At 38.0% G+C, this 129,309-nt stretch overlaps 8 protein-coding genes, 1 long non-coding RNA gene and 1 other non-coding gene across 24 annotated transcripts; 4 read left to right on the top strand and 6 right to left on the bottom strand.

Moving 5' to 3' along the window:
* Positions 1-30,169: 30,169 nt before the first annotated feature.
* Positions 30,170-31,961, top strand: LOC131322490 (uncharacterized). Its single transcript, XM_058353823.1, has 3 exons — positions 30,170-30,670; positions 31,249-31,527; positions 31,703-31,961. Exons 1-3 carry the CDS (start codon positions 30,308-30,310, stop codon positions 31,775-31,777), a joined length of 717 nt encoding a protein of 238 aa, XP_058209806.1. The 5' UTR covers positions 30,170-30,307; the 3' UTR covers positions 31,778-31,961.
* A 16,013-nt stretch (positions 31,962-47,974) lies between these two features.
* LOC131322735 (probable serine/threonine-protein kinase PBL1) lies at positions 47,975-52,336 on the top strand. 3 transcript variants are annotated; one of them, XM_058354157.1, is made up of 5 exons: positions 47,975-48,226; positions 49,050-49,736; positions 50,406-50,663; positions 50,918-51,037; positions 51,578-52,336. In XM_058354157.1, the coding sequence occupies exons 2-5, from the start codon at positions 49,095-49,097 to the stop codon at positions 52,157-52,159; spliced, it is 1,602 nt and encodes a 533-aa protein (XP_058210140.1). In that variant the 5' UTR covers positions 47,975-48,226; positions 49,050-49,094; the 3' UTR covers positions 52,160-52,336. The 3 variants fall into 3 exon arrangements, with proteins under 3 accessions (XP_058210140.1, XP_058210141.1, XP_058210143.1); XM_058354158.1 differs by having other exon boundaries at positions 47,987-48,226; positions 49,056-49,736; XM_058354160.1 differs by lacking the exon at positions 47,975-48,226 and adding an exon at positions 48,668-48,788.
* Positions 52,337-55,569: 3,233 nt separating this feature from the next.
* LOC131322269 (B3 domain-containing transcription repressor VAL2) lies at positions 55,570-69,943 on the bottom strand. Of its 5 annotated transcripts, none has more exons than XM_058353522.1 (13): positions 69,617-69,943; positions 69,341-69,467; positions 62,640-62,781; positions 62,403-62,504; positions 61,087-61,739; positions 60,400-60,496; positions 60,114-60,288; positions 59,586-59,662; positions 59,017-59,328; positions 58,448-58,497; positions 57,683-57,796; positions 57,530-57,597; positions 55,570-56,604 (listed from the first exon to the last, which is right to left on the bottom strand). In XM_058353522.1, exons 2-13 carry the CDS (start codon positions 69,451-69,453, stop codon positions 55,823-55,825), a joined length of 2,685 nt encoding a protein of 894 aa, XP_058209505.1. In that variant the 5' UTR covers positions 69,454-69,467; positions 69,617-69,943; the 3' UTR covers positions 55,570-55,822. The 5 variants fall into 5 exon arrangements, with proteins under 5 accessions (XP_058209505.1, XP_058209506.1, XP_058209507.1 ...); XM_058353523.1 differs by having other exon boundaries at positions 69,647-69,943; XM_058353524.1 differs by having other exon boundaries at positions 62,640-62,739; positions 69,617-69,942.
* Positions 69,944-73,981: 4,038 nt separating this feature from the next.
* On the top strand, positions 73,982-81,817 carry LOC131322151 (uncharacterized). 2 transcript variants are annotated; one of them, XM_058353358.1, is made up of 7 exons: positions 73,984-74,342; positions 74,449-74,526; positions 77,794-77,900; positions 78,006-78,083; positions 78,668-78,769; positions 81,161-81,242; positions 81,497-81,817. In XM_058353358.1, exons 1-7 carry the CDS (start codon positions 74,171-74,173, stop codon positions 81,613-81,615), a joined length of 738 nt encoding a protein of 245 aa, XP_058209341.1. In that variant the 5' UTR covers positions 73,984-74,170; the 3' UTR covers positions 81,616-81,817. The 2 variants fall into 2 exon arrangements, with proteins under 2 accessions (XP_058209342.1, XP_058209341.1); XM_058353359.1 differs by lacking the exons at positions 81,161-81,242; positions 81,497-81,817 and adding an exon at positions 78,844-79,651 and having other exon boundaries at positions 73,982-74,342.
* On the bottom strand, positions 74,509-77,387 carry LOC131322152 (uncharacterized). The gene is made up of 2 exons (XR_009198715.1): positions 76,876-77,387; positions 74,509-76,587 (listed from the first exon to the last, which is right to left on the bottom strand). It is a non-coding gene; the product is annotated as an uncharacterized LOC131322152 (long non-coding RNA).
* Positions 81,818-82,899: 1,082 nt separating the features above from the next.
* LOC131322150 (pentatricopeptide repeat-containing protein At1g64583, mitochondrial-like) lies at positions 82,900-84,956 on the bottom strand. The gene has a single exon (XM_058353356.1). It carries the CDS (start codon positions 84,850-84,852, stop codon positions 83,254-83,256), a length of 1,599 nt encoding a protein of 532 aa, XP_058209339.1. The 5' UTR covers positions 84,853-84,956; the 3' UTR covers positions 82,900-83,253.
* Positions 84,957-89,901: 4,945 nt separating this feature from the next.
* Positions 89,902-100,545, top strand: LOC131322149 (uncharacterized). 4 transcript variants are annotated; one of them, XR_009198714.1, is made up of 5 exons: positions 90,140-90,633; positions 91,011-91,332; positions 94,643-94,767; positions 96,370-96,934; positions 100,173-100,545. XR_009198714.1 is itself a non-coding variant. In XM_058353355.1 (4 exons), the coding sequence occupies exons 1-4, from the start codon at positions 90,502-90,504 to the stop codon at positions 96,826-96,828; spliced, it is 1,017 nt and encodes a 338-aa protein (XP_058209338.1). In that variant the 5' UTR covers positions 89,902-90,501; the 3' UTR covers positions 96,829-97,064. The 4 variants fall into 4 exon arrangements, 2 of the variants coding, with proteins under 2 accessions (XP_058209338.1, XP_058209337.1); XR_009198713.1 differs by lacking the exon at positions 100,173-100,545 and adding an exon at positions 97,052-97,105; XM_058353355.1 differs by lacking the exon at positions 100,173-100,545 and having other exon boundaries at positions 89,902-90,612; positions 96,370-97,064.
* Positions 97,469-107,966, bottom strand: LOC131322147 (vacuolar-sorting receptor 1-like). Of its 4 annotated transcripts, none has more exons than XM_058353350.1 (12): positions 107,325-107,966; positions 104,692-105,384; positions 104,068-104,156; positions 103,619-103,688; positions 103,450-103,533; positions 102,878-102,954; positions 102,679-102,760; positions 101,544-101,626; positions 101,336-101,402; positions 99,199-99,330; positions 98,638-98,750; positions 97,469-97,897 (listed from the first exon to the last, which is right to left on the bottom strand). In XM_058353350.1, exons 1-12 carry the CDS (start codon positions 107,608-107,610, stop codon positions 97,796-97,798), a joined length of 1,878 nt encoding a protein of 625 aa, XP_058209333.1. In that variant the 5' UTR covers positions 107,611-107,966; the 3' UTR covers positions 97,469-97,795. The 4 variants fall into 4 exon arrangements, with proteins under 4 accessions (XP_058209333.1, XP_058209334.1, XP_058209335.1 ...); XM_058353351.1 differs by having other exon boundaries at positions 98,638-98,744; positions 107,325-107,919; XM_058353352.1 differs by having other exon boundaries at positions 103,456-103,533; positions 107,325-107,917.
* Positions 101,124-101,231, bottom strand: LOC131324906 (small nucleolar RNA snoR100). Its single transcript, XR_009199491.1, has one exon. It is a non-coding gene; the product is annotated as a small nucleolar RNA snoR100 (small nucleolar RNA).
* A 2,587-nt stretch (positions 107,967-110,553) lies between the features above and the next one.
* On the bottom strand, positions 110,554-126,190 carry LOC131322062 (phospholipid-transporting ATPase 1-like). 2 transcript variants are annotated; one of them, XM_058353171.1, is made up of 9 exons: positions 125,707-126,190; positions 122,873-125,063; positions 115,583-115,934; positions 114,694-115,486; positions 114,392-114,515; positions 113,936-114,155; positions 111,789-112,247; positions 111,413-111,696; positions 110,554-111,003 (listed from the first exon to the last, which is right to left on the bottom strand). In XM_058353171.1, the coding sequence occupies exons 2-8, from the start codon at positions 124,617-124,619 to the stop codon at positions 111,495-111,497; spliced, it is 3,897 nt and encodes a 1,298-aa protein (XP_058209154.1). In that variant the 5' UTR covers positions 124,620-125,063; positions 125,707-126,190; the 3' UTR covers positions 110,554-111,003; positions 111,413-111,494. The 2 variants fall into 2 exon arrangements, with proteins under 2 accessions (XP_058209154.1, XP_058209153.1); XM_058353170.1 differs by having other exon boundaries at positions 115,583-115,937; positions 125,707-126,173.
* Between the last annotated feature and the right edge of the window lie 3,119 nt (positions 126,191-129,309).

Raw genomic sequence — 129,309 nt, 5'->3', positions numbered from 1 at the left:
GTTATCACCGGAATTGAAGTCCTATTTGATCCTAGGGGTAATGGACTGTGAATTCGTGGATAGAGAGAGTTTCTTGTACTTGGCATTTCGTTCATGAGATCGTGTGTACATGTATAGAGCTTTCTTTTCGTGTCATTGTGTGCAGAGTCTTTTGCTTTCATTTGCATAACATCCCCCCGCACATATTGAGAGTAATATGCACCTTGTTTCGAGTGATTTCATTTGTTGAGTGCATGACACGGTGAGATTTGAAGTCGAGACTCGGTTTGGAGAGAACTTTTGGTTATTTTTCACTTGTGACTGAAACCCTTATTCACACACGCTGAGTATAAGTGTTGTGACTCATTTTTATGACTTGGTAGTATCTAGAACTGCTTATGTCATTATCTCTTTGCGATGGCTTCATATTCTTTACTTGAGATATCATTAAACTGTCTTACAGGTTTTTGGGTTTTGTGTGAAAAGAATTCACAGTGTTTGTGGGTGTTCATTGCTGTAAACCCTCACAAGACTCCACTCGTCCTCTGGGGATTGCCTAGAGATTTAAAAGGCTTGTTGCACGGACTAAGTGCAATCGTGAGTCCTACGAAAGTGGCGTAGTTTAAATTTATCTTATTTGCTTTCTTTGCTCGGTACTAGCAAAGTGTAAGTTGGGGGGTGTGATAGGCGCGTAAATGTTCGCATACGCGCCCCTTAATTTATCCTTGCTAAGTCTATTTTTATATTATTTCTTGGAGCTTAATGCTTGATTTTTGTGTTGTAGGTATTTTGGAGAATATATTGGAACACATTTCAGGTCATGGCTAGAGGTACAAGAATTGGGCCTTAAAAAAATGTTCCAACTGTGCACGTGATTGTGAAGGGTAGCAGAAGAATAGAAGTCATATACATGTTTTTGGCGGGCCCAAAGGGATAATATTCATTACTTTATATTTTAACTTAGTCATTGACTTGGCAAGAGTACATATGAGGCCTAATGGGCATGGCCCATGGCTCTGACAAAAAGTGGAGGATATGGTTTTATTATAAAGGGGACAGCAGCTTTTGAAAAAAAGAATCCTTCTGACGGACGAAACAAAATAGAAGGACGAACGCATATCACGCGGAATAGGCGGAACGAAGAACGGGGCGACGTTTGGAGTTCCGAAATTACTTTACAGTTTCAGATATAGGTTCATTCATTCACAGTTTTCTTTTCTTTTCAAGTTTTTGATGCTTTGTTCAATTATTTGCATTCCGATAACTAGTTTTAATTTCTGCTCTTAATTAAAGTTGTTCGTTGGTATTTGATTAGTTGATATTTTTCTGTTTATTTTTTATCTCGCGTAATAGAAGCATGTTTCAAGTTAGGATTTCTTTTACTTTATGTGCAATGATTAGTGAGTAGTCGTATAGGTAGGATCGCAAGGTGATTAGCACACCGTGACTAGTCCGAGCACTGCTCTTGTTTTTAAACAATGAAAAAGATAATTTTAGATTGAAAAAATACTTCCCGTAGACGAACCCGGGTATTGTCGGAGCCCATGTGAACGAGGGAATGGGGGTCCAAAACCCATTCTTCGCTGCGCATGGGTAAATGGAAACCATAGGGTCTCGCATCTTACGGGGTATCTTTCTCAATCTAAAGTTGAACGTTTTTAAGAATACCGAATGGAGCAGGTTAATCCAGACTGGTTACGAGTGCTATGAACTCTATGACTATACCTTCCTTTTAATTATCTGAAAAGTTCAATTAATTTGTTAGTTTTTATTAATCCCAACCAAATCGACAAGGGGCCACCTAAGAGCCCGTTAAATTAGAACAACCCGAGTTTTTAGTCAACACACATCACCGTCTTTGTGGATTCGACTCCGGACTTACCGGATATTGTGCTACGTCGGTCTCTACCCTACGCTTGAGGCAACACATTAATTTAGGACGAGAAAATCGTCAAGCAGGATGCTGTAAACTCTCTTGAACTCATCGTAGGTGGCCGGGGTGCCGTTGAAGTATCGATTCCGATAAGGACAAGGCCTTATCGGTCTCCTACATCCCCGGACCTCCTTGGGGGCATTCGCGAATGGTCCCAGTCCTTGGTTTGATGTGTTGGGGGCCTCCATCTCTCGAGGATCAAATGTCGTAACCCCACGAGGAGCTCTAGAGTAGTCCGTTGGCTCGATATGGTCGATGGGGGTTCAGTAGAATGCCCGAATCCGAACCACTTCAAGGATGTCCTCGGGAATCTCAACAGGAGAAGAGGCTGAACTACTGGAACTGTCCGAGGAGAGCTTAATGACCATTCGCCCCTACCTAACAAAGAAGAGAATGTGCAAAACCCTGTTAGCTATATGCCTAGGGGAAGCAAGAGGATCTAATGCTCGAGACAGAATGGTCGTTGCTCCTCGGAGTCTCTAGATCTCGGTCTTTATCAAGAGCACTCCTCCTCGGGAAGAGTCCTTGGGGCCTGTAAACTATTCCTATGGTCTCGAGATGAATATTGGCCTCGGGAAGAACATGAATAGCACCAGTAATCCAACGCCGTCATGAACCAAACGCCGGCGAGCGGTGGATCAGTCGCAATGCGTGCTAAAAACGATGAAAAACTTGAAGAAAACGATCAAAACATAAAGTTTAATGTTTGGAGATCATCATACCTAACTTTGGTGCGAAGATCTGTTGCCAAATCACTTAAAATCTTGGCTGAAGATAAGTTGCAGCGGTGGCAGAGTTTCAACGTTGAAGAAGAGGAAAAAGTGACCGTCGTCTCTTCATCTCTCCATTTTATAGTGGAGCATTCGAAGGGCTGCGCGGGGAACGAAACGTCGTGCACCGAGCCGTTGGATCTCTGACATGTGTCCTCATCGGACGGTTAGCAGCGGAGGTTCTGCACCATGGTCAGAGCGCCAGATTACCAAACCATTGGCATGCTGACGCGTGTCCCCGAAAAACATTTCGTACCAATCAACTGACACGGCACACGCCGAGACAGCTGTCAACTCTTGGCACCTCGGCGACGATCGACACGTGGCTCCAAGAGCTGGGGCTGGTGGTCTGACAATTACCGAAGTCGTTCATTGCCTCGGTAACCTAAGTGTACAAGATTCAAGCATGGTGGTTTGTGAGAAGGGTCAACTCCCTAGAGCCGAGAAGTGATGCTCCAGAAAGTTGATGGGCTATTGTGGTGGCCTTAGTTACCGTCTCGGTAACCTTGCCAAATGGTTTGAACCGATGCCCCTTGAGGGTCTGACCCGTAACTTGGTAAAAGCTAATGGTCCCGACCTACTGTTCGGTTTAGCGCTCGGTGATAAGACCTCTATGCCTACTTTGGTAATTATCAACAGCACGGAGTGTATCTGTTCCGGTGTTCCCAAAGCCGCCTAAGAGAGGTAGTTACGCCAGATGGGGCCCATGAGGATTGTCCGACAAGCGTAATCATTAGGATCAGATCTGGCCATGTGCTCCATAACCGCTTTGCCCCACTCATCACATATGACATCACCCGTGGTGGTTGCCCGAGTGTATCCTCCACGCACTAGCTTAGAGGCCAAGTAAACCTAGGTCTACAAATACAAAGGGATACTCACCTGGAGAGGTATGTCATTCTACCATAATCCTAAACCTACATTCTTCCCCTGAGAACTAACTTGATCGTCGGAGGATCACTGGGCTACTCCAGCCCTAGTGACTTGTTACAGGTCCAGCAGCAGGAGCGCGGAGGAAAGAACCTAACCTGAACCACGGTCAAGGTCCAGTTCAATCCAAACCCTCTTGCGGAGCCGCGGAGGAAGGAACCTAACCTGAACCACGGTCAAGATTCAGTTCAATCCAAACCCCTACAGTTTTCCTTCCATCTACAATGTCAAAACTCTCCTCCTCATACACCGTTAACTTCACGCACACCATTTTTGGTACTCTTCCAAAAAACAAAAAAAAACATCAAAACAAAAGAGCATTTAATTGCTACGAAGCCAAAAGGGCGACAGAAGGATTTTTCTTTTCACATTTCCACTACATGCTACACATGATCAACTGCCGACCAATTCTTGAATTCTACACAAATCTGATGAAGAGAATTCTCTGATAGACAAGAACTTGGAAAAAGGAACATTTACTTTAAGTCAAAGGAAAGTCTACAATACACATCTTTTAAAAGGGTATACCGTATATACCTATTTTATGGTTTATTCATAACATTTTAGCGTGTTTTATAACTTTTGTCCTAAAATTCATAACTTTTCAACAGTACAATTCATAACATTTTCATTATGATTTATAACATTTTGGTATATCTCGTAATCTTTATACGATTCGTAACTTTTTAGCAATACGATTCGTTATATTTTCTCTATAATTCATAACATTTTGAAGGTGTATATGATACACACCCAAATAAATGGTATGTATTATAGTCTTTCCCGTAGTTAAAACATATCGAAATCAACTCACACCCGCGTAAGATATATTTTATATATGTTGGTTCTGTGTAATTCTTTTTCCTCTCTCACTGTTGTGTGTTTGATTTCATCACAGGTGATTCAAGGAAAATGACTAGGGAAAATAATACTAGAATGCATATTATACAAAGTAATGCGAATAATTTTAAAGGTTAAGTGAGTTGAGAAATAAATGTGCATATCATTTTTTCCCTTATAAAAAAACTCCATTCCTATTTGATGAGTACTGCTATGATTTCCTTCTTCGTAAATTAGTCACTTCCATTTCAATGTGATTTAAAACTAGTGTTATGAGCATTTGATGCAGAAAAATGGAAAAAAACATATTGTGGACTCTTTTCTGTTGCCCCTGCATCAAACGGATACAACGCTAGTACATATCTGTGTGCATTGGTAGAGCTACTAAGGGCCCCGGTGGGCTCGCCCCCCACCACCTTTTTTTTTGAAAATAAATTCCTTTTGTGCTTCAAGTGTGTGTGTAAATATTTTTTCAACGTAAAGGCTGTCCGGGCCAACTTAAACGTGCACCTCAATTATTCTCCTCCTTGGTTGGGTCGAGGGCATGCCATCTACACTGGAGCTAGGGGATTCACAAGAAATCCCTATTGCGGCCTGGCCCCAAATTCATATTTGCCTTCATGTATTTATGGACTGACTTTTTATTCACATAAATATTATATTTCATCTATATCAATTAATTATTGAGGAAACTTTGAATAACAACATTTTATTGGACGATTATGTAAAGTTCTGCATACCAATTTTTTACATTTACATAATAAACTTTGGCTAAAATTTAAATTTTAGCCAAAGTTTATTATGTAAATGAGATCGTGCGGTAATGACACTGCATGTTTTCGAATGATATGATACAACATTACTTGAAATTAATTTTTCATTTTATCCAAATCGTTCAATAAAAACTTAGAATGACTGACTGGATTTAGTCTTAAAAAATTTCCCGAACAAAATTCCTTTTATAGTTCGGGCCCCTTTGATCTCATTTCCTGGCTCCGCAAGTGTCTCTTTGTGTGTGTCTTCATCTTAGTCTATCTCTCTCTCTCTCCAAGTTCACGAAACATAACAAATGATCGTTTTTTTTTCCCTCCAAAAACATCACACATGACCAATCGTTAAAAGTTGGAACACCTTGTACCGACCTAGCACAAACATAAGAAATCCCTATTGCGGCCTGGCCCCGTATTCATATTTGCCTTCATGTATTTATGGACTAACTTTTTATTCACATAAATATTATATTTCATCTATATCAATTAATTATTGAGGAAGCTTTGAATAACAACATTTTATTGGTCGATTATTTAAAGTTTTCCATACCAATTTTTTACATTTACATAATAAACTTTGGCTAAAATTTAAATTATAGCCAAAGTTTATTATGTAAATGAGATCGTGCGGTAATGACACTGCATGTTTTTGAATGATATGATAGCAACATTACTTGAAATTAATTTTTCATTTTATCCAAATCGTTCAATAAAATCTTAGAATGACTGACTGGATTTAGTCTTAAAAAATTTCCCGAACAAAATTCCTTTTATAGTTCGGGCCCCTTTGATCTCATTTCCTGGCTCCGCAAGTGTCTCTTTGTGTGTGTCTTCATCTTAGTCTATCTCTCTCTCTCTCTCCAAGTTCACGAAACATAACAAATGATCGTTTTTTTTCCCTCCAAAAACATCACACATGACCAGTCGTTAAAAGCTGGAACACCTTGTACCGACCTAGCACAAACATAAGAAATCCCTATTGCGGCCTGGCCCCAAATTCATATTTGCCTTCATGTATTTATGGACTGACTTTTTATTCACATAAATATTATATTTCATCTATATCAATTAATTATTGAGGAAGCTTTGAACAACAACATTTTATTGGTCGATTATGTAAAGTTCTGCATACCAATTTTTTACATTTACATAATAAACTTTGGCTAAAATTTAAATTATAGCCAAAGTTTATTATGTAAATGAGATCGTGCGGTAATGACACTGCATGTTTTCGAATGATATGATAGCAACATTACTTGAAATTAATTTTTCATTTTATCCAAATCGTTCAATAAAAACTTAGAATGACTGACTGGATTTATTCTTAAAAAATTTCCCGAACAAAATTCCTTTTATAGTTCGGGCCCCTTTGATCTCATTTCCTAGCTCCGCAAGTGTCTCTTTGTGTGTGTCTTCATCTTAGTCTATCTCTCTCTCTCCAAGTTCACGAAACATAACAAATGATCGTTTTTTTTTTCTCTCCAAAAACATCACACATGACCAGTCGTTAAAAGCTGGAACACCTTGTACCGACCTAGCACAAATAGGTTTGTACTAATATTAATAGAGATTAAATTCTTTACACCGCCAGTATAAATATTTGTATCTTTCAAATTAATTATATTGCGCCACGTCGCCATATTTTATTAATTGGGACCACTGTTTTGCAACGTGGCGTAATGTAATTGATTTTGAGGAAACAAATGTTTACACCAGCGGTGTAAAAAATTTATTCTCATATTAATAATGATTAGTGCTATTGGATCCAACAGGTACCATACCGAAAATGGACCGACGGCCACTCCAAGCCAACTCCGGCCACCGGACTGCCAATCCGAGCTGTCCAAAAAAATTTTTAAAAAATGATGAGGCCCACGCGAGAAACGAAAAAATATGGTGTTTGGATCAAATACCTACACACATCTGATGCCATTGATTCTCGCGTGGGCCCCATAGTTTTTTTTTTTTTTTTAGAATTTTTGGATGGCTCGGATCGGCGGTCCGGTAGCCTGAGTTGGCCCGGAGCGGCCGTCGATCCATTTTCGGTATGGTACCCGTCGGTACCAATAGCTTTATTGATTAATAATGGCAGCGGCCAGTGGACACAAGGGTTTTGTTTTTCTTTTTTTTTTTGGTAAAGAGTACTCAGTAAGATGTTTGTGTTGCAAAATGAATGCGAAACTGACTCTTCGAAAGGGTTTGGGCATGTTAGGAGCCGGCTAGGGCTATCAAAGCTAGTTTTCCAAAAATGCTAAAGGAACTTTATTTTCCTCTACAAAATATACAAAGAAAAAAAAAAACCCCTTTAGCAGTTTTAAGACTTGGGAAACTAAAAGCCTAAAGTCCGTAAGTTTGTGGGCTACTAGATTATTCTGGGTAGGAGTCGGAAAGTTCTAAGGGACTCTTCACTCACCACCAGCTGTGAGGTAGTCACTATTGCGGAATAGTCCGTAACCAAAGTCTCATCAAGGTACAAATCAAATAATCGGCGCTCTCCGCACTGCATCTAATTCACTAGGACTTCTATTCCAAAGATGTTCGAACTTTTGCAACCATATTTCACCCCATACCTTCGCCAACGCTACTACCACGTAGGTACGTGGTAATATCACTATATTCATCACTCAAAAAGATTGAGTGAATGCAGTACTCAGATGTGGATCATTGTGCAAGTGAAAAACATGGAGACCTACCCTACCAAAATCTATATTTGAATTATTGAGAAAGCTTTTGGATTGGCTTTACGTTGCAATAGGAAGCGTTGGCTTTCATTTTCAAATTAAGAGACTGACAATGGCTCAGTTCTACTACTACGACCTCGTACGCTTTATATGTGGGCATGGGCCTCCCCTCTCCATCGATCTGTGCATAGGTTAAACGATTAGCATTCACTATCAACTACAACTACGGTTGGCATTTACTCCATTGGCTAATTTTCTTGTTTGTCGGTGGCAGGTGGAGGGTGGCAGGCAAGGGATGCCGACATGCCCAAGGTCAGCTCATAAGTTTTGGAGGCCGGAAGCGAATCTCTTAAATAAGATCTCTATATTTTTTATACAAAAATTGGTCTACAAAGAGTTTCATAAAAAAATCATTATAAAAAATTTACCATTACAAAATATAAGCATACTAGTGCTTGTCCGTGCCTACAACATTTGCTAGCTAGTGACTCAAAACACTAAATCGATCCATTAGTGTGTAGTATGTGAAACATTATATTACCATGTAATCGAGGTTTTATTATGCTTCCAATTTAGGCTTCGCAATTGTTCATGTTTCCTAATTAGTCTTGGTTTCTTTATTATGCATGTTTCCTAGTTGGTTAGGTCTACAACGCTATAGTCAAAAGTAAAAAGTTTTTAAAGTTAATAATACTGGTGCAAAATATGGCTTACAATGCTATAATCAAACTTAATAATCTCCTTAGAAATAATTAAATTTTGGGCTTTAGATAACCAAAACCAACGACATTTTAATAATAACTAAATTTAATAGACCTTACATATTCTCAATCAAATACACCAATCATTATACAAAATGTTCTATCTCGATCTCTTCCCTTTTCCCCTCTCTCTCTCTCTCTCTCTTCGAACAATATTTTTGAAAAAATATATTTTACTAAAAAAAAAATTTTTTTTAGAAAACAGTTTTTTAAAAATAGTGTTTTTCCAAAAAAAAAAATTCAAAAACTATTTTCTATTTCTAGAAAATAGTTTTTATTAGTTTCAAAACTATTTTCTATTGTTCACAATTTTTAATTTTTTGTTGATTGAAAAGATGATGTGATAAATTTCGCTTATCCAATTTTAATTATGTCATTGTAGACATCGACATTGTTAACCTTAGCAATCTCTTAAATGAATAGTCAAAAACTAATGTGGCAATTTTTGGTTATCAATTTTTTATTATAACATTATGGATACCCTTAGTTACAGATTCTTGAAGCATATATAAAGGCATGTTAAGGTTATAATTTATACAATCAATCTATATAATAACCGTGCTCAATTTTTTAATTTTATGTACATTCATAAATCTAATGGTCTACAGTGGTTCCTTGAATCCAACAGTTGATTTATTGGGCTAGTTATTGTTGGAAAGAATACAAATCTCTCTCTCTCTCTTTCTCTCTCTCTCTCTCTCTCTCTCTCTCTCTCTCTCTCTCTCTCTCTCTCTCTCTCTCTCTCTCTCTCTCTCTCTCTCTCTATTTTTGGAAAGAATACAAATCTCTCTCTCTCTCTCTCTCTCTCTCTCTCTCTCTCTCTCTCTCTCTCTCTCTCTCTCTCTCTCTCTCCCCCCCCCCCCCCCCCCCCCCGATTCTCTCTCTCCGATTCTTTAAACAAAGCAATAACAATACAAGAATTCCATAGATACTATAAGGTTCTCATAGAAATCCTTATAAGTGTTGATTGTGAACAAGAGATCGATCATCATCTTAACAAGGTGTAGTTGCGATCATGGTTTCTTTGGTCGGGACAAAATATTAAGAATACTGCAGCCATTAGTATTTTGGTTTGGTTGGCATGTCATAATAGTGAAACTTATTGGGGAAAAAAAGCTTTTGGGATGATTCAAGTTTGTTTGTGAGACTGCTTTAGGTAAGGACAGGTAACATAAAATCCTATGTCTAGACATAGCGTTTAATTGTTGAAAATTGTGTTTACTTTGGACAATTGATTATTAGGATTTACAAATGCCTTATAATTGTTGTGTAATTTGTTTAAACAATTTAATTGTTGCAAACTCATTATCAAGTTTCGCCAGGCCTTGTTATATAGGCAGTTGATCAACAGTTTGCTCAAACTTTACCTAGGACACTCAAAACTATATTGCATACCAAATTCTTCAATCAAGCATGCGCTAGTGATACATTAATGCAAGTAAGGTTCTCGTTAATTTATTTTTCTAATTGATATGGTACCAGAGCTTTTAACAATAAGGGCAAATTACACTAATCTTCCCTAAGATTTTTAACAAATACACTGGCCTCCCATCTGGTTCTATAAATTACTCTCACCTCTATAAATTACTCTCACCTCCCTCTTATTCCGCAAAATAATATGCATCTACCTTCCTTGCCGTTAAATTATGGCTAATGGTGTTAACTTTGATGAGAAAATGACCAAAATACCCTCAATACGTGTAGATTTGAGTGTCTTTCATGCTCTACATTAACACATTATTTTAGTATTAGCATATCACAAATATAAAAAATAATTTTATTTTTTTGAAAGTTATTATATTTAAGAAATAATAATAAATTTTTTGAAAATATTTTTGGATTATTTTAATGTTCGTATCTTTTTATTGTTGGTCATAATATTTAGTTTTTTTTTCAATCTCTCTTTTATACAACTCAAAAAAGTACTCCCACCGTTCCTAAATAAATGTCTGACACGCAAACCTAAGCCTATAAAAACAAGCATTTTTCATTAAAAAGTTCAAATTATTTTTACAACATAAACGAACTCATTGATATCTATTGATTTGTGAAAAAAATTTGATTCTTTTGACGAAAAAATGCATCTTTTCCTAGGACACTCTAAACTATACCACATACCAAATTCTTCAAGCAGGCATAGTGATACATTAATGCAAGTAAGGTTCTCGTTAATTTATTTTTCTAATTGACATGGTACCAGAGCTTTTAACAATAAGGGCAAATTACACTAACCTCCACTGAGATTTCTGACAAATATACTAGCCTCTCATCTGGTTCTAGAAATTACTCTCACCTCCCTTATTTCACAAACTAATACGCATCTACCTCCCTTGCCGTTAAATTATGGTTAACAGTGTTAACTTTGATGAGAAAATGACCAAAATACTCTCAATACATGTAGATATGAGTGTTTTTTATGCTCTATAGGAGTAACACATTATTTTAGTATTGGCATATTATAAATATAAAAAGCAATTTTATTTTTTGAATTTTATTATATTTAAGAAATAATAATAAATTTTTTGAAAATGTTTTTGGATTATTTTAATGTTCGTATCTTTTTATCGTTGGTCATAATATTTAGTTTTTTTTTCAATCTCTCTTTTATACAACCCAAAAAAGTACTCCCACTGTTCCTAAGTAAATGTTTGACACGCAAACCTAAGCCTATAAAAACAAGCATTTTTCACTAAAAAGTTCAAATTATTTTTACAACTTAAACGAACTCCTTGATATCTATTGATTTGTGAAAAAAATTTGATTCTTTTGAAGAAAAAATGCATCTTTTCCTAGGACACTCTAAACTATACTACATAACAAATTCTTCAAGCAAGCATAGTGATACATTAATGCAAGTAAGGTTCTCGTTAATTTATTTTTCTAATTGACATGGTACCAGAGCTTTTAACAATAAGGGTAAATTACACTGACCTCCCCTGAGATTTCTGACAAATATACTGGCCTCCCATTTTGTTTTGGAAATTACTCTCACCTCCCTTATTTCACAAACTAATACGCATCTACCTCCCTTACCGTTAAATTATGGTTAATGGTGTTAACTTTGATGAGAAAATGACCAAAATACCCTCAATACATGTGGATTTGAGTGTTTTTTATGCTCTATAGGAGTAACACATTATTTTAGTATTAGCATATTATAAATATAAAAAACAATTTTATTTTTTTGAATGTTATTATATTTAAGAAATAATAATAAATTTTTTGAAAATGTTTTTGGATTATTTTAATGTTCGTATCTTTTTATCATTTGTCAAAACATTTAGTTTTTTTTTTTCAATCTCTCTTTTATGCAACCCAAAAAAGTACTCCCTCCGTTCCTAAATAAATGTCTAGCACGCAAATTTAGGCCTTTAAAAAGAAGCATTTTTCATTAAAAAGTTCAAATTATTTTTACAACTTAAAAGAACTCATTGATATCTATTGATTTATGAAAAAAAAAATTGATTCTTTTGACGAAAAAATGCATTTTTACCTAGGACACTCAAAAGTATACCACATACCAAATTCTTCAAGCAGGCATGCGCTAGTGACACATTAATGCAAGTAAGGTTCTCGTTAATTTATTTTTCTAATTGACATGGTACCAGAGCTTTTAACAATAATGGCAAATTAATTACATTGACCTCCCCTTAGATTTTTGACAAATATACTGGCCTCCCATCTAGTTCTAGAAATTACTCTCACCTCCCTTATTTCACAAACTAATATGCATCTACCTCCCTTGCCGTTAAATTATGGCTAACAGTGTTAACTTTGATGGGAAAAGGACCAAAATACCCTCAATGCTTGTAGATTTGAGTGTCTTTTTATGCTCTATATTAACACGTTATTTTAGTATTAGCATATTACAAATATAAAAAATGAATTTATTTTTTTGAACTTTATTATATTTAAGAAATAATAATAAATTTTTTGAAAATGTTTTTGGATTATTTTAATGTTCGTATCTTTTTATCGTTGGTCATAATATTTAGTTTTTTTTTTTCAATCTCTCCTTTATACAACCCAAAAAAGTACTCCCTCTATTCCTAAATAAATGTCTGGCACGCAACCTAGTCCTTTAAATTGAATCATTTTTCATTAAAAAATTCAAATTATTTTCACAACTTAAAAGAACTCATTGATATATATTGATTTGTTAAAAAAATTTGATTCTTTTGACGAAATATGCATCTTTTTTAAGGCCTAGGTTTGCGTATAGAACATTTATTTAGAGACAGAGGGGGTATTAAATTTTCTCTAGGATAGAGAAAAAAGATGTACTAACAATTAAAACAATCCAAAAAAAATTCAATATTTAATTTTTTATTTCTTATATTATATTGAGTTTGAAAAATAAAAAAAAAAGTATTATATACTTGTAATATGCTAATAGTAAAACTGTAACGACCCGGATTTTTGACCCATTTTTTTTAATACAAATTTATATTTTTAAATTCCTAATTCAATAATTAATTAGATTGAATAATTAAAATATATTATTATGTGTATAATTGATATTATTTGCATTATTGTATAAGATATGTATTTAAACTTTAGATATACAGGGAATCAGTGATTCATATTCATCTCTTATCTTTTCTATCTAAACCCTAAGTAGAACTCTATTCAAACTAACTCTCCACTTCTCTATCTCTCATCCTATACATAAAAGCGTCCAGATACATTCTCACCATATACATACATGCGTCCACATACATTTGAATTGAAAACCCCCCAAATGTGGCACTTGTCACCCATCTTTTTATCATTATCAGTATCACTCTCCTTCCTCATTCCACCACTTCTACACTTATCATCTCACATTCTCACTACTTTATTCTCTCTCATTATACATACCCACATAATCCGAAAATTGAACACCAGTATATTATTTCACTCCCAATTTTATTGTTGAGTGTAGAATAGAGAGAGAGAGAGAGAGAGAGAGAGAGAGAGAGAGTTGTGGTCGTAGGTGTGTGCACACCGCTGCTGCGGGCCCTGTCGGAGTGCCGCCGAACGCTGCCTCGAGATTTCAAAACCACCATGGCGATCTACGGACACCGCATAACACTTATCCGAACTTAGAATCGCGTTTGAGGTAGTTTTCCGAAAACCTGAAACTTTAATCTGCATTTTAATGGAGTTAAGACTTAGATTTAAAGTTTATTGAAGATGATGACCTGCTATTAAATTGACAATTTATTTTTAGTCCTATTTATATTAAATTCAATCCGGTTGTGCTGGAATGATTAGTGTTATACCTAGTGAAAATTTATGATCGTTCAACAAGTGTTTGATTGTAAAATTATTATTGATGATGCATTGTTGATTTGTATTTGAGTGAACGTTTACGTGTTTAATAGATTATTGAGGTAAATAAATGTTTATGAAATATTAACAAGAATATTTTATTAGTAAAAATTTATTTAGATTGTAAACAAGAAATATTTTAGATTATATATTAGTTAATCTTTAACTTTAATAAATATTAACTAGAATAGCCTCTCATAATTTTGTTGTTATAAAAATCTCATATTAATATTTAATATAGTTAGTAAATACTAAATTTTGCAATAAGTATTTTTTTTCAATAAAAAAAATTAGTTTGTAAAATCTATAAATAGTATGAGAGTTAAAGAAAATGTTTAAATAGTAGAAATGTTTTATAAAATTTCTAAATGAGAGAAATAGACTTAATTTTAAGTGTAGTAATTAATTGTTTGACTGAATATTATTTTGTTACTCGCATGATTAATTCTATGACAGGATTAATTTTATCGCATGGTTATGTGTTGTTAGTACTTTTAGTTGAAATGTTGAACCGTGTGATATTTTGTTGTGGCTGTAGATTGGACAAATAGGTTCCTGGGTGGTTACGAGTAGTGACTCATGTAGACGATGTTAAGTAAATGGAAATTGATAAAGTGTTGGAAGTGTGATTGTGTGGATTGTGATTTGAGCCATGGTGATGGCAAGGGTAACCTATGGGGCCATGTGTTGAAATGGGTTACCTGAGGGGCCCGGTGTTGTGACGCTAACGTATGATACGTCATGGGAAGTTTCTCTTCGAGGAAGAGAATGGGTCCCATGAGACGGTTATAGTTAGTGAGACGTTAATGTATGATACGTCATGGGAAGTTTCTCTTGGAGAAAGAGAATGGGTCCCATGAGACGGTTATAGTTAGCGTGAGGTAGTGGATGTCCGACCCTAATGTACGATACGTCATGGGATGACTCGATCCTCCTGTTATGACCTTAAGTGAGAACATACTCGGTACATAACTTAGATGCGCTTACTTAGGACTCTGGTGCAGGACAAGCAAGAGGAAGGGTGGACCCATGAGACGATTGTAGTTAGTGGATGTGGGAGGAAAGGATCTCGCGGAGAGAATCCTTAGATTACATGTAAGATGATGGATAGTAAAGAAAAAGACGATGTGTTATTATTTTGTACCTTTGGTGTATTATGAATTATTATATTGTTGATTTGCATATTGTGGTATTGGGTTTTAGGATTTCTACTTAGTGAATTATCACTCAGGATACGTTTGTATCCTGGCAAATCGTTTGCTTCGGCGTTCAATTTGCCAGAGTGTGCAGGATTCCACAGTGGAGAAGTTGATACAGGTGGGACTCCTGGAACGAAGTCTGGGCCAACGTTGCTTGGAATTCGTGTCAAAATTAGAGTCGCTCTGGAGTTGCTTTTATTAAGTAAATGTACATAGATTTTTGTATTATTTTGAACTTGTAATTTTTGTATAAGGATAAATAAGGGTCTAATAGTTTGTAAAATTCAGTGTATTTTAGGGTTAATGTTTCCGAAATCCCTTGAGAAATTGAGGCGTTACAAAAACAATATGTGTTAGTACATGGAAGACCAATGCAATTCAATTGACATGTGTTGAGGGTATTTTGGTCTTTTACACATCAAAGTTAACACCGTTAGCCATAATTTTACGGCAAGGGAGGTAGGTGGATATTAGTTTGTAAAGTAAGGGAGGTAACAGTAATTTTTAGAACTTGAGAGAGGTTTGTGTATTTGTTAGAAATCTCAGGGGAGGTCAGTGTAATTTACCATAAGAATAATCGAGGATTCAAGCTTCGTCCACTTCATCGTTATATCCATTGTGATTCTCTCAACGATACGAGAACAACGGCACCTACTGGAACGGAACGGCTATGCCTGGAATCCGGGTTGGGTTATTGAACAGAAATATGTAGATCGATGACCATTCCACGTACGAACAATGAAAATTAATCCGAAGAATAGAATAGAAGTAAAGGATATATATGCCTACCTATTTTTCGTATTTCCGTTAGAAGATACTTAATTATATCGTGGAAATTGGTGGATATCACCGACAACCGGAGGCCATAGCCAACAACTGTCATGCACGTCTCTAGATTTCACTACGTACACAAATTTCACGCAAAAAGGGTTGTCCACATTATTGGTAAACTCTTCCCGAGTCATAAATTATAATTTCGAAATGAAATTCCTAACCTAACGTTGTTTAATTGAGCATTAATTCTGCGACGGTAATGCAAATGTGGCGTGAGTGAGTATGCATGGCATTGCCAATCTACACTTCGCATTTGCATGTATAATTATAATGGCTAGTATTTTGAAATTAGTTTGCCCTAACTCTGAAATTACAACGTAATTGAACTAAGTATTACGGTGTTTGGATATGTTTGGGCCTAGGGTTTGTTTTGGTACTTTATTTTGGGCCAGGCTATGGGCTTTTATGGAGAAAATGATGGTCAATGACGTGTTTTGATAATTAATATCCGCCAATGACATTTTTAGCATTAACAAATATTCTCAGCATGTATGTCTTTTGCAGGTATTAATTATCAAAACACTTCATGTGTCATCATTTTCCCTTTTATTTTTTGGGTCTGGCCCTCCGCGGTGTTGGTGGGCTTTGACCAATCTTTTTTTTTTCCATCCAACTCTCGGTTGGATTCCTCTCTCCTATCCCCCACTTGATGTACCATTTGTCAACTATTCTCAATAAAACTTGTGTTGCCTGTAAAAAAAAAAAAAAAAAAAAAAACTAAGTATTGGTTCGAATTCGATGCTGAAAAATGAGAAATGAGTCGGTTAGGCTATGGCAACATGCATTTCGCATTTTTTTCCGACGTTTAGCGCAAATGACCTCTTGTTTAGCGCAAATTTATTTCTTTGGAAGCCTCGGAGTGATAATATATAGTTTTTAAACTCTGAATGCCGTTGAATTAATTCAGTATAGCAGTGGGGGAAAAAAAATGTCGCATGAGGTAATGAATGACGGTCTAAAATTCATTTGCTTAAAACGTTTTTGGTCTAAGTAAAATCTTATAAAGCTTAAACCAACCAATAACAAAAGGACCAAGTCCAAATACAACTTTTACAAACAAGAAAGCTAAAAGAATCTAAAATCCTATACATCCCCAAAACAACTAGGGGAGAAAAATTTTCCTACTAATTTTCCAACTAGCAGCAATGTCACGGTTCTAGAGAGAAGCTTTGACCCCTCACCAGGAACTGATAGGAGCACGAACATCATCAATTGTAACACCTTGTAAAGAAGAACAATCATGGCTTCGGTTCTGAAAGACTACTATTCCCTCCAAAGCCAATAGATTGTAGTAGCCAAAGACAATTTTAAAATCGTATGCATAGCATTCCCCTTGTGAAATTGCTTAGTCCAGTTCAGCACATTCTGCAACACAAGTGACCCACTAGTGACCCACTAATAATCCCATTACAAAACAAAATAGCAGACCAAACTTGAGTAGAATAAGCACAAGTGAAAAACAGATGGGAGTGGGATTCATCCTCCCTAGAACAAGGGACACAGGTGGGATTCACTTGAATGCCCCAGGAAACCAACCTATCTTTGGTTGCTAAACGCTCCAGAACTGAAAGCCACTGGATGAAAGCCCACCTCAGGGTATGAAATTTAAACCATATGATCATATGCCATGGGAAAAGAGGTTTAGGTGTGCTAAAAGCCTGCCAAGCAGACTTCACAATATAGACCCCACTAGCTGTAAGGTTCCAAACGACAGGATCAGCAGAAGTAAGGTTGGGGATGAATGTCACAGGCGTTGCTCTAGTGATTTCAAGAATTGAGGGATTCCTTTGTCCTGGCCAACACCATCTGTTCATATGAATGATAGAACCAACCTTAACAGTCAAGGACCTCCCCAAGTTATGAACTACCTGCTCACCAAATTTCTTGTAAAGGGGACCTAAAGGATGCCAATTATCGAGCCATAAAAAAGTATTAGCCCCATTCCCAATCTTGTATGTTATCCAAGGCTGCACTTTGTCACGTAACTTCAGCAATTTTCACATAGTCCAAGAAGCATTTGAGGAGATTCTAAGACCCAAATACTCCCATCTTTAGTCACATATGTATGTATCTATTTCACCCAAAGAGTATCACTCTTCATGCATGCTGCCCACAAGTGTCTGACCATTGAGGCCCTATTCCAATCCTTCATAAGCCTAAAGCCAAGACCTCCTCCTTCTTTAGCAACACAAACATCTTGACAAGAGACTTTAGCACCTGTACTTTTCAACTCTGATCCAGACCACAAAAAAGCCCCAAGTAATTGTTCCATCTCCTGAATAATTTTCTAAGGGAGAATAAAAATGGAAGCCCAATAAACATGGATACTGAACGGAATTGATTTAACCAATTGAGCCCTCCCTCCATAAGAAAGAGTTCTATTAGACCAAGACTGAATTCTTAACATAACTTTGTTCTTCAACTGAGCAGTCATAAGCTTTCAGTCTTGTAGATATCAGAGGGACACCAAGATACTTGACTAGAAGAACACCCTCAGGGATAGGAAGGATATAGTGTAAGCTACATTTAGTAGTAGGATCCACATCAGCCAAAAAACCAGAACTCTTGAGCAGATCGATTTGCAACCAAGAAAACAAGTGAAAATCTTTCAAGACCTAAGCAATTATTGTAAAAGAACCCTCCTCAGCACCATACAAAACAAATAAGTCATCTGCAAAAATTAAATGAGTTAATTGCAAAGAATGGCATTTAGGATGATACCAAAAAGCTTGATGTTGCACCTTATACTAGAGAAGTGCTGTGAAAGCCTCCATCACTAGTAAGAAAAGGTAAGGGAATAAGGGGTCTCCTTGCCTAAGACCCCTTTGGCCAGGGAAAAAACCCTCCAGCTTCCCATTGATCATAACAGAGAACATGGGAGTAGTTATGCAATTCTTCACCCATTGAATATACTGACCAGGGAACTGCATGCCTTGAATAATATCAAGAAGAAAAGTCCAGTTCACTGAATCGTACGCCTTCATTAAATCCATCTTAACAGTACACCTAGGAGATCCCCTGGATTTATGATAATTTTTCACTAGTTATTGCATTAGAAGGACATTGTCCATAATACTACGACCCTTAACAAAAGCATATTGATTACAACTAATGATACTTGGAAGAATAGGCTGCAATCTGTTGGCAAGAACCTTAGTAACACACTTATAAACCACATTGCAACATGCAATGGGTCTATAGTCTCTCACAGTTGAAGGGGAAGAAGTCTTAGGCACTAATGTAATAGCAGTTGCATTCCATTGCCTAATATCCCCCTCAAGGAAAAATTGTTGAACAGCTTGAATCACATCCTTCCCAACTAAGTCCTAATTTTCTTGAAAGAAACCCGAATTAAAACCATCCAGACCCGAAGCCTTATCCTTATTGATAGACCACATTAGCCAATTTAACCTCCTCAGCAGTTATGGGTTTAATCAACTCTACCCCCATTGCTCTAGTGACTTTCTGATTCAAATTAAACCATACCCAAAACCTATTTGGCATCTCTTCTCTGACTAAAAGGAGTGCCTAGGAGACCAGTACAGTAGCCCAGAATCTCTTGCTTTACCTCAGTAGGAGTATTAAGTCTGACCCCAGAACTGTCCTGTAAACTGAGAATTTTATTTCTAAGAAAATGAGCTCTCATCTTATGGTGGAAGAACTTAGTGTTCTGATCCCCCAAGGATAACCACAAAACTCTGGACTTCTATTTTTTAAAAGATTCTTCAGCATAACTAAGATCAATAAAAGAAACCAACAATTCCCTTTCTTGATCATGCAATTGCTATTTTTTGGGGGAAGTTGCCAATTGAAGATGCACATTAGCAAGAGCCTGCCTAGCCGTATCCACTCTTGCAGAAAGATGAGAAAAATAGGATGTATTGAAAGAATATAACACAGGCTTAAGCCTCTTTAATTTCTGTAACAAAAAGAATTTAGGGTGACCACTAACAGGCTTGCACCAGGATTTTCCCAATTCCTCCTTAAATTTTGCATGTTTCATCCAAAAGTTAAAAAATTTAAAAGGCCTTTCCTTGTGAGTTTTTGGAAGAACAGTAACAAACATAGGACTATGATTAGAGATACCTGAGGACTAAAAAACGGCCTCAAATTCAGGAAAGCTATCCAACCATCTAGCATTGACCATTACTCTGTCCAGTTTACTTCTGATCTCCCCCAATCCACTCCTTCTATTGGACCAGGTGAACCAATATCCCTTAGAAGGCATATCATCCATCCCAATATGAGCCAAGCAATCATTGAATTCACAAGCAGCAGAGCTATCAAACCCCACCAATCTTTCATCAGATCTCCTTACAACATTGAAATCTCCAAGTTGAATCCAAGGGCCAGCACCAATCCCACCACTAACAAACCTCATATCAATCCAAAGAGACCTGCTACCAACCATGTGATTCTGACCATACACAACTAAAATGTGGAAAGTCATGTGGTCACTAGTTTCCACCCTAGCCAAATTCAATTGATATAAACAAAAGATACCATCCACCTTCAGAGATGAGGATCCCAAGCCATAATGATACGGGCAACACTACCATTCCCAATATTATGAACATGAGACTAGTGAATAGGAAAACAAGCTCTAGCAGTAGCAACCATATACTCCAGTCTAACTTTAGTTTCTACCAATTTCTTAAGGGGATCATTTAAACCCCTTCCATTTCAGGCCCCATTCTAAGGACTTCCACAAAATTTAATGCTTAGGAGGAGGATCCCCACCTGCCTTGTTAGCAGTACCACCACCCTTAGGTCTCCCTCGACTTTTACCCTTTTGCAGAGCAGGTATAGGAGGAGCAACCAGCCCCTCCGAAGAATTAGTCTGAACTGATAGAGCGACCTCCACCACTACCTGTTCACACCATGGACCTCCCCAACATTAAAGGAAAGAACAGAAAAAAGATTAATATGATTCAGAATCTATGGCTGAGCTACCAAAGGCAAAGAAATCCTAGCAAACTTGTGATTTTTCAGCAAAGAGTCACCAACCCCACTGAAATCTTCTACCCCAGAAGAGCTAGGACCAGACTGACCAAAGTTGACCCCATTGTTAGGGTTATCCAGCTTTTCCTTTCCTGGTCTAAAATCACCAATTAGAGTTTGCAGGGCTAACATCTCTATTAGGAATCACCATCTCATCAAACACAAGCCCTTCCCCAGCAATACCTTCCAACACAACAGAAGTATTACCTTTAGCCACTCATTCAGTTCTCTGTGGCTGCGGAGAAGGGGGGCTTCTGCCCATATTGAGGAGTAGCATGACCAAAAGTATGACACTCCATGCACTTAATAGGTTTCCAAGGGTACTTGATACTCACTGTTATAGACTTTCCATTAGCATATTCCACCAGAACTGAAGTTGGAAATGCTGATTCAGCCCCTACCTCAATGCAGATACAAGCATAGGTCAGGCGTGACCCACTCTCGGTCAAACTATCTGCATAAAATGGAACCCCTATAGCACTAGAAATGTAGCTCAGACCCTCAACAGTCCAGAGGAACATTATAAAATTGAGCCCAAACTGGAATAGTGTCAAACTCCTCCTTAACTAACTTCAGCTGAGGAGACCATTGCTTCAATACCATCAGCTTGTCACCAAAGTGCCAAGGACCAGCCTCTATCACCCTCTTATTTGCCCCTTCCTGACTAAATTTGAAAAAGAAGAACCCTCTCTCATTTGACAACACCTGTTGGATCCCAAATTTATTCCAAATCCTCTTAGCTATATTTTCAACAGCCGAGAATGGGAGCTTCTTATCCAAGAAGTAGCCAACCACATTTTCAACCACTTCCTCAGGAGGACACACCACAACCTGAGCATCCTTAATCTGAGGGGGGTAGAACTTCAAACTCATACGTTTCCCTTCTGCATTGTTATTCACCACATCCGACCATTTAGGAGGAATAGGCTTAGCATCTATAAGAAAAACAGAAACGGGAACTTGAGATTTAGCCAACGTCGAGCGAAGACTAAGGATCTCAGCTTGCAAAGATTTAATCTGCCGAACTGTTGGGGTATCCGTATCAGCAAGCAACAAATGGTCATTATTCACAACTATAACCCGTTCCAAGTGATTCAACAAATTACCAGGAGTCAATTGGTTTAAAGGAATAAAATTCGTATGTTCAGAAATCTGATCTAAAACCGAAGCAGAAACACCATCAGAAGTATCCATAGAAACAAATGGAACAAAAGTTTCCCTACACATCGAGATCCCATTCTGAACAAGAGGGCTAGGGTTTAGCAAGCTATTTGCAGAGTTTAAAACCTGAAAATCCATAGACAGATCCATAAGGAAACCCTGATTAACGAGAAAGACGAAGAAACTAACCATAGAAACAGTGCGCAGAGCCAAGAAAGAGATCATGACTGAAGCAATCGAGAAAGAAGAGATCGCCCTCCCCGCCAAATTGCCTCAGAGTTTCTCTCTCTAACCCCTATTTCCGATTTTTTTTTTTTAAACTTAAACCTCCGATGCCATTTAATCAATAAAAAATTAGTCTAGGGTCCACTATAGAGAACTTGTAATCTAGTTAGTCCACTTCTAATGTTTGTAACCCCTCTAGTCCACTAATATAGGTTTAGTAAGGCCTTGAGTCCATTTCTTTTAAAAAAGAAATTAAACTAAGACAAAAATGTCCTCCTATATAAGTTGAAAAACCCTAGACCACAAACAAATCTAGCGTACAGCCTCCTCTCTCTCTCAAACTCATGGCCTCCAAGCTCCGTTCCCTAGTCGCCGACTCCCTCATGCCCATGATCGCCGCTGTCACCGGCCACGCCTCCGCCGCCGGCTGCATCCTCTCCCTCTCCCACGACTATGTCCTGATGCAAAAGGACCCATGTCATATTTGATCAATTCAATGGGTTCCTTGGTCTCCCTATGGAGTTCGAAGTCGAGATTCCTTGTAGAATTCTCGGCCAGTGCCATGTAATTTTGGAATTTCTAGTTTCCTTTTTGCCGCTTGGATTTTCTTGAAATTCAAAATCTTGAACTGGATTTCTCTTTAAACTTCAAGATCTTGATCTGGGTTTCCCTCACAGTTAGACAAGAAATTAATGCTGCACACTTGTAACTTGGATTTCCTTGAGAGAGATTTATTAATTAATCTCCTTCCATTTTTACTAATTATGGTTCAACAAACCTCCGTCGAACTTTTCGTTGTCCTTGACGCCATTTCGTTTCGATTTAACCGATTTAAGTTTTTTTTGTTTTTGGTTGTTTTTACGCAGCCCGATGGGCAAATGCCAAGCGACAAGACGGTGGGCGGCAGCAACGACGCGTTCAACATATTCTTCAGTGGGATTGGCGTCGAGAAGCACGTACCCCGCATCGTCTTCGTCGATCTGGAGCCCACCGTCATCGACGAGGTTAAGACCGGCGCCTACCGCCAACTCATTGGTGTTGTTCTAGTGGTGGTATTTAGCAAGATTCCTTCTCAAAGTCACCAATGAGTCTTCTGCAAATCAATCAAGGTTAATGCAATTTACTGCTTCAACACCAAAGATCTCTTTGATATTTAAGGTTATAGTCTATATCTTGCACTAATCTTGAAAGAATTTGAATTTTCGACTTGTTATGTGTGTGGAATTTGTAGTATCAGTGAATTATATAACGTTATTCCACTTTTTCATAAACGTGCTTTAAAGTTGGTTTGTCTATCGTATTAAAAAGGTTGATCTGGTCTTATATTTGTTTTACTGGAGAGAGATCTGGAGTAGTAAAAATAAAAAATATAATATTATAAGAAGGTTGATCCGGTCTTTTGTTTGTCCCGTGTCCGGTTATCATCAGATTTGGAGGTTTTTGAATACATACATAAGGTTATATGTGTGCTTTTCCTAGGGTTAGAGATCTGAAATTTTTTGAATAAATATATAAGGTTATATTGTGTTTTTCATCAATCACTTATTGATTTGGTCCGCGCAGCGGCCTCTCCGACTGATAACGTTATATGTTATATGTGACAATTTGCACTTGGTACCTAATTTTGTCCTGTAAAACTCCAAAACAAAGGAACTAATAACGTTATATGTTTTTTTATTGAATTGGTCCGCGCAGTGGCCTCTCAAAAACACATATGGATATATCCATATATGATTATATATGGTTATATGAGAATATTTGTGACCATATATACATATATATGGTTATAACGTTATATATATGAGCTTGTATTGAAATAAAAAAAAATTCAATTTGCATAGAGACCATTTAATGTTGTATATGAGATATTGTCCTGTAAAACTAAAAAAAAAAAAGAGGAACTAATAACGTTTTATGTTCTCTTATTGAATAGGTCCGCGTAGCGGCCTCTCAAAAGCACATATGCATATATCCATATATTATCAGAAGCAAGTCGAAGAGGCCGCCGCACGAACCAATTCAATAAGTGATGGACAACAGAGTATATAACGTTATATGTGAACTTTTATATATATATATATATATATATATATATATATATATATATATATATATATATCTAGATATAGAGGTTATGAGAATGTTATTCAGATGCAGAAAATCAAAATTTTGAAGGATCTGATGAAGGTTTTGATGAAGAAACGGTGAAAAAATGAAGCTCGACCCACTGTGGCCTCATCAATATTTAACTTGGGATTCAATGCGCGATTGGAAACAAGGATAATGGTGGCATGATATGTGAACATATAATGTTATTTTTTGAGATATAAAATATTGTTGGAAAGATATGATGTTATTTTGAGAACATATAATTTTATGTTATGTTTTGTGAGACTTAGAGGTACAGAAGCTCAGATATAATGTTATATATTCTATTTTTTTGTGAGATTTAAAACTACAGAAATTCACATATAATGTTATATGTTATGTTCTATTTTTTTGTGAGATTCAGAGCTGCAGAAGCTCAAATATAATTTTATATGTTCTTTTTTTTTTTTTTGCGATATTTGGATATTCAAAAACTCACATATAATGTTATATGTTTTGTATGAACCATCATATAACGTTAAAGACTAAAAACAAGAAAAATCAAAAAGAAATGTTGCATGTTAAAAAAAAATTCTCACTCATATAATGTTGTATGTTAGGAAATTTTTATCACTCATATAACATTAAAAAATCAATACAAGAAAAATAGAGAAAAAAAGGGAGAAATTTGTCACATATATAATGTTAAATGTTAAGTGTAACGGGTTCAATAAAAAAAATAGAGAAAAATGAAAAAATACGTTTTTTATTACACATATAACATTATATGTGGCGTGATGGCAGCGGCGACGGCTTGATTGCAACAAAAACGAAAAAATATGAAAAAAATACTTTTTCGTGTTAGCCAAACAAGGCTCTTATTTCTTAGATGGGGTATTTTTGTCATTAAAACTATTAGTGGACTTAGTGGGTTATAAAATTTAGAAGTGAATTTAGGAGGTTTGGAAAGTGCTATAGAGAACTTATGAAAAATTCTCCCTTTAATCAAGTATTCGGTGATCGATCGGTATTGAAATTATGAATGGCACAAAGATTACGGCGTTGCGCTAACCTTCATTTTTCTATTTCCTTGACAGTTTAATGTAAATAAATATTTCATATAATGGCTTTGTGTATCCATATCGTCGAATCGTCCATTGTAGTAGTTATTTTATTTCCATGGCCAAGGACTATTAATTTGGAAAGAGTTAATATTCCTGAAAATGAGTACCGAAAGAGCGTTAGTTGAGTGTCTACTGGGCTGTTTGATAAAACTGAAAGCTGAAAAATTAAGTACAGGAAACTGAATGCTGAAATTTTTAAGCTGAAAAGCTGTTTGATAAATATATTAAGTACTGAATTAAAAAAATGATGAATTAATTTTGTTCCAATTCTCTCTTAATTTACTAACAATCACAATATACTTCTGGTAATGGTCGAGGAGTGGTGGAGGTGGTTGTGGGAGTGGTGGTGGTGAAGTAGTGGTAGTGGTGGTAGGAGCGGTGGTGGTGGTGTAATGATGGTAGTGGTGGTGGTGGTGGTGGTGGAGGAGTGGTGGTGGTGGAGTGGTATAGGTGGTGGAAGTGGTGGTGAGAGCGGCGGTGGTGGAACTTGTGGTGGTAGTGGAGGAAGTGGTGGTGGTGGTGGTGGTGGTGGAGTGGTGAAGTTGGTGGTGGTGGTGGTGTAGTGATGGTGGTGGTGGTGGTGTTGGTGGAATGGTGGAGCTAGTGGTGGTGGTGGTGGAGTGGTGAAGTTGGTGGTGGTGATGTGGTGCTGGTGGTAGTGGAGGAAGTGGTGATGGTGATGTGGTGGAGGAGTGGTGGTGGAGGTGTTGCTGGGAGTGGTTGTGGCGGTGATATGATGGTTGAATGTAAATACATAAAAATTCAACCAGAATTAAATAGCGCAAAACTACTTAATTTTTTTTAACTTTTTGACCTATATTTTAAATGGTACTTAATTTGTTAAGTAATGTAAAATGTGATTATCAAACCCACTGAATCACTTATTACTTAATTTATTCAATTTTAAGTGCTGAATTTAGATTATATCAAACAAGCCCTACATCTTCCTAACTCATAATATTAAATCCCCGAACCCATCGTTTATTTCCACAGACCAATCCTAAAAGAGCATTTTCAAACAAAATCAACTTGCAAAGCAAACGATATTTTGAAGATATAAACCTCTAAAATTGTCTTCTAGGTGTGACCTGATACACTCAAACTCTATATTAGATGGCAAATCCATTTTTTAGAAAGCGGGGGCTGTTGTGCAGTAAGGTGCACAATAAGTACATCTTAGTCGTTCATCTGTGTTTTGAATGGTCCGAATTTAAATAAAACTTTTCCGGAGAAGAGGAAATTTTTTACTTAAATCTGGACCGTCCAAACCACAAACGAACAGCTAAGATTGCGCATAGCACCTGCTCTGAAAAGTTTTATTTAAATCTAAACCGTACAAAACACAAACGGTTAAGATGGACACAGCTGGCCCCCCTCTTCAGTCTTAATGAAAGTCACAGCTATCCAACTCCTTTCAATTCCATTGCATATAGGCAGGGACGCATACACTATGAGGCACATGGGCACGTGCCCCCACTCAATTTAGTTTTTTTTAAAAGAAAAATCAATCAATAAATGAATTATGAGAGCTTTAGAGTCAAAAATTAATTATGATTCTTTAGAATAAAATGATCAGAAAAATAAGATCTTTGCATCGATTCAAATGGTTTGAAAATTAGAGCACTTAAGTATCTGTTCTTCATTAGGTTCTACTGCAAACTTGTTTAGGGCTCTCATATAAGATCTCTAAGACAAAAATTAGTTATGACCATTTAGAATAATATAATAAAAAAAAGATATTCACATTGGTTCAAATAGATTAAAAATTGGAGCACTTAATTTTTTGGACAATGTTATAAATACACACAATCACATTATAAACAATTCACTAATGAAAAAACATGAGCATTGTTTTTTCAATTTTGTCCCTCGATGGTGGCTCTCATTGGAGAAGTCGCAAAGGGATTATAACCCTTTTTGCATTTATTTTTAGGAGCTTTTTGAAATTATAACCCTTTTTGCATATGATGAAATCTAAATGGTTCTACAAAGAGGGCTCTCCCTTCTCTCTTTAAACCTTTACCGGAGAAATCCTAGCCGCCGTTGTTTGATTGAGGGAGGTGCCGCCTCCTCCCCCGAGTGCCTCTCTCTCTCTCTCTCTCTCTCTCTCTCTCTCTCTCACTTGTCACGCGCTCCTCTCCTCTGTGGGCTGTTGCTCCCCCCTCCCTCTTCCCCTTCCTTCCTCCCTCCTCATTTCCACCCCCACCCCCCTCTAGTAAGATCCCACTGGATATTCTGCTGCGTGTATCCCGTTCCGCTGGCCTTCTGAATCCAATTGTGGACCGCCATTCTACCTTGTTGGAGGTAGCCGGTCTCTTACCTTGCGACGCTTTGGCCGTTTCGGGTGGTGGATGGTGCAATTTTGCTTGGCAGTTGGTGGCGATGCTGTGAGTGGATAAAATGTGTTGGGACTGGGCATGGCAGCAGTAGGGGCTGTCGTGGTTCTTGTGGTTGGTACGGTGGTTGTGGCGGCGGTGCTGCGGTGGCTATTTTGAGTATTTCGGCAGGTTAGGATTTTAGTTTTATATTTCTTTTTTGTTTTGTCCGAACTCTTGTCACGTTTATGTCCGGATGTTGAGGCCAGTTTCTGTTCAGATGTTGGGTCCTGTTTTTGTCCCGGTGGGTCTTCCCGTGGAGTTTTGTTCTGATCTAATTTTCCCAAATTGGGTAACTGATTTCCACAGGTTTAATGTTATCTTTGATTCGGAGCTCCGCCATTCGGAGACGGTGTTGTCTGGATACTCGCTCCACGTTAGCCGGTTATGTTGACGGTATGAAGAAGTGAGCGTTTGGCTCTTGCATATGTCTTTTCATGTATTGTGTCTCTGTTTCTCTGTATTTGGGTAGAAATCTATAGTTGTTGTATATCATGTTTTGTATTTGAAGTTCATCTGTAGATGTCATATGGCTTGATTAATGAATTTGATTCTTCCGTTAAAAAAAAAGTCTAAATTTATATTATTGTGCTTGATTGTAATTTTTTGTTCAAGTGTAGTAAGAGTTGATGTCCTCACTAGAGAGAATTTCTGGATCCATCCCTGCATATAGTCAAGAGCTTTCTCCTATCATTTCCTTTGAGAAAAGAGGCCCGAGAAATTTGGGCGAGACGAAGATAAAGTGGGTATATTTCGGTAAAGTGTTGGATACAAGTTTGAATAATATTTATATATAAATAAATTTGTCTATCCAAAATAGTTTACGACATGGGATCCACACATTATTTGATAACTTCAAACCGACGTGACCATCGTGCACTTGCTAAATTTTCAAGTAACTCCACCCCGAGTCAAACTTATATAGATGAGCAAAGGTCAATCTCCACCTCGAGCTCCAAAAACATGGATTAAAACCCCATCAAAAATTAAATTTACTTTGATTAGAAAAATATGTATAGATTGCCATATCATAGTTTATACAATTACTCGAGAGAAATGATATTGACACTCCAAAAATTGATGCAGGCACTCCAAAATCAGTGTAACTCCAAAGCCAATTTCCTTTATTTTTTGGAGTGCATGTATCAATTTTTGGAATGCCAATATCATTTCTCAATATTACTAACTAAATTTGCCCCAACATCAAGCTTAAGCTTACTGTTAAAAATTACTAAATAAAGCCATGTGTTCACAACCGAAGTCACATACTCCCTCCGTCATCATTTTTTTGTCCCTCATTCTATCACAACCGAAAAAAAAAATTAATTATAACTTTTAATTGGTAATACTATTTATATGCAATATGGATCTTGTTTGATGAATTTCAATAAGTTCTTTTAAACGATGTTTTTAAACTCACCTAGAAAATTATAAATTACAATATATAATCAATTAAAAAGTTGCACAAATTTCCAAAAGAGAATAAAGATTTGGAATGAAATGAGTAATATTTTAATAGGACACTCTGCCTCCGCTCTCAATCTTTATCCTCTCAATTTTCACTCTTGCAAATTTTACAAATAAGATATAAAGAGTTGGGTCCGTTTGTAAAGTAATGCCAACTTGAGATTCTCCGAGACGAAATACTACTACTATTTACCAATTACCAGGCCAACGTGCCTTTGGTCCAACAACATGACGGAGAGGGGCCCAACTCGGCCTAAGTGCTCAGAGGAGAGGTGTCAAGTTCAAGATCTACGTACGGCCTTGCTGTTGTAATCTAACTCAGTGACCCAATAATGGCCGCAAATAATAATAATAAATAAATAAGTACCAGGCCTATCTATTCCTATTTTCGTTTCACTTTACTTTGTCCGGAGATGCTAGAGTATTTCCGGCCTTCACCCATATTTTTTTTTAAATTTGAGTTAAATTTTGGGTAAAAATTTATTTTGGGTAGACACATCTTCAACTATCAAACTCAAATTTTACACATCTTTCTCTTTCTCTCTCTCTAACTAGCCGTTGGAGAAATGGGTCAAGGTAAAAGTTGTCTCAGATTTGGGCAAAAAAATGGGTAAAATCCAAAATAGAGAAAAGTTTGGATCAAAGATTAAAGAGAGATTTTTGTGGTTTTTGTCCCATTTTTAAATTTGAGTATTAAAATAGGTAAAAGGAGATGCTCTTGTGGATCTGGATGGAATCTTGAACGTATTCATGAGAGAGGAAAAAGCACATTAATAGTATAGATTAAGCATTGCCAATTTGCCATTATGCTTTAGGGTTCTGTGTGTTTGGTGCTTTTGGTCTTCTCCTCCTCATAATGGTAATGGAACCAGAGAGGCATCAGACACTGCAGATCAACGTCAATGCCAAGGCCAAAACCTTTCATTTCAAGTTCAAGGCCATCACCATTTTACCCACTACTTCCAAGTCATTTCCATTCCCAATCAAGCTCAATCTAAAGCTCAAGCTCTGCCCTTCTCTGCTCCAATCCAAGAAATCAGAGCCGCATTTTCCCTTTCCCAGGAGAGGAAAATCCTGGAAATCGAAATTCCTTCGGATTCTCGGGAAATTTCGGCCTCGAACCTCCGAGAACAAAGCCACTCCTTCCAATCAAACCTCGAATCTGGGACACCCAGATGCTCATTTTTCATCTATTCAACTGAGACATTTTCCTTATGAGGTACTACTATTTCATGGAAAATTTCTAAAGCACAGTTATGCTTCACTTTTTTTTTTTTTTTAACGTGGGTGCACTTCTAAGCTGTAATCTTCTAGTACTTGAAGGGATCATTTGATTGGACGGATTAGACATGAGAGTGGATAAGAAATTTTGTCAGATAGATCTGAGTACCTGTAACTGTATATTGTGGGGGTTGCACCGTAAACTGGAGCCTCCTTCTACCGTTATTTTGCAAAACTTATACCTGCAAGAGGATGGTCCAAAATTCTTTGCGCTTAGTTGGAGTCGAACTAGAGTCATAGTTGAATTACTATATATTTGTGCTTGTAAAGCACTTGCTTTTGCCTCTTACTTGTCGCTTGAGCAATTTTCGGTTTCTTTGGTTGATTGTAACAATAGGTACAACAATCAGTCCCGTAAAACATTTCGATCCACGGTATTACTAATCCCGTCACTACTATTCATTAAAATTATCCATCATATAAAGTGTATAGATTCCTAGTGTCTATCCGATTGATTAAACACGGTCATTTTTATGCTGTTTTTTAACAGAAAACTTTTACAATTGTGATATGCAGGAACCAATGTGCATCGGTTCAATTGTTATTGGATTCATTGCTCTTCTCTCCCAATCAATTTCTCAGAACAACCAAAAAGGAATTGTTTTATACACTCTTATCATCTTGTTGTACCTTGCTTTAATTTTGAAGAAATATTTTTCAAGGAGAACAAGGAATTTAATGGTTATTGCAATTGTAGCATTGCTGTGTTGTGCAATCTGGGTTTATTTAAGAAACATCCTGAAGACTGATTGTTTTTGGAAATCTTGCATGGAACTATGCTCTTCCCTTGGCCAGGTAAAATTCCACTTATTTTCATCCCTCTTCTTGTAAAAAATTGCATTGATTTAGGTACATCTATTTTCTCTTCTCTTTTCTTTTTGGATAAAAAAGGTACGTGCATCTATTTTTTCGGTGATAAATAGGTTGACCCTGGCCTGATTATGAATTGATTGACTTGATCTTTTTTCAGATAGTCTATTCAAGCTTTTCACAGTATGTTGAGGCAGACAGAGTTGACAATTATCTGAGACACTTGACATTTTAACCCCTTCATTGACGTTTTAGCGGGTAATTGACTTATTAAATTTATTCTCAATACTAGTTTGTCAGAAATTATTGGCATATTTGTTTGGTTTTGAGTTTCAAGAAAAAAAATTAATGTAATGAATAATAATAAATAGAGAGATAAAGAGATAGATAAATAAAAAATTTATTAAGAACTGTACAAAGAATAACAAGTTTTTCTCAAAATTTTATTTTTTTATTTTTTTTAGAACATGAAACAGACTTTAACATATATTGCAATCATGAAAACCAAGTACAAGCATGTCCGTATAGAATGATTATTGGTTCTCCTCTTGCAGTAAGTAGTATTAGACAGTCAAACAAGAATTACTTTATTGCTATTTCTCTCACACGTGTATTTTTTTTATTAAAGTAGCAGTAGTTTACTAATTCAACATGAAAACATCAGTTATATGAGGAACGGCATTACAGAGTCCGAGCCACTTCCACCCATATATGCATACTTAGCTAAGTGGTGAGCTACCCAGTTACCGATTCTACGCACACGACTAAACCCAATCTTCCTAAAACAACTAGATTCTTGCCTAACATCATCTAGAATCACCTCATGTGAAGCCTGAGATCCTGACTGGCAACCGATAGCCTTGATTACTTCAAGTGAATCTCCTTCCAAAACAATGTCAGAATAAAGAAAGCTAAAGTAATAGCAAACAGGACCACCTCCCTAGTTGCCATCGACTCTGCATATAATGCTGCCCCCATTGCTATGATTTTCTTCGACACATGCACCTATGATTAATTTGCCCATGCCATCTCTAATGACCACTCCGCATCCGAAAAATGGCCCCATCAAAATTCACCTACAGAACACCATTGGTTGGAGGTGACCGTTTATTTTGGATTCCTTTCTCACTACTTGCAGATATACACTCTTCGTTGGCCCTCTGAAATGAAGCCGAATTTTCCACTGCACCCCTAACAATTTCCTCTGGATTTTTGCTGCGCTCATCATGCCAAAACTCATTCCGGTTACTCCATAATTTCCAGCAAAACATTAAAGTCTCGGCCAACATAACTAGCCCAAATGTTGAGGAACCACAACTAGCCATAGGCCCCAGCACAATCAAGAACTTCCATAATGCCAAAAGTCTCTTTGGCCGATGTGCAATCGTGAATTACATGGATAACAGATTGGGTTTCAGCTTTTCAAATTTGGCACTTGTAATCATCTCGTATCTTCCTAGCATGAGGATTTACATGGATGACTAGATCCCCCATTACTGGTTGGTGGTTCCTCTTGATCATTGCCACCGGATTGCTCAAGCCATGTTTCATGATCAAATGATAATATGAATCCCCAATGCTTTGTGTGGTGCCAAACGAATGAGTCTTTAGCAACATTATCGAAGGGGATATGAAAATGTTTTCCACATCAACGGGCCAGAAGACATTTTTCACCTCGTGAGTGTTCCATCTTCGTGGGTGTGACAAAAGTAACTCACTAACCCGAGCATCATCAGCTAGTGTATTCCTTAAAGTGATGGGTTTGAAAGTCGACAACGCTGGAATCCACTGCTCTTGCCAAATTCTGGTATTGCAAATAAGCAAATATGCAATACGAGTAGACAGTAAGTCAGTAATTTGTTTCAGAAACTGGAGTCAGGTATGAAGAGTTGATGACTCAACCAACTTTATTGCCAGAAATAATGCGCTTGATTTGATAATGTTCAAATTTTCGCCTAACAAGTTAACAACTTCAACTTAAAGTATTTATTAGGAAAAAAAAAACTTCCTTGGCTTGTTAGAAGACTTCACATGTAATTCTAATCAAAGAATGCAAAGCTCACATGTCTGTCATGTGTTGCACTCTGCACCACACGTTAAGGGAGGGCAACAAGATCGTAGACAAACTTGCAAATTTGGTAGTGGATCAAGAAGAAAAAAAACGGTGTCACGTACCATCCCACTTGATGACATAATCCCCCTTCTAGCGGCAGATATGACAGGAGTAACTTTTGAGATGGTGTAATTTCTTTTGTTTTTCCAATGTACCCAAAAAAAAAAACCTAAAAAACCTTGGGCTTAAAGTTTAAGATCTAAATTCACTAGCTATAAACCAAAAACAAAAATAGTACTCCACCAGTTGATTTCAACAGTTGCACCAAACAAACACATTGATGTAGAAATTTTTCTACGCGCGGGACTAGGAGTGCAAACATGCAACCTCGATCGTCTGGACTATCGGCCCAATTGTATTATATGGTCTAGCGATGAGCCCAACTGGGACATTGGGCCTAAGAGACAAATTGGGACATTGGGCCCAATTGTATTATATGAATTCAACTGTGTTTGGATGAGGTTTTGAGAAATTTTTGAAAAATTTTGTAGGGTTATGAGTAGAGAGATAAATGAGAATAATACTTGAAAGTAAATGTAATGATTGGAGAGAGATAGAGAGAGAATTGAGAATAATGATTGAAAATAGATGTGAGTAATGATTGGAAGTAGAGGTAATGAATATTTTTTAAGTTGAGAAATTTTTTTCAAAACGCAATCGCAGAAATTTTTAATTATCTCATCGAAGTAATTAAACTAGAAGAAATGACAGGATAGTCGAAAAATATGTTATCTCACTTTGTATTTTTTATTTTCTTTACAAATCTTTGATTCGAGCAATGCCTTTAGACTTGCACTCGATCGAGAAAAGCTGTAAAAACTAGTAGTAATTTGAACATTGCGTTAACTCGTTTAGGCGTGGTTAGTAGGATGAAATAATTAAGGGGTACGTAGGTAATTAATATCTAATCTGCAGCTCAACCGCGCGCTCAACGGAACAGCATCGATGCATAGTACACGTGACTATCTATTCGATCTGCGGCTTAACCGACGATGGAGGGGACGTTTAAAAGCAGTAAAGCACATTGTAAATCTTTTCTTACTAGTATATATCATCACCCAAAAGAAAATCCGAAAGGATGCATAGTAATTTTAATGAAGGCGTTAAGTACTTTATATATATATATATATATATATATATATATAGTTGAATAGAGGCTTGTTTGTGATTAGGTTATTAATTCAGAGGTGAGTTCAGATCGATTTTGGCATGCATCTCGATCGAAGTTGTGTCAATGTGTTTTTCTAAAGTTCTTTTTCTATATATAGTCGATCAAAAACTTAAAACTACTTTAAAATTGATTCTGAAAAACTTCAATCTCAATGCTTTCAAATTCATTTTGCAATAGTTTTCTTCACAAATAATCCTTGAATCTAACTTCCAATGGTTTGCAAAAGAAAACTTTTGGATTGGAAAATAGAAAATGAACGGTCTCCATTCCAATTTTGAAGAAAAACTAGACCGGCTCAGTTTCGACTTTTAGGGATTCATCTCGGATCCATCCATCTTAAAAAATAGTCAAGACGAACATGGCTTTTAGGGATTCGTCTTAGATCCATTCATCTTAAAAAATAGTCTAGAGGAATATTTGTGTGTCAAAATCATGTTGATCGATATCTGATTAACGTGTCACCACACTGAATCGAAACACGGCCACTTAAAATAAATAGAATTTAAATAGTCATTGACTATATATTTCCGATCAACTTAATTTTGATATGTTAATTTTTAACAACTCTATAATATGAATGATCTGTGATCATGGAAAATAGTCTAGAATAATCAGAACTAGACTAGTCCAAGTTTTCTTCAAATTGACGAAGATATATATGGTCTCCAATAGTGAAAAAAAGGTTAAATTCCGGGGCCCCTCGTCTATAAATGTTAACCAACTAAAACCCTTAGTTACCTGAGCAATTGTTGTAGGAAAAATATTACTATTTGTTTGGGCATTATTAAGATGAAAATGCCCTTGAACACTACTATATACTGTACGTACTACTAGTGTTCATAACATTTCAACCCTTTCTCTATACAAGAGAGGGAGTGTGTTTGTGTGTGTGTATGAGAGAGAGAGAGAGAGATGGGAGAACGATTAGAGAGATGGAGAGACATTCGGTTTTAGTATTCAGTATAAGTTGAATCAAGATCTTAGTAGGTGTTCGTGATAATTTATTTAGAGGCGATTTAGATTTTGACGTCTCAAAGCTGTGTCAATGTGTATGTCTGATATACGGGTTTTTTTTTCTCTCTAACCCAAACTTTCTCTCTCTAAGGAAAAAACCCTTGCCATTTTCTGTCTTTTTTTATTTTTCCCCACCCTCCCCTTAAGGTTTTCACCACCCTGATGATGCAGCAGCGGGAGGGGAGGGTTTTATCCTTGATGGGCGTTTTCCTTCTCCATAAGTGATGGTCTCTTTTCTCGCTTTCAATAATCCTTCATGTCTAGTGAGAGTATTTTCTCTCTCGATCTCAAATCTGAGAGTTTCTTTGTAATTTTCCTTCTTTTTCATTTCTCTCGACTTATCCTTCATCATCAAGGTGCCGCTTTGGGTTTCAACAACGGTGGTGGTGATGGTGATGGTCCTTTGGTGCGATGGTGGTCCGATGACAAATCAAATCTTATCCTCTTGCTCTTGCTCATGTGGGAAACTTTATTTATTAGTGTCAATGTTCTTTCCGGTGCATTAACCATCTCATGTGCATATAGTTGGAGCAAAGATTTATCTACTGGACTTGTGTAGCTCAATTTATTATCATTTCAAGGTACACCTCAAGGGCATTGATGTGGAGTGTTTGACGTGGCATTGATGTGGAGTGTTTGATGTGCATATGACTTCATCGTTTTGAAAGCTAACATGGAAGAATTATTTTGGCATCTTTGTAAAACTCTTTTCGGAGATGTGATTGTAATTTTGAGCTAATCTTTTGACTTGAAAATCATGTAATCTCTAAACTTGTCGTCTTTTATTTAACTATGTAATTTGGGGACAGTGTGCCATTATTATAAACTTTGGACATGTTTGTACTCTTGGATTGATTATGGAAAAGCTTTTGGGGTATTATGACATATCTTAGCGATGATTTTCCTTTTGAAAAGCTACTATTATTATGTTGAAAGTTGAGAGTGTGATATTTTCAGTTGAAAACCACATCAAACGATGTGGTTCAGTTCCGTTAACCAACTGTTTGAATTTGATCCATATCTGATTAACACAATTAAAAATTGTTTGACACACTAAATCGAAACCGAGTCATTTAAGATAAATAGTTGACTTTTTTCGATCAACTTAATTTTGATATGATTTAGATTTCCAACAATCTACAATATGAACATATGAGCATGAAAAATAAGTCTAGAATAATCAAAACTAGACCAGCTCAATTTCGGCTTTTAGGCATTCATCTCATATTCGTCCATCTTAAAAAAATTGTCAAGAGAAATATTTTGCGCCGTCAAAATCAATTAACAAAATATCTAACACACTAAATAGAAATTGAGTCATCTAAGATAAATAGAATTTAAATACTCGTTGACTATTTTCGATCAACTTAATTTTGATACAATTTTAATTTTTTAACAACATGACCGTGAAAATAAGTATAGAATAATCAAAACTAGACTGTTCCAATTTTGAAAAAGTATTAGACCGGCTCAATTTCGCTTTTTAGGATTTGTCTTGGATCCGCCCATCTTTGAAAAATTATCAAGAGAAATATTTGTGCAGTCAAAATCATGTTGATCGATATCCAATAAACACGATTAAAAACTTATCTGGCACACTAAAAAACAAAATTGAGTCATCTAAGAGCAATAGAATTTAAACACTTATTGACTATTTTCGACCAACTTAATTTTGATATGATTTAAAGGACTGAGGGATCGTGCTGCGCAGCGTACTGTGCGGGGCGAATCGCCGCCGCTCCGGTCTCGGTTTGATGATCGAAAATGTTCACTTCGTAGAGCTCGTCGAGTAGAACAAGTGTACCAAAAATCAGTTCATTCGGATATCATTAAGTGCCTCATGCGAACATTATTATCTTGAAATTATTAAGTGTACCAAAAAACAGTGGATTTTAATCTAGTGTTTCGGATCCATTCATTTCAAGATAATAACGTTCGGATGAGGCACTTAATGATATCCAATCAAGCTGATTTTTGGAACAATTGTTCTACTCGACGAGCTCTAAGAAGTGAAAGTTTCCGATCATCAAACCGAGACCGGAGCGGCGGCGATTTACCCCGCACAGCACGCTGCGTAGCACGGTCCCTCCGTCCATGATTTAAATGTTTAAGAACTCCACAATATGAATGAAATAAGTCTAGAATAACCAAAACTAGACTGATCCAATTTTGAAGAAAAACTAGACCGTCTCAATTTCGGCCTTTAGGAATCCATCTCGGTTTTGTCCTTCTTATGAAATTGTCAAGAGAAATATTTGTGCTGTCAAAATCATGTTGATCAATTCGATTAACATGATTAAAAAATTGTTTGACATGCTAACTCAAAATCAAGTCATCTAAGAGAAATAGAATTTAAATACTCATTGACTATTTTCAATCAACTTAATTTGGGTATGATTTAAATTTTTAACAACTCTACAATATAAACGATCAGACCATGAAAATAAGTCTACCATAATCAGAATTAGACTGATTCAATTTTGAAGAGAAATTAGACCAGCCCAGTTTCAGCTTTTAGGTGCATCTAAGATTCTTCCCTCTTGAAAGATTGTCAAGAGAAATATTTGTTCAGTCAAAATCATGTTGATCGATATATATCTGACTAATAACACAGTAAATCAAAATTGAGTCATCTAAGATAAATTGTATTTCAATACTCATTGACTATCTTCGATCAACTTGATTTTGAAATGATTTAAATTTTTAACAACTCTATGATATGAATGATCTAAGCATGAAAATAGGTCAAGAATAATCAAAATTAGACTGCTCCAATTTTTCTACCACCATAGAAAAAAAAAATCCTTAGTTTTAGCAAAATGGTTAGTAGGGAGTAATTAATTAAATACTTGGGCCCACAGATTCTCTTTTGCTAGGGAGATAGGAAATTCCGTAGGCACGTGAAACCGCTAGGACTCTTAAAGCACAAAAATGGTTAATTTAGGGGGCCCACAGTTTTTTGCTTTAATGGGCCGCAAAGGCAGCCGTCCGATCACTGAAATCTGACGGAACTGATTTCGAGTCAACGAACGGTATCGATTGGGTCTCTTTGACCACACACATAGAGGGAAGCAAGCACGCTGTCTTTTTAAGAAGACTTGAGAAAAAAAAAAACTGTAATTAAAAACGAAACAAAACACAACAACTATTAACAATTTTCCCATTGTTTGACTGGAGGAGCTGGTTGTCGCTTCAATCGAGGTGCTCTTCGTTGAATGTGGTTGTGTTTGGTTGGTAGTTTAGTTTAATTTAATTTTGGTAGTAGGTGGAGAGAGAAATAAGGTAATGATTGGAGATAAGGGTAATGATTTGAGATAGATAGAGAGAGAAATAAAATTAATAATTAGAGATATAAGATAATGATTGGAGAAATATATAAGGTAATGATTGGAAACAAAACTAAATTGGCAACCGAACAAAGTAATTCTCTTCTCGCACCCCCTCGACACACACAAACACACCCCCCCCCCCCCCCCCCCCCCCCCCCCGGCTCCACTCCCCACTCTCCGAAAATACCCCCAGAAATACAACCACCCATTTTCTCATATTTCTCTGTTATTTACTAATACCCCTTTTTTCATTTTTATTTATTTAATATTATTTAAATGTTCCGATTTACAATCCGGTTGAATCGGTGCAAAAATTTTATTTTTTTTTATCATTTTATCTTCAATGGTCATAATAAATTTTTGGCTCTAAAGCCTTTCAACGAGCACCCTAAGGCTCTTTATTTAGTTTCAGGTCTCTCTTAAGGTGCTTAATGAAAGGCCTTAGAGCCAAAAATTCATTACGACCATTTAAGATTAACTGATAAGAAAAACAAGATCTTCGCACCAATTCAAAAGAATTCAAAATTGGAACACTTTTTTTTTTTACATAATTTTTTAATTTAATTTCTTAATCCATTTACGTTATTTAATTAATTATTCATTTATCTATTTATTTAGGTCTTTTATTTATATATTTTACTCTTTATATGTCTTTTAAAAGTAAAACAAAAAAACTAGTAAAAGTAAGAAAAAAAACTAAAACAGTAATTAAAGTTTTTTAAAAGTAAAACAAAAAAAAACTAGTAAAAGTTAAAAAAAAAAAAAACTAAAACAATAATTAAAGTCTTTTAAAAGTAAAACAAAAAAACTAGTAAAAGTAATAAATAAATAAAAGGAACAGTAATTAAAGTCTTTTAAAAGTAAAAAAAACTAGCATTAGTAAAATAAAAAAAAAGACAAAACAATAATTAAAGTCTTTTAAAAGTAAAACAAAAAAAACTAGTAAAAGTAAAAAAAGAAAAAGAAAAGGGAGCAGTAATTAAAGTCTTTTTAAAAGTAAAAAAAAGAAGACAAAACTGGGGGGAAGAGGAGGGGCAAGGGAGGAAAGGTGGTGAGGTACGGAGGGGAGGGGTGTGTCGGGGGGGGGGGGGGTGGGTGCGAAAAGAGACTCTCGAAAATGAACATTGAACACAACTTCCAGGGTCGACTGTGTTCGAAACTGTTCGATACAATTGGAATCATGTGTACCGAACAGTATTGAACGGCTTTAAGGCCTTGGTCTATTATATAAGTTTTTTGGAGGGTTTTTTTTTTTTCAACAAATGTGAAAAATTGTATTTAACTGCGAGGCGAAAGCTTACACAACAGAAAGGAACCCTATGAGCATAAATAGGCGCCCATATAAATAGGGGACGCGGGGGGGCTGCTGTCCCAATTTTGGGGCCCACCCCGGTCTCGCTCCGATGATCTGAATCGTTCACTTTGTAGAGCTCGTCGAGTAGAACAACTATGCAAAAAATCAGCTTAATTGGATATCATTAAATACCTGATCGGAGCCCATATAACTCTCAGTCCATGGGTTACAGTGGATTTGATCCAGTATTTCGGATCCATTCTTTTTAAGATAAAAAGGTTCCGATCAGGTACTTAATGATATCCAATTAAGCTAATTTTTTGCATAGTTGTTCTACTCGACAAGCTCTACAAAGTGAACGATTTAGATCATCGGAGCAAGACCAGGATGGGCCCCAAAATGGGGCGTAGCAGTATGCTGTCCCCCCAAGGGATAGCAGCCCCCCTCCCTCCCATAAATAGGCGCCCACATAGTGGACAAACTATTAGAGAGGGCGATTAAAGCATAATATGTACATCCCTATTTCAAACTCGCTAGCGAGATCAGATTCGCAAAAAATAAAACTAATTTCAAACACATGACCAACAAACCACCAAACATAAATCAGATTAAATTCGGACAGAAACCGAACTAAATCTGAACAAAAAATGAAATAAAACAAAAAAAAAATACACTCCCTCCATTATTGAGCAGTCCTTCTCTTGCCTAGCCCCTACCAATCAAGCTCCCAAGTAGGTGACCTATGAGGCCACTGGTGACTACGCGACTGCAAATCCAGAAGTGGAGCGGCGGAGAACAATAAGCAGTTTTGGTGGAGAAGGGAAAGGGAAACCAGATCTGAAGGCAGAAATTGATCCCTCCCATCGCAACACCCATATTTGGGTATACACCCAAGGGAGAAGGAGGAAAAGGAAGTGTGGCGGCTGTTTTAGGGTTAGAAAGTGGTGCTTCTGTATTTTAGAGAGAGTACCGTAAGTCACTTTTTTTAGGAAGTATGGTGGCTTTTTTATTTGTGTGTGTTAGTTTTACGCCAAACTTTTGTGAATTATTAATTCATTTCGTCAAGATAAATCAAAAAAGTTAAAAATTGTGAATTTATCCAAATATTTGTTGAAATATCCAAGGTGAAGCCTAGCGAGCCAGTTTCGGAAGCTTTTTCTTGGATATTTCAACAAATATTCAAGGTGAAGCCTAGCGAGCCAGTTTCGGAAGCTTTTTCTTGGATATTTCTGAAAATATTTGGGTAAAAGTACAAATTTTAACTTTTCTGATTCCTTTATTTGAAACGAATATCAATAATTCACAAAAATGAGGCACAAAACTAACAAACGCAATTTTTTTAGGAAAAGGACAAAACAAAAAAAATTCAAAAAACTCAGTGGAACAAGACCCAAAAGTAATTGTGTTTGGAGTTATGTTAGTAAATCATTACAAATCTGTCCTACTAGCATTGATTTTTCCATAACTAGTCAATCCATTTATAAATCAAAAAAATATCCATTTTAAATCCCTCATATCCTTAATGGAGTATTAATTATTTGTTTCTTTGAGACAAGTTTTTGGTATATAGTAGTTCTTTTTTTTTCTTTTTTTTTAAAACTTGGAGATCTCGGTTTCAAGTGACTACTAGAGGAGGGGGAGGTTTGTTTAAAAATTTCAACCAGCTTTTTATTCTTCACTTTATTCTTGGAAATTTGTTACGATTTAGTATTTTCAAACAACGTATTTTACTTTCGCTCATGAAAAAAAAGAGTACGTGAACATATGAGAGACGATAGAATTGTTTTGACTTTTGAGAACTATATATACTTTTTAATACACTTGCTTCAAGATTTATGATTATCTCGAATCTATATAAAATCCACCCGTTTAGTCTAGAGACCCGTAAATTTCTTTTAAATTTTAATGTTTTATAAGTGGACAAATATTGGTTTAATGTGGAAATTATAGTTGTGGGTTAATGTGCAAGGTTTGAAAGTCAAGGGTGTTAGTGTAATTTGGTGTGTGTGTGTGTATATGTGTGTGCCTAGGGAATTCATTTCCCATTTTTCCCCTCTCCCGTTCTCTCTCCCTCTCCCAGCTCTCTCTCCATTTCTCTCCCTCCCACTCTAAAATTTCACCTCCAACCTCAAAACTCATGAAGATTGACCTTCATTCTACCCTCCGTACGTGATCTTGAGCTTGTATTCAGTGGGGTTTAGCTCGGAGAGGAGTATTTAGTTGATTTTGAGGTTCCGGAAGCTAGGGCTCGTTCAAATTGCTTGGATTTCACCCTCTGACTTGAGGTAGAGAATTCTATCTCTCTTTATATGCTATTTGAATGTTTCTATACCTTGTTCGAGTTTGTATCGGTTGTATTTGAGATTGGATCGAAACCTAAAATTTTCTGTCGAAGTCGTTTGTAAGTTGCTCTCCCTACCGGTAGGAACTTTTCACCTACCGGTAGGACGATTGAGAAATTCCTTCGTAACCAGCTCAAACGTACCGCAGCAGCTCAAAAACTGCTCAACGTATTCAAGTTCTATCGGTAGGTCTAATGCAAAAATTGTTTCGTTCAACTGTTGGCCTTTTTGTTTCCAATTTCTACCGGTAGGAGGTTTAACCCTGCCGGTAGGTCAAGTTCTACCAGTAGGACTCGTTCAGCTGCTTTCCTACATCTTCCAACTCGCATTTTGAAGCTTCCCATCAACTTTAATGTGGTTGTTTGCACATTCTTTCAAATGTTTTGGAGAGTATTACTCGTTCCTCACTTAGAGTGATATCCAATGGACGTTATTGCACATTGAAATACGAGCAATACACTTGAACATATCTAGGGATCCGATGAGTAGCATCGCAATCCGTTTTCCCTCGACTCGTAGAATTCTTTAGATTCCTTTAGTATATGCTTTACGGACTCCAAGTATAGAAACTAGAAGACCAGGCATCGTAGAGTCTAGTCGTGGGTTGATATGTGGTGTGCTTAAAGGAAAGGGCGTGTATTAGTTAATTAGTCGGAGTCTTGAAATGAAATCAATGTGGTTGATTGGTAGAGTGTTTAGAATACTTGAAGTGAAATCAATGTTGTGAAAGAACTGTTTGAGAAGATATAATAACTTGTGTCCAACCGACTCGTCAAGTCTTTCAATCCTTTTGGCACCCTCCCTATGAGGTTCAAGTATAGAAACTAATGGATAGAGTATTGTAGGATTATATATGTGGGCTTAATACGCTAGGTCTGATGCGAATGGGTAAGCTAATGAAAATACATGAACATGTATATTTAGGAAGTCAGGTAATGGTTAATTGAAGTTTTGTGGTAAGACCGACAGAGTGATGATGAAATTGATTATGAAACGATGACGATTATGAAAAATGTGAACGGTGACCCAAGTGGTCGTTATTGAGGGAAAAGACTCGGGGTGACCCTGCGCTCAAGGGAACTAGACCCGAGGTGACCCAACTGATTACTATTATTACGGGAATAGACTCGGGGTGACCCTACGCTCGAGGGAACTAGACCCGAGGTGACCCTAGTGATTATTGATAGGAAACACTTGATTAAAAGAAAGGAAAAGGTTTTGCAATAAAGGGATTTGATGAAGATAAATGTGGATACGAGAAAGATTGTAGTACCGTACGAAGAATAATAAGATGATTATGAATTGATTATGGACATGTGTGGAATGACATGAGTTTGTTAACGTATTTAGTCAAAGAAGCAAACGGTTAGTGACATTTATGTGAAGTATAGGACCCTTAGACTATAGCTTGCAGCTTGTTGGTAGTCACTCATACTTTGGGCGTATCTGTCAATATTCACTCATTCATGGTGCATGATTCATCAAATTTACATATAGTTTGAGCATAGAATATTCTACTAGGCATATGTTTGCTCAACCTATCATTTCAGGTTCATTGAAGGTCATGGTCATGGAGTGCTTGAAGTGCATGCTGGCAATATCAAGTGAAGCTATTTTTGGAGAGTACTTTATATTTCTTGTAAAACAAACCGCTTGTTATGAAACTCCTATTTTGAAAAGTTGTAATTGTAAGCCAGTTTGTGAATGTTTGGAAATTGCACTGTATTTTGGGATAATGTACGTACGATTGTGAGGACTTTGTATTTCAAATAATATTGTTAATTTATGTTAAAAATCGAGGGCGTGACATTTAGTGTTACTGAATTAGCTATATGTATTACTTTTAGGGAGTTTATAAATGCAACTGCGAATTTAATGCATACGACCCGTTTTTAAGTAAGAAATATTTGGACAAAAATGCCCTCAATGGAATTGACAAAAATGTCCTTAAATCTACTACATATAACCACATCCATACAATCACACCATTACAACACAACCCTCCAATTCCATCCGATCTTCCTCCCTCCCTCCCTCCCTCCCACCATAGTTGAAACTTTGAAAAACCAGGAGCTCCCACCTCGACCTCCCACCATTGACCCAGTCCATCTTCCACCTTCTAAATCTTACCTCCCAACTCTCAATGAAAATCTCAATTTCTTCCTCTCCCTCTATTGCTAGAGAAGAAGTATTTTGACCCAACAAACGAAAGCAATATGCATTTCGAACTTGGCCTTTGGGGATTAGATTCATTTGCAACCAACATGGTGGTTGACAAGGAAAAGGTAGCCACGGATGTTGTAGTTTTGGAGGCAAAACCGCAGCAAAAGACAAACTCTTTCAATTTTTGTTTCTCTCTCCCGACATTATCAGATTCTAAAGCTTGATTATATTTAAAAATTTCAAACTCTAGAATCCAAATTTTTTAGAAAATATCATATTCTAGAATCCAAAATTTATAGTGAATATAAAATTGTAAAATCCGAAAAATATATCATATATCGTACATAAAATCCGAACTAATATATGTCCCAGAGGTTTTAAATGGTTCAGCTATATAAGTACGAAACTAGTAAACAGTTTCAGATTCTAGTAATCGAATGTTGGTCAATGTAGTGTTTGATTTTTTTTGGATATAATACATGGAGAAAATTCATATTGTAATTTTAGAAATTTATGTAATGTTTCGACTTCTATAATCCGAAATTTTTGTAACATTTCAAGTTTTGGAATCCGAAATTTTTGTATCATTTTGAGTTCTTGTGTTCGAAATATTTGTGAAATTTCAGATTCTAGAATTGATGGTGGGTCTACCGTAGTGCTGTTATTCCCGGTTCCTTCCACCTAGTGTTGTTCGGATTATAGAAGTCGAAATATTACATAAATTTCAGGTATTACAATATGAATTTTCTCCATATATTATATCCACAAAAAATCAAACACTACATTGAACAACATTCGATTACAAGAATCTGAAACTATTTGCTAATTTCGTACTTATATATCTAAATCATTTAAAACCTCGGGGAGGTATATTAGTTCGTATTTTTATTTACAACATATGATATATTTTTCAAATTCTACAATTTGATATTCACTATAAATTTCGGATTCTAGAGTTTGAAATTTTTGAATATAATCAAGCTTTAGAATCTGATAATGTCAGGAGAGAGAAACAAAAAATTGGAAGAGTTTTTCGCTTGCTGCAATTTTGGCTCCAAAACTATAACATCCGTGGCTACCTTTTCCTTGTCAACCACCATGTTGGTTGCAAATGAATCTAATCCCAAAGACCAAGTTCGAAATGCATATTGCTTTCATTTGTTGGGTCAAAATACTTCTTCTCTAGCAATGGAGGTGGTGGTCTGCAGTGCAGCGGTGCTGTGGTGTGGTGGTGGTGCTTGGGTTGGAGAGGGGGGAGGGGGTGTTCGAACAACGGGTAGCGAGGGAGGAGAAGGGAAATAGTGGTGGGGTTTTGAGTTTCAAAACTGAGGGGGTCTGAGTAAAGAACGAGAAAAAAGAGAAGGGGAATGGAGGGAGGGTGGGTTGTGGTAGGGGTAGGAAAGGATAATTTTGGAAGATGATGGGTATTTTGAGGTTGTATGTAGTAAATTCTAATAAGATTTGTGGTTTTAGTTAGCGAAAGATTACGTGCAGTAAATTTGCAGTTGCATTTATAAACTCCTTACTTTTATTAAGTTTCTAAGATAAGATAAGAAATACTAAATAAATTGTTTAGGATAGTACGTACGCAAGTACAGTAATATCCTATAGAATTGAATGTTTTGTTTTGATAGTATTTTATTTGACTATTCAACAAGGAGCTGATCGATGCGTTGAAAAACTCGAGAAACATAATATTGTTGCATCTTTGTAGTATTATTATTATTACTCCTATTTCTTGATAATATGGATTATGAATATCAATACCCATTTATATGTCGTACGATTGTCCACTTTTTGAACATTGAAAAAAATTCGGCGCTACTTTAAGATCTAATTCAAAACTTTATATCGTAGGTCGTAAAAATTTTGGTAGAATCAGACCATACCATGTTTTAGACCAACTTTAAGTAATCTACCGCCTAATGGCGAAGCTATGTTGGGGTCTGGGGTGGCCTTGGACCTTCTCCAAACCCTCCAATTTTAAAATTTTTATTTTGTACATGTTTGATTTTGAATATTATTAATAATTTTTCTTGATTTGATAAAAACCCAGTTATTTTACATTCTCATTTCTTTCATAAATACTAGTAAAAAATAATTTGTATATTTTAACTGCATTTAGGCTAGAATGTACAAATGTAATGTATTGAAAAACAAAAACTTCATGAAATAAATAAGTATACATTTCAAAAAAAAAAATATATCTCTATTAATCCGGCCCCCTGTAATCAAAATCCTGACTCTGCCACTATTACAGTTCCATGTTGATCCCCAAGATTAATCAAATCACTCGAAAGTTTTTACTCGAACACTTTGAGTTAAAAAAAAAAACATCTCATTCAATCTTGGTGGTAAAACTTCATCAGCCTTGTAGTGAAATTGCTTTATTCCTACCCCTCCAACAGAAAAAGGCAAAGAAAATTTATACTGAGAAGAATCCTGAGGATAAAAATGTCAAAAGTGGAATGAGAAATCCATTTGTTTTTCTTCCAGGACTTGGTAGGATATATACATGAATAAAGAAACATGAAGGTGTCTAAGAAAGAACATGAAAAATTAGGATTGAATCCAAACCGTTTAATTTGAATTGTTAATTTTTTTTCATGAATATTTTTATGTTTCCGGTGTATGTATCATAGGACTCACTTTGTTTGGTTCTCTCCTAAAAAATAATCTCTTCAAAAATTTTGACTGTTTCGTCATCCGTATTTTTTCGTCTTTAGTGAATTTTGTCAAGTTTTTTACTTTTTAGATGTACATAACGTACATCTATTAAAAAGTAAAAAAAAATTCAAAATATTAAAAAATTTACCAAAGACCAAAAAATATGTAAATTTATAAAAAAAATTATCTTAAAAATAAATTTCAAAATTGCAAACCAATCGCAGTGAATCCTAGTTCCATTAGGTTTTCTCCCAACTTTCTTTACACAGCAACAATAATCAAACCAAACCCCTTTCTTTACTTGAAAACAAAGATGTGGGCCCTGCTTGGTTTTGGTTTGACCAATGCTTCTCTCAGCTCCTTTCCTCCCCAAAATTCATTCATTGCTCCCTAATCTTTTCCTCTCTCTCTCTCTCTCTCTCTCTCTCTCTCATCTTTACCTTCGTTTTCTCTCTCGAAAATCTCTCCTTTCAGATTTGTTTTTGACCTGTTATTGCTCTCATATCAAATCACTGATTTGAATTGCAAAGTTAATTCGATTCTTACAAACTGTAGGAAAGATCTAAAGTAGCTGCAGAGGAAGATTATCAGGTTTAACTTGCCCTCATTTTACTCATCTGTTTTTTTTTTTTTTTTTTTATAAGCCATTTTACTCATCTGTTCATAAGGAAAATCTGAAAATTGGAATTGTACTTAATTTTTGTCACTGGAAATGTAATGCTTTGATATTTGTTTAATCGAGGAAATGTTTTCAAGTGGTCACGGTTGGATAGGTACAGTTTTGTTACGGAATTTTCGTTTATCGTTGTTAATTGTAACGGGGTTTTGGTTCATTTGGTGAAATTTTAAGGCTTTTTTTTTAAATCTTTCGTGGTTTATTGTTCCGAGTGGCTCTAGTGACCAAATATCTGAGCTATTATTATCTAATTTTCTAGTGTAATTCTCTATTTTTTTTATTTTTTATTTTTTATAGATAACTCAGGTATACACGGTTCATGTTACGCTCACCTTAACTAATTTCAGGACAAATTCAACTGTCATAGGGGGCCATTTAAATGCGGAACAAAGCCCTATATGGACTAGCCTCATAAGAATTCTTATAACCTTGTGGTTTCGAACCAGAGATCTAGGAAGGAGCAAACTCTAAGTCCAGGTCCTAACCACCAGGCCAATCCGTTGGGGTTTAACATAGTTTAAGTTAAGGATTGTGGGAAGTTGGGTGTTAGCTATACGTAACTCATATTACCAAATGCATCCATCTAATTGTTAGTTGGTTACTTTACAGCTTGGGAAATTCATTTTGTTGGCTACATGGTCTGTGCATGCAGGCCCTTTGGTTCTTTTGTCCAGCACCATAAGCTTTGTGTCCTCATGTGTGTTGTATGCATGCTTAGTTTGGTGTTTCATTTGGCAGGAACAGATACCAACACCCAGTTAAGTTCAAAATTTGGAACATAAGATGGGCTGTTTCTCAGTTTTCAAGAGTAAGAAGAAAAAATCTGAGCATACTACTTACACGAGACGCATCAACCCGCAGGAACATTCACCCACCACATTGCCTGAACCACTCATCCAAACCCGATCTTTGCAATCTGCACCACCTAGTTTTAGAACCAGAGTGAAACCGGTTCAGCCAATAAACCAAGTAACAGGCAATAGAACTAGGACACTTTCTGCCCCTTCGAGCTTCAGTGCAGCAGAACAAGATGCTCTTTCATCAATGGAATGTGAGGAACATGAACAATCCAAGAGTCAGACTGGATCAATGAAGGAACGTCGGTCTCCTAGTCCACAACCTCTTCCTCTTCCATCACCTCTTCTTCACGTTCACAATGCTTCCGCTCTGAAGAGTATGGGAAGCTTTAAGTCGGCAACTTCTAGTGGCACACTCAATGGTTCTGGGCCACTGCCACTGCCTCCTTCTGGAATTCTACGGAACTTTTCCTACAAAGAACTAGCAGCTGCCTGCCACAATTTCTCTCCAGAACATTGTATGTCAGAAGGACTTTCTTCTGTGATGTATAGAGCTTGCTTTGGGGATGATGCTTCTGGTTCAAAAAAACTTGAAGCAACTGTCAATCGCCTTCACCCATCCACCCAGGTAATACTTGATTTGGTCTTTCAGTGTATTGGCAATTAAGGGTCATCCGTTTGTTACATAGCTAAAAATGAAATTGAGGTCCCTTCTATTTACATTGTGCTCTTATGCGATCTTGGGCGGAACTCAACCTCAAAAGCTTGCTACTGAAATGCGGGAGTGCTCACACTTAAATAGTCCACACCAAGGTTGTCAAATCTCGTGAATAAAAATGGCTTTTCTCTGAATTGTGATTTCAATAGAATTGTGATTTGTAAAAGATTCTGTGATAAACTGAAGATGTATAGTTATGCATATATATTAAAGGGGTATTATAACATTAAAAGCTTACCGTTAATCCAATAGAAGTATGCTCTTAACAATGATTATGTAGCCTAGTGGGTAAGAAACTTGCTTATGGCAACATATGATATGCTTTTGACAATGATTATGTAGCCTAGTAGGTGAGAAACTTGCTTATATGGCAACATATGTGGGTCGGTCGAAAATAAAAGCCACTCTTCGCCGTTTGCGCCATTCGATAATCTTGTATTCAAGCTAATAACAAGAATATTATTGCGATACTGATATATACTTGATGCTGCCGAATTTTATCTTTTTTTGCACTTGATGAGATATTTATAATTTTGTTGTTCTTCGAGAGAGAATCTAACCTTTCCAGTATTCTTTTAGGGTTTGAAGGAATTTGTGAACGAGGTAAACACTCTTGCATCTTTGCAACACCCTAATCTCTGTAAGTTGATTGGTTTTCATGCACGCGATGGATCCGAGCACAAAGTGTTGGTTTATGAGAGGCTTTTTCATGGAAGCCTGGACCAGCTTTTGTATGGGAGATCAGATGGTCCACCTATCAGTTGGAATGTTCGAATGAAAGTTGCTTTATGTGCAGCACAAGGCCTCACTTTCTTACACGAGGAAGGGCCTTTCCAGGTACTTAGACTTCTTATCCGCAGTATTAGGTTTCATGTGACGGAAATGGAATGATCAGTATTCAGTTGCAGTATTAGGTGTTAGGAATTGGGATATGAAATCACGGGGTGTGTACTTTTTTCGGAAGAAAAATAAGTAGGGTGGGAGATTGTTTGAAGATTCTTAATTTTGTGCACCTGCCACCTATTTCCCGGGCAAAGGCTGTGTTGCATTGTAGTTTTCACTTTCATTAAACACTATCCTTGTACTTGCAGGCAATGTTCAATGAGTTTTCAACGGCCAATATACAGATTGATAAAGATTTTAGTGCAAAGCTTACAGGATATGGTTGCATTAACCACGTCCCAGATATTGAAAGCTCCAACAGTTCAGTTGTAAGTGTTTCTTAATTGATTGATTGCATTTTGGTTTTCTAATTTCAATAAAGGGGTGACAATATACTGGAGTGCTACTCCAGTCTCCAATTAATGTAACCTATACAAGTATACTATGGTGATACCTACACAGACATGAAGTCCTTCAACATGAGAGAGAATGAAAGTAATGTTATGCCTTTTAAGTTATTTAATGGGAGCTCTTGCCTTTAAAAGCCCTGGTGTTCATTGGTTGGCCTCTCTCGTGGGTGCATTGTTTTGTATATGCACGCATAAATGAATATTTGCTTGTGCTGACAAGGGCTCATAGTAGTAATCTAACCTACAGAAGTAAGGTGCTAACATTCTATCTCTCAGAAAAAAAAAAGGAGAAGAAGGAGAGAGAAACTAATGGATGATTGTTGCTCAATGCCTAGTAGTGTTATTTTCAACACCATTTGTTGCCTGGTGTCTTTGATTCCATACGGTTCTTAAATTTTTTTTGAAGTTCTTGTTAGATATCTGTGTAGTAACTTCTCTCTTCTTAATTTCTTTATGCAGGCACTGGCAAATCTTTCAGTGGAAACATTGGAGAGGGGGCTTGTCACTCCCAAGAGTAATGTTTGGAGTTTTGGTATTGTGCTTCTTGAATTGCTCACTGGCCGGAAAAATCGTGATAGCCGTCACCCCAAGGAAGAAAGGAACTTAGTTAAGTGGAGCCGGCTTTTCTTGGCCGATGACTGTAGGCTGTCACTTATCATGGACCCACAGCTCAAAGGCCGTTTCCCGGCCAAAGCAGCTCGGACAGTAGCCGATATAGCCCAAAGATGTCTACAGATGGAGCCATCAGAAAGGCCCACCATGAGAACTGTTGTCGAGCATCTGCAGACAATACAGGACATGAAGTATGCATGCCTGTTTCGATTGCAAGAACCTGGAACTGTCTTCGGTAAACATATGTCAAAGTCTCTAAGCCTTAATGGCATCATTACAGCATCTCCACCACACCCACCACCGATGTCTCTCCCACCTCGTACTTGCTCCCCCACTCTATCTTTGGATGTAGTTGATCGTCAGGAAAGCCGGAAATCATCATCATCATCATCATCAATGGTTCGTGGAGCAAGTCTTAAAGGGCGTTGATTGTTAATAGAGGGGTTTTTTTGTTTGCATATAGTACAAGCTAAATATAGAAGATAAAGATGTGGTTCTCTCTTTTTTCCCACCTTCCCATTCATCAGGAAGTTAAATTGGGTATAATTTTGTAGATAAAACCTGTCCATCCTGAGTTCAATTAGTTTAATAATTGTGTTATTGCCCCGCTCTTGTCTCCTTGCTCTCTCGTACGTACCTTATCTTCTTCGTTTGATAGAACTTTGAACAGTCAATTGTTAGAAACTAAGTACTTGTTTCTAAATAGGAAATTGATATTCGTGCTCCACTTTTTACTGATGGTGCTCTACTTGTTCATGAAGTTACTAATAACTTTACGTTAAAATTAAAGCGCCATTAGTAAAAAATGGAGCGCGAAAATCAGTTTCCTTCTAAATATTCAAATGAATGTAATATTGTCATAGTTTTCCAGACTCCAGTTGCCTAAAGGCTAAAACTGAAACCCTACAAATGGGAATGGAGAAGGAAAAATTAGCAAGGCTTTGACTAGGTAAGTGGGTTTAGTTTTAGTTGATAAGAGCCCTTCTGTTAGTCGGATAAACAAATTGCCTAGACTAGTTAATCCGGTGTTTGGTTGGCACACTGCAGTTTGCACACATACCCGTATTAGCTAATTCAAATGATTAAATAGTCTCTCTGCAGCCGAACTATTTATCGACATAGTATACCTTGTCCATAATTAGTTTCACTTCCTGAATTACCAAATTATTCCTCCCTATTCAAAAACTTGGGTTTAAAAAGAACTTTCGAGGTCAAGCAACTAAATTGGCATCTTTTTTCATCACCCACCCAATTTGATTTACACATACACACCACCAACCAAATCAAGTATAAAATAATCCCCTTTCCTCTTTCTTAATTTAATCCCAAAAAACTAGTCTGGCCAACAAAGGCTCTAAAGTCTATTAGTATTAGGATGAGCAATAAGCATTTGTTGTTGGCAGTTCAAAAAAAATAAGCATTTGTTGTTCTACAGATGAGTGGTAATTGTGAAGGATTATTTACTAATAGATGTCCTGTTTAGAAGTTTGAAGTTTGTTATTGCACTTTTTAGACTTTTGGTTTTTTCTCTTTGAGCTCCTTATCTCTAGAAGGAAGAGAGAAATCTATGGTACTCATCCTCTACCATAATCAAAGTTATGAGGATTTGTGGTATTAGTTGCGAATTATTGTAGTGTAATTACTGAGATATGTAGATGGAAGGTTCTAGATAGTTGTGCTTACGATATGAACATTTGGATTTTATTTGTGATATTATGATTCTTTTTTTCATGTTTGTTATGAAGTATTGAATGCGTATGGTGTGTCCCTTTGTACGAATGTGGATAAAAGCCATTTCCGAATCGAAAGATCTAGTTTCTAATCGATGAGTCTCAGTCAAGTCTCTGCAAGGTTTGCAATGGTCAAAAGTGTTTGCTTTCATTTCCCCAATGTTGTTTCTAATTAATGTTTGAATAAGATCATATAATAGTATGGTTTTCGAAGCCAGAGTCGTATGAAAAGTCCCAGGGTCAAGTCTAATTCAGTTGGTGTCCAAGTCAATTCGGTCCATTTGACAATCCAGTAAAGGAAAAATGAACAAAAAGGAGAAGAAAGAAAGTGAGTCGTATAGACAATCCGAAACCAATAATTTGTGGTTGCCTTTGAAATAGCAAAAGGATTGATTTTTTTTTTTTTTTATCAGCAAAATTTTTTATTAATCACTAAATTTGAAAATTACAGAGATTAAAAGAATAAGGGCACAAGAAAATTAAAATTACTCAATCTCCATAGGTACCCGAGACCCAAGCATTGGTCAAAGGCCAACAAAATCCTAAAAACACCCTCAAACCCCAAATGCTGTCTATCTTCGTGCCATCACACCTAAACAAACCCCTGCCTAAACAACTCGATCAGGATATGAAACGCTGCTACTGTCGCGCAGACCGCCGTGAAAGGATTGATTTCTTTTAGAAGAGATTGTAGTGGCCCGAATAGTATGGTTCAGACCGTGACCGAGTTGCTTGGCTCGGATACACTCACACGACTTTACCATGACGATAGGACTGCCAGGTCGGATCGTACCGCTCAGCCGACTGGATTGCTTGGGTATCATGCTTGGGGTCCCTTTAGCTCATTTGGCTTGGGGTTCGGACAGTACCGTTCAATTATAACCGACTTGAATCCAGCAGGGGGCAACCTACGTGATCCATAGAGGAAGCCTTGTTAACGTGCACCTAACCATTTGGGCCGTTTGGCCATGTACGTCATCGTGACATAGGGCAAGACGATTACAGCACGTGATGAGTGTCATCATTACAGCCAGCTCAGGCTATGTGCTCAATAACTGCCTTATCCGATGCGTCATATACGACGTCATCCGAGGCAGTTACCGAGCGTGCCCTCCACGCGTTTGCTTGGCAAGCAAGTCAAGGGAGGCCTATATAAGGAAAGGATAAAAACCCCAAAGAGGTATGCCGTTTCCACCCACTAATACTTTCCTCTTCTCCTTCCCAACCCTACTTGGTGCAGGAGCAAAGGAGGAGAACGAGCGGAGCAGTCAGGAGTGAACTAGGAGCCAAACCAAACACCACTGATCATAACCAGAACCCCACACAGAGATTCCATTGTCCTATTGATAATGCAGAATAGAGCTTAGAGAATCTGCATCCAACTTTTATGGGTGCATGTATTACGTACGGTCAAAAGTTACATTTTACCCTATAAATAGCTCGTAATTCGCTCCATCAATAACATTGAAATTAATTGCCCCTTTTCTTTGTCATTGTAACTGTATTAATGAACCCAGTATTGAGAGTTGGGAGACGGAGAGAAAAAGGGGGGAGGAGACAGATGATTATAAATAGAGTTCGCTAGCATTCTTTTTTGTTGTATTACACCGTATCTCGAAGGGGTGATGAGCAAGCTGAGCAATTCGTTGTTTAAGTTTATTTTAAAAACTTGACAAGTTTAAAAACATGTTCAAGCTTTAGCATGTTTATGAGACGAGTCGATGTCAAACAAACTTTTATCAAGCCCAACACAAGCTAGTTTCAAATAGCTTGAATCTTATGCATCAACAAAGCTTGAAAACTTGGAACGAGTGTTAAAAAATGTTCAAGTTTAGAACGTTTAGGTAACAACGATCTTGAACAAGCTTTTGACAATGAACGTGGCCTCAAAGTCGAGTAGCTTGGTTCATTTATCAGCTCATTTCCAGCCCTAGAGTTTTGTAGTACTGTTTGCACTTCCCACTATATTTTCACACCTCTAACAAAATTTTAACACACACATCAAATGAACGTCTCATTCATTCTCTAAACTACTAAATACTAACAAACCCTTAATACATGAATTTGAGTCCTCACTTCTATCACTTTTTTCTCCATATAACACAAACCTCAACAAACAAAGTTCAGTGGGCTTATGGTCACATTCTAGCTTCGCCAATAGTCAAATCCAAAGCGCAGTCCTCAAGTTACAAATATCATCTGTGTATTATACAAACTGTAAGACAAATAAACTTGCCCTCTCCAACTAATGTGTGCACTCATATTCCAGAAAACCCTAAAGAAATCATCTAAATTACTATACAGCGAAGAAATAAAAAAAGAGAACCACTCAAAAAACAAAATGAAGCAAGGAAGAGGGATACTAGGAAGGATCATTTTGGCTTTGATCAAGCTCATCGTCCCTGTTCTCCTCTTGAGCCACAGGTGCGGCAACACTATTATGATCCTCGTGAACCCGTCCCTCACTCTCTCCATTAGTGCCTTGTGGAAGTGACTGCGATCCTGAGCTCCCTTGTTGCTCTGAAACCAAGCTCGTAAGACCATTCTGCTTCAAATAGTTTTCCAAAGGCTGGTTTGCCACTTGAAGAAGACTCATCATGCTCACGCGAGTTGACCCTTGGTGGCGAAAGTGCCCTTCACGCTCCGGATCACTGTTCAAATCTAATTGCTCCTTTCCAATTGCATCCAAGTTGTTTTGCACCCCCAACTGAAACTCATTTGGAAAAATGCCATTGTTTTCCAAAGCATCATGGTGTCTGATGGTGCTGTCTACTTCTGATTCATCCTTAGTAGTAGAATTGCCCCATATGAAATGATTATTCCTCTGGGCTACCTCCGCTTCACGCTCTGATTGGCGCTTCTTCTTCCGCGTCATCAGGGTTTTGAAACGGCGTTTGACCGTCATGCACACAATGCATGTGCATGTTGGCTTATGCTTTCCTTTGCCACTGGGGGGTTGGATGCACACGATGCAAGAGCATCCAGGGCGATGCCTTGGGTGTTTGGTGGTGGCTGCAACTGAACCAGCAGTTGGGTCATTTGCATTGTCTCCGAGCAATGCAGCATTGGCTAGAGCTTCTAGGTCTGAAGGTTCGTGCTCTTGCAACGACCTATGGTTCGTTGCTGTTCTCCGTTTTTTGAAATCTGTGTGACAGTAGAAGTGCTAGTATATATCACAAATAATTCAATAAGAAACAACATTTAGAAAACAAAGTTTCCAACTTCAGAAAAACAAAAAAAAAGACAACAAAGTTTCAGTGAGTAGATTAAATGCATAATGCTTCAATAGCATCATTGATCATGTGGAAACAAACATAAATAGTCATTACATACACCACTATTCCCCAACACCAGTACACGTGATTTGAACATTGAAAATTAAAGAGACAAAAGATGCATGGAGAGAGGAAGAACAATAAACTATTCGTCATTAAGAATACAATGCTCTGATTATGCTCTCACAGCAAAATCCTACTCGAAAACACATAATATATGCCTCCAAGTCCAAACTTTTGGGCCTATACCGCCTAAAGGCTTCAGCCCCCCACCTCCGTAAGAGACCCTCTTCAGTAACTTTGAGATTACCAGTAAATACAAGGCACCTCACAACCACGCCACACTTCATGCTTAAGAATGTACTACTTGTCAATTTGAATAGTATTCCACTTCGATCCCTACAATGCATCAGATAATAACAAAGACCAGAAGGAAGTTTCACGAATACTTGGAAGGCTCTCAGTTTCAATCACTGAAAATATGAAGTCTTCTAGAAGCTCAATTGGTTTCCAGTTTTTTCTGTTTGACTTCAAGGCTATCATACCCTATCTTCAGCATATTTAAGCAAGCTACTCACAACTACATCTGGTTTTCTTATTGCATACATGAATGTCTTCATATTATCAGTTACTGCTCCCAGTATCATACTGATCACAACTATGCAAATAGCACATTGACCCACACATGTCAACCCGAAACCTCCTGACCATCATACTCCACCCACTGATACCTTAATGCACAAGCCACTTCCAAAAAACAAACCTGGATAAACATGGGGATGCCAAGCATTTACCTTTGTTCATTCTGAGAAGATTTTCAAGTTCCCTGGGGTTCAATTCATCTGGTGCAGAACATGAACACCTGAAGATACCAAATTGGTGCGTAAAACATCCATTGATTGTTTTATTTGCAGAAGTTTTTCTTGTATAAAAAACACAAAACTGACCTGTTTTGATCCCAAATGTTGTGTTGACATGTCCACTTAGGAGGGAGAAGAAAATCAGCTGGCAACCTTCGCCATTTGGAGCAACTATCACACTGAGTCCACTGCTCTTGGCCACTGGATGATCAACATTATCAGGTCAGCGCTTGATATATAACCAAATCGCCCAAAAAATAGGTCTTCTCAAACAGCTATACCAGAGATAAGGACTGCGTAAGACTACGATGACTTAGGCTAAGTGGCAACAGTAAATGGAGCCCTATTAATGATTGCCTAACATCAAAGATCTATAAAATAAGCCAAATGAACTAATTGGTTGCTCCTGCTATTTTGTCCAAGAAATGTTCCAACAGTAAAGAAGGACCAAGCAAACTTAGTGCACTTGCTTTATCGCAAACTGTAGGACATGTAACAAATAGTTTTAGAGACTGGTTTCCAACAAGTTATGTTTAGGTCTTTAACCAACTTGTAGGAAAGAATTTCTGTTAAAATGATCCAGGAAGCATCTTAAATTAGAGAATATATTATATACACTGGCGGTGTAAATATTTGTTTCCTCCAAATCAATCACATTGCACCACATCATCAAAACAGTGGTCCCAATTAATAGAACATGGCAACGTGGCACAATGTAATTGATTTAGAGGAAACAAATGTTTACACAGGCGGTGTAAATAATTTAATCTCCTTAAATTATTAGATTCATTTCAGCATCTATGCCTCAACTCCTGATTCGAAAACTGTTTATGATAGGTTATGGAGACCTACCCAGATGAACGGGCAGTGAAAATGCTACTCTTCCCAAAAACGGGGGGTTCCTGTAGAAACAAATCAATCATTACCTTACATGAGCTACAAGGCAGCATTCAAAATTCAGAAAAATTATAGTTTCAGTGACCAATTTCTACAACTGCTGGCTTCTGAAAGGAAGCTACTTCGGCTACCAATGCTTGTGCAACCACCGTAAATTTTAAAATAGAAAGGGATACAAACATAAAATAGTTCACAAGGGAAATTAAACCTGACTTCATAAAGGAGCATTTATGCCAATAAATCAACATGATAACTGAGTGCACTGATCTACCAATAAGATAAGAGCAATCAATACGGTTTTTTAAATATGAGCAATCATGTAAAGTCTGAAAAGGACAGGCATGTGCAAGAAAAATGTATAAATTGCTCAATTCCAAGATAACTTTAAGTAGTTAATCTAGGACTTGCTCTACAGTGACACACTTGCTACAGATCCCTCATTTCTAGCGCATGTTGGATTTACAAAAGATCATTTAACCGAAAAAGGTAAAAAGCATTTCCAGTACTGGGGAAAATATTCTTACTTCATATTCTTCAAATTCATGGTCTTCAATAGAGACAATGCTTGGCTTCTCACTGAGGGGTGGGCAGAGCATGTCCTGTGCCACTTCCCAGGTAAGCTTCAGCTCCAGAGCATCTTGGCTATCAATGAGCAACCTCTTACTTTTCAACCCTATATTTCGGCTTTTTTTTCTCTCTGGTACCAGCATTGACGTGGGCTGCAAACCATCTTTGGGATCAATTCCATGCTTCTCCAAGATGTTCCAGCTGAAATCCCCACAATTCAAATGTTTTGACAGTGCATTCAGATGGGGATCTGTGCTTCCCTTTAGCGACTGAAGAAGGCCAGAGTAACCACTAATTATCGGTAGAATCTCAACAACACCCGAAAAGAAAGGTTCTCTAGAAAAAGCAACATTAGCTATGAGAGATACATGAGTGGCCTGTATATTTAATAATTCCTAAATCAAAATTATATTATTCAGGTGATCCGACATGAAAACTGGCTGTGACTACGAGTATGTGGATGCAAATATTAGAAGACTAATACTTATTCAAGAAAAATAAGAAGAACTCCCACAAAGGCGATTACCTGCATAGCCATAGCGTTTGATGCTTTTCGAAACCCCATTAGAAGTTTTCCTTCTGGGTCCCTGCGGCTGAACGTCACTGCCAAAAAAGGGCGAAAAAAATGGAGGATTGATAAAGAGTAGAAAGACTGCATTACAAAAGGGTACAAACATTATCTCATGACTGGCATGACCCTTTATATGTAAGACCAGGTAATTGACGAAATTCTCTGACATTAGATATTGTGTTGTAGATCACATTAGATCGGGGGCATCAACAAGTACATTGCATAAGGCACTAGTCTTCAAGAGAATAGGATCAATGAGATATTAGAAAGGAGAAAAGCAGGGGCATGGTGAAAATAGTCATAGTATCTGATAAGTACCAAACTCTGACAAAATGCAAACAAGTTATGTAAGATATTTACTCATTACACAAGAGCGAAAAGCTTCAAAACCATTAAAGCCCTGGCAAGAGCAGTTCTTATTACAACCATTCAAAGAGATTGTGAATGCCATTTATAATCAGTAAATAAGGGAACTAATGATACCCGTATCTCCAGCTTGTAATTGCATGGACTGTATGCAAGGGGTTACGCCCTCCAAAACATACATTCTGCTGTTATTATTGGGCCAAAACCTGAACTGAAAAACCCATTCTTTGCCTTTTACATCTTGAATCCTCAATGGAAGGCCCTCTGGCTGAGAGATAGGTGGAAAATATGCCTGCATATTGATCCAGTTTAACTTATAAATACAGCTCCAACACGAAAACTTCCAGGTCAACTCAAAAAGTAAACAGTTAGTATGATACCAATAGCAAAATGGTAAACTTACTTCAGCACATGCTTTTGGGAGAACTAAACGACCAATTCGACCAGCATCACTAGCACTGAGAACCTTTTCAAACAATGGCACAATGGTGGAATTCGAGCTTGAAGATAAGATAATTAAGGAATTGCCGGTCACAAATGATAATAAAAGCATGACGACAATATGGTTCTATACTAGAAGGGACACAACTACTAACCTCGCGTACCCATGTCTGACATATGCCAGACATGGACATGACATCACACAACATGCACCAGACACATGTCAAATACTTGTAAATATGAATTGAATTTTTTTAGTCAGACACACTAGGACACATTTGGACACAATTTGTACACGTTAAGTACACATTAGGAGGTCATAATGTAATTTTTGAAACATGGGCCATTGTTGAAATTGCTGAATGCTTAGTTCATGAGTACTTGGTGCCTGTTGATTGAATTTTCTAAAAGTCAATATTAAATGGAAAAAAAAATCCTGATTGGATGGAAGTAATAAATAAATTCACAGGATATATGTAATATAAACAAACAAAAAAAAAATAGTATCCAGCAAGTTTTCCAATATTTGGAAAAATGACGTGTTCGCGTCTCCGTGTCCCATGTCCGTATCATGCTCCGTAGATTGTATAATAGTAGATGATAATGGTGAATCATAACAATGTAACAAAATAACAAAAATCATGGATACTCCCCAGATATCAGCTGTAACTCTTGGTCTGTTATCCTTGGCCAATAACGAGGAAGCAACTGATTCTTCACTCGTCCTTCAGCAGGTGGCCGTGCAACACGTATATGTGAGCCCATAGAAGAATTTATCTCCAATCCTGTAGCAAGGGCAGACTTGTGGGGTTTTGGCAAAAGATGGCGAGACCTTGAAAGTTGATGAAAGGAAGAAACTGTTTTGCCTAAATTCCTCTCTTCAACAACTACACCAGTAAAGGGATTTGGTATTCCTGAAGGAGAAGCCAAGGCAATAGTCAAATTTGTCTGAGCCAACGATCCATACATGTCTTTTATCCCCATGTTTTCTCTACATATGTCTACTTTGGCTGATTCAGATGATCCATCAGAAGCTTGATTGAAATTAGATGAACTTGTGTTTCCAACTTCAGCTTGAGAAGGGAAGACTTCTTCCTCTTTGGTTCGTTCACCATTCGCAAAATCAATGTGAGTTGGAAGCAACTCTTTCAAGGCATTACATTCTTCACTCTTTTCCAGCCTCTTCCGATTTATTTCACCATTACTGGTATCCACTTGATGGTCTACAGAAGTCAATCGCATTTCACCATCACCATTCGTTGTTGACATGCTGATTCCTTTAGGCTTTTCATCATTTGACATCTGAGTGAGAGGAGCACCATAAATACCAAAAAGAAAGTCTTACCAATGTATCAGGAGGAAAAATCTCCCAAAATTTTGAACAAAAAGTAATCTTACTGTAGTGATGTCCAATATAGCAACAAAGAACCAACTGATACTTGTTCAGAAAAAATTTAAAAACTTGCAAAGAAATCTTAAAACAGGAAAGTTGTCAGCCTATAATGGCAGGTTAACTATAGAACATTATCATTTTTTTTTCTTCCATTGTGGTTGAAACAAGGGGACTAGAGGCCCCAAAGATGTTGACAAACATCGGGATACCTGGCGTTTACAAATGGAGTATTTTCATCTTATATTCAACCCTACCATTTCGAAGAGATTAATTAATAACTCTGATTTGAGAATTATATAGAGATGACAGTCAACGAAATTTGTGCAGCTGTCTCACTTCAAAACTGGAGCCTTTAGATTACCAATCTCTCAAATTCTATCACTTCAAACGCTCATTTGTTTACAATCGACACCATTAATATGCCCATGCATATCGCAATTCCATAGATAAAAGATGATAGTTTAGATTTAGCAATACTAACACATAGTGCATATGACAAAAACTATAACAAGATACTAATTCTTTGTGCTGTCTGACAGAAAACTAAAAACACATATGTGAGTTGCTCTTACAGGTTGAAGTCCCGAACTTCTTGTGCACCCTACGCATTTCACCCCACCACTGTCAAGTAGCTCAAGCAAAGAGCTGGAAGCAATGCATCCACAATGAAGGCGCTGCCAATGAAATCAATTTCGATTTTCTCAACACAGCAACAAGAAATGAGTGAGGTTGTCACTAGCCTAGGGACTGAAAAGTAGGGGTGATGGCAGTAAAGAAAATAAATCTAAATAATCACTTCATTGGCTGACCTTCCCACACGAACTGCACTCCCTCCAGCCAGTATCTTTTGTATGGAACGTGTCACAGAAGACTAGTTGTTCATAAACAGGCCTGGAGTCAATGCAGATGCTACGTTTAAGAAATTTCATTAGGAAAAAAATCCATGCTCTCCTATAAATGATAATTAGCAGTATGTCATTAACCATGGTCAAGAAGGAAAATCTCAAAACAAGACGATGCCCAACAAAGGTCTAAAGAGGTAGAATGCTTTGAACCTAACAGGTACTTCACAGCCCACATTGAGGCCAAAAATGTTTTGGAGTCTTGCCATATCTAGGCTTTCATTCTCTTTAGGCTTTTAGGAAAAACCTCCTCATTTATTAGTATGCAAAACGGCTGGCCAGATTCAAGAAATGGACCCAAGCTACTTCACCTGGGTACTCCAATATGTATGTGTAACGTCTTGTACGATGTCATGGAAAAGGGTTGGCAAGCAGTATAACACATTTACACGACAATATCTACGGGAACTCCTTCTACCAGCTGTGATTTCATGATTTGTTCCTCAGTGTCATTTAGATTACTATAGTTACCTCATTTCTGCATTTTCAAATGCACATCAAGCACGTCAAACTCTTGTTGGATCAGGTTTTCACCTTTATTGTTCAAATAGAATCCCATAGCATGCTTGATAAAAGTGGTCTTGCTAATTGATTTTTGCAAATCTAAAGGTTTAGATTTTTTTTAGTGGAACTGACTTACATTGTAACCATATCAAAGAAAGTTACCATTTGTGGTTCTTTCTAGGAGGCAAAGGTTTTTTTTCTTTTTTTTGGTGCAATACAGTGATGAAATCTTTGCAGCTTGCAGCGGCATATTGTTAAAAAATACTTGCTGATTTGTTCAATGACGAACTTCCTTCTAACAAGTGGCTGAGAGTTAGCAAGCAACCTTGGCCTCTTGGCAGGAGGTTCGCTGTCCCCCTCTTTTCCGGTCTGGATGCGGTACGGCACATTGTTGTCAAGGGCGAAAGGCGCACCGAGGTGCAAAGTTCTAGTATGCTTGAGGCAAGAGGTGCGCGCCTTTTTGAAGAAAGGCGCACCTATGCGAAAAAATAATAATTGTGTTCTGCGCGCTTTTTTGAAATAAGCTCGCTTTTTGTGCACTTTTTTGAAAGAAAACGCGCTTTTTTGATCGATTTGAAAGAAGCGCGCTTTTTTGCGCCTAGTCGCTTTTCTTGCCTTGTCACTTTGTTGTGCTTTTTGCTCGCCTTTTTCAAGTCGCTGGGGGTGCGCCTCACCTTGCCTTGCACGTAGGCACGCCTTTGACAACTACTACAGCACCAGAACTCGAAGCTACGATCAAATCCGATTTGGTCTGGTCCTATCCGACCCAACCCCTGAACTTAGAACGGCCGGCCTGTTTTGGACGGTAGAACGGGGGGAGGGGGAATCGTGCCCATTCTCTCTCCGGGCACAAGCAGGAACATCCAAATTTAAGACCGAGTACATGACGTAACGACACCAAAAAAAATCAGGCCGAAGTTCTAACAGCCTCTCCCACACGTACAGCTACTAGCACTCATGGGATTGTAATTCCACTCACGGAACAAGCAAGCCAGGGGTTCCAAAGAAAGGGGGAACTTTCACTGAGTTGCTTACCCGCTTCATCTGAGAGTCCGTTGGTAAGAATCAAACTTCAGTCAATCGAACGCAAGTAGTTAACTTTTTGCTAAGGATACCACCTGCTGTCTATTCATAAGTGGGCTTCCCAAGTCAGTTGGAGTCCACAATGAAACCTTTAGACATTGTATACATTTGATATTTGCATGGGTGAAGTGCATATAAATGCATATAAAGATGACTAACGGTTTGGCTATGGAGGATCTACAAAGGGACCAGGAGGGCTACATGTCAGCCTCGAGTTATCAAGATTTATAGTGCTGCCCATGATAATTAAACATGTTTTCAATTTGACCCTCCAAAAGTTCATTTGAATCCCCTTTATCTTTTATAACCCATCTCTTCTTTTGATGCCTCGACAAAACTCTTGTTTGCTCTTTTGAAGTTTAATTTGCTAAAGAAAATCCATCATTTCATACTCTTTCCATTCATGCTACTATTACTATCTCTATTGATATTATCTCAATTCTCTTTCTTTCTGCGTTTTTACTCTCTTCTCTACACTTGTAGTTCACCACTCTCTGTAGTTGTGCGCAATATACAGTTGAAAATGTAAAATTTATCACATTTTGTGCCATCATCAAATCCATCATGTGAAGTTGGTTTAACCTATTTTTGCCCCTCCCGGTTTTTCTAGCTACGCTCCTCTGGATAGATGTATGTATAATTTGTCTAAGAAAATGAATATTTATTGCTTAAGTTTAGCACCTTTGAGCCGGAATCATAGCTCCAACCTTGCACACGCATATTACTACGATTTTTATTTTTGCCAACTGAGAGAAAATCCCCAAACACTTCCATTGTTTAGGTAGGAATCTTCTACTAGGGGTGATGATCTGCTCTCACGCAAATCAATGCAAGAACTTTGTCTAAGCATCGTTCCTATCACGACAGAATAGAAACTCTAATACAAATTAATCCAAAGCAACAAAATTAAACCTACAAAGCCAGAGAAAATCTTTAGTATCCACAAGTAATAGGCGCTCCAGCCATGGACTCTTCTCTATATCTTCGCTCCCCCGGCCCTGAGCTTCTGCAACTATCGTGCATTTGAAAACCCACCCCTCTTTGACAAATAATTTAAGAGTGGAGGATTTACAAGCAATAAGTGAAAAAGTTCGCTCTTTTCAATAAGCATATCCGGGTATCACTTTTCAGCATTCAAAATATGACATTTGGGAGCAAGAATACGATAAAACAAATGCATTATGATGTCGAGGCTCCAAACAAGCAAGGGAGTTAGCCTAATGGTTGGTCCCCCTCACACCCCAATTGGTGAGGCCAGCAGTTGGATTTCCATATTTTTCCCATCCCCTCATCCCTAAGCTATGCTAGGCTAGAATAGGTATATTTCTTAGTAGAATTTAAAATTGAATTGCATACAATTACCTTAGAAAGCACCAACAAAGGATTAGAGAAGGTTTTTTCAAGGGTGATTCCATTAGAACCCTGAAAATTTCTCTCTAGGCCCAATTTCTATTCACACCAACTCGTAAGCTTTAATATAATTTAAAAAATGCCCACATCTTTAGCTTAAACTTAAACCTAATTTCCCGTCATAAGCCACCACCATCGGAAATTGACCCAGCCCAACCCCAACCCTCGTGAACCAACCATATTCATTGCGAGAAAACAAGAAAGATGAATCAGGTTAGGATCTCTTCTCACTGTTGCAAATTGCTTCAGCTTTGCTATGCCAGCCATATACATTTCCACGGTTGCTATAAAATATGATGAATCAGGTTAGGTCAAGACCTCTCTCCGTCATTGTTGTAGCAGTTGTTTAGTTGTTAAATTAGTGTCTGTATCGCTAGAACAATTTTGTTAGCTTGAATGGAAATCATAAAGGGAGAACTGTCCCTTATAATTGAGCTAGTTTTCTGGTCCCAACAAGCAATTAACGACATTATATGACGAGCAAGTTGAATGGTCCATAGCATAGGTTGACAGGGGCAGCGGAATGGTGTACAAAGATTAGGTTTAGGGTTATGTGGAAGATAAGGACATTTTTGGAATTCATTAAATTTAAAAATTAAGTGCAGGAATTAGGGAAATTCGTTTTTCACCCCCCTTTTTCACAATACCCACACCTAACTTCACAATTTACAATTTTCTCCTATCTTTACTCAGTACCCACACATTCTCTCCCCCACCTTCAAACCACCACCCACCCAAAACCCATCCTCATACACCTATCTCTTTTCTACCACGACCACCTCCACCGTCAAACGACTTCCATGACCACCCAAAAAGCCTTCTCAAGTTTGGCCTTTCATACCAAGGATTTGGGAAAACTACGGTACTTCTTAGGTATTGAGGTGGCACGATCCAAAGAAGGTATTAGCTTATCTCAGAGGAAGTATGTGCTAGATATTCTTGAGGATACTGGTTTGTTGGGAACTAGGCCTGTTGAGACTTCTATGGATCCCAATGTCAAATTGTGTATTGACAAGGGGGAGCTGCTCTCAAATCCTGATCAGTATCGTTGTTTTGTTGGTAAGCTAAATTATTTTATGATTGCACGTCCAGATATCTTGCTTGCGGTTAGTATGGTGAGGCAATTTATGTCTGCTCCTCGTTGTACACATTGGGAGGTGGTTCTTACAATTGTGAAGTATCTTAAGTCACATCCAGGACGTGGTTTGTTTTATCGAGCCAGTGGACATTTACACGTTGAGGCGTTCAATGATTCCGATTGGGCAGGACCTTCTGATAGGAGATCCACTACTGAATATTGTGCCTTTCTTGGTGGAAACCTTGTCAATTGGAAGGGTAAGAAACAGACAGTAGTTGCCCGGTCTAGTGCAGAAGCAGAGTATAGAGCAATGGCACACACATGTGATATTGTATGGTTGCAGTCATTTCTCGAGGAGATAGGATTCAATTTTGCCATGCCTTTGTACTGTGATAACCAAGCCGCTATTCATATTACATCTAATCCAGTATTTCATGAGAGGACAAAGCATACTGAAGTTGATTGTCATCTAGTGCGCGAGAAGTTAACTAATGGTGTGATAGCTACTCCATTCGTGTCTACGGGTGCTCAATTGGCTGAAATATTTACTTACTCATTGTTCAAGGCATGATTAGAGTTGCTATGTAACAAGCTGGGACTGTGTGATATTTATTCTCCAACTTGAGGGGGAGTGTTAGACTATCGTTAGTAGTTATTTCTCTTGTCCCATATCGGTCAATGTATTCTAGTATCAAAAGATGACATAATATAAATAACAAGTCTCTGTGTTAGGGTTAATTAACACCCTATACACTTTCTCCTATCTCTAATATCTCTAAGAACAATACATGTTTATTTTATTCATCATGCAACATCGAATATAACCAACTCGATTCTCCGGAGCACTTGATGTCTGAATGTCCGAACGATTTTGAACCATTTTGAGATTGTGTGAATCTCAATGTCTGAACGAACTCAATTTGCTCGGATATCAATGTCCAAGTGATTTCAGATTGTTCAAATCTCAATGTCCGCACCAATTCAAATTTTTCGGATTCTAGCATCCAAACCCTTGTTCGAATCTCTACGTTTGAACCATTTCAGAGTGTTCGGATCTCAACGCTCAAACCATTTCTACTTGTTTGGATTTCGCCATTCGAACAATTTCAACTTGTTTGGAACTATAGAACTAGACGGAATGATTTCGTCAACGTTTAATCACTCTCACCACCTCCAATCGGAGCAAAACTAATTTGGGTGTGGGAAAGAGCGGTGCTAATTGGTTGATAATGTGGTCAGCTCAAGGTTCAGTTCACGTAACTATAACAGACGCGATATAACAGTATCGGGAGTATTGAACGATATGTAATAGGAATCGTTTGTCGATGTCGTGAATTTTTTAAAATCATTGTTGACCAAAAAAAATTTAAGTGCCAATATTAACGATAACGGCTATGACTCAGTCAGTGAATCAGAGAAACAGACCGACGCGTAACGGAACCAGCCGATGCACACACGATTTTCCATCTCACCGAAATATTGGTGCAGGGTATCATCAGAAGGCTAAAAAATGTTGCGTATCGACCGATCGATATGATATGTAACGGCCGGCATTAAAAACCATGGGTGCGCTTAGGAAGAATTGTGAGAGATAGATATGGTTGGTGATATTGTGGGTTGTGGTGGACGTTGGCTTGGATTCAAAACTTGAAGGTGTGAGTGATGAGAAGAAAAAAAAAAAAGGGTAGTTTGTAGATTTATGAAGAATTTTTTGGTATACCATGGATACTAAAAGAGGGGGATGAGAATAGGGCTAGAAAAAAAATTCCCACTCAAAATAGAATCACACGTTAAGTCTTGGGTAAACTGCATTAAACCCCGCTCCACTATGACCAATTTTCACTTAACCTCCCTAATGTTCGAAATTCAACACTTAACCCTCTTAAAGTATTCATCTGGTGACAATAAACTCCTTCCATTAGCAAAACATTGGGATTTTGGACAGAACTTGTCATGTGAGTAAAACATGACATGAGAAACAAGATTTTATGATGAAGACACCACCCTTTTCTCTTCATCTGAGGTAATAAATTCCTAGAATTAGAAGAGGATGAGGAGAGAACAAAAGAACCTAACTATTGGGGCCAGTTGTGGGAGAATCATTGGCGATCGTGGGATAGGAAGTGATTGGCGTAGGAATAGCTTTCGTTTGAGTGGGTGACTAGATTTGGTTTTTGAAGTAATAGTTCTAGGGAGGTTATGGGAGAAGGTTAACTTGGAAAGATCATGGTGGCTAATGAGTGACGGGCGAGAAGGTAAATTGTGATTTTCGATTGAGGCCATCTTTGACAACTAGGATTCGTATTGATGCCATCTTTGACATCTAGGATTCGTATAGTTTAAGTGGTTAAGTGTCGAGTTTTACATTTCAGAGAGGTTAAGTGAAGATGGGTCACAGCCAAAAATCTAGAATGAACATGGGCGCAAATTGTAACCTCAAAAAAACGACACATATCTGTTGAAGATATCCAAACAATTTACCTAAAATTCAAACTAAAAGAAACTGAAAAAAAAAAAATTAAAAAGGTCTTACCCGCAGTTATCACAAAGATTGGCAAATTCACCAGATCGCAAAGGCCATCCTTTTTTCCATTCACTCGACGACGAGGCCCCACAAAGACCGTTCATACAAACCCTCGAACTCATACCTAAGCTCAAACCTGTCCAATTGACAAAAACTCAAATTCAATTCAAAAAAGCCCTAACCAGTCCCCTGTCAAAAAAACACATCAAAACCACTGATGTATACACTAAATTAGTCAACTTCACGAGATGTATTGTAAACGTTAACTGAAGAAATACAGCTAACCTTAAGTTATATATACACGAAGCTACATACAAGTAACAGCTTTGAGTTCAGATGCGTTGGCGTTGCGGACTTGCTCGACTTGAGAAGCCTGGGCTTTTCGATCGTCGGAATTGAGCCGGAGAAATCTTCCGGCCGGGATTACGTCAGTTTCCCGGTGACGGGAGAGTTGGATCGGCAGTGGAGATTTTGGGGGAAGAAGATATGCATGCAAAGATAGAGAGAGAGAGAGAGAGAGAGAGAGAGAGATGCAGAGAAATGCATGCACGATGATGCTTCAAGGCTAGGCGAACACTCCCCCACCTTTCTTTTTCCCACTAACCTCTGTTTCCTGAATTTTTGGTTTTGGTTTTTTAGTTTAAAAATTTTTTAAAAACAAAACAAAAAAACACCTTCATTAAGGTTGTCAATGGCGTTTAGGAGTATTTTTCATGCTTACGCGCGTATTCGGTATTGTAGGAGTAATTAACTCGTCGTATAAACATTCTAGGGTTAATATAAAAATTGTAAACAGAGTTGGTCAATTACTATCTTAATTCGGTCAAAAGCAGCAGTGAGAATTTCAGACAGAACACGCTAACATAATTAAACTCAACACGACATAAAGCATTTGGATTAATTATATTTTGACACGAACACCATATAATAGTACCTAGTAACAGGAAGTATTAAATACCATGAATATGAGTCAATTTTATCTATTTGATGACCAGACTAGATCATTCTCCCCCTCTAAAAACCACATGAAACAAAAGAAAAAGTCATTTGTTTAATTAATTGCCTTATTTGCAATTGCGAAACCACCTTGGCATGAGAAAGTTTTATTTTGTTGTGTGGTTGCCTTTTTTGCAATCTGCCAATTGCTTTTCACTTAATTTTTTTTCTTTTGAAAATTTAAAATTTTAAATCTTTATAGTTTTTTTTTTCTTCCAAATTTTATGTGTAATTATGGTTGTGGACAAAAGATATGTGTAATTATGGTACAGTTGTCCAGGACAACATGAACAGAAGTGAAGTCGTCCTATTATTAGTAGTAATCCTATAATTTCTACTCCCTATTACGGTAGTAGTTTGTTACTGTAATGATTTCTAATTTAATTAAGAACAAAGATCTGCTTAAACAGAAGAAATAAATTATCACTGACTTTTGGATTTTGAAATATTCTTTAGGTACGACATTTTGCTGGTCGAGTACCAACCAAACCAGAGCAAACATAATCACGAAACTAGGGAGTACTATATAAAACATAAAAAGTGAATTACTTTTTTATTTTCTAGAATTAGAGGTAAAAAAAAAAAAAAACCATTTAAAAATACGGCGCTTCAGACATCAAATGCAATATGGATCCCAAATTATCCCCTTTTTTGTCCTATATATATATATATATATATATATATATATATATATATATATATATATATATATATATCCCCCAGTACTATAATCTCCCCATTCACTTGCCTGTTTCACGCTTTAATTAACCGCCCCAAGACCATGGCAAAAAAAAAAAAAAAACAGAAAGGATAATGGTACAGATTAAAAATCTGGATCAACGCGTACATATCTTTTTTGGGTTCGTTTTGGATCCCAAAAATGATCGAAGCTGCTCATTTTGTTTAAAATATATTTTTTGCGGTCCCTACAAAAAAGAGAGAGCTCAATACGGTATCAGTAAGAGCGTTTACAAAATATTCAACTTTGCTTTAGAATTCAAGCTTGAATTCTAGGACAAAGTTGGACATTTCGTAGATGCTCTAACCGATACCGGATGAAGCTTATTTTTTTTAAGGACCATAAACAAAATATTTTAAACAAAATTAGCGGCTCCGATCATTTTTCGAAACCCAAAAGGATATGTACGCGCTTAGCACCTCTCAAAAAAAAAAACTACTATGAGATTTGGCCAAGTGTTTATGAAAAACAATAAGTGCTCCTTAATTAGATTACATGTTCTATTTCCACGAAGGCCAAATATTTAAAGCGTTGGGGCCACTAAAAGTTATGTCCGGTCGTTACCTTCAAAGCCCCGAAATTAGTCGAGGTACGGACAAATTAGCTCAAATATCCTGTTATTAAAAAAAAAAAAAAAACTATAACATAAATCATGAGCAAGGTTGATTTCTTTAGATATTTGTGGACAACGTTAATTTTTTTTTGACGTTATTTGTGTTAGGTGCCCTCGATGCACGGCCACCTACTATATAGTGAAAGGGAAATACTAACACACACCGCTAAGGGTTAAGCTCCCGTTCATGCCCTTATCCTCCATGCCCCATCAAACTCAATTATTTTAGTTTCATTTTGGGCTCAAAAAAAAGTATTCAAATCGTTCATCACGTAACTCTTGCATTTTAGAGTGTGTATGAGGAAATGATCTGGATTGAAAATCGATATCGATATGAACAAATCCTTTAAAGTTGACAACTTAAGCTCAAAACCATATTCATTGTCCACTGTAAATGATTTTCATTCATGCACCTACCAATTTTTAATCAAGTTCATTTTGCATGCACATATTTATAAATGTGAGAGCTACGAGATCAACGTTTTGGATCTTTTTTGCGGGCCCAGAATAGAACCACAATAATTAAGTATGGTGGGATATGAAGGATAAGGGTATGAAGGGGAGTTTAACCACATCCAAAAACCGGTGAGCAGTCACGCAACATCGTACATTTTTAATTTGGATTGTGTTGGGATAAAATCGAGCAGCGTTAGGAAAAATAACTTTAAAATCAAACTCCAGACGTAATTTTGTTCAGATACGCACGTGAACTCATAGACATTGAACGACCAACGGATTATGTGTCATGATTAATATTTTAAAATTGTGTTCTCAGGCTTTTTAAAATTTAAGTTGTATAATTATCACAGATTCATAGTGTTGTTTTGAATTATTTTTTGATTTGCGATATTTAGTTTTTGAATTAAGTATTCATCAATATTTAATATAAGTTTTAAAAAAATAAAATATTATAATCAAATGTTTTAAAAAGACGAAAGAATTCGGAAAAGACAATTTTTCAATGTATTTAGTTTTTTTTTTGGATTTTATGTGAATTTTTTTCAATTTTGGTCTATTATTTGATAACTGAGATATCTGGACCGGATTACGCACATTTTGACTAATCTTAAGGGGACAATTCCACGCAACTGAAGACAAGGTAGAGCTCTATAGACTAGTTGCACCTTAAAGGTTTTGAACCTGAGACATTAGAAGTGAAACTTTTTCGTCTATATTTTTTTAACTTATCCCAAACATCTTGTCAAGACGAGTGATTAACAAAAAAAAATAAATAAATAAAAAAAATATTAATATTTATCAATCATACCCAAGATGTTAAAGGAAAATTCATTTTGTGCAGAAACTCTTTAGTCTTAACGATTTTAAAAAAAAAATTCAATGTTCACTGGTTGTTACTAGTACTTGGTAAATCGATCTCTATCAACTGTCGTCGAGTGCAAGGTTCATACAAAGGCACGGTCTAGATCTTCAGTTAACTATTCGATATTGAGGGTTCTTAGTTGTCCTGCTTATTATGTGAACGAGAGTAAAGCTTGAGCCTAGAGGTAAGAGGTGTATCTTTCTTATTAGGCTATATATAGAAGTTTGATGTGAAGGGCTACAGGTTAGGTTATGACTTTCAGATGGGAAATCATCAAAGTGATCATTATAAGCAGAGATGTGACATTTCACGAAAACTCTCATTTATTAAGGAGAAAGCACGAATTACTAATCAGGTTTTGATCGAAGTGTCTTGAAGTAGGTGGAGCTGGAGTTGAATCTTCTTATATGGGGAAGAAGAATTGCCATGAGCAACCAATTGCACAAGATATTCAAGGTTCAGACACAGAGAATGTTATGCCGCAGGAGCAATCGAACAATATTGCTAAAGATAAGCTGATTTAGTGGCCCAGTTGCAGAGACGTTTGAGTTTGAAGAGTCTTCTACTTAGTTGGGGTGGAAAGGAGTCAAGCCGAACTTCATCATGTTCGAGCTCAGCTTGACTCGTTTAATAAACAAGCATAAAACTCGAGCTAGAGCTCGACTTGTTGATTAAACGAGCTGAGCCACAGCTTAATTCGTTTACAATCCTATTTTTCTACTTATCATGAGGCCGTTACGGGTACTGAGTCCACACATTGGACTATTCCTATGCATAAAAAGATATCTTCAGAATAATACGTGGGAGTTAGTAAGACCGTCACAAGAAAAAAAATTCTTCATTAGAAAGAGTCTTCAGAAAAAATGCAGGCATCTAAGGATAAAAAAATAAAAAATAAAAAGGAAAAGGAAAAAAAAGGCAAATTATTTAAATTATTTCTATCTCTTTATTAAAAATGGAATTCAACCATTCTAAATCGAAATCAGATTCCATTCGATAAACCTCCCTTATCCGCAGGCCGGGGTTTTTAGACCAGTGGGTTCGACGCTCTCTATGCGCCATCTTTTCAAATCTGCGCCCTTTTTTTTTTCTTCATAGAACCAGAGAAAAATCGTTTGAAAAACCCATCATCGTCCTCACCAAATCCACCACCCAGCCTCCCAAAAACACATGGCTGGGATCGCCACATTAAAACCCTCTACCTTCCATTGCTTCCGTCTATCATCGTCACCGCCGCCGTCATCATCTTCACCGTCACCGTCGTCTCTCTCATTTGCTTCCACGCCCTTAGTTCTCCCCATCCGTGTTTTAACTGGAACTCGCCGCAGTCCGAAATTCCCAAGTACCCTTTTCCAGTCTCCTTGCGACTTGATTTATGCCTGTTATTATTATATACTACGATTTTCCTCCCTTGTTATCTTAATTTTTATGGAATGTTTTGCTTGCAGAGATATTGGCATTTACTAGCAACGACATTAAGGTGGGTGCCAACATTGAAGTAGATGGAGCTCCTTGGAAAGTTATGGGTATGGATAATGCCCACCTCTGCTTATTCATTTTTATTTCTTTTATTGAAGTAGATGGAGCTCCTTGGGAAGTTATCAGTATGGATAATGCCCGCCTCTGCTTATTCATTTTTATTTCTTTTGTTGTCGTCCAAGGTAGAGATTATTAATATTTTTGGTGCTTATGCTGTGTTGGATTTTTCGTTTGAATAATTGATATGGATGAATATTGTTCGAAGCGTACATAGAGTTTAGCTATAGCCTGATGTTCGTTTTGTGAAAATCCTTGGCCAGAGGCGGAGCCACAAATTTTAGCTCCGGGGTTAACATGCTACCCTAACTATGTGACTTTTCTTTTTCACACAGAAAAATGATTTTTGTAAGAGAATGAGTATAAAATCTATGCATTCATCAACTTTTTATATCTATACATATGGAAGGGTCATTTGTTATGCAAAAACTTAGGAGTATAATGTTTTCCATTGTAGACATGTAAGATCATCTACAACCCACTAGCTTTATGAGCCCCATTGGCTAAAATAGCTATTCAACATCAATTTTGAGTGTTCCAACCGGCTCTTTATCCGTCTAGGCAATTTGCCTTTTTTGCATTCTGCATGGTACATTTAGCCAGCTCCTGCCCTCACTATGTACGGGAAAGAAGCCCCCAGTTGAGGAAATAATCTTGTGCACCCACTAGAAGACCTTTAATGGATTTGTCTTTACCCAAAAAAGAAAATGAGAAATAAAAAAATTAAAAAAAAAGAAAGAAAGAAATTTTTTAACTTATTGAAGAGTTCAACTTTCCTTAAATAAGTAAAAATGGATAATTTTCCTTTGAAATTGAAAAATGCGAGGAAACAAAAACTAGTACATAAATGAGTTTTAAAAATGTTACACAAGTCATGAAGAGTTATCTACGAAACAAACAAAAAAATAGACAAGCTGACTGTTGGAAAATATTAAAAATAATAAAACTTATCTGGATAGATAGCAAAAAAGGAGAGTAGGATTGGAATTCCTGGATGAAGTGAATATACAAAATAGAGATGGTTCTTTTTTTGTACTGTTGGCTAGGCAAAATAAAGGGAACGGTTGGAGGTGCTCTAAGGTTTCATCAAGTGATTCCTGTTAAAATGGCAACGGTTTCTTCACAATTTGCGTGGTGAGAATATTTTTTATTTTTATTTTTGTATTCAGATGGGATGTTTGGAGTAATTTTGTACCTCAGATTACATGATAGGGGCAACATCACAATTTTAATGGGTCAAATTCTCTAGTTACCCCACTTGACCCCATTGGCTCTCCGCCCCTATCCGTGACGCCAAGTTGTTTTAATTTTTTTCTGACAGGTTATGGAGGTATATGAACCGACATGTGTTACTAACTTTTGCTAATACCCAAGCTGATTATATTCAAAACAGTGAGTTCAGCGATTGGAAGCACTCCTATCTTGACTTATATATATTGAAGTTGCCACAAATCCCAATGTTTTGGGTGGTGATTTTCCTTATCTTCAATCCTACGAGAAAGTGCAAGAAGAGAATCTCAAAGTTCATGAAAATGGTTCGCAAGTTTGTTCTTGGAACTAGCAGTGAACAATTGAAACCAAAATCTTAGCACCAACAATAAGTCAATAACAGTACCCATGTAATCCCCAATCGATAGGGGTTTGAGCGGGGGAAGACTAGAGATAAACCTAGTCTTCGCCAATATATGTTGTGGGGAGCCATCCAATTCTGATCTTAGATCTCTGGTATGGATTGGACAAGATCTTGATCTTCCTCTTTTGAGACTACCCAAGCCTGCAAGATAAACCACCAATTAGTGCCCAATCGATAGGGGTTTGTTCTTGGAACTATCCAAGCCTGCAAGTTTGTTCTTGGAACTAGCAGTGAACAATTGAAACCAAAAATCTTAGCACCAACAATAAGTCAATAACACTACCCATGTAATCCCTAATCGATAGGGGTTTGAGTGGGGGAAGACTATGCAGCCGGAAGGCACTCCGATGCCTAAGTCAGTCCCCACTCCAGAGAGGAAAAGCATAGATATTATAATGGCATACCTTTTTAGGGTTCCCTCTACTTTATTTGATTTGACAGGGGCAGAGAATACCACTCTATCAATAACAAGAAAAAAGTAGCAATTCCGTTTCAAATGGTTTAAGTTAGTTTGTGATTGGATGTAACTGTTAAGATTTTCTCTCGGATAAATCTTTCTCTTAATAGATCTCTTCTTGTTCCTCAATCTTCGGAGAATGCGGTGTTGTATTATAGTAAGTTCTCTGTTCCAAACATCTGAGCAGCAGATAGAAGAGGCTATTGAAAAAGAAATGAAAATGACAGTAGTACAGCTTAAACCCCCCACTTGACTTAGGCTGCAAGTAAGCTCATGCTGACCTCGTGCCTTCTATGATGTCACAAATAATCGCTTCTCGGGAGTGATGTCATGCATGACGACTACATGATGGCTGATGGCATGTGAGCAGACGAGCTGTCTCACTCTGCACCTAAGTGGCTCCACCCTGCCTTAAACGTCATCTATCCAAGCCTTGACCCAACATCTTTCCCCCACCTGCAATGCATGGGCTGAACCACCCTTCAAAGTTCGTCAAAATGCTTGGCCGTTGGGCCCTTGAGTCTTTCTCATCGTTGTTTTGTCAAGACGGTTCGGGTTATGGAGTGATTGCCCTCAGAGAGTTTTACCATTGACATAACGGCCCCCCTAAACCTCCAATACTCGAGGAACTCAACGGACGTTAAGTACTAGTAAACATCATCTTTGGGAAATAATGGATAGGCATTTGCGGGCACTCACATTTCTGTTTTGTCATTCAATTCATGGATGAACTTGCTTTGCAGTATATCAGGGTGTTTCAGGGTAGAAAGTTACAATCAAGACATTAATTATCGAGGTATCCAACTCTGTGCTACAAAGCTAATACATTATTGAACTTAACATTTCCATTTGTCTTTACTTGTACAAAAATTGCCTACAGATTTTCTGTTTCATTCTTCAAATGAAAACATCCAGAAACAACATGGTGCATGAGCTACTTTACTAGTACTTAATCTTGCAGTTGTATTTTGGCTAGCAAATTATGTGATTTGCATGGGTTCTGAATGACCTATGTTGTTAGATGTGATGGTATGGTCTTGTTTTCTATGAAGCTTGGAACATCAAACTAGTTGGGTTTTGAAAGCAACAGATAATTTGGCGGCATAAGAGTAGATATCTGAAATACCTTCTTCTGTCCTGATTTCACAAATTGATGAAATTCTATAGAGTTTCTTCATGTGAAACCTGGTAAAGGAGCTGCATTTGTGAGAACTACGTTGCGAAACTATGTGACAGGAAACACAGTTGAAAAAACCTTTCGTGCTGGAGCTAAGGTAATGTCCTTTGAACTGAAAACTTAAGTGATGTGGTCTTCTTCTTGTGATTGTAACATTTTTCCAGATTGACCAGGCAGATACATCTTATTATCATTTGCCCAGGTTGAACAGGCTGATATATTCAAGGAAACGAAGCAATACACATACAAAGATGGTGGTCAGTTTGTTTTTATGGACCTGGTATTGACCACCTTTCCATAGGATGTTATTGATGCTAGAGCATTTTTTCTTGCATCTTGCCGTGAAATAAACTCAGGAACTTGCCCTGTGTGGTCTGGTCATGCACTATCTCTATTGCCGGTGTACTAAATTTGATCCTTGGTTTAGAATGCTTGGCCGACCCCAACAGAGTGGGAAGGCTTTGTGTGGTTTGGACTTTGAGGGAGGTTTTTGGGGTAATGAGTGGGGAGTGATGGATAGAGAAATGAGAGTAATCATTGGAGAGAAAACTTATTGGAGACCATGCACAGGGAGAGGGGTTGGTTTTAGAGACGCAAAGCGAACATAGTCTCTTCCCTTGGTTTGGTTTTAGAATGCTTTTTTTTTTTCCATCCCCAAATCAGAAAATTAATCTCATTTTACTTCTTGGCTGAACTTGAAGATCTTAATGTTGGATTTGTCTGTTATTTTAGACTGAATCTCAGCTCAATTTCTGAATTCTAGTATCTTGGTTTCTGAGTTATATTCTGACATCTACCATAATTAGTAATTGTTTTTTTGTGTGCATCATAAACCTATTCTACCTCTGGTTGTTCTATCTACAGACCAACTATGAGGAATTCCGTCTTGATGAGTCATATGTTGGAGATAAGGCGAAGTGGATGAAAGAAGGCATGGACTGCAATTTGCTATTCTGGAATGGGAAAGTATGTTTCAGTTCCACTTTTTTCCTTTGAATCATTGTTGAAGCTTTTAAAATTTTCAAATTCTCTTGCTGCAGGCACTATGTACGGTTAAAATGGTGTTTCATGGACTGGTTTTTAGTGGCCACAGCTCTGGTTATGTTGCATATAAAGGCAGGGTTTTATGGAATGATTAAGTTTATGACTAATTAATTATACAACACCACTTCAGGTTTTTGACTCAGACATCTCAGGTTTTTGGAATAACAGTTTTCTCTGTCGGATATCTGTTGGAGCATGTCATTCGTTCATTCTACATATTTACCTCAAAAACTTGGAATTTCTCTCTCTCTCTCTCTCTCTCTCTCTCTCTCTCTCTCTCCCCCAACCTCTAATCAATCTCCCTCTGTCATCGCCCACCACTTTTGTGCACCAATTATCGAGGCAAACACCCTTCTTTCCATCTTTGAATTACGACACAATCAAGGGCAGACCTATCAAGGTTCCAGTGGGCAAATAGCCCCCTGATTTTTAGAAATTTTACCCACAGCTATAATTTTTTCAAAATTCCCCTACTAAGAATTTCCAAAAATGTACTGATTTTGCTATAGCTCTAATTGTTCTTTTTCAAGTTGCCCCTGCCCCTTGATTTTTCTTTTCCTACCAAACCCTAGAATATATGTGGTGATCTAATTTTCTTAAGATCTTCCTTCGGCTTGAACTCTTTAAGCTCTTCTCGCTATTCCTCTTTGGTGACCACTGACCACTCATTAGTCATTACCTCTATCCTCAACTACCGTAGGTTTACAGCTAGTGAGCGTAAGGTTTTAGTAACATTTGTCCCACTTGACAAAAATCAGTGAGTACAACAATCAATCAAAAAAAAAAAACCGTGTCTTTATAGAGCGCTCATGAGAGAGAGAGCGAGAGAGAGAGAGAGAGAGAGAGAGAGAGAGAGAGAGAGAGAGAGAGAATTTTCTACAATCTCAAGTGGTAGATAGAGAATAGATTACACAGCACACAGAGTTGGGTTTGATTGACAAAGAGAGTTGGTGGGTTGGGAGGCTTGATGGGCTTTTGTGGTGCTTGATTGAGGCATAGTAAGTTACAGTCAAGGTGGCAGTGTAGGGGCCATTATGGTCGTCAATTGAGATGACGTTGTGTGGTCGCAATGGCTTCAATTCATGGCATCAAGTTGTGAGTGCATGGTGCCATTGTGGAATGGAGTTCACTGGCGGTGGCAGGGGTGTGGTAGGTTGTGGGATAGTTGACATGGTTGGAAAGAGAGTTATGCATGTGTATTGGGGCTGGAATGGGAGTAGAGAGGACAATAAACTTGACATCAATGTTGTCATAACATATGGATGTTGGGCCTTTCATGGTGATTTGATGATGATGACACTATGTCCAATGAAATGAAAGTCAGGGAACTGTTGCTGGGTTTCTCACACATTCTTTCATCCACGTGTATAACTATATCCCGTTCTGTGTGAAAGTACAATCTCCTCTTTTGTTTGGGAGAGAGACTAGAGAGATTTGGGGAAGGCATGGTCGGATAAAGGCATCAGAACCTCAAGGGGTTTGCTCCCTCCTAAGGCCTCAAGTTTGAATCCTCTCAGTCTCAGGTGCTATCAACTCTTTTAGGGCCAGTCAAAATGAAGTATTTGCTCTGGCTTTAAGTGGGGCTCCAGCTAATGGACGGTGGGTTTATGGTCCCTAGAATTAGTAGAGGTGTGCGTAAGCTGGCTCTGGTTATCAGAAAAAGAGATAAAGGCATCAGAGAGAGAGAGAGAGAGAGAGAGAGAGAGGTGGTTGTTAGAGTAGTTGTCCCACATTGCTTGGGTATTGATGAGAGATCACTTAAAATTTGGGACCTCTTCACTCAGTGCCAATTGGTTTTTGGTTGGAACCCTCGAAGAAATTTAACAGTGGTAATCACTGATCAGAGAGATTGAAAAGAGGGTTGGTGAGCGGTTGAGAGGATAGTGGTGGTGGGTGGCTGTGTTCAGCACACCATTATTGGAGAAGTTGACAGTGAGGTAAAATCTAAGCTGATTGTGTAATCTTTTCAAATGTACATTTAAGGGTGTGGTTTGGCTATATATTACGCATAGATTAAGGGCTTTTACTGTTTTTTCCACTACCCCGAAGGGCTGTTAGTATATTTTTGCCTTGAATATTTGTTGGTAATGACCTCTATGATGGCTTCTTGTGCTCTATGTAAAAAACCTCCAGAACGCTTGGCAGTCTTTATCGCTTGATTGTGCTACTACACTGCACTCTAAGCTGACGTGTTTGTGATGCCTATAAGTGACGGCACCCATTAGAGTTGCAGAGAGCATCGATTCCCTCTCTCCTCTATTTCCTCTAGTTCTCTGGTAGCAGAACTTACATGTTGATATCGGTTTGCTGCAGGTTATTGGTTTTGAGGTCCCCATGAATGTTAAGTTGACTGTGGTTGATGTTGATCCTAGCGCTAAAGCTGACTCAGCACAAGGTAGCGTTCTTTGTCACTTAGACTTGCTATCCATGCAGTTTGTTCTGCATCAAACTATGGCTTTAGAATGACAAGAAGAGATGCTTCATTGTTTTAAGGGATTTTTATTTGCGATACCATCTGTAAAGCACACTTTCCATGAATCCAACTTGGGCTGTTAGCATGATTATACTATTGGAGTGGTTGACCCTTTTGGAATTTTGAAGTTTGTTGTAAACTTCTATTCTTGGTGTTTTACTGAACTTGTGTGGCAGGTGGATCTAAACCCGCAACTCTTGAAACCGGTGCTGTTGTTAACGTCCCATTGTTCATAGAGAGAGATGAAGTAATAACGGTGGATACTGAAACTGGGCAGTACCTGAGCCGTGGATAATTGGTTAGAGATCAGATTTTAGGTACGGAAGATTGTCTTACATGCTTATTAACTTCGCGGGAGCTTATACATCAGATTCGGATACCACCACAAGTCCATTGACTTGGATTTTGAAGAGATGTAGACCTCAATTTTTTTTCCTGTCGTAACAAATATTGTAATCAGAAGAAAAATCCGACGAATTAGCTTGTTTATTTCGTAGGATATGTACTGTCCTTTTTTTTTTTTTTTTTAAATGTCACTTCATTTCATCAACCGGAGGGAAAGATTTCATCACAAATACAAGGAAAAAACCAAAACTACCAAATCAAGACACGAGTTACTGCTTTAAGCACACATTCTACAAACTCTAGCAAACTCTACTGAAGCAAACCTATACTACGTGCTGGTATGAGAGACCCGTCAGCTACTCAGAAGTAAAGGCTCCAAGAACCCCAGCTCAGACCTTGAAGAATAAGAGTAAGGATAAAATCAACAACCTACCAAAACTCGAACCTAAAAAAGAAAAAGAAAAAGTAAAATCAACTGAACAGCCACCAAAAGCCATTGAGTTACCGCCCTGATTTGACTCGCTGAGTCACCCAGCTGAGTTGAAGCAAAGAGTCACCAAGCAAATTTGAAAGTTGTCCGGCTTCTTCCCCGGAATAAAACCAAGCTCCATCGCTGGCTGCCTGCGAAATTCGGAGCCTTATTACGTCGGGGGGCCGAAACTACCCAACGTCATCTCCTCGTCGGCCCAAACAGAAACCCTAACCAGAAGAGGGAAGCAGCTAGTGGTGGCTGGAGGAAGAGGAGGCGGAGGCGGAGGAAGAGGGGGCGAGGGAAAGGGGTGGAGAGCAAAGGCGGCTAGACAAAGGGGCGGAGAGCAAAGGTGTCGGAGGCAGGAGGCGGCGGGAAAGGAAAATGGAAGCGGAGGGGGTGAGTTCTGGCAGGGCCATGGAAAGGCCGGTGGTGGAGATGACGGTCGGTGGTGGGCAAGGAGGGGGACGGGCGAGGGTGGGGCACAGAGGTGGCAGCCCCACTCCCAAAACACAACACCAGAGGCCGGAAACTAGAAAAAGGGATGGGGGACTGAGAATAGGCGGGGGAGGTGGATGAGGGGGGAGAGAGGAGGCATGGAGGAGTGGTCCGGTGGAAAAAGGAGGCAGAAATCCTAACCCTAGGGTAGGGTAGAAGAGGAGACCAGGCGGCTCCTATGCGTGATCTAGAACATGAGATGAAGCTTGAAGATATGTACTGTCTATTGTTAAAGGAAGTTGACTACAACTTATGATCTCCTTCTAGTATCTCAATTTGGTTTCCCAATAATTGCAAGTAATCCTTCTAATAGCACATCTGAAGTGACTTGAAACCCTCATGCTAATAGGGTTCAAGAATATAACAGTCAACCAAATTCTGCGAGTTTCCATTTACACTTCAATTTGAAGGTTTTAAAAAAATGGCACATAGCATAGGCGGCCATTCTTCTGTTGCAAGATCATGTCAGAGCTCTTCTATGATTGTAAAGCCTCAAAGTTCAGAAATACTCTGATCTTTTCGATCACTTCCTATCCTTCCCTATATTTGTAGTATGCTGGAAGGGAGGTTGATGAACGCCTTGCTGCTAGAAACAAACCTCAAATATGATCTTACATTTTTTCAACTGACATTGTGCAAGGTGACTTGTTTCGAATGCGAATAAGGGTTTTTTCCTCTCGCTTCTCTGTTTGGAATCAAACCCAGTTTCAATCCTGCGGCCAACAACCTACACGTTTCAGAATGCCTTAACCGTCGATTAAGCTCATCAATCAAAATGTCGACAGTAGCTCTGCTAGGAAATCCTCTCCCTCTATACATGACGACAACTGACAATGCCTCTTCAACCTTTCCCTCGACACAGAGTGCCCGGACAACATTGTTGAACGTAACAATCTTCGGATCATATCCCAATCCAACCATCCTGTGCAAATTGACCAGAGCCAAATCTGCATCCCTCCCGCGGCAATATGCTTCAATCACCAAATCGTACGTAAAATCGTAAACAACAAACTCCCAGTCAGCCATTCTCTCAAACACTTCATACGCATCTTTCAACAGCCCTCCCTCCCTCCTAGAACCCCTGCACAACCTCCTCAACAAATTGTTCATCACCCTCTCGTCCACCCGATAACCGATCCCCACCATCTCCTTATAAATCCTAACTGCCGCGCGAATCTCAGCCCATTTCAACAGACCAAACAACAAGGTGTTGTAACTGATGTAATCAGGTACACAACCTCTATCCTTCATTTGCTTCAACACATTCATACCCTCCAGTGGCCTCCCCTCCTTCCAATACCCATTAAACAAAGTATTGTAAGTGACCACATTTGGGGTCAAACTCACCTCCAGAGCTTCAACAAGCAATTCATATGCCTCATCTGACCGACCCACTTTGCAAAACCCATCCATAACCACCGTGTACGTATAAATATCGGGTTTCTTCTTGGAAGATTTCTTGATATTCATCAACAATTCATAAGCTTTCTCTACTTTCCCCACATAACACAACCCCTTTAACAGACAATTGTACGTCCGAATCGTCAGCTCAATACCGATTCCACGCATTATCCCTATAACTTCCAGTGCTTTCCCCACTCTCCCTCCTCTGCAGAATGCACTGATGAGGTCAGTGAACGTTGCAGCGTTTGGCTGGAACCCGTTTTCGAGCATGTGGTCTAGGACTCTTTTGGCCTCACTGAGATGGTTTTTCTTGCAGTGTAATTTGATCATAATGGAATATGTCCAGCTGTTTGGGAATAACCCATGAGAGGATGATATATCTGAGCTCATCAGTTTCAAGGCAATTTCAAGTTCATCTGCTTCGACAAAAGCCATGAGGAGATCATTGAAGTCGGATATGGTGTTGAAACCGCCATCTGATTGGAAGGTATCGATGATTCTTGATTTATGGGAAGTGGGTAATGCTGTAATTCTTTTGACCAAGTTTTGAACTTGTAGTTTACTACTGGTTCTGCTATCTTGGGAAACTGAATTGAACCCAATTTGATAAATTGGATTGGAAATAACCTCTTTTGGGCTGCTTAATTGGTCTGATGTGGTTTGTGAGGAATTGGGTGTGGAAGTAGGGATGGTGGCAAACTGGATAAATTTGGTTTGTTGGGTGGTGTCGTGGGCGAGGAAAGAGTGAGAGGTTACAGGGGGATGAGATGGAAGAGAGGAGTGAAGGAGTGAGGAAGCTAGGAGGGTGGGGGACATGGAGTCGGAAGTGATGAAAACATGAGAGAGAGAGAGAGAGAGAGAGAGAGAGAGAGAGAGAGACGCAGGCTAATTGGATAAGTTCCGACGACAATACATCATTCATTTTTCATATTTACCGGTGCCGATGGTACCCGTATCGACGACATCCACGCGGGACTTATAATGGATCCCACGTAGAAAATCTGAATCTTTATATCTTTATATTTATATACTCGGATGTTCACAATAAGATTCTCAAAAGGAAAATATGTTTTTCATATTTGATTTCTTTATATACTCAAATGTACACAATAAGATTTTCAAAAGGAAAAGGAGAGAGTCGTTGACTTAAGACTAACAAAGTAACAATTCTTTCTTTCTTTTTTTAACCTCATCTCTCGCTTTGAGCCTCACCAACCAACCTCCTTCAAAATTCAAATCAAAGTTTTGAAATCGAAAAACAAAAGATATGTATTTACATTGCAAAACTCAAAGACAATGTTAACGAGACTTGTTTGGATGACTTAAAAGCCCTTATTTCTTTAGCACCTAGTCAATATATGTTACTATAGCAATTCATCATATTACAAATATATGAGGTCCATAATTTTTTCAATTTTGGCTAACGGTTAATAATCGATGGTTAAGATGTAAATAGTTCAGATTTTTACATAATTTTGTATATATTTTTGTGTATTTTAAAACCCATCTTTCTTTTAAGATGCGTCATCATGCAACTTAATCACACCCTTAGTGAGTTGGGATTAACATTTTTTTTCTTTAATTGGAATAGGATTTACAAAACTTATCAAAGACTACAATTTCTCGACCCATATTTCCTTTTAAAATTGTGAAAGGATCTTCTCAATGATTTTCCATGCGATCTCTTGACTCAAAATAAGACTCACTAGGGATTCATTAAACAATTTGAGCAGTTCAGTTCATTTTGTATGTACTATATGTAAATTATAGCTTTAAATTAAATTTATTAAATATCAATCAACATTAAAATCATACTACTATATTTAATCGGAAAGAGATTAACACATTTTTTTTAAACATTTTACGCTGAAAGAAATACTACTGTAATAATTAGTAGTATCTATTTTGGCTAAATAATTTTCGATGATTACTTTTTTCTTTATTCAATTTTTTTTTCATTTATTAGTTTTTTTGTGACTTATTGGTTCTTCTCGATGAGAGGAATCTAAAAAGTAAAAAAAATTAACTTCAAAACCAAAAATTTTTGTAATTGGATTATATTTGTCTTTATTAAACAAAAATAGATTCGAACATTATTTTTTACTTTTTAAATTTCTATCGTTAAAAGACGAAACAATAATCCCTACAAAATTAACATAAAATTAACAAATGCAAAGGGACCGATGGTCCCCATTTGATCGAGGTACAGACGGCCACGCGAGGCCATCTATGGGTCACATACGGAAAATTCGAACCGTTCAATAATTTTTTTTAAAAAGGGAGCGGGCATCATGAAAAATCATTTCAATCAGATATGTGTATGTGCTCGATCCAATCCTTCCATTTTTTAAAAATTGGCAAAAATGGGAAGATTGGATGAAAATTTTTGCCGATTTTTAAAAAATGGGAGGATTTGATCGGACACATATATATATCGGATTGAGATGATTTTTTGTGGTGCCCACTTGGGTTTTTTGTTTTAAAAAACACTAAAGATAGGTACACTACATAGTTACACTACATCTTATGTGAAGCCTATTTCGGGTCTCAAAAAAATCCAAAAAATTATTGATAAATTTTAAAATATTATTTTATGGTGTCCTGTAAAAAATCAGCTTTAATGGATATCGGTAAGTATCATTTCTACATTTGTAGTGAAGAAACTACGCGGATAATCTTAAGACTAAAGAGCTTTCAAATAGCATTTGAAAGTTTTCAATAAAGATTTTAAACACTGTTTCTTTTTTTGTTTTCTCCTTTTTCAAAGGTAAATGCAAAAATGGTAGCCTATGACTTGAATCTTGGGACCTTGGACTGGGTGTATCTCCAACCAAGCCATTATTTCTTCATTTTTTTGAAGATTTGTTGGCCTCCAACAATACTCCCTTCCAAATGAAGAATCACTTTTTGATTATTCATATATGAAGAATCTTACAAAAAATGAAACATTCTTCATTTTATTTCAATACTTTAAAATGTTATAACTTCTAGTATCATACTAATTAAATCATTTCTCATATTATTAATATATTTCAAAAGATATTCATAAGACCTTTTAAACAAGACCACTCATCAATATATTTTGGTAATATTTGAAAACCTAGTAGTTTAAAATTTGGAGGAAAAAATTGAGTTTCAGAGAGAAATGAATGAGATTTTGAATATTAGAAAGGTAAAATATGTATTTGCCCCTTAAACTATTTAGATTTTATTTAATTCGTCCTTCAACTATCAATTGCACACACTTGCCCCTTAAACTACGACACCATTACTTACAAAGGCCAAATCCCAACTTCCATCCAAGACATGGATGGAAAATCCACAAATGAGGGTAATAAAGTCTTTTAACATACCCTTTTCTTTTTCTTTTTTTAAAACATACCCCATTCCATGGTAGAACTATTCGTTTTGGCCAAAAATAATGGTTGAACTCTCGATAAAACTTTTGCAATTTCCAAAAAAAAAACAGAGTACTTTTTGTTCTACAAAAAACCCACTCATCTTTTTCTCTTTGACCAAAAAAATTGAAAGGGGAAGAAATCAAATCAACACATAAACAACAAACGGCGACGGTATCAATTGGACGAGAGTGGATTGGAACGAAGCAACGACAGGCGGCGAGAGGAAAAACGGTGACGAGTGGATTGCGGTTGGTGCCAGAAGAGATGATGCTTCGATCTTCAACCCGAAACTTTATATCTAACTGTCAGTTGAAGAGTGTTTTCAAAGTCTCAAGGATTTGGAAGAAGTACTGGTTCAGCTTTTTTTGAACTTGTTCATCTCATTCTCTATCTTTTAGGTCAAAGGGGCGGAAAAAAAGGGATTAATGTTAGGTCACGGTTTCTGCCCAAGAAACAAACGATTTCCGTTCAAGAAGTGGGTGGAATGTGGGATTTGGCCTTAGTAACTAACGGTTTGGTAGTTTAAGGGGGCAAGTATGTGCAATTGATAGTTGAAGGACGAAGTAAACAAAATTCGGATAGGGGCAATACATATTTTACCCATATTAAAATATGAATGAAGAATTGGGTTAAGTTGACGTGAATATTTACATTTTTCATACTTACTTTTGGAATACAAGAAAATTATCTTGAGTCTTCAATTTGAAGACTTCAGTTGGAGATGTTCTTAGACAGGACCGGTTTATAAGTTTTAGAGGCCGGAAGTGAATTTCTTGAATGAGACCTCCCTATATCTTCCCTCCCCTCGACTTCTCAAGCGTCTACGTTTCTTTCTTCTTCTTTTTTGATCGGTTGCGCAGCTTTTCTTTTAGGAGTTCTTTTTCTCTCTAATTTCCTCTAACTACAAAAAATTTGATAATCCAACATAGATGGTAGCGTAGGAGATAGGGCCTGATCGAGTACTTTGCAATCACCAAACTGAAAATATCTTCCAGGCTCCAACCGTTTCTTTTCTCTCTTTTTTAACGCCTTAGTGTTACTAATGAGTAATTTCATCATTTGGGCCTATTTTGTGGCTTATAAATTTCAATTGGACCTATTTTGTGTAAAGGAAGCTAGTGCAATTTTTTATTGGATCATATATATATATACAGAAATCTTTAGGTAAGAACCTTAAAATGAGGACTTTATATGTAGATCTCCCATTTCTCGCATTTCCCGATCGGATTTTGATGATCCGAGCCGCTTAATGTGTTCAAAACGTGATTTTAAGGGTACCGATGAGAAATCGGCAAAAAAAATGACCGAAAAGGGCTTGATTTGATCAATTGTTATTTGAACCGTTAGATAAAAAACAAACAAAAACTGCTCGGATGAAGCCTTTCCCGATCTTTTTTTTTTGCTGATTTCTCGCGGATACCCTTAAAATCACGTTCTGAACACATTGAGCGGCTCGAGTCATCGAAATTCGATTGGAAAAGGGAGGTCTGCATTTTATTAAAATAAGGTAGTCCTTATAAGAAGGGACTATATATACACACACACACAGTAGTTTTCAGGTCCACTCGCTCGGATTTTCTTATGGTCCGGATTTTTCATTTCCCGATCTATTTGTGATGATCCGAGCAGCTCAATGTGTTCAGAACGTGATTTTAAGGGTATCCGTGAGAAATCAACAAAAAAAATGATCGGGAAGGGCTTGTTCCGAGCAGTTTTTTACTAAACTGTTCAATAAAAAACTGTTCGGATCAAGTCCTTTCCGATCATTTTTTTCCTGATTTCGCACAACTTCCGCTATTGCTGCCAAAGGTTCCGTTGATGGCTTTTTTACCTTTATAATTGGGCGTCGAACAAAGGATCTTGATACCCTTAAAATCACGTTCTGATCACATTAAGCAGCTCGAATCATCAAAAATAGATTGGAAAATGGGAGGTCTGGACCGTAAGGCGTCCGGACCTGAAAAGAACTCTCTCTCTCTCTCTCTCTCTCTCTCTCTCTCTCTCTCTCTCTCTATATATATATATATATATATATATATATATATATATATATATATATATATATATATATATATAGGATCATAACATTTTGAGGACCCTCATTTTTAACTTTTTGGGGGGCCGAAAGCGCGGGCTTCTCCGACCTTGGCCATAAGCCAGCCCTGCTCTTAGAGTCACAATTAAGAGTAATTCTCTTCTTATAGTATCCATACACTTCGTACTGGACTCTTCAAGAATGTGTGATGAAAAAGGGGTTGAAATACTGTTATCTTTCCAAGACCATGAAACAAAATTTCCACAATTAGAGTCAAGAGCTTAGTCACATAATCATCTAGCAAGGTCCTTTGCTCGCGCTATCAATTTTTGCTTTGCACTTGCGCTTTCAGTTGACGTCGCATTTCCAAAGTACTACTCCAGTTTGGCATGGTTTTTTAAAGACTCATGGGAGTGCGAGAGCACTCGCACTTTCGTCTCGCACTTTCGTTCCCGCTTTTCCAAAGTAGTAATAGTTTGACATATATTTTTTAGGGACATTTTTTAAAGACTGTCGTGCACATCCTCGCGCTTCCGCTCACACATGCGCACGTTACTTGTGTCCAGAGTGGAGACGATCCATGAAGCCGGCCCACACCCTCCAAAAGCCCAACGGCGAGGTGTTAGATTCTCTTACAAGTACTCCTATATTGCGTCGTCGTTAACCTTCGAACCTTGCGAAAATCCTACTAGTTTAGTTAGTTACGACTTGAAAAACCCTTCACATCCAGCAGTTAAAAATCTCAACTTTAACTTGCCAGAGATTCAGAACCAACAGCCCTACGTCTCTCTCCTCTCGTTGCGTAATTTCTAAGCTTTTCCAAGTCCAGCTTCACTTTTTCTGTACCCGATTTCTCGAGCCGAATTGATTAATGGTATTGTGATTTTGCGACGAAGATGAGGTTCTCGCTCGGCCGATTTCTAGGATCGGGAATCGGATTTTCTTTTCCGGATTTGATTTCCACAGGCTAAAGGTGGATTTCACGGATCCAAATATTTCCCAACGATTTATTTTTTCTTTTCCCGTCGAATGGATAGGAATGGACCTCTCTGTGTTATCTTCCTGTTCTTGATTGCTTCCCACTGCTCCAGTGCTTACTCTCCCTGGAATCTCCGAAAATTAACCGGTGCGGCGCCAACGGTTAGCTCTCCTGAAACAAATGTATCTCTATCTCTCTCTGTTTATATGTGTGCGTTCATATTCATACGTCTATGAATGTAAATAATTATCTTTATATGTTTGTAGTCTATCTGTGTGATTAAGGATTGAGGGGTTTGGTGAGAAAAGAAAAGAGTAGAAAGGGCAATCTCTCTCACCCCTTGTTTGGATAAATAGGTGAGAAATGTGTGTAAATGCAAGGCATATGTTGTTTGGTGAAAATTATGAGATTTGGTGAGAAAGCATAACTCTTTTCTTTTCTCAAGAAATCAATCGATCCAAAGGGGCTTGCTTGTCTCCTGTTGTGGATGTAATAATTTTCTGAACAGCAAAGAATGGTGTGGATGTAATAGTACTGAGACATGAGGTTTGTTTTTTAGGTTTCGCCTTTGCTTAGTCCTGTTTCGAGCAGCGGTGATAAGGAATCAAAAGCTAATCCAATTGATGGTGGTAAGTCTAAGGAAAAAGAGCACAAGGATTCCGAGTCATCGAATGGTTTGACGAAAGTAAATCCAAAGGGATCGAAGAGTGATGATTCAGAAAATTCGTCGACTAAGGAGGTAGAGGGTGAGAAGAGTCGTGAAGAGAAAAATGAAGGAAAATTTGTTCCACATTTGGCTGGTAAGGAGACTTGCGACGGATCCACCAATCAGTGCAGTATCCTGGAAACTTTGACTGGTTGCATTCAACGTTTTGAGACTGGTAACTTCATTGCTCTGCTGGTGTTCTTTCTGTTTGTTCTTTTTTAAAAAAAATCATTATTGCTTTGGAAGAGTGATATTCTGCTTACAGTTGTTTGTTTGGGTGAAACTCCAGAGCTTAAAGTCCAAATTCGTCTCTTTGTGTCTCTGTGAACACCCCACAAACAAAGAGACACAATTCAAACATAGACACAAATTTTACCCGATTTGAGCAGTTGCCTACAAAACACGGCAGTTGATAGAGCACTACAGAGGAGAATTTACAAAGGCTCTCAATACCAGAAGCCCATTCAAGACCCAATCCTAACTCTCTCTAATCAGTGTGTTGACTTTACAATCTGATTGTTGCTATTTATGGGCGAGTTGCCATTACCAAAGGTATATGACAAGGTATACAGGAGTTGCCATCAATGGTGGTTTAGGAGCTCCGTCTGTCAATATAAGCCAAAGTCAAAAAGCTCCTCCTTGGAAAGGATTCTCCGTCCAAATAATTTCACACTGCTACCAAATGCAATCCCCAAAGTGGAAGCCAAAACAAATAGTAACTCCACAAGCTCAAACCAAAGAGAGTTGAGAGAGCCGAAACCAATGGAAGCAAACAAAGCAAACTCTCTTCAGACAACACCAAATTAACTGTCGATATTCAACCCCTTAATAAGTACATAATTCGGAATTCCAGAATAATCTGAACAAAAGGGCTTAATTTCCACATTCCGAAGCCGTGAGCAAACTTTAGAACCAAAATCCAACACGTTGGACAACTTCAAGTACGCCTAGAATGCGTTGCTAGATCTCTGCTCTAGAACCTATTTATGCATCCGGAAGTAGCGAACGTCTTTTAGCTCGTAACTACCTAGATAGAAGTATAAGGAGAGGGAAGCCTGGGGCACTCAACTGTTGGGTGCTTTGGCTTAAGGCACAAAGGTCAAGTTCTGGTTGTAAACAATACCAAAATCGGAAAAACATATTAGAATCCAAGATGTGCCATCGTCTCCGAGGCTGCCATCAATTGCCCAAAGGCTCAGGCATCCAAAGGTGCTTAAACTGGCTTCAGATGGATTTGCTTCGAAGTAGGTTTGAACTCAATCCTGCAGTTCCAATTATCATTCTAATTAACTGTCAATCTATGTTAGTCATTCAACGATCTATCTCCACTAGCATCAATGCCTTATGAAAATGACCATATCCAGATTCAAAGAAGTAGATCTAAGTGCAGTAGGAACACACATTGATTAAAGAATCAGACGGATACAAACCTCCAAAGAGAAGTGTCACATTGGCCTGGATAACTTGGCTCTGGATTGCCTCCCCCTAGTTTCATGCCAAAATTGCTTCCGAAACAGGCCAAATGCATGTGCACCGAATTGGTAGTATCCAAATTAGAATCTTCAGTTTTCCTTTGCCAACAACGATGGTTTCTTCACTTACAGTCATACTCCCTTCAGAGGAATAGGAATTCAGGTTATGTTGTGTTGAGTGCCTCTCATTACCACCAACTTGCGTGAAACAATCTCTTAGCCTCCATCATACAAAGTGATTGCCAATCCTGTGAACTTAAAGCTCCTAAAGAGGTGAAACTATGTTTCAACCTAGAACATACCTGTAAAAGCATCCAGAATGAATTTCGATTCTCCTGAATGAATGAAAGCTGACAAACTCATAAGTGCATGAGCAAAATCTCCATCATCTTCAAAAATACAATATTGGCCTGGACTCCTTGTCAATGGCGCTCTTCAAAGCTTGACAATCCTTCTTCCAATGCCCTTTCCTGTGACCTAAGAAGCATGGACACGTCTACCGGCCTCACGTATCCGTGTTCGACACGCGTCAGTCACGGACATGACATGACACTCTCCGGACAAGTGTCGGACATGCCTAAACACTTGTCCCTATATGTTCATGCATAGAGCTTACGGCTCGAAATTGCACATGGAAGGACGTCTTCAAGTTGAGGCATTTCCCTACGCTTTTTATCATGAATTTGTCCTCCATCAAATCCAGCAACATCTTATCCCTTGTTTTGTTCATCACTGAATAATCCTTCGTGAGGCACAACCAAATGTGCCACAAGCTTGCTGGCGCATTCTATTCTTGTCATTATCCATCATATCCTTGGGCTTGTCCTTCAACGCTCTTGTTGGATCCACACGTCAATCGCATCACTGGCACATTCTAAAGTTGTTGGTTTCCATCGAACTTTTCAACCTTGAACTTTGCGTTGGGAACCATGGTTTGTCTCAGAGCTGGTTGAAACCCTAGCTTATTGGGCATCAGGAGTTTCTCACATCTAAGCTCCACCACAATCAAGTTTGAAGGTTGGAAAATGCCCTCAACGGTCGTTTTTAAGCTCCAAAAGAAAATACATCGACGTATTTGAGGAATTACAAAAAACTAAGACCACGGTTGTATTTGAAACATTGAAACTGATCCAAAAAACTCTAAGCAGGGACTGAAACCTCAAGGCCTCGAATGTCATCTAGCAGAGTTTTCATGGGAGAAATGCCAATTCGGGAGGAAAATCATGGAAGAACAACGAACACTTCTCACCAATGGCATATGGTAGAGTTCTCTTACAACCAATGACATGTATCCTTACTCATGGCCTTGAAGCTCCTTCTTGAATTGTCTTGAACTGCTCCTAGTGCTTGAATCGTCCAGATTTCAATCCTCGAATATTGATATTTTCAGTGGATCCACCAAGACCAATTTCCAATGCCTTTGATCGCCATCAAAAGGGCTTCCAAGAAGTAGATACTCTGATGAACACTCTCCTGAGAAATGTCACAGATCCATACATCTTATCTGACATATTGGCATTGCTTTTGGGGGGCTATGATATCTATAAGGAAATAAACATCAGAAGGTATTCTAGGAGCTTAATGCACCTCGGTTGCTGGATTTGGACATCAGTATTCCTTGTTTGGTTACCATGGGAAACAGCGAGGAAAAGAAACTATGATTTATCAAGGATTTGGTAGTTCTAAAAATAATTTCTCCTACCCACAACCCACTTGGTTTATTCAGCGATAATGTGACCATTGTCTTTTGTTGAGTGCTCTGAGGCTCTTTATGGAACTTGAAAACTTGAAATTGGGAAGGGAAAGGAAGAGGGACAGGAAAGTGGAGGGGAAAATTCTTGTCCTTAATACAACCAATCTAGAAAGTTTAGTAGTTTTCTCCGTTCTACATAGTAAAGAAACAGAGGGCAATGATGTTTCTCTTTCACTAAAGCCATAAACCAACTAAAGCATTAGTCTTACCTATTGCTCGAAGGGGATACAGGCCCTTCACCTTCTCTTGTATTGTTACAGGGTCCAAAGATTTGGTTCTTCTGATCCAAAATGAAGGAGAGAGCGCCGTGAAAGGGAATATTACTATCTCAACGTCATTGGGGAAGGTTATGAATTATGAGATCCCCAAGCACCAAACTGAAGGGGTATGTAATTTTTATTTTTGCTGATTCACATCTCCTTTTTGTATTCTTCTAAATTTGCTGTTATTCTTATAAATTTTTATGGTGCCATTGTTCTAAATTTGCTGTTATTCTTATAAATTTTTATGGTGCCAAGAGCCGAGGAAAATGCAATATATTGAAAGTGACAGTCTGCTTGGCAACTGTTTATAGAAAATCCAAATGTGATTCACAAAAGCTGATGAGTTTTCTGTATGTTTCCCTTTGAACCATTATGGACCTATAAAAGTGCTGCCTACATTTATTTTACAAGAAACAATGGCTAAGACGGTCAGTAGGGAGAGATTTAGATGATGTTTGGGTGGCTGAAGTCAAGATGGAATAGGACTTGCATACGTCAGATGGTCTATTCTTTAGGTTCAGGATATGGATTGTATCAGATGCAGTATGTATATATGGCCTGAGCATCCTGCTCCTCTCCAGTCGTACTTTTGGATTGGAGGGGACAGTCCACATCGCGCATTGGTATAATCAATGAATCAGATTTGTTCAAAACTCTTCCATGGAAGAGTTATGAACAAATCTCAACCGTTCATACCAGCAAATGGACGGTTGTGATGTCGACTGTCTCCTCCAGTCCAAAAGTACGACTGGAGAGGATCCATTTCCATGGCGTGACTAGGACTTCCAGCTGACACATAAACTAAAGAATATGTACCATCTAAAACAGGTTATTCAGGTCAATGAACTGAGATTATGTGGTGTGCCATTGGCAATTCTGAGAACAATGAAGCAATTCATGGCCTTAAGCAGTATGAGGTGATAACATCACTTATTTGTACACACCATTCACTAGTCTCTCCAAACAGGTGAAAGGAAAAAGTATAGTTGACTACAAGACTATTCTGAATCTTCTTTCCTTGTTGGAAATAGTGTATCCAATAATTATTAATGCTTCACAGTTCACAGAAAGATGTGCCGATGCCGATCAAAGGGGAGGACAACATTTACTTCTTCACATTAGTGTATACATATAGGGGCCATTTCTGCTCACAAAACATTTGACACAAGTTTTATGTAGGACCCCCACGCAAATGATCGGAGCCGTTCAATTTATTTAAAACATAGTTTTAAAAGCTCCCGTAAAAATTCATTCTGATATCAATAAGGGCTTGATCGTTTATTCAGTTGATTCCTATCAAATTTTATAGAATAAAATTGAATGAACCGATCAAGCCATTACCGATACCCGCATGAGTCGATTTTTACGAGAACTCTTAAAAACATATTTTAATCAAATTGAACGGCTCTGATTATTTGCGTGAAACTCCGATTAGTTTTGTGTCAAATGTTGTGTCAACTTTTGTGTGAGTGGAACCGGAATCCATCTTTGCTTTTAATCTGCACTTGAGAAGTGCAATGAGCAGCTAGTGATAGGAAAACTGTGCATCTTTTTCCAAGTTGCAATTCTGCTGTTATTTTTTGACCGTATTGGTTAAAAACAAGTACAGGTTGATTTTTACTAATATGTAATTGCTGATTTTTTGGATACGTGCTGGAGCTGATACTTAAGAATTACCACAAAGTGGGATTGCCTTCATTATTAGCTCCTTTTTTGTGTTATAGATCAGTGTCTCTCAGACTATTGGTGGAAACACCCGCACCAAAATCATATTGAAGTCTGGAAATGGGGAATGCACGCTTCAGATGGGTCCTCATCAATCTAAAGGAGACTTTTTACAGCGGCTCCCTTCGTATTATAAGCAATTGACCCCCATCTATGGTGCATACCTTTTATTTCTAATAGCACTAATTGTTGGGGGAACTTGGGCTTGCTGCAAGATTAGGAAGAGGAAAAGGCACGACGGAGTTCCATATCAGGAACTTGAAATGGGGGTGCCAGAATCTGCTTCCGCTGTTAATTTGGAGGCTGCAGAAGGTTGGGATGACGGATGGGATGATGACTGGGACGAGGACAAGGCAGTGAGGTCGCCAGGGGGACGTCACGTTGGCAGCATCTCGTCAAGTGGCCTTACTGCGAGATCTGCTAACAAAGATGGGTGGGGAAACGATTGGGACGATTAGAGTTGTAGCGTTGTGAAAAGGAAACAACCAGGATTATCGGAGGACATGACGCCAAGAAGCCAAGATACAGAGATATAGGAGTAATTCAAAATTTGAGTGTAAATTTGTAAGCCCTCTTTTTTAACTGAAAATTACTTACTCTACGGAGTGATTTTAATTTGTAAACCTTTTATCACGCTTTCTTTCTTGACATTTGGAGTTTTTGTGTAATAATATCGAGCAGTTTTGGCGGCCAAGTGTGAAGTCTGCAGAAAAAAGGAGACTTGGTACGTGAAAAGAAGTTATCTACTCCTTTCGAATTTTTACGCAAGAGAAAATGTCCTACAGAAACAGTCACAAATTCACAATGCTCCAATTCGTTCCCAATCTCCCAGATTGACAAACCCTTCGTCTTCCGCAGTAATTTGCATTTTTGTTCTGTTACAGCTTTCTGATTCCCAGTTCTTGTTGTTGGTACCAATTTCAAGACCCTTGTCAAGATTCGGCGATTGCTGTGCCTCAATGCCTCTTCAGTTGTTGGGCCCTTAGCTGCATTGGTTTCTTATGAATAGGGTCTTGCATTTTAATTTTTTTTTATAGCTCTTCATCTAATCTTGTACTGATCCTTTGGTTCTTATATTTTGCCAAAACACATGAAAAGGATCCCGAAACCCATCACAAGGTAAGGATTCTGATTGTGTCTTAGCCCGTTGTCATTTCATATCTATTACACCACTACTGTGTCATATTGTCAATAAATAAGACATAGGACAAAAGAAATACTAGGGGGGAAAAAACAAAACTATACCTAAAATCATCGGGCCAGTTGGCTGCAAGGAAAATGCCCCGTATGGGAAGCTTATTGTGCACTAGGTTTGGTCATGTACACGTAAATATCAGCAAGAAAACATAACTCCCCAAAAAATAAACGGAGAGAAATGCATTGCATTAACTGAAGGGATGTTGGCAGAACCTCAGCTTCACAGCTTCACGCATATGCATAGGGAGCAGGGTTATTAGGGAGCTCTGCTTGATTATCCAACGGCATGTATTGCGCCATGATAGCCCGAATTTCAGAGTCCATGTAGCTCTGCAAAAAATTGAATACCAAGAACAATGAATATAAGTGAAACAGCATCAATGGTCATTGATCTAAGCTCATTGATCCAGTAACTAATACGACGAGGTTCAAATCTAAGCAACAGTTCAGAGATCCATGATCACAGGGTTTCATTCAGATAACCAAAAAAGCTCCTTTAGTATCTGATATATCTCTTTTTACTGGCAGTTCATTGTTATCATCCCTTACTGTTCTTTTTGAACCAGTAATCAGTCATAGATAGAACATGTTTGGTTAAGCTACTTAAAAGTGCGAATGGAGTTTTGGCAGTTTCTAGTGCTATGCATTTTAGAGCCTGGTGTTATTGTACACTAAGAAATGTGTGTCGCGGATGGCGAAATTTTCTAAGTGTAGTTTTGATATTTCCACGGACTTCTAGACCTAGTTATATAGGAGTATGTCGCAAGCGTAGGGAAACTCCAACGTAATTCCCGTATCATTCTTTATCCTAGTGAAACAACTGCTGTGACCATGGACATAGCCTACTTGGATGAACTACATAAATTACATGTTTGTTGCATTATTATTCTTGATTTGTTCTTTATCTTTCTGCAATATTTTCCTCATATATCCTAGTTAGGGTTCCACGTCTTCCTTACAATAGGACCCATCACCAGGCACATCATGCAGATCAACATGCCAACTACAAGCCTAATATGAACGATCATGAAAAATCTCTGGATACGTACAACAAAGCAAAATACCCATACCCGGATTCTGTATTTGTAAACTGCATATCCACCTAGTCCAGCAGCAGCCAAACCAAGAATAATTACCCAAATAAAGCCCCAGCCGACTTCTCTATTAGCATCTTTACCTGCATCTTCCCGATACAAATACTTAGCGGCAAAAACAGGCAAGGATAACAACGCGACTACAAGGAAGCTTCATGTCCATCAGGTTTTTATTATTTGAAGCCATCTTTGTTTGATTGGACCAATGGTGAAGGGATATATTATCATGTAGTACAGGTGATTCTGTGATTACTTGTACAGGGATTAATAATATCACATCCTCTAGGTATTTTGCATCCCGTGGTTTGTGCATATCCAATGGATATTTAACTCCAGTCACAAAAGTTCCAACCAAACTTATGATATGTGGTTCCTTCAGAATTATAGTCCAAGCCAATGCTTTGATCCAGACAATACATCGGGCCAACAAGAAACACATGGATTTTACATGGTCAGCTATATAATGACAGCACAACTCAAGAGGTATAGACTGGTATAGACCAATAAGCAAATAGTAAGAGAGATACTCATACGCACTTATGCAAGTGTCATGTTCTCGCATATACAACAAATTGCTGCCACCACATCTACAGTCATAACTGCCCCATGTATTCTTGCATTTGCATTGTGAGCATTGGCAGGCTAACTTTTCTTTGCATTCATCAATATCTGGGAGACAACGAACGGTAAGAGAAGAGAAAAAGGAATGAAATGTGGAGGCCATCCAACTATAAACCTTCTAACTCTACTGTCTACTAAAAGGTAACTTCTGATAAGAAAGCAGGAGGCTTAACACTTCAGAGGATCCCAGATAATATCCAGATTATACAAAGTTTTCATTGAAAGAAATGAAGGATAGAGATATATCAGAATAAAACAAATCCCATGATCTTGGAAAACTTAAAAACCATGAATTTCATTTTTTAAGCAAGTTGATCTAATTGATCCTACGAAGTACAGATAATTCTTTCGTATCCATTACAGATACCTTGACTCTGCTGATACTTATGGATGTGTATCCGTTACTTCCTTAATCCATTATTTAATGCTAATTGTCTTTACACTTAAGAGTATCACAGTCTTTTGAGATACTCTAGGTCGTGTATCTGAACTTGTAGGAAATTGAAATAGCAGCTTTGGTTCCACATATTTGAGTATGACTGTTTGGGTAGATAAAAGAGTACTTATATTTATTGCACAAAGGAATGGGGTCGAAGTGATATTTTTTTTTTCAGAATTGTGGAAGTGGGGCATTCGTGTCATAAATGTGTCCGATGTGTGTATCCATACTTTTGAGACTAGGTATTTCCTCATAGACAAATATTGCCCCTGACCCATAATGTTGGTCCCTTAAGGGAGTTCTAGATTTTACAGGGATATATATTTAATGCACTTAAAATCAGATTGGAACTCGTTGATTATGAACATGACCCCTTTATCCCCCCTTTTTAAACCATACTTAAACATTTATAATTTTGGTAAACTACAAAATCTTTGCTTTGATTTCGCAGAGTGCAAATGCATTTTAGGACACCACAAAATGAAAAGGTGGACAAAGAAAAAAGGACGGAGGGAGTATCTAATTCCTAGTTTCTCAGCATCTATAAAATTATGTCCTTTATGATTCAGTAACTACAGAAACTGTAATCTTACAAGCATATCCTCTCTGTACTGGTATCCTCCTTTAGCTTTTTTCTCATCTACTTATTTGTATCCTATCAGTATCGGAACTTCATAGAATAGACCTAACAAGTACAACTTCAGAAAGTGCATCCTGTGTAAAATTCTCTCAGAAGGAAAATCTGCATGTCTGAAGGGCGCAACTGCCAACACTTGAGTTGATAATGGCCATAGCAAAATAATGGGCCGAAGAAAACATTTAAGTACTGATTTTGACAGCTTGGCAAGCCCAACAACACCACCACCACCACAACAACAGAACCCATGTAGTCTCCAATCATTGAGGTATGGGCGGGAGAAGATTGGAGACAGACCTAACCTTTGGTAACATGCACAAAGTGATTGCTCTCAGAACAGAAAGTCTACACACACATACAATCTGTGCACAGATTGTGCATAGATTTCATTGTGGGGCCCACCATGGGTCTCACACAAATCATCCGAGCCGTTCATTAAATGTAAAACATTTTTTCAAGGGTCCCCGTAAAAAATAATCTCAATCCGATACCTATAGGTGCTCGATCCAATCAATAACTTTTCATTATCCGAAAATCTGAATGAAAAGTTAGATGGTTGGATGAAGCATCTATAGGTATTGGATTGAGCTTACTTTTTGCAGGGACCCTTGAAAAAATGTTTTACATTTAATGAACGGCTCGGATGATTTGTGTGGGACCCGTGGTGGGCCCCACAACAAAATCTGTGCACAATCTGTACACAGTTTGTTGTGTATGTAGCAGGACTGCTCTCAGAATACCACTGAAACAGTGACCCCCTATACTTGTTTTGCTGCGAAACCATGCCCCCAAATCAGAGCCAAATGGCATCAGAGAGAGCAGGCCTAGAGACCCAATTCAATTTCTGTGCACATTACCATGCTTCCTTCATTTATAGTCCAGAGCATAGGTATGCACAACACTCGTTATAAAATCCAGTCATCTTTGTCGCGTTTCACGACACTAGTCACTAAAACCGAGAGAAAGTGATACAGTACCTTCACAAGTATTCACTCCATCACCCCGGAATCCGGGTGGACACTTGCAACCTTTTGAATGATCATCCTGAGTTCATCAAGAACCACTCTATGGTCAGTGGGCACTTCAAGAACTTCAAGTAAGAAAAAAAAAACCAAGAGTGCAATACGGATGAACTCTAGAGGCAAAATATCTGCTGGTTCCAGTGGGGAAAAAGAAACCACATACAATGCAAGCTGAATAGGTCCTGCCCTCTTGGGTCTTCGTCCAACAGCCTCCATTATTCAATCCGCACCGCAAAGCACCTGAAGCTGTTAAAGCAAACATGCTGAAATAAAATGCAAATATTGGAAAAAAGCAAGAGTAAGTCTTGTCTATGATTTGTACTTCTGTGGGTTAAGTTATCGAGTTTTGTGGTTTACATACGATGAAGGTATACCATAGAAACCTGGAGCATTGCATTTGTGGTTGGTTACGCTTTGTGGTTCATTTATTAATTATTATACATCATTGTGCTGCGATTTGTTATGTATTTTTTTGGACTTTTGTTACGACTTTTGGGAGTGTGAGTTGCACATTGTTTAGGCTAGTTATATGGAGCGCATAGAAATTTGTGGCTATTTACGATAGTGTATAATGGTAGTTATGAACTACTGTGGGTAGCTAGTGACGGAAAATGTAGAGGATCTGCATAGGCTTGCATAACTTCCAAAACATATTATACGACTTCAACAGTTAGTTCAAAGTATAAGATCTACTCTTGCTACAAGGCGAGGAGATGAAATGACTTAACACATTGGTACCATAAAGAGCATGAAATGAATATGGCTAGGGGATATAAATTTTGTGTGCCGAGTTTGTGTCCTAATGTTTGAAGGTTGATTGATTGTCCCCTGGATATACAGCCCCGCCAGAGTCCATGTAACATAGGACTTGCAAAAATGCAGAAATTTAAGAGATACGTTGAAATTGGTCATTTTGATTACATCTATTTTGCTGGACAACGTCCTCCAATAACCTTCTCTAATCTCTTCCAAGGAGCGGGCATGAGAAATGAATTCCTCATGGAGTATCCTGTCGGATGTCAAGACATGGTGAAATTTTCTTCTAGGCATCTAATGCACCTAGAAGTACCCACAAATCCATGTCCCATTGTCCATCAAGTATATTTGAATGGGTATTAGGTTTCCATAACACACAAGGTTATACCTTCCCTGTTATGATGGGGTCACTTTACCTGCTTTTAACTATAAAACATGAAACCCCGGCCACAAATTCAAGAAGACACTATTCCCGCTTTCCCGTTGTGAGATTTGTCTCAAGTATAATAGCAAAATTACACGGGTGTTGAATATTTGCGTACCTTCACAATGAGTATAACCATCGCCAAAAAACTTTACACCCTGCACAATGGGGCATTCACACACTCTCCCTCGAAAAGTATCCTACAAGAATTTACTAGAAATAAGAGAAATCCTGAAGAGACTCAAACTAGATTCCACTTCAAAATACAAAGAAAAAGAAAATTCCGCAAGAAATTAAACTGACATAAGGTTACATACCCGGCATGCAGTGATGTTAGAAGCCTTGTCCTGCCAGCATCCACCGTTGTTTTGTAGACACTCATTAGTTTCTATATCTGCAAGGAATCACAAGAGAAAATATAAGGGCCAGCAGTCAAACACAAGCATAGTTCATACAAAATGCTATTTAATCATCCACAAACCAGAATCAATGCTGCAACAGTGTGACTATAATCACATCTAAGAATGAAAATGAAACTTCAGATGTTACTCCGAATTTCCACTGTTGGAATTTGCTCAACTAATGCAGATACAACAGCAATCTTAGTAAACAAGTTCCTCCAATGAACATGCATAAAAGAAAACCATATTGTCTAGAGTAGAAACTTAATTCCCATTTTATATATTGACCTCTTGAACACTAAATCTGCAATAAGTGCAGAAATCTTTTTAAGACCTTGGACTTCGTGTTGGAAATGATACTAACTTCTGTCAGCCTATCACAATGAGGAGAAAACTGTCATCTAATGCCAAACAATTGAAAGGGCAAACATTTTATGAAGGATTTAAAGTGAGTAGATAAGAGTTAAACGCTAGTTATAAGTCAAGACCTGCACTTAAACAAATGGCAGGCTCTGTAGTCTCCTGGAAACCTGAACAGACGGCTTTCAGAACTGCACTCTTGTCCAGCTTACCTGAAACAAGGAGGAAAATACACTCCAGGAACAGATTCCTGAATCTAGACAGCAACTGAAATTACAAAGTACAATTTCTGAGAACCTCTATACTGTCGGTTGTTTACGACAAGAGTTGGTAATATTGTCACATCCCCACGTGAGCCTCTGCCAATCTGAAATTCCAAGCAAATGCAATATTGCCACCAACATTACACAATAATAGAATTCCTCAAATCAATGATCAGAATTTGTTTCGTTCCATTGTTTCATCAGCTAGAAAATTAAAACGTTTCACAGAATGTCATATCCATTTGAAAACACATCATAGTGTCATTGCTGGATTTTATTGGTCCTCAAAAACCCAATGTTCAAGTATGGTTCGTAGCTTTTGCCATGTTAGTGCATCAGTGGAAGCATAGGGATTTTTAATTCCATTAATGTTTCCTTCACTTTGCCTCGGAAACAAAAATATTTCAGTCATTTCGATGGGAACGAAACGAAATCTCAGGCTCAAAAACAAGCTAGAAAGATCAAAGCTCTCTAGATTAATACCTGTGCTTCCTGCTCAGACTTGAGGACCTGGTTGTCTACATCTGCATCAGGATCTCCTATACATCTGTCTATCTGCTTGACATCAATCCCTTCAAAGGTTGTCACGATAAACAAAAAGAATTTGTAAGAATATATACCTCACAAATGGCAGGTGCCAAATATGCCCGCAAATGCAAACAGCTTATCCATGTCATCAAGTTTTCAATATAAAAAAAAATCAGCAAAATGAAAGAAATCATATGTGCTAAAGTAATCATATAACAATGGCCTAACAGAAAATCTAAGTTAGCCACAAAGAAAATCACCGCAACTACAAAAAAAGACACCTACACCATAAAATATGACAGTTGATCACACGAGAGCACAACAGAATTGCAATATGATAATGAACAAATCGAATGCAACTTCCATAATTTGTAACCTGTTGCATGTTATTCACTAATACTATGTCCGCAATACTGGTTACCAATAACATAGTTAAGGTTTTGTCACAGTGAGAATTTCCTGTATTTGTAGCTTTTCACCTCGTTTAAGCGAAGGGCTCCTTTGTTTGTCCCGATTTCAACATTTGATTGGACTATAACTCCAAGGGAATCACATATCGTACACTTAGTTAAAACATACCGAGTGATTCAATGACTCGATCCGCACACTCTTTGGTGTACATCTTCTCTTTCATAGGGCACCGGATTGAAAAGTCAGTCACATAGTCCCACCAAACCCATGGTTTTCCACTCTCATTGGCCACCTTAAAAAGGCAAGCTTGCCTTAAATTCTGTAAAACAACATCTTTCCCATCATACCCTCGAGTAAAATCCTGCTCCGGATCCGGAGCACAGTACCTTCCATGGTTAATGCACTGAGACTTGCACTGTTTGCTCAATATAAAGGCCTCTGGACAATACCACGTTATGTATCGCGGCGTAAACTGAGTGTACCCTTTCTTTTCAAGAATCTGAGCCGCACCTTTGAAGCTCTTGACGAAAGCAATCTGACTATTGCATTTGGGCCCACACTCGTCGTTGCTATTGGTCCAGAACTCATACTCGACCCGGTCATCGGGATGTGGTACAGACTCTCTCCAATCGAGGTTTATGTTGACCATCTCACCGTTTGATAAAGCTTTCTTGATGTTATTCCCCAAGGATATGCTAATGAGTGCTGCAGGGATGCTTATTTTTTGGAGATAATCTGCGCGCGCGTCCTCTTCTTCTGGTTTGTCCATGGTGATCAAAGGCTCAACTCTGTCGTCCGCAACTAGAATGGCAGCTGCTCCTGCATTCTGTGCATTCCATGCTTTCAGGGTGAAGTAACATTCTGCAAAAATAGCAACCTATAAGTAAGAAATATGATTGGCATTATGATTACAGTGCACATGCATCTAACAAGAACTATTTTCCATTTGGTTCGAGTAACTTAGTTTCTTATTTTTTGAGGAATATTTTCGACTTTAGTGAACTCTTTTACATATTTTCGCCAACAATTTTTAATTTTTTGATTTGCCTCAATGATAGGAATCAAAAAAGTACAAAAAGATGTGCCATACAATTTACTTAATTGTTGCTTACCAGGGGTTTTCAATCTTGTTATTTGCCTTTTCAGTTCCTCTTGTCGAGGGAAGAAGTAAAAGAAATTCGACCCAAATATAAGTAGATTCACCAAAACAAAAGGTTTGACTAAAATATTTCAAAAAATAAGAAAATAAGCAAATAGAACCAAATGAGCTAGTCACAACTACAACTTGTTAGCTGAGTTGTTGATATATCTTTTTTTGGGTAAGTAGTTGATATATCTTCATAGATGGATTTACGTACTCACATGTACGCGCGCCCATGTGTTGAGAGAGAGAGAGAGAGAGAGAGAGAGAGAGAGAGAGAGAGCTCTATATCAACCAACATCAAATTTAAAGAAGGCCCTAAACTCATTTCGTGTTTTATTACTGTCGAGATCGGAAAAACCATCAGTGGCGTTCAAACAAAGTGATGAACTAAAGGGAATAACCGATAACGACATTACAAGTCTTTTTTTTTTTTTTTTTATCCGCAAAAATGCTCAAAGGGCGACGACATTACAAGTTTACGATACAGATGAGCATGGGCGTCTAAAGCCCAAAATACAGGGCTTTGATCAAATTACATTTTCTAGAAGGAATATCTGTGATCTTTAATTAATGGCTCATTAACTCTACAAGAAATCTAAGCTAATGGTTTTTTTTATAATCTTTGAAATTGTTACAAAGACTAATGGAGTAAGGATCCGAGATCCAAATCCGAGATTGGCAAGAAGCTAACAAAGGAACATCCATTGGGATAAACCTACACGTATTGGGCCAAGCCCAGAAACACCTATTGGACCAAGCTTAGAACCTAAAAGAAAAAATTGAAAAAGAAACCCTAAAGCGCTGCCCCTATCCATTCCGGCCGCAACCCAGCCGCTGCGCCGCAACCATCTAAGCTGATGGTTTGAAAGGAGGTTATTAACTGAAGTGCCCTTCACAACTCATCAAGCAAATGATTTCTAGTGTAGTCCTTTACATAGCCAAGACAATTAAACCACCGTAATGAATATCATACACATTGTGGGACATGCGGTCCCAAATAGGTACAATAGATATAACCAGTTAGCAAACACGACTGGTCATCAAAACCCCCCAATACAATCACCATTCTTTCCCTTCTTCTAATGGGCACCAATCTCACGAGTTAATAATGTTGTGTTCAGAGTTCGCCTCGATTTGGTACCACTCTCGTTGCCCGGACTGAAACTCTCATGCAAGACAAAATGGAATCCACCATGGTCCCATCGATCAGAGCCGTACATTTTCAGGATCTCGAGGTGTAAATGATCGATTCAAAAATCAGATTGATCTTGGTGTACTGAGATTTATTTCCAGAGCAATAGATGGAAATAGACGGTAACAGACGATAAGACTCTGACCTTTCATTACTCCTTTTTTTTTTTTTTTTTAGGCTGCTATTTGTTCGTTAAATTGATATTGATGTCCGATCCACTACTTATTGCATGGACAACTTTCACCTAAATACACAGGTTGAATCGTTGAATGAGACCATTGTTGCTCTCATTCTGCATCATATGAGAATCACGTGAGAGCGTCTTGATTCTAATCCCAATTTGTGAAAGAAAAAAAAAAAACAGCTACAAAATCAAGCCGGCCCGGGACACCCTACATTACATACCGAGGGAAAAAAAAACAGATACAGAATCTAAATTTTAGAAACGCAACGAAAAAACTTTACCTCCTCGATCAGCAAGAAGGAAAATAGGGAGGCCACCAGGATTTGATTTGAAAGAATCATCAAAACCCTTACATCCCCTTTGATTGGATTTTGGGTAAATCACAGTCCCAACCATGGTCCCACCATATTGAGGAACCCCAAAATTCCCAATCGCACATTCGTAGACATCTCTCAGCGACCCCGGTGACGTCACCTTCAGGCTGTTCTTCTCCACCACAAACCTACCCACACAAGATTCATGTAGAACAAACCAGATGAAAACACAAATTCCCAGCTTCTCCCTCATATTTTTCTTCGGACGAAAATGACCCCTTGATGAGAAGATCGAATTAATGCAACCACCTTTATTTTGATTTTGATGGACAACCCAGAATTCAAAAACAAACACAGATTCGATAGAATGCAAAACGAATCGATCTCACATATTACATTGGATTTGATTAATATAGAGACAATGAAGCTAGCGAATGAAATGTCAGAAAAACATTTTCCCGAGTGATTTTCGTGGGTTTTGATTTCAGACAAAATGTGAGGGGAGAAAAAAGTGATGTGATGAGTTGGGTTTGGAAGAGAGAGAAGATCCTGAAAAAGGTTGATGTCATGTCATGTGTTCTCTTTGTTTTTGGTTATGGAGTTGGCAGCTGGTCCGTTGCATGGGGATTACCGTGGAGCTGAATGTATTGTAGACTATCCACATGGAGTACGTAGTAACGAACTTGGTGGTTCGTTGGTGTCCACGTGTCATGGAAAAGGCACACGTGGAGAAGCTCTTTTTGTGTTGTCTCATCTCATGCAGGCCAGGCCAGGATTTGTTTTTGTAGGCGATGGTTTTGGAACTTTTGATCGACTGAGTGCCAACGTTTCTACGGTTAGGATCTTTTCTTTTTTTTTCCCCTTTTTTGTCTTTATTCAATTTTTTTTTTCACGTTTGTTAGTTTTGCGACAAAATTTTGTGGATTATTGATTCGTCTCGATCAGAGGAATCAAAAAAGTAGAAAAGTTTACTTTTACCCTAATATTTTAGGAAATAACCACATTTCAACACAAAAAAAAAAAAAGAATGACATTTTTTTGTGTGCTGAAAAGTGGTTATTTCCTAAAATATTAGAGTAAAAGTAAAAAAAAATTACTTTTCCAATTATCCACAAAAAAATTTTGGAGTAAAACTAACAAACGAGAAAAAAATTTGAATAAGGACATAGCTCTCTAAAAGTCCTAAAAGGTGAGTGGAACACTTACTAAGATGTATATATACTTATATATACTAAAAAAAAACAAAGCATTCAACCAGCTGAAAAGATCAACTAAAAATAGAATAGCTGTGATTATGAAGATTATATGTGTGTGTAATTACTAGATAAAGAAAATAGTAAATTTTATAGCCAAAAAGAAATAAACCAAATCAAATCAAATCAAAAAGAGCATTATATCACAATTAATTGGTTCCGCTACATGAATCTTACTTTTTCATTGAGCTCTCTATCCATGGCTAAGTGTGGAATTACCTCCTATAAAACAAAGTATGGCCGGTAACTCACCTACACCGATCGGTACTAGTCAATATTTTCTGGTATGACCAATTCCAGTCGGTATTTGAATCGAAACGAAACTAGAGGGGTAAGCTATTGATTTTGTGAGAAAACAGTACGCGGCCTGTGCGAAACGGTATTGAGATCCTTGATTGGAACACTGATATACGGTCAAGATTAAAGTGTGTAAACTCCACGTGTATTGTATGGGGAGCATGCATCAAACACAAATTTAGATACTTGAACCCCAAAAATACATGTAGGGACCCGCACACATTAACGGCTCCAAAGACATCTCGACATCTGTGCACAAATCATTTTCCATATAGTATCACACAACGTGTGTCGAATAATTCGAACCATAGTTCTGAATACCGTTTCAGACAGGGTACCAGTTTTCCTACTGGTACGGTACGTACCGGTACCGGTCAGGTACCGGGTACCGTTTCGGATTTACTGCAACTACAATATATATAATAATTATATGTAATTATAATTCAAAAAAATCCCCCATATCATACAATTCATCATGAAATATCTCTACTAGAGATTCTCTAGTCCCACATTGTTTAGTTACAAAACTCTTTTCCACTTTAAATGACTTTGCACACTAGTGAACTTGTGAATGAGAACCCAATAAGAGGTCTCGCGCGCTCGGAAAAATGTACCGTGGCCGAAGGCAATTTGAAAAAACTGATTCGGAAACCAATTAATCGGGTGCGCATCACGGGTTATTCGTGCGCAGGGGGGTGCAAATCCGGGATCTAAGCCTCGCGCACGTACTATGGTTAAGCCCGTGTTTTGCTAAAATTTTTAAAAACGTTTCTTTATTTTTTTGGGCCTGAAATGTTTTTTTTTTTTGGGTTTTTTTGGGACCAGAAAAAGTAAATAAAAAAAAAAAAAAAACTCTGCAAAATTTCGGCCAGAAAGACCGGTATCCCGATACCGGCCGGTATTGAGACCGGAACGAAATTGGGGGGTTAGGGTACCGGTTCTTCGTCAAAACGGTACGTACCGGCCGATACGGAACGATATCCATAACTATGATTCGAACACATTTAGTCCTCAACGTCCGGACATTCTGTCCATTGTAATGCACTTTTCATTTTTTTTTTTTTCATTTTTTTCTCCTCATGGGTTAGCCCATCATGATCTGGTCAGGTGTTATTCTGTCTTTGACGGCTCGTATTCTACTCTCAAATCCCACTTTTCATGGCAGTATCCATTTTAACCTTAAGTAAGGCGCAATTATCATGTATGATTGTTGTATTAGATTGTCACTAATACAAGCTGTAAGTCTTTTGGTAGATGAGATTAGAAAACACCTTAAATTTTTGCTTCTTTTTTTACATGCATAAATTATGCTTCGTAAGTATTTTGACTCTTGACATATGATATAGAGCCATAGTGATTAAAGTTGATAACATTCGGATCATCAAATTGAATCATGATTGACGAACACAATTTGATGGTAAGATGATGTTACTCGGATCATCAAATTGAATTGTAATTGATGATTGCAATTCGATGGCGAGTTGAAAATATTCGGATCATCAAATTAAATCACAAATGATGGTCTCATTTGACGCCACATGATTGACCACACACTTGGGGTAAGAATAGAACCTCTTCACGGGCAAGAGGCTAAGAGCATCAGTTTATGAAGGCAACAGGAAGGCTAAAAGAAGTAGACTAGTATCTTTTGATGATTTCAACAATTGATATTTCACTTTTGGTTAGTGTAAGAAAATGACACACCTGACCTTTACATGGAGCAATTATATATGTACTTCTGTTTTTCTTTACTGGCCACTCTATGGCATAAACATGAAGATGAAATCCTGGCTATATATAAACCTGCTTTTTCATCCGTTCAACACCAAATAACATAAACATTTTTCTCTTTTCACGAGTCAACCCCTCAAATATCAACCGAACTCTCACGAACCCTCCTGCAAAGATTTTTCACTCTTTTCTCCCCCTCGGCTTGACCATCTAATAAATCAGTATCAACCAAATCTCTCTCCCCGGCTTAGCGGTAATGCTATCTTCCCCTTGTAGCCTGTTACTGATAACTCCAATGTTAGCTCTTCAGTTTTGTTTCACATAGCAGCCTTCGGCTTGTGTGCCACTCATCTGAACTGAAGATCCTTTAAAAAAGAAACAAGAAAATCAGAAATCATTAAAATGTTCCAGCTAAAAGTGATTACCGAGAACTTGCATAAATCATGGGAGAAGCAGACACAGCTATTACAAGGTACTTCCTACCGGTGCTTCGGAGAAAACGTGAAGCAAATCGGTAAGACCCATGTCCGTTTGACAGTTTCTCAATCTATTGTTTTCTTATCTGTTAGCAATACATCTAAGCTCAACCCATCAAATTCTGTTGGTTCATAATGTACGAGAAACATGCAGAGTCCTTGATAGCTTATTAGCTGCCCCAAAAGGCATGATGCAGTTAAGAGTTGCTTTTCTGCAACTGCAGAGAAGGTGACAGAGGGAGAGAGAACATGCTAACTTTCATTATTGAAATTTTGAACCATGTAAGTCGAAACTTACCTGTAACTTTTTACACTGTCGGGCCACACTCTGGGGAGATCGCCAAAATGGGGACAGTCGACATGACAAAAGTAAAAACATGTTAACTGGAACCTTGATATGACCTCGATCCAAAATTATTAGGTCGTTTTCTCAGTATCTCAGCTTCTCTAGATATCTGGATATCTGAAGGCCAAAAACTTTGGTGGATGACTTTAAAAATAAAGCGAGGGAGCAGTGCTAAGACTAATATAAGCAAGATCGAGATCCAATATGCAGGCGACTTCGCCAGATGGTAGATTGTCCTGCCAAAGACAGAAAAAAAGAGCACCTAAGCTTTTCATGAACGGTGACAAAACAGAAATTATGCAATACACGCTCGAATCAGAACACTAACCCGTAATTAGGAAAGACCGGTATAGAATCCAATATCACCACACAGGCGTATGTAATGATTATTGATCCCCAAACGGCAGAATGAGTAAGCAGCAACCACCGGTGGATGTCCATTGCCAAGTGCATGTTAACTAAGATGACAACTGCGATCGTCCACAAGCTTCCCATGCTCCATATGTCAATAGAGCTCCCCCCATAGGCAAATATAGGTACATAGAAGAGAACAAGACTTTGCCAGAGTGTGTCGATCATTGTGATCCAGAAGAGGTACATGTTGTAGCTCTCCTGTCTATGGCCCGCTCCATATAGTTTTGGATACTGTAGTAGTGTCTTATCACTCAGGTCCTTGTCCAGAATACCAACAACAATAGTTGGTACTGAGGTATAGATAACAGAATAGAATACACTACTCCAATCAGTTAATGCAGAAGTTGTAGAGAAATCCGTAAACAATATGTACCTGGATTGACAAGGCAAACAAATAACTTCAGATGAAAATGATTGATGCAGAATAATGTCACAGATAATTCAATGAAGTGCGAAGGAATGTTGGTGCAGAAAATGAAGGAATTGTATGAGGTCAATCATAGGAAAAAGGTTAGAATCTTCGTTACTGTAGAGTACATTAATGTTAGGATCTTGAAGCAATTTAGTTATGCTACTTTTATATTTGGCATGTTTAATTAGGTACTTGATTTTCTGACTCTATTACATGGTTTCCTAGTTTGGATGATGTCTATTGATAAAAGAAGCAATATCCAGAACACAGCAAAGTGCACATCAAGGTTCAAATAACGCGTTTCAGCCGTCCCATAAAACTAGGCTGCAAACCAAAATACCTGTCCATAAAGGGCCAAAGGTTATGCAAGTTTCATCACATAGCTCAGCTCAAGCTCGTATATCACAAGTCAATTCCAGACGTGTGTAAGTTCAATTTAGTTTGTGAAAAAGGTTTGATATGGGCACTTTTTTAACATCAGTAGGTCTGATGTGATTTTACTAGGTCAGATGAGCCTTACTAAATGCATATCATCACAAAGTACAACAAAACATTATTAGACAAAGTTCAGTGTAGTCCAATAAGTACACAGCGGAAATTAACTTCCAAAATATTAGACTGCCACAAGCTTTGTTTTTACATTTTTTCATTAGTACCTGCACGCTATGTATTGTCTAAGCTAAGCTTCCAACTAAAACGTTGGATTGGAGTTATTTATGTAAGTCTAAGAGTCACAGTTGCCGTTGATTCAGCGGTTTCTAACGTCAATTCACTATATTACAGCTCTGCTTAGTGATGATTGTGCAATATGATCGACTCAGACTCGAAACCCTTAAAATACTTGAGACAACGTAGCCGAGCCTCATAGCTCACAAACTTGCTGAACAACAGATGAGCTTGGGCAATTACTGTGTCTAACTATGGGATTGGGTTCAGCCATTCAGACAATCTCAAATCCTTGAGTTAAGCAAAGAAACTGAGCAAATGGCTAGTAACAACCAGTGTAGAACACACAACCTTCCACCCAAGCTCAAACAGTAACACTCAGATACAATCATATTGTAAGCAGCCTTACAGTTAACATACATACTGGACTCATTAGGCATTACCAGGTTCGGTGCTCGTGCTACAACTTAAGTCAGCACCACTTTGAAAATTTGGAGACAAGTGGTTGGATGATGGCCAACCCAGAGATACTGTACTCGAGAAATTATCAGCTGATCAATATACTCCTACTTGGAGGAGGAACTGAAATTGGTTTTCTATCCTATGGCTAACTTCCTTGTTGCACCTTTTTTGACATCCCTAAACATTTATGAAGTGTGGATGCATGTAGTGACAAAGTCAGTATTTTGAAAGGGCGGCATTTGCTTTTTGTCAGTTTTCAGACATTTAAACAACTAATCTGTCAACAAAACCTGAATCTCTCTTTAAACTAGAAAACCAACTTTCAGCACAATTTCGCTAATGGAATCACTCGTTGTGACAATATTTAGAATTCAAAAGTTAGCTAGCATGAACGTAATTGGAAAGCTTACAAAACTTTTAAAATGAACAAAGCATGAAAGTAATGTACGTAGGGAAAGAAAGATGCATATATCGTTATCAGACAGTGAGGTATGTCAAAACTGAAAGGAAACAATACATACCAGAAGAGCATCAACACAAAAACGGCATTGCGGTAGAAGTTGTAAAGAACCAGATAACCAACACGCTGATAATTCCAATGTCCATGCACCAAAAGCAATCTTTTCAGAAACCGAAATTGCCCCATAGCAAAATCTGATGCCATCACCGCTTGACGCCCTTCCTGACCACATATCCCAATGCCAACATCCGCCATTTGGATCATTGAAACATCATTAGCCCCTGTAAAAAGTTCCCAAGTCAAAGAAAGCAAAAGGAATTTTCCCCATCTCATTAAGCTTTGCATGCAGGCATGCAAACAGCACACCACAATTATTTTGGAAAGATTGCTTTCCTAAATATAAATATAAACCTTTGCTCAAAAAGCAAAGAACAGAAAGTAGTCAGAAATTAATGTCAAGCTTGCTAGATCTAATCAAACATATACTGAAAAGGAGCAACTAGAATAATCAACTCACCATCACCAATTGCCAGAGTCATATCATCAGTACGGCTCTTAATCAGGTCAACAATTCCAGCCTTTTGCAAGGGTGCAACACGACAACAGAGCACCACTCGACAGGATGTAGCAAGGTCGAACAGCTGTTGCAGGTTAACAATATTACCATATAAGTCTTCCAAAATGTAGATACAGAAACATCCTAAAGTCAAGGCCAATTCGAAGAATCGAACTCAAGCCATAAGAAAAATAAAAGATGGGACAGAAAGCACCAAAACATTGCAAACCAAAGGTTTAATAAGAAAAGGACAAGATTCATGCCTCAGATTCCAGATCTTTCTCCAAGATGTACACCAGACTATTTCCATCAATGATGAGTGCTAGTGGCATACTCAAAGTACCTTCTTCCTTTCCAGCAAGCATCTTTGGCACAGTTGATGGCTTTGTGTCATCAGGAATCTCAACATAATCAATTTCGGCATTTTTTTTCCATTTTAAATTCAAATCGCTGCAGTTTGAAGATTTAACACCGTACTTGGCCATAGCATCAGATAATAGGGTTCTGCAATCCTCCTCAGAAGTGCCATTTATGATGATCTGCTGCATATCTGAGGTCAGGAGTTTGCAAGAAAGACCAATTGAAATTGCGGTCTCTTGTTTATCTCCCGTTAGAACCCAGACCTTGATTCCTGCTTGCCGGAGGGACTCAATGGCTTCTGGTACACCCTCTTGTAGCTTGTCCTCAATCCCAGTAGCCCCAAGTAAATTTAAGTCGCATTCAATTAGAGCTGCCGTTTGTCGGAGTTTTATGGGTCGGTCAGTCAATGAAGTGCTTGCATCTTCATACATGCATTGCCACTCCTCAAGTTCTGCATTCGTAAGATCCCTAGCAGCAACTACAAGTGTGCGTAGACCTTCAGATGAATATTCATTCAGATGAGACCGCGTTGCATGCCTTATGTGATCATTCCCTCGGACGTCCTTTTTTAAAATGCTCAATATCGAAGTATCAGCACCTTTCACTAACACCTTTACAGCATTGTTAGGAAATCTAATAACCACCGACATTCTTTTGCGCACACTGTCGAACTCATGCAAACCCAAAACGTCCAACCTTCATTGCACATAGAAATAAAAATAAAATTGATTTGAGTAAAAAAGGAGGAGAATCCTCAACCATAAAAAGAAACAGATATAGAGAGCTTTCTACCTTAGTTTCTCACCATTGACATCAATGACAATATGACCCGATGTTCGCTCAAAAAGGGTATATCCATAAGCAGAGGCAGCAGACACTAGCGCTTGCTCATCCGGAGATTCACCCTGATAATCAATAGCTTCAACATCTTCATCAGCTTCACTCTCTGTACAGCTTGAAGATTGACTTTGAATAAGAATTGGGATCACAGTGTTACACGCAGCCAATGTAAGAAAAAACTCATGTGCAGCACTCCGCTCATCCCCATCTAAGTCTTTATGCAACAAAGCCAAGAGTTCAGAATCAATGCCAATTTCCGATTTGAGCTTCCATCTCCTCCTTCCAACAGCAGCTGCTGTTCGTTCTACTGCAAAAGTTCACAAATTAAAATTCTTCCAAAGATGTTTCTGAAGATCGTAATGTCTTGAACAAAACATTCACCGGGATGTTCCAAAATATCATAAATGCCCAACAGGACCAACTGTTTACTACTTATGTTATCCCTACTTGGCCCCTACTTGTGTGAAATAATTCAGTTCTACCTTTACTGATCAAAAAACAAATCCAGTTCTACCATCAACTCGTATTGTTAGTCGCACAAAGACAAGAAGATAAGTGCTAGCGGAAGGAATCGAAGGATGATCCAAGACCACAAACCAAAAAGAATCATCAAGTTCCTTCGCTAAATGAAACCATAGAACTTCAACACAACCATAACCATAAGAAGAAACTGAATGATGTTACTTTGATCATATGGCCTAAAGTTTTGCTGTATCTCTAACTTCTGTCTCAAAAATGGAATGAGCATATGCCTAAGGTTATACACTTCTGTCACTCTTCAAAATCTGGCCCGTTGAACCGGCCTGTTTGACAAAACTAAAGAGTAAGATCATTCTTGAAAAACAGTCTGTATTCTTGGTGTATAGTGGACTTTTTTTCCAGCTCTTCGTTAAGATATTTGGGATTAATCTTTGTCCCGACAAGAAGAATAAAAAAGTATAACAATATGGACTGAAGTTGAAAAAAGCTCAGGATCGACTGTGTTCATCTTTAGTGTACTTTTTAGCTTTCTTGTCAGAATGAATAATTACTAACAACAAATTGAAGTGAATTTAACGAAAATTCAGAAAAGACATAAGAAGACACTTGGCTTAATTTAAGCCAAACCCAACCTAAGTACAGGAAAAAATGTACCGACTGTCATGGTCATACATTTAAGTACTGAATTCTTTAAATTTGAAAATCTCTGAATAAACCTTATTGCTTATAGTGAAAAACATAAAATACCCGTCCCTGACTATGCCCAGCATCCAGTATAAGTCAAGAATAAATAACTCAATAATTATGGCTATATAATTGATATGCGATTACGCGTTATCAACCACACATTGTTAACCATCCAATGCATTCAATAGCAGAAAAACAAGCTCTCAAACGTGTTAATTGCTCTCAATAATATATTGAATATCTCGCAAGTGCCGTAGTACATTCAACAGCCCAAAACAAACAAGCACCAGAGAGTTTGTTATCAAATAGGTCTCTTAATCTTAGCTTTGCAAACTGCATCATGAGAGGTTGCTGAAGTTAACTCTGTCTCACATCCTCATCCCTGTATTGCATATTTTATAACTGTCAAAAGGATTACTTAATTCTACATCTCAGTCAACACCTCAACAGCGAAGGTGGAAAATAACAGGCAGGTGTTGTGGGAAGGAAGCAAACATCCCTAATCAAATTTCAGACTACCAGAAGTGCCACACTTATTCAAAACCCATAATTTGATCCTATACACATAACTCTGCCATAAACAAGTAAACAGTTCTATGGCTCCCAAACTCAAAAAAGAGAATAAGGACTTTTCTTAGATCCTTCGTCTTCAAAGTTCAAACAATTCCATATTCACTAACTAGAGTAAGAAAAGCATAATACAACAAACTCGAACATATCTGATTTGTTGAGAAAAAAATCCTCCAATGATTGCTTGCCAACTGCCTCATGGCAATTGACATCTCTCCTCAACTCTTGTGTTGCACCCAAATAGGCCATGTAACATTAAATGGACACTAATCCCACTACTGCTTTTCCAGGGAATCCTCCCGAGGGACCCAAGATGAGGTCATAATCTTCTAATAAATATCCCCTCCAAAGTGATACCTAACACTTTCACATCAAAGCGTAATATCTGTATTAGTCGAGAGCAGGGCCCTGTGCTTGCTGATGACATGGCTCCAGATCATGGTGTCAACTCCATATATTGGGAAGTATTGGTTTCGCGGACAAATGCTTCATTTTGTAAAATAGTATTCACTAGAGGCGGAGTCAGGAACAGAGGTGTTTTTTCCATTAAAAGGTAAACATTATGTAAATAGGCTGCTACTCCACATACCCGCTAGAAAGCATTGCCCCCAGCACCACACAACCATATGCAGGCGAACCTGCCACACCTACTTCAGGGCGGAAGCTTAGGTCCCACTGCGTGCTCTGAGAGCTAAAGAGGAGGTTTACCTCCCCCAAGCGGCTACGGAGACTTGAACCCAAGCATCAAGCAAGGAAATCCGAGTACTTACCCATATTGAACCACAAAGTCTTATCGTTCCATTAGTTGGGTTCACCTAACCATTAGAAACCATTTTGTACCACAGCTCGCATAAATTATTGTTAGGCTTCTCTGCCAAATGCCAGTCTTTGTGAAAACATTGAACTCTTACCTAGACAATTGTCTTTTAAGTTGAAAAGTGGTAGAGCTCATCCATACATTTTTTACACTTGAGTACATCCCTTTGATACTTATCAGTAAATTGCTTGGCCATCAAAGGTTCTGAAAAATATAAACCTCCTAAGAATTCCCTCAACTCCTAAAATAGTGTGGGTAAATGGTACCAAGTATCAAGGTCTTAAGGAAACTAGGCGACTTCAGGAGGCAAAGGTTAGCCCAGCCAAAGGAGGCCCCAAGGGCCCGGTTGAAGGATAACCCGCATGTGAAGTCGAAGGCTAACACTTGGGCTGAAGGCAGGGCCCAAGTCGCTCGGGACTGATGGAGGACTGTGGAATGGAGGCTTGAGCTTCAAGGGATTGTCTCAAGCTCCCTTCAGGAGTTTGGAATTCAGACCGGTCTTATGAACCTCGGGCCTATGGCCTAGACCTCACATGACTATTACCTACCTCTGCAAGCTTACGACCTGACCTCTGACCTCTGGCCACAGAGGCCTGCCACCTTCGGACAACCAGCCCTTGAGGACACCCCCCAGTGTCCTCAGTCCGGCTAGACTTCATCCAACAAATTACACCTCTCTCTCTCTCTGGTTGCCTTGGGCTTTCTCCTCCTCCACCTTCGGCACCATGGGCCTTCAATACATCGTTGGTACCCCAGACTATCCTCAGGTACTCAATCGATCACACAAATAGTCACTCAATCGATCACACAAATAGTCACCAAGATTTGCCCTATAGTTGTGAACCTTGTGACCAATAAAATAATCACCAACAAAGTTTAAATGAAATTAATCTTCATTGTTGAAAAGTAAATTCAAGGCAATCTAAACTCAAAATCACATGATTCTTCATGCCCACAATAAACATGAATGGCAATTCAAAATTTAAAAAGAGTTCTCAAAAGCACATAACTTTGAAATGTCATTGACAAGATACTAATTATTGATGGTAGGCAAAGAAGGATACTACGGCGAATTGGTGACAATACGAGGAAAGATAATAAAGAAAAAAACCTGCCTTTTGACAAGAATTGAGAAGAACAAATACGAATTTTATAAAAGATTATATATAATTTAGAATCAAGCCCGAACACCTTGAGATATCAAAAAGAGCCATGGATTACGAGATTGAGTGCACGCAGACTATGTAGCACCGACACTCCAAAAGGGCGCCGTGTCCACATATTGGACACAGGGACACGGCGGGGACACGTACTGGACACGTGGCGTGTCCAATAATTTTTATTATTTTTTGATAGGGGACACGGCTAGGGGTCAAAATGTAATATTTTTTAAATTTTTGGGGGTTAATATGAAATTATTCAAAACATTTGGATTAAACTGTAATTTTTCCTTTGAAATTTTTTTATACAATTTGTGAAATTATTCATATACAATGGTTCATAATTTTTTTTATATATATGTACATATATTTATTTTTTATTTATTTATACACGTGGCGAGTCCCCCGCCGTGTCCGTATCCCCATTTTTTTAGAATTGCCGTGTCCCGTGTCCGTGTCCGTGCTACATAGCACGCAAATCAGCCAAAGCTTACGTTATCAAGGATTTGGAAAGATCAAAGATATTTAAAACTACTAGGGCCCGATTGGATGCCGTATGTGGTTTGGGTGTATTATTTATGAAGGGGTGATAAGATAGTAAAAGGGGTATTAGTTAAGAAGGGAGGACCCACATTGATGTGACATTTATAGAGGGTGTATTAAAAAGTAAATGGTTTGGATGATGTATCAGAGAAGGAGGATAAAATAATACTAGGTTTGGATGGAGGATAAATTGGGTGTATAAGAAAGGGTGTATGATGTAAAAAGCTGACAAATGACTCTTTTGTCCTTGCTTAGTATTAAAATCGATAATTTATTAGATTAAATATATTATTACAAAATGCAATAAAATTAATTACTTTATCACAATTAAGCAATACTAATTTAGTTGACTAATAATTTAATTATTTTAATAATTTCAAAAACCCACCCACGGTTTTCAACCACCCAATTACACAGTTTTTTACAAAACCACCCACCTTTCTCTCTCTCTACAAACCCACCCACCTCTACAAAACCACCCACCTCTCTCTCTCTCTCTCTCTCTCTCTCTCTACAAACCCACCTCCCTCTGTTCCAGTCGAAGTCGACGATGGCAACTTGAAGACGGTGGATGGTCAGATCCACACCGTCGACGGTCAAATTTCGAACGGCAACGGCGACGTTCGGTAGTTCTCTCTCTCTCTCTACTGTAAATGACAACTCCGGCCATAATTTTTTTTCCTCTCTCTATTTTCCATTTTTTCCATTCTCTGTGCATGTGTGAAGATGTGATGAAGAGGGGGATTAGGAAGGGCAGAACTGGCAAGATTTCACATGTATTGCCCCGGATTAGTTATGGCTACCTCCGGAGGTGGCCATAAATTAGTACCATGAGGGCTGTATTAACGAAAACGGGGAGAAACGAATACAGGAGCGAAAAATCATACCAAACGGTGGAGCAACTGTCCCATCAGAAACCAATACACCCGGATTTCACAATACACCCGATGGATACAGCATCCAATCGGGCCCCTAGTGTATAAATCTACCTTACCATGAGGATAATTAACCTTTTTGGTCCAAAAGTATCGATTGTGTCTCATTTTTGTCCCCAATGAAAACATTGGAGACACTTGGTCCCCAACATTTCAATTTTGGACCAATCAAGTCCCCAAGTCTAATGTCGTGAGCCCCATCCGTCAAAATGAGGGGCATCCTCATCATTTCACTCTCCCCAACTTTGTGTCAAATAAAAACGGAAAAAAGAGGGGATGGGGCAGCCATGGTCACCATGGTCCCTCTCCTCCCCGGTCTTCCACATGTTTTTCCTCATCCCCCGTTTTCGACCCCCAAAATCTACTCGGTAACGATGACAATGTGTAAGGAGCAGATTTACATCTCGTCAACAACGCATTCCTAGGCAATGGTGAACAACAAGTGAATCTCCCAACTGATAATCCTCCCATTCTCAGTTCATCTTCATCTTCATCTTCTTCCTTGTCGTCGCCGTCTTCTTCGTACGAGTTGTTCCGATTCAATTCCATTTTAGGCGAACCGGCCTTACTCTTTCACAAACTTCTCCAATACCCAAATGGGGAAAACCACTGGCATTTGCCCCAACCAGGTCTAACCGATCTGGGTCGGAGTTTTTTTGCGAAACGGGTGCAAAACAAAGCATTTCTATTTACCCATTAACAAGAACAAGGGAATCTGGCAGGAGATTTGGCCCAGCTGGAGTGGGTTTTGGATGATCGGACTTGGCCTATACAAGTGACTTTTGTGGAGGAGGGTTCTGATTAGGTGTCAGTGGATGAGTTCTTTCTGCGGATGAAACAATGGGCTTGAATGGGATCTTCCTCTGCTTCTGGTACGGTGTTGGTTCATAGAAATTTGAGCATTAGTGGAGGTGGAGGTTTCTCTGTGCTGCTTGGACTCGAATGTGGGTTTTATAATAATCATCTTTCTCCCCTTCTCTCTCTGTATGTATGTATGTAGAAATATATATACTCTTTTTTTTTTTTGGGGGGGGGGGGCGCACCATGGCTGCCGCTTTCCTTCTTTCTTTCTTTTTTCCCCCGTTTTCTTTGACAAAAATTTGGGATGGGTGAAATGAGAGAATGCCCCTCATTTTGACAGATGAGGCTCACGGCATTAGACTTGGGAACTTAATTGGTTCAAAATTGAAACGTTGGGGACCAAATGTTTTCAATGTTTACATTGGGGACGAAAATGAGACAAAATCAATACTTGGAGACTAAAAAGGTTAATAAGCCATACGATTAACCAGGAGAACATATTATGATTTTGACCAAAATGAGAGATTGACTTCTGGAAAAAAAATTACTCCCAAGTTTAAAAACACCTCCAGTATTGAAGTTGTACATTTGAAAGTACAAAAACACCCCCGAAAATTACGACTATAAACCAACTTCCACTGAGATGTTCAACTGTTTCACTATCCGCCAGTCTTTCTATGAGCAACAAAGTCAAGTTTTAACTAGAGAACGTTGCTATACATATATTCAGAACTAACTGTTACCTGATCTTGCATTAACAAAAGCACTTAATAAAGGATCTAAAGATGCTTCAGCTTATTTTTAGTTTTTAGATCCTTATGCTAGGTTATCAGGTCCACAGTTCAGAGAGTCAAGATCGTTGAGAAAATAAGCATAACAATACCAACCAAATGCATACGCATCATAATATACAAATTAACAATGTGAGGTAAAAGAATTTTTTTTGAAAAAAACATAAATGCTTTGAAAAGAAAAGCCAATGACCATAATATGAGACTGATAGGCAAGCACAAACCATAATATCATCTACTTTAAAGACCAAACTCCAAGAAATGATTCACAGCATTGGAACCTCTAGCATAAAGTAACTATACCAGTGGCCAAATCGCATATTAACAGTGGATGAAGACATTATTTATATTAGCATGTATTACATTGCATGCCCAATGCTTGATTGACTAGAACAATTGCACAATTAGTTTTGCAAACCCAAAAAGATGAGCTAAATAAAGTAAGTTCACTGCCATACCTTTGATGTTTGTATCCTCCATTGAATCAGTCGTAAACATTGAGCTACCATAGCTTTTCCCATACACACTAGCTCTTCGAAATTCCATCTTGTTCTCAGTAAGGGTGCCTGTCTTGTCTGAAAACACATAGCGTATCTGCCCCAAATCCTCATTTATATTCAAGGATCTGCACTGAAAACGTGAGTTGCTGTTCCTGCAATACATGTGCTTGTCTCCAATCATGAAGTATGATTGTCCCAACCGAACCAACTCCATTGTAATATAGAGTGATATTGGTATCATTATCTGAAACACTATAACCGAGCTCAAAAAGGAGAAAAAAGTCTCCATAGGAATCCCATAATATCTGTAAGGCCTTCCAAATTTTCCTTCACCAAAAAAGGTTTTCCTGTAATAAGGCAGCGTATCAAGCTGGTCCTTGTGGCGCTGAAGCCATAGACCCATTCCCAGGGCGACTACCAGGCACATTATGAAAAGAAAGACAGACAACCATAGGGTTTCCCTATTCATGTAACTTTCGAGTCTGCTTCTTTTGGAAGGGGACATAGCGCTGTTCATCATTGCCTTTGTTTCCTGACCCGCATACACCACTACACCAACTACCCACTCTGTATTCTTCAGCTGACAACCTCGCAAGATGATGTTGGATTGGCTGAGAGGAAATTTATGCCCTTCAAACTCCATGTTAGCTGTGAACTCGTATATATTTCTGTTAGGCTGCTCGCATCTAATAACCCCTGAAATTGTACCTCCTTCACAAACCATTGAAATTGTTTCTTGCCTGGCGTACCTAGTCTTCAAGTTTGACTCACCATCTAAGTTCATGGTCTGGATATAAGCTATTCCATTGGGATCACTGGTAGCCAAAAGAACCACGTCACAAGGAATCGTTTCATCAGCACAAATCTTCACTACCTCACCAACCCGGATCTTTTCCCATTTTTTCAATTGGAACTTTCCAAATTGAAGGACAAGAGCTTCCCGGTTGTTCTCATTCCTATCTGATCTGTGTCTTCGCCAATCCTCATAACCATCTTTGATAGCTGTCACACAAAGCACGAAAAGAAGTGGGAAAAGAGACACTGTTCTGCCAAATACAGCAAGAGGGGGGAGCTGGTTGAGAGCAGCAATAGCTAAGAAATATAAGTAAGCAACCCTATGGAACTGAATGAAGAGGTTCTTGGGCAAGAAATTAAAGATTGTATACTTGCTAGTTCGGATCTCATTCCCAGTGAACTCATACTTATCATTAGTCTTCCTCGGATCGTTTATGTAAATCAACCTCGGATTCTCATCATGAGACAGATTATTGTCAAACTGCATGCTTTTGTGACGAATTCTCTGAGATTTATTCAATTTATCCTGGACCCTAAAGGAAGCCCTAGAACTATTGAATGACGTCGAATTTTGCTGAAGCTCCATTGAACCACCCCACGATACCAGGCACTTCCTCTGCCGCGGGGGGCATTCCAATGGAAACTGCTGAAAAGCACGAGACTCGGCTGAAGAGACCTTGGATGTCGAAGGAGGGAAAGAATCAAGGCTTATGTCAACGAAACTCGTATCATCAACACAGATCAGATCGTTCTTTGGATCGAACAAGTCGTTTTGTGAATCCTCGAAATTTGAAGAAGAGAATGATGCACTGGGACAGAGACAGCCCAGTGAGCTTATCCTCGACGGTGGTTTGGGAGGTGGCACAGAAAAAGTATCAGATGACAACAGCAGCGGCTCGCCAGAAGTCATAAATAACTCTCCAAGGGACACACATTGGAGAAAAGCATGACTAATTCCCACCACAGCTCCTGGTTCTATAAGTTACAGTCAACAAAATTCAACCCCATTTTGTACTCACAACACTACAAGCTTGAGCTTCTCTCTTCCAGAAATGACATCCCATCCAATCCATCTCCATTCTCTCCCCATCCAAAACCACCATCTCAACAAAAGAGAAAATCAACTTCGCTGCATCGCAACGGACCAATTACAGATTTTTCAAAACCCACTCTCCGATTGAAATTATCTTCCCAACTGACTAGTAAATTGAAAAATCTCTCCAACTACTCCGGCTAATGTATACAAGGGCTCCCCAGAGGATGAAAAAAATGCGTCTTTTGCACCAAAAAACGGATAAAAATAACTGACTCAACCTGGCAACAACAGTGTACGGATCCGCAAGTAAAGCCAAGACTGCAATAGACACAAAAACAAAAAACACCGCCAGAAATATCAGAAAACCCTTGTAAATGAGCTAAAGTCACAGAGATCAAATCAGATTGTACGCCAAATTGCAAACAGATTTAAAATACACAAAATCACACAAGGTGATATACAATGCAGGTTACTAAAGGGGTGTTTCCGCTAAACTAAATGAACTAAACCTATGCTTTTAGGAAGATAAATTTTTAGACAGATCATTCTCTCACATACATCAACTACATCAACTAAAATTTATTATTTAGCAGAAACAAAAAAAATTGAAAAAAGAGCCAATACCATTTCATCTCAAACGCCCGAAGGCATAATAGATTCGATCGTGAGAAACACAAGTAAACCAAAATTATCAAAACCTGAACTAAAATTTATTATTTAGCAGAAACAAAAAAAATTGAAAAAAGAGCCAATACCATTTCATCTCAAACGCCCGAAGGCATAATAGATTTGATCGTGAGAAACACAAGTGAACCAAAACTATCAAAATCTGAACGCAAGCACATGCACAAACTAGATGCTCAATCGCACATATTGCAAAAGCAGACTAACTTGATTATTATCATTAGCTTAGTCTAATAATATAGCGAAAACACAACAAAAATAGAAAAATGAAAATGACCCCTGTATATTGAGCGCGAAACAACAAGCCAAGACCAATTGCTGGGTTCTTATCGTCTCGGAAAACGCAGCGAATAGGAACAGATGGTCCTTCAATGCACTGAAACCGAAATGCAGCAGTGCCTAAGCAAATGGCGCATCAGATCTGGAAGATTCGACAGGGGATCAGCTTTTTCGTGTGATTCACACAGCAGCTTGACAACAACAGAGATCTAGGATTTCGATTCCCTCTACGTAAAAACATCAACATTTACGCGTAACAAGTGAGGATTTTTTATTTTTTGAAATGCTTGATGGGATTGAAACAGGTGAGGTCGGTGCAGAGGTGGAGGGCACGAAGAGCGAGGAGAGAGAGGGTGGAGGAGGAGAGAGAGTGTGTGAGAGCAACTAGTGGAGGAGCACGATTATTGGGTTTTTCCTTGATTTGGCGACTCCTCTCTCTCTCCTCTTTCCCTCCCTCACCGAGTGCCCCTAAATATTAATACTACTCTCACCGTTTGGGATTTGTTGGAGTAAGTAAATGGCAATCGATATTCGCACCTTCTTTTTTTTTTTATTTGTTGTTGTTTTTTTTATTGTTGAATCACTTGAAAGTGTTTTTTTTTTTTTTAAAGAATGTGAATAACCAAAAAAAAAATTGAGTGTGAATATCAATTTTCTAAGTAAATTTTTAGTAGCAATATGCAAGAAATCCTTGGCCCCCGCAAAGCTTATGTTACGAGTTGTACGGCAAAGCTTATGTTATGAGTTGTACGAAGAGTTCTTTTTTATAATATAAATGTTCGGTCAGTTTATACGCATCTAAATTAATTTCAAAAACTTGAAATTGATGACTTGACAAACTCTCTAGGTCTTGTTCTGCTAAGATTCTTATTTTTTAAATACTTATATTTTTCACTTTACGAGACAGATCATTCTCTCACAATACATTATCTTTAATTCAATAAATTAGTATTTACTATTAGTTAGTGAAACACACCCTTAATACCCTTAAGGTTTAAAATGTTTAACCTCCGTTAAATTCGAAAATACAACAACTTAGCTCATGTTCAGCTTATGTGCTTATTTTTTTAAGTATTTATTTCTTATTTTATAAGATAGATCATTTCCTCATAATACATCACATTTAATTTAAAAAATACAGTAAGTACTATTTATTTTAGTTAGTGAAACATAAAAATAAACACTTATTATTCTTGCTTTTTCGTTGTCACTTGACGAAACCCTTGGGCTAAGTTAAAGTACTGTATATAGGAAGAGTGTCGTGGAATTAAAATTCCCTTTAACCAATTAAAAAGAAAGTTGTGACTTGTGAGTAGGGCTGTAAATGAACTGAGCCGTTCGTGAACCATTCGAGACTCGACTCGGTAAAGGCTCGTTCGAGTTCTATTTGTCTACTAAATGAACCGAACCTGAACCTCAATTTCAGGCTCGTTTCATAAATGAGCCGAACATGAACGCAACAGTATTCGGCTCGATTAGGCTCGCGAACCTGAAGTATACGTGTATCATGGGGATTTTATATAGTTATATAGTAAAAATTTTAAAACTTGTACAAGTCTAAACGTTTACAATTACTAAAAATTTACTTATGTATATGTTTTTATCTTTTTATATGTATATGAACATATTTATGTACATAATGAAAATTTTATTTGCAGTTTTAGACCTGTATAAGAACATAAAAATATGATATTATTGAATCGTTAAGGCTCGTAAACAAGCTCGAGTTCGACCCAAACCTGGGCAAGCTCGGTTCGAGTTTGGCTCGTCATAATTTTCATTGAGTTCGGCTCGAGCTCGAGTTCGCTAAAAAACTTAACGAACGAATCTGAGTATTCTAATATTCGGCTCGATTCGGCTCGTTTACAGCCCTACTTGTGAGTCACACTGCACCTCAAAAGTTTCGATCAATTCTTAATCGTCATTTTATTTTCATTTTCTGTCCTATTCCGCTGGTTGTAAAATTGAAAACATATTATTATAGGTTAATCATACCACAAGATTTTCTTTTTATGAGATCCTCACAATCAAAATTTTGAGGGAGCGTGTTGTGCACCTATGAGACCCATTCCGGATCCCAAAATTTGATCGGAGCCGTTTATTTTATTTGTCTCTTGAGTATGCAGTGCACTGAAAAGTTCATATCCATCGGCCATCGGTAACTATGTTTTCAGAATGCATTTTTCTTCGAAAATAAACACTTAAAGAAACAGAAGTAGATGATTTTTTATTTTTTTTACAAAATTGTAAGTTAAATGTTCATCGATCTAATAGTTATCAATATCTGATCAACCTGATTTTTTACATGAAATACATACACGACAAGACGAACAAAATGAATGGTTCAGATTTAAATAATGAGAACCGGAGTGGGCCCCATAGCAGGCGCACAACACACTCTCAACCTTTTTTTACATTGTCCTCATTAATTCAAAACAATCATATCAATAATACAAAAAGTAAGATTTCAAAAAAATATTATCAAAACTGACCATCTATATAATAAGATAGGACTGTGTTTGAATCCAAAAGACAACCAACGCACAGATTTGTCCCCTCTATAAATCTAGACTGTTGGTTGTTCAAGGGTTATCATCATCGTATTTTAGTAATCGGCTAATAAAAATAAAATAAAAAGAATCCCTGAGATTGATTCCCTATGATTCAGGGATTTAATTTTTTACCACGTTTATCAAATATTGACATTTAAACTTCTATTAATTATCGCATTAACGGCCCCTTTGGATGAAGGGGTGAGAAAGGAGAAGAAAGGGGAGTCTTCTCCATTAATGGAGAGAAAGGAGAAGAGATGGGAGTGATTTCTCACTGTGCAACCCAAACAAACGGGAGAAATCAAACCCTCTCCGGCGACCAAGATCTGTAACTCCGGCAACCAAGATCTGTAAACTCCGGCGACGAAGCTTTCTCCGGCGACGATCTCCCAACACCGGCGACGAGCTAGCAACTCCGGCGACGAGCGAGCAACTCCGGCGTGGCCCGCACGTGCGCCTTCCTTTCCTTTCTCACGGAATCGCGCCACATCCGGCGCGATTCAGAAATGGGGTCTTGAGAGGAAACGGTTTCTCTCCTTCCCCACCCCTTTCTCGCTTGATGGCTCTCCCAAACATGGGTGAGAGTCGGATTCCTCACCCTCTCCTTTCTTCTCGCTCGAAATCACTCGTTCTAAAGGAGCCGTAATTGGGAAATATATAGCAAGTATGTTTGGAAAGAATAAACATCCAATCACGTAATGAATTGCAAGGAGGAAAAAATCACGGTAGTTAAGCGGCAATCACAATCACAATCACGGCTGCCAGTTACTAAAATTTTTTAATTTCCTTTTCAATTTAGGAATCACAATCACGACTTTGATTTTGTGGGGTTTATTATAAAATTTTACAATCACAATCACGACTGTGAATTTCCTCTCTCTCTCTCTCTCATACACAGAGAGACACAGAGATATCTATACCCTTTTTCCACCGCTGTTAAGCAGTAAGCAAAAAAGGTTACTGTAAAGGTAAAGGAAAGACGATATAATGTATTCTTTTTTAATCGGTACGATACAATGTGTTAATATTAGTTTTTAATTCCAACTTCT

The sequence above is a fragment of the Rhododendron vialii genome, chromosome 4a (assembly GCF_030253575.1).
Source record: "Rhododendron vialii isolate Sample 1 chromosome 4a, ASM3025357v1".
Taxonomy (NCBI): Eukaryota; Viridiplantae; Streptophyta; class Magnoliopsida; order Ericales; family Ericaceae; genus Rhododendron; species Rhododendron vialii.
This window is presented reverse-complemented; position numbering and strand designations above follow the sequence as displayed.

Excerpts from the sequence above, each read along its gene's own strand:
- LOC131322490 (XM_058353823.1), top strand. The coding sequence starts at position 30,308 with ATGGTAATGGAACCAGAGAGGCATCAGACACTGCAGATCAACGTCAAT. Across the intron at positions 30,671-31,248 it reads TGAGACATTTTCCTTATGAG|GAACCAATGTGCATCGGTTC; the intron begins GTACTACTATTT and ends TGTGATATGCAG. Across the intron at positions 31,528-31,702 it reads TATGCTCTTCCCTTGGCCAG|ATAGTCTATTCAAGCTTTTC; the intron begins GTAAAATTCCAC and ends ATCTTTTTTCAG.
- LOC131322735 (XM_058354157.1), top strand. The coding sequence starts at position 49,095 with ATGGGCTGTTTCTCAGTTTTCAAGAGTAAGAAGAAAAAATCTGAGCAT. Across the intron at positions 49,737-50,405 it reads GCCTTCACCCATCCACCCAG|GGTTTGAAGGAATTTGTGAA; the intron begins GTAATACTTGAT and ends GTATTCTTTTAG. Across the intron at positions 51,038-51,577 it reads AAAGCTCCAACAGTTCAGTT|GCACTGGCAAATCTTTCAGT; the intron begins GTAAGTGTTTCT and ends TTCTTTATGCAG.
- LOC131322269 (XM_058353522.1), bottom strand. The coding sequence starts at position 69,453 with ATGAGTTCGAGGGTTTGTATGAACGGTCTTTGTGGGGCCTCGTCGTCG. Across the intron at positions 60,497-61,086 it reads TTACAGCTGATATCTGGGGA|CTCGAATTCCACCATTGTGC; the intron begins GTATCCATGATT and ends CTTATCTTCAAG. Across the intron at positions 60,289-60,399 it reads TCCCAAAAGCATGTGCTGAA|GCATATTTTCCACCTATCTC; the intron begins GTAAGTTTACCA and ends ATCAATATGCAG.
- LOC131322151 (XM_058353358.1), top strand. The coding sequence starts at position 74,171 with ATGGCTGGGATCGCCACATTAAAACCCTCTACCTTCCATTGCTTCCGT. Across the intron at positions 77,901-78,005 it reads CCTTTCGTGCTGGAGCTAAG|GTTGAACAGGCTGATATATT; the intron begins GTAATGTCCTTT and ends TCATTTGCCCAG. Across the intron at positions 81,243-81,496 it reads TAAAGCTGACTCAGCACAAG|GTGGATCTAAACCCGCAACT; the intron begins GTAGCGTTCTTT and ends CTTGTGTGGCAG.
- LOC131322150 (XM_058353356.1), bottom strand. The coding sequence starts at position 84,852 with ATGTCCCCCACCCTCCTAGCTTCCTCACTCCTTCACTCCTCTCTTCCA.
- LOC131322149 (XM_058353354.1), top strand. The coding sequence starts at position 90,502 with ATGGATAGGAATGGACCTCTCTGTGTTATCTTCCTGTTCTTGATTGCT. Across the intron at positions 90,634-91,010 it reads TTAGCTCTCCTGAAACAAAT|GTTTCGCCTTTGCTTAGTCC; the intron begins GTATCTCTATCT and ends TTTGTTTTTTAG. Across the intron at positions 94,768-96,369 it reads CCAAGCACCAAACTGAAGGG|ATCAGTGTCTCTCAGACTAT; the intron begins GTATGTAATTTT and ends TTTGTGTTATAG.
- LOC131322147 (XM_058353350.1), bottom strand. The coding sequence starts at position 107,610 with ATGAGGGAGAAGCTGGGAATTTGTGTTTTCATCTGGTTTGTTCTACAT. Across the intron at positions 104,157-104,691 it reads TCGAGTCATTGAATCACTCG|GGATTGATGTCAAGCAGATA; the intron begins GTATGTTTTAAC and ends CAACCTTTGAAG. Across the intron at positions 101,403-101,543 it reads GGACCTATTCAGCTTGCATT|GATGATCATTCAAAAGGTTG; the intron begins GTATGTGGTTTC and ends TGATGAACTCAG.
- LOC131322062 (XM_058353170.1), bottom strand. The coding sequence starts at position 124,619 with ATGACTTCTGGCGAGCCGCTGCTGTTGTCATCTGATACTTTTTCTGTG. Across the intron at positions 114,156-114,391 it reads GACTCTGGCAATTGGTGATG|GGGCTAATGATGTTTCAATG; the intron begins GTGAGTTGATTA and ends AACTTTTTACAG. Across the intron at positions 111,697-111,788 it reads CCGGTCTTTCCTAATTACGG|GACAATCTACCATCTGGCGA; the intron begins GTTAGTGTTCTG and ends TGTCTTTGGCAG.